The 115,028-nt window shown below is 31.9% G+C and overlaps 13 protein-coding genes and 1 long non-coding RNA gene across 16 annotated transcripts; 7 read left to right on the top strand and 7 right to left on the bottom strand.

The window, feature by feature from the left end:
- Positions 1-6,429: 6,429 nt before the first annotated feature.
- LOC108809584 (cytochrome P450 705A22-like) lies at positions 6,430-8,195 on the bottom strand. The gene is made up of 2 exons (XM_018581729.2): positions 7,269-8,195; positions 6,430-7,163 (listed from the first exon to the last, which is right to left on the bottom strand). Exons 1-2 carry the CDS (start codon positions 8,166-8,168, stop codon positions 6,564-6,566), a joined length of 1,500 nt encoding a protein of 499 aa, XP_018437231.1. The 5' UTR covers positions 8,169-8,195; the 3' UTR covers positions 6,430-6,563.
- Positions 8,196-24,121: 15,926 nt separating this feature from the next.
- On the top strand, positions 24,122-26,501 carry LOC108836628 (cytochrome P450 708A2-like). Its single transcript, XM_056987655.1, has 8 exons — positions 24,122-24,336; positions 24,423-24,747; positions 24,835-24,987; positions 25,138-25,386; positions 25,463-25,555; positions 25,634-25,712; positions 25,813-25,919; positions 26,007-26,501. Exons 1-8 carry the CDS (start codon positions 24,122-24,124, stop codon positions 26,229-26,231), a joined length of 1,446 nt encoding a protein of 481 aa, XP_056843635.1. The 3' UTR covers positions 26,232-26,501.
- Positions 26,502-27,848: 1,347 nt separating this feature from the next.
- On the bottom strand, positions 27,849-28,715 carry LOC108836629 (uncharacterized). Its single transcript, XM_018609766.2, has one exon. The coding sequence runs from the start codon at positions 28,713-28,715 to the stop codon at positions 27,849-27,851; it is 867 nt and encodes a 288-aa protein (XP_018465268.1).
- Positions 28,716-35,418: 6,703 nt separating this feature from the next.
- Positions 35,419-36,723, top strand: LOC108811595 (uncharacterized). Its single transcript, XM_018583657.2, has one exon. The coding sequence runs from the start codon at positions 35,610-35,612 to the stop codon at positions 36,570-36,572; it is 963 nt and encodes a 320-aa protein (XP_018439159.1). The 5' UTR covers positions 35,419-35,609; the 3' UTR covers positions 36,573-36,723.
- Positions 36,724-38,004: 1,281 nt separating this feature from the next.
- On the bottom strand, positions 38,005-40,854 carry LOC108811593 (uncharacterized). 2 transcript variants are annotated; one of them, XM_056988877.1, is made up of 2 exons: positions 40,628-40,854; positions 38,005-40,429 (listed from the first exon to the last, which is right to left on the bottom strand). In XM_056988877.1, exon 2 carries the CDS (start codon positions 40,405-40,407, stop codon positions 38,188-38,190), a length of 2,220 nt encoding a protein of 739 aa, XP_056844857.1. In that variant the 5' UTR covers positions 40,408-40,429; positions 40,628-40,854; the 3' UTR covers positions 38,005-38,187. The 2 variants fall into 2 exon arrangements, with proteins under 2 accessions (XP_056844857.1, XP_018439157.2); XM_018583655.2 differs by having other exon boundaries at positions 38,005-40,443; positions 40,628-40,853.
- A 6,398-nt stretch (positions 40,855-47,252) lies between these two features.
- Positions 47,253-50,982, top strand: LOC108811594 (serine carboxypeptidase-like 10). Of its 2 annotated transcripts, XM_056987700.1 has the most exons (14): positions 47,253-47,425; positions 47,506-47,651; positions 47,730-47,806; positions 47,879-47,998; positions 48,808-48,910; positions 48,978-49,015; positions 49,105-49,206; positions 49,313-49,400; positions 49,489-49,574; positions 49,887-49,958; positions 50,041-50,159; positions 50,387-50,500; positions 50,594-50,639; positions 50,742-50,982. In XM_056987700.1, exons 1-14 carry the CDS (start codon positions 47,301-47,303, stop codon positions 50,820-50,822), a joined length of 1,317 nt encoding a protein of 438 aa, XP_056843680.1. In that variant the 5' UTR covers positions 47,253-47,300; the 3' UTR covers positions 50,823-50,982. The 2 variants fall into 2 exon arrangements, with proteins under 2 accessions (XP_056843680.1, XP_056843681.1); XM_056987701.1 differs by lacking the exons at positions 47,253-47,425; positions 47,730-47,806 and having other exon boundaries at positions 47,512-47,651.
- Positions 50,983-52,861: 1,879 nt separating this feature from the next.
- LOC108810452 (VQ motif-containing protein 29) lies at positions 52,862-53,527 on the bottom strand. The gene has a single exon (XM_018582560.2). It carries the CDS (start codon positions 53,443-53,445, stop codon positions 53,029-53,031), a length of 417 nt encoding a protein of 138 aa, XP_018438062.1. The 5' UTR covers positions 53,446-53,527; the 3' UTR covers positions 52,862-53,028.
- Positions 53,528-62,692: 9,165 nt separating this feature from the next.
- LOC108813708 (putative glycosyltransferase 7) lies at positions 62,693-64,682 on the bottom strand. Its single transcript, XM_018586340.2, has 2 exons — positions 64,548-64,682; positions 62,693-64,186 (listed from the first exon to the last, which is right to left on the bottom strand). The coding sequence occupies exon 2, from the start codon at positions 64,171-64,173 to the stop codon at positions 62,821-62,823; it is 1,353 nt and encodes a 450-aa protein (XP_018441842.1). The 5' UTR covers positions 64,174-64,186; positions 64,548-64,682; the 3' UTR covers positions 62,693-62,820.
- Positions 64,683-67,126: 2,444 nt separating this feature from the next.
- LOC130496169 (uncharacterized) lies at positions 67,127-68,606 on the top strand. Its single transcript, XR_008935235.1, has 3 exons — positions 67,127-67,564; positions 67,708-67,865; positions 68,139-68,606. It is a non-coding gene; the product is annotated as an uncharacterized LOC130496169 (long non-coding RNA).
- Positions 68,607-72,446: 3,840 nt separating this feature from the next.
- On the bottom strand, positions 72,447-73,576 carry LOC108810850 (uncharacterized). Its single transcript, XM_018582926.2, has 3 exons — positions 73,436-73,576; positions 72,907-73,017; positions 72,447-72,716 (listed from the first exon to the last, which is right to left on the bottom strand). Exons 1-3 carry the CDS (start codon positions 73,535-73,537, stop codon positions 72,603-72,605), a joined length of 327 nt encoding a protein of 108 aa, XP_018438428.1. The 5' UTR covers positions 73,538-73,576; the 3' UTR covers positions 72,447-72,602.
- Positions 73,577-79,585: 6,009 nt separating this feature from the next.
- On the bottom strand, positions 79,586-85,778 carry LOC108812222 (DNA (cytosine-5)-methyltransferase 1). Its single transcript, XM_018584414.2, has 12 exons — positions 85,609-85,778; positions 83,796-85,285; positions 82,225-83,716; positions 81,942-82,106; positions 81,625-81,820; positions 81,427-81,538; positions 81,194-81,341; positions 80,926-81,123; positions 80,560-80,838; positions 80,320-80,481; positions 80,015-80,233; positions 79,586-79,919 (listed from the first exon to the last, which is right to left on the bottom strand). The coding sequence occupies exons 2-12, from the start codon at positions 85,274-85,276 to the stop codon at positions 79,773-79,775; spliced, it is 4,599 nt and encodes a 1,532-aa protein (XP_018439916.2). The 5' UTR covers positions 85,277-85,285; positions 85,609-85,778; the 3' UTR covers positions 79,586-79,772.
- Positions 85,779-91,482: 5,704 nt separating this feature from the next.
- Positions 91,483-92,382, top strand: LOC108848777 (glutathione S-transferase T3-like). The gene has a single exon (XM_018622216.2). The coding sequence runs from the start codon at positions 91,483-91,485 to the stop codon at positions 92,380-92,382; it is 900 nt and encodes a 299-aa protein (XP_018477718.2).
- A 1,597-nt stretch (positions 92,383-93,979) lies between these two features.
- LOC130495844 (uncharacterized) lies at positions 93,980-94,753 on the top strand. Its single transcript, XM_056987383.1, has 3 exons — positions 93,980-94,049; positions 94,166-94,596; positions 94,685-94,753. The coding sequence occupies exons 1-3, from the start codon at positions 93,980-93,982 to the stop codon at positions 94,751-94,753; spliced, it is 570 nt and encodes a 189-aa protein (XP_056843363.1).
- Positions 94,754-95,429: 676 nt separating this feature from the next.
- LOC108811775 (putative calcium-transporting ATPase 7, plasma membrane-type) lies at positions 95,430-99,643 on the top strand. Its single transcript, XM_018583865.2, has 7 exons — positions 95,430-95,721; positions 96,241-96,295; positions 96,393-98,341; positions 98,423-98,581; positions 98,655-98,826; positions 98,903-99,201; positions 99,286-99,643. Exons 1-7 carry the CDS (start codon positions 95,548-95,550, stop codon positions 99,523-99,525), a joined length of 3,048 nt encoding a protein of 1,015 aa, XP_018439367.2. The 5' UTR covers positions 95,430-95,547; the 3' UTR covers positions 99,526-99,643.
- The last annotated feature ends 15,385 nt before the right edge of the window (positions 99,644-115,028 follow it).

The following is a 115,028-nucleotide window of genomic DNA, read 5'->3' as shown; positions in this document are numbered from 1 at the left end:
TCTAAGTAGGCCCGGGCCATAAAAATTTGGACTATATGCATATTCGATTTTTTTTCAAAAGTGCTAGGATTCATGACTACGTCAGAGATTATGTCAAGGAATTCGTCAGAATTTGGTGATGAAAATCAAACAAAATAGCACAATTTAAACCATAGAAAAATGAAATATTATTTTTATGGAGTTATGGAAGTTGATAGCATCCTGAAAATATTACTTTCATAGAGTTATAGAAATTGCAAGTATTTTATAATATTTTCTAATAGATTTATGGAAATTGACGAATGCCCTAATCCAACTAGATTAATATAATTGACTCTTACTATATGAGGAGAGTTCGTGTGTACTCTTCTTTTCTTGTCCAAGAAAAGACTGAGTTTGGTTTGTAAGTGACTTTTTTATTTTGTGCACTGTTCTTCTCTCCCTTTCTTTTAGTTCCATAAATTTTGTTCATACGTTATAATGAAATTTTAGGAAAATTGTTGAATACTTGTTGCTTGATCATAAACACATACATAAAGGGCCAATATTTCTTTTTTTTGCTTCTAGTCTGACAAATGTCAGGTACGGCTTTGCAAGTTGCACATGTGCAAACCCGGCACTGACTCCAAGTTGGAGAAAATATTTATATTGATCGAATCTCATACAACTAGAAAAATCAGCTTAAAATAGTCTTAGATTTGTCTTACTTGATGATTGATTAAGTGTTTTTCACGATATTCTTTTTATAATTCTAGTACAAAAATTAATGATAACATGTTATTTGACATGCATAGATGATCTATCTTATTAAAACAGAAACATTCTGTTTGACCTAACATTTATTTTGTAAGTTTTTAAATTAAATACATCTTTATACTTTATAGTTAAACCTATATTAAATCACTAATGTTCCTTTATTTATACTACTATACATGTTTCCAAACAATATACTTATTTCTTTATACTACTATCAATGTTTTCAAACAATATATTTTATATACTACTATCAATGTTTCCAAACAATACAATAATTAATCTTAGTTATTTTATATCCATCATTTTCTCTTTAAAATTTTGTAGAGACGTCATAATTTCAGAAACTACAAAATAATGAACTTTAAAATTTGGATTATAAGATTACAAATTATGAAACTATTACAATTTCAATCAAATTAGATTACATATCGGTCATCCATCAGTTCAATCGGTTAGTCTCGGGTTTTAGTGACTTTTTAATATGAATATTTTAAAAAACTAAATTGAATTGTTAGATCTCCGGATTAACCGGTATAATCACAATGGGGTTGAATTTAAAAATACTGATTTAAATACAAAATATTTTAAATACACACTCTTTAAAAGTTAACAAAATATTTGTTAAATTATTAGTGAAATTTTTCATCGTAAAATATTCCGCGCTTCCAAAGCGCGGATCAAGATCTAGTTCTATATTATGTGTTCATATGAAGCAAATTATTTGCATATCACTTTGCGTGTATTGCGCCTTTCTGTGATCCTTCTATTTCCATCGTCATGTGGCTTTGTCATTATTTTATTCAGGGAACTAACTAAGAAGATTTCAACCAATAAACAAAATTAAGCAAATTAAAATCAGTAGAGTGAAAAGCATGTTATAAATCTAAATCTATTCAATATTGCATGGAGCGGTCCACAAGCTTCGAAAATAGTATTTATTTTTATATCTTTAGAAGTCTTAAGAGATGGAGTCATTTGCGTTTGGTTTAATGGAAATTGTTATTTGTGAAGTCAACACAATTCGAGATCTTTACTTGCACTTTACTTTCTTTCCCGTGCATTCAAAATTCCACATTCTGAAAGGTGGAACGAAGGGATTGCGTACTGGAGGAGGATATATCAGATAAATTCGGTTTAGTAAAAATTCAGTCAAAATGAAATAAATTGGTAATGAAAAATTGATCCATTGGCAAAGTCCAAGTACGTATTCTGATCTAAAGAACTACTTCGCTATTCGAAATAGCGAGATTTGAGTGTACGGATAACATAGAGGACCAAATAACCTCCCTATCTGACAGATCCCATACATCCGCTCCAGAGAACTCTCTATCCTTAAGTGAGACGATTCCCCATGTGGTATGGAAATGAAGCAACAGCTTGTCCACAGCCGAAGGCAGGTCCAGTCAATGACCGATAAGAGCCGCTTGTTACTACATTTTAAGAGTCAGACAACGACCTTAAAATGTAGTAACAAGGTGCTCTTAAAAATAAAATAATATATAACATGTAAATTTGAATAATGTATATGCCAAAATACTTAAATTTAATATAAAATTTGGCTTAGATTAAATATTTGGATATAAAATCAAGACATTTTAAGTAATTTTGATATTTTGAGTATCGTTTAGCTATTCTAAACATGTACTTTATTTGTATATATTTCCAAGTATTTTGTACAACTTAAAAAATCTTATATATTTTGTGTACTCTTTTAAATATTAAATTTAAAATAATTAATATATTTAAGTATATAAATCTGGTTCGAATATCTTTGGACACCCGAAATATTTCGATTCGGATCGGATTCGATTCTGGTTCCTTTTTTTTTTGTCATCTCGATTATGGTTCTCTAAACACCAAAATTTTGAATCCGTTCGGATATCTAATTAATTTTGGTTAAAGTTCAGTACTACTTTCATATTGAATTTGGTACCGTTTTTTAGATTCGGATTTTGTCAAACCCTATATTTTATTGTAACAAAATTTTAATAAATTTGATGATGGTTCATATTTATTTTGGGTATGCAACAATTTTAAACCAAAACACATTTATTATGTATGTGATCCATTTAGTTGATCATTAAAAATTATTCTAGGCTCATTTAAGAAAAACTATGGACTGGACTAAAAAAATTAATATTTCAGATTGTTAAATTCTAAATTATTCTTTGACAGTGTTGTGACGAAAAGAAAGGGGTTACGATTATGAAAGCAAATTTATTGTGCAATCCATGTTCTCTCTAGGTTATTTCAATAGCTTCTAAATAAATTGATGTCAATCTCTTGTAAGCTTTTTGAAAAAAAATATTTAATAAGATCTTACACTTGATATAGTAATCAAGTTTTTTACTTAATATATATGGAATTAGAATACTCACATAAATCAAAACAATACTTCTTGTTTATTTACAATATTTATGGTAAGTAAATCAAAATAAATGTTTTATTTATTTTAAATGGTATATAATTAAATTTGAATGATATTGACGTAGATATATAATATATTTCAGTATAAGTATTTATTATCATATGGTTTTATTAACATTTGTATATTTGCTGTAACAAAAAAATTTAAACCATTAATACCAATTTTTTGATGTGATAGTTTTTCAATGCAAATTTGAAACTTAACATATTTATGTATTTTTATATTGTACATATTTTAATTTAAATGTTATTAATATATGAATATATATTAAAGAAGATATCATATTCACACGATTTTACAATCATTTGTATCTTGTTATAAAAAAAAATTATTCATTGATCACAAGATTTTTAAAGTGTGATTTCAACATTTTTAGTAATTTATAGTCATTTTCAAAAATTCAAAATATAACATACAAGAAAAAATAGTTTTTGTTTATTATATGGTTGATGTGATTGTTTAATTTTTTAATAATATAAAGTTAAACAAAAAGAGAGAATACAAAAAATATTATCAAATCTTAATTATTCATAATCGTTAATTTCATATATATATATTAATCATCATATTAGATAATTCTGTAACTTTTATTTAAGGTAGAATTGAGAATATGCTTTTATACATTAATACTTAATTTAATAGTTAGTTTAATAATGTATAATATATTTAGATGGATCAACCTATTTTCTAAAGATTTTAAAAATCATTTTTGTAAACACTCTATGATTAATATACTGGGGATATGTTAAATGATATGCAATCAAATAAATGAGTTTAAGATAGTCACATTCGTTTGACTTACCAACTCTTGTCTGGCATGATATGCTGTTTAAAAAAAGATCTTATACAGATTTAATTTAATAAATATGTTATTTAATTCATTATGCATTTTTTTGGTCAACAATACATTAACTCATGTTTTTAATTCATAATATATTATGCGTCTATATGAAACAAAAGATTTGCGTATCAGTGTAATGATTCTATATCATGTGCTAATCTCATTAATTATCTTTCTATCATCATGTGCTCACCGTTCTAAATCCATACTTAAATCTCTCGGTTCGGTTTATATACTGCCATTCCATGGTTTAAATACTGCCAGTTTTCGGTTTATTTGATTTTATACTAAAAATATAATTATTTAGTTTAAAATTATATTATATAAATTTAAGAGTCATATTGCAACATATCTTTTATTAAAAATATTATATATTCAAATAAAAGAATAAAAATAAAAACAACCAGCAAATAAAATAATCAAATATAAAATTAGAATCAAAGCTCAAAATTTTGAAAATAAAAATAAAACACAAACAGAAGCATGAAGGAAAATTTTTCCACTCTTCCATATTTAATATCCATCAAAATTATGCTTTTTTGATTGAGCTTGAAACTCTGTTCGTTTATAGACAAGAAACAAATTATGAACAATTTTTACTAGTTTTTGTCCATCAAATTTATAACATTCACTTTATCGACTGTATGTTATCATCCATCTTCAACCTGTCAAATTCCGTTATCAATGTCTGAAATCTCGCCTCCTTTACACGATCAGCTCCGAGGTGTCGTGACTTGATGACGTTCCAGATATCTTTCGATGCGGTTTGTTCTACCACCTGGAGAATCAACGTGTCGGAACGGATTGAAACAAAAGAGCAGTCGCAACATCGTTCTTCTTTTGATCATCCGAACTGGGTTCGATCGTATCCCGTACTTCATGAACACGAAGTAACACTTTCATCTTCATCGACCGAACTGTATAGTTTGTTGATGACAACATCGGACAATGGATGGATGCGGATCCAAAGTCCTCGTGCGTGGAGCTCTAGTCATATCCGCCATCTTGCTTATGTGATCTTGTTCACAAGTATCAAGATCTTAGATTCAACTTAAACTTAGATCGAGTTTCCAACCTGAGCTTTGATACCAATTCAAATCTTTAAGATCTTTATAAACAAAAAAGGAAATTCTTTCAAATAGCATTTTTAAAAATTTTGTCACAAAATAGCATTCAAAAAATAAAATTACTAAAATAGCACTTTTTGTTTTGAAAATTTTAATATTTATTTTTTATTTTAAAAAATTTGAACACAAACCCCACCCCTTAACTCTAAACCCTAAATCTTAGATTAATTAACTCAATGGTTGTAAATGCATATTTACCATTCAATAAAACTTCTTTTGGTCATTTTTCTCCTTGTGATTTTATTTTTATGACAAAAATTTTGGTTTAGTGTTATTCTTGTCTTTTTCTCAACAAAAAATTTATAAAAACATTTTTTCTTATTAGCTTTATAAGCTACTCAAAATTAAAGATCTCAATGCTTCTCTTAAATCATATTTTTCAATCATATGGAACACCTCTACATTAGATTTCTATTTATATGAATGAAAATTTTCTTTAACATGAAGAATATGGAAAACACAAACCTAATCTAAATAGAGAACTTCTATTTCCCTATTTCTAGATTGTATTTTTGTGTTTATCTTTAACATATTAAACATTTAATAATATGTTAAATTTCTGCAAGTTTGGAATTATCCAATGAGTCTTATTTTGAATTTTGTATATGTTTTGTAGTTAGATCATTCTTTTAATTACTTGGGTTCGTGTTCATTTTTGTATAGTATGTTTGTGTATGAGCTATATATATCGAATAAGTATGACTGTTATCGTTATGTATGGGATTGTTCTTCTTTATTATTGGCATAGTGTTTTTGTTTATGAGTTATCATCCCGAGAACGGATTATATTAGTTGTACATATCATATGAATAATCTCAGTTATATTAGTCGTACCAATTATACCGATTGTTTACGTGTTTAGTTGTATGGATTTCTGTAAACCAATTATATGGAAATTTCATGATTCAACATATATTGGTACCCAATTAAACTCTAAATTAAGATTTTTAATTGTCAGTTTCAACAATTATATTAGGAAATTTACCCAAGCGCAATGTGACGGAGACTAAATCTTCTTACGATAAACTAAACAGGTTGAATGAAAATTGATAATAAAAATAAAGAAGACAACCACAAAAATTAAGTTATGAGAACATAACATGAAATCAAACTCTTCAAACTAATGAAAACCGACTTGTGGAGCTAAACCCGGACCAATCTCTAGTTATGAAAAAGAACAAGAAAAAAATAAATTATAATAGAACTGGAACAATACTCTCAGTCTCAGTCGGAGATATGTGCTGTGATAATTACTAATTCTCAAATGTCTATTTGGATGCTTTTTAACAAAAAAAAAATAAAGAACAAAACCTATTTATTTGGATGTTCCACTTTCAAATACAACGGCAAACATGATACAAGAAATCAGTAATGTAGTGAAGAAGATGACCCATAGCCCGATCTTCGGGATCATAAACTCAGGCTCTGCACATTAAAGGCTGAGTCTAGAAACTGGAGTGAACTTAGGCGGATGAGCCATGGAAAGACTCATTCCTGCATAAACCTCTTCCATACTAACCTTATCTTTGATACTCCAGTCAAAGCATTGCACCATCATTCCAATCGAGATTCCTACAAAGATATAGGCTACATTGGTTGCAGGACAACCCCTTCTTCCAGCTGCAAAAGGAAGGTACTTCAATGTTTTCTCTTCTTCTTGCTTTGAAGTTAGAAACCTCTCTGGCTTAAACTCATTAGGATCTTCCCAAGAATCTGGATCCCTCATCACACCATAAAGATTAACAACAAGTGTTGTTTTTTCTGGCACATTGAAGAAATCTTTGATCACACATTTTTTTTCGAACATTCTAACTAGTAAAGGTGCCGGTGGGTGCAAGCGTAGCCCTTCCTTAACCACTGCTTGCAAATAAGGGAGGTTTGGTAGATCTGTTTCTTGGATCAATCTTGATTTCCCTACAACCATATCAATTTCATCTCTTAATTTCTCAAGACTGTTTGGGTTGTTAACCAGCTCCGCCATTGTCCACTGTGTTGTGTGTGCCGAGGTGTCTGTGCCTCCCATAAAAATTTCCTACAGTTATAAGTATATTAGTATTTAGTTTTGATGAAAATAAAAAAAATCAAAAATCAAAAATAAAATACAAATGGTTATAGTTTCTGATGATATTAGTTTTACCACGAACAATGCCTTGATCTGGTTCCTAGTGATTTTATACTCTGCATTTTCGTCTCGAGAAGCTTCCAACAGCAAATCCATCATGTCCATATCTTGCTCCTCCTCCGGTTTCTCTTCATGCTCCAGAAGAATCCTCTCCAACAACTCATCAAATCGGTTTGAAACATCAAGTATATCTTTCTTAAACAGTGAGAGGAGTCCAAGCTTCTCCAGTGGCCTACGTAATACGTTTACAAAGAGAATCTTCCTCGATAAGGCAAAAGACTTGTTAATCAATCCCCTCACAGTCTCTGTCTCACCGTTCTCCTCTGAACAACTCCTCCCCATGCTCATCCCGCAGATCATGTTGTTAGTGAACTTCATCGTTTCGTTACCAATCTCAATGCTCTCTTTCTTCAACGCCTTGTCGTGCAGTTTTAAGTAAAACTGCTTTAGCTCCTCTGCACGGACACCTCGTGACTTCTCGATTGCCCGCGGTCTAAGAAGCTTCGTCGCAAGAAGCTTCTTTATGAACTTAACGTAATCTCCATAGGGAGATACGATGAAGCCGGAAGATCCAAACACGAGAGACTCGTCGATGGCAGGTGCGTTGCGTGACGAAATGTTTAAGTCGTGTGTCGTGAATATCTCGTAGGCCATCGTGGCAGAAGAGACGAGGACTATGGGAAAACTGAAAATGCGGAGATGTAGGAGAGGTCCATACTTGGTCGAGATTTGCTGAAAAGCCTTGTGGGGTAGAACTGAGAGAAAATGGTGAAGATGGCCGATGATCGGCAGAGAGGGAGGGCTCGGACCCAAGTCATTTGTCTTCTTGAAGAAGAAGAAGTAACAGAAAAATGAGAAGAAGCTGAGGAGAATGAAGATGAAGCAGGTTTGAAAGTCAATGGTCATTGGTGCCATTGTTTGAGTGAGAGGCAGATGAAATCAAATCAGGAATCCAAGGTTTTAAATAACTAAACTAGGACCCATCGGTAAAAAATAATGTTGTAAATTTAGATTTTGAATTTATTATTATTATTATTTTTTTTTGTGCAAAAAAAAAAGAATTTATTATTTTTTATGTAACTAGTACTCGTGTTAATAATACTAATACATATCAAATTTAAACCCGTTATTAATTATTTCGAATTACTAGTATTATACAATAAGAAATATCTTATTGTTATATAATAAACTTATTTTAAAATTTAATATTTAGATGAAATATAACACATTTTGAAATTATAATTCATTTAAATATTATTTTGTTTCAGAGACATAGATAGCTTAAGACCCGCTATTAATTATTTGAAATTGCTTTATTATACAAAAATCATATTTATTATATATACAATTTACTTATCCACTAATTAATTTATAGTTTCAATATTTTATATTCAAATAATATTCTTATGAATATTGTTGCTTGGGGTGTACTTTTTGTTTTACTAATAAAGTTTTCTACTTTTAATATTTGAAATATGTAAAAAGTTGACTTAACAAAAATCGTTAAGTTTACATAGGTGATAGATGCAATTATAACTCCAATTAACATTTTAATAGGAAAAATCTCTTAAATAGTTTCTTTTTTCTTTCGTTTTTGTTTCCTAAATGACCTCTGAAATTTCTTAGATTGCGGTAATGGTTACAGACCTTCATACGCTTGGAGAAGTATTTTGTTTGGACGTGAACTTCTCAAGAAAGGTCTCATCAAGTCCATCGGTAATGGAAGATCTACATTCATCTGGGGAGAGAAGTGGATTATGGATGATATACCTCGGTGGCCTATTAACTGTTAACTACTCATCGATGTGATGTTTAAGGTCTCTTTGTTGACAGACGGCTCAGGAGGTTGGAATAACGACAAACTCTCAGAGTTATTCCCTCCTAATGATGTTCATAGAATTCAGCAAATGAGGCCAGGGGAAGCTGAGGATTGTTATATTTGGGCGTACTCAAGACAGGGAGCGTACACAATCAAAACTGGATATGAGATGTTGGTACGAGAGAAAGCATTAGCGTCAGGCCAGATCTCACAGCAGGAGATGTTGTATCAAACTATTTTTCTTAATTTTTTACAACTTGATTGAATATACTTTAACCAAACGAAACAGATTAGAAAAACTATATAAGGTTATAGTTTTAAATATATACGTACTATGGCTAAATATAATTAAAAATTAAGAAATTGTTCATTTTGTGTTTCATTAAATTACAATTTATATTAAAATATTTCAAATAAAATAATAAAATTAAAATATTAAAAATTCCATTTTAAATATAATTTAAGCTTAAAATTTGTATTGATGTACATGGTGCAGATAAAACTTAATTTTATTTTTAATATGAAATTAAAAAAATCATGTTCATTATAAATATGTGTATAAATTGTTTAACTTCAAATTTTATAAATTATGAAGTTGGATTATATTAAACTATATAATTTTGTTAAGTAATTTCAAAGGATTGGAAATTAGCTGTTAATGAGAATGAAATATATTTTTTTACATATATGATGTTTTTGATCACTATACTGTTCCATCTGTACAAATGTTGCAATTCGATTAATGTATAAATAATAATTATTATATTAGAAAAAAATATATTATAAATAATTTCGTTAGTTTGCTAGACTTTGTTATGGGTTTTTTTAATAAATATTAGGCCAACCCATGATTATTTTATTAATCAAATGGTTTTAAAATTGTATATAGAAATGGACCAGATTTTAAAAATTGCTCATCCAACATCGATGTCCAATAAAGTGCCCAATACCAAACGACTTATTCCGAAAAAAATAGATGTAACACGTTTTAATAATTTGTGTAACTAAATTTTATACCTTTTCTCATGAAAGTAATGTTTGTATATATAGTGTTTATAGATGTTAGGGTATGTAAATAACTTTCATAAAATCATCGCCGAATTCTAGAATCAAATCAGTTTAGATGTAGTTCTAAATATTGTTTTTTTGCAAAAAAAAAAATTGTTTAGAGAAGTATATTATTGGTATTCTGAACATTAAATTAATGTTCACAATAATTATTATAATGAAATAAAATAAATAATAACAAACTTGGGAAATAAGCAAACAATAGTGATTAAAGCTCATACAACAAGACATGTCACTTATATTAATATAGAAGAATTATAACGTTATTTGGTAGCCATGTGTCATAATTCTTAGAATAATTAAAAAAAAATTGATCCATACACACATATATATATATATATATATATATATATATATGTATTATATTTTTATTAAACTGACTACTAAATTAACTATTAGTGTACAAAAAAATATTCTTCATCCATTATAATTAATAAAGATTTGATAACAATTTTGTATTCTCCATTTTTTGTTTAATTTTATATTATTAAAAATAAACAATCAAATTAACCATATAATAAAAATTTAATTTTTATATGTTATATTTGAATTTTTTAAATGACTATAAATTACTAAAATATTAAAAATCTCACTTTGAAAATTTTGTGATCAATTTTTTAATTTTTTTGTCATAACAAGATACAAATGATCATAAAATCATATGAATATTAATTAAGTCTCATTTAATAGATATTCATATATATATATATATATATATATTGTTTAAACTAAACTATGTACCATAAAAATATTTTAATATGTTAATTTTTAGATTTACATTGAAAAAATGTTAATTTCTAAATCTGCATTGAAAAATATCACATTGAAAAATATGTGAATAATGGTTTAAATTTTTGTTACAGTAAATATACAAATATTAATAAATTCATACGAGTACGAAGTCTCAGTAATAAACTTATCCTAAATTCATATAATTACCATTTAATTACATAGTATATAAAATAAATAAAATACTTTTTTGATTTATTTACTAAAACAATCATTGTAAATAAACAAGAGGATACTCTAATTTAATTATATACATAGTATAGTACGTAGATAAACACAAAATAAATAGTACCTCATTTGTTTCTTTTTTTTTGGTCAATGTCATTTGTTTCTTAATATGTGTTACTTTACCATTTTTCTTAGAGCAGCCTTATCGCACGTCTTTAAGGTGTTTCGAGAGGAGAGAGGAAACACTTTTTGAAAGGACCAAGACAAAACGTTGCCAGAAAAGAAACGGATGCTGTGGGTTTTTCCAACTGTTTGCGGGTCCCACTAATACGTGGTAGCCCGCAATTGGTCCTCTTTTAATTCATTTTTTTAATTCCATAAAATTAAAAACAAAATAAAAAAATTAGAAACGGGGGAGCATATTCGCGATAAGGCTGCTCTTAGTACACAAAAGTGTCATTCTACAAATCCAATGCAATTTATATTTACTTTTAACTCAATATTAATTGCAAAATGCATTGATCTTATAAATAAATTTAATTAATCTAAAATATTATTGGTTAAACAAATGAAATTAATGAAAACATAAATGTATTTGAATGATTTTTCTTAATATATGTTAAAATTATCTAAGTGATATTCTTTATGAAATGGAGGAATAATGTGTAAAATTACTTGTATACATAAGGTTAAATCCGTACAAGGTCGGTTCTTAACCCGGTCAACTTAATATAGTCATAAGGGTTTGTCTTACTTGGTGATTCCATGTGTTTTTGCGTGATATTTAAAAAAGTATTATACAAAATTAATGATATCTTACATGTGATTTATAAATACGCATATAAAATTGAATCAATGTTAATGTTAAATAACAATTATTTGAGCGGTAGATTCAAATGTATTAAATTAAATAATGACAACCTTGAAATTGTTAGTTGTAGTGATAGAATCACATACAACTAGAAAATCATCTTAAAATAGTCACTGAGGTTTGTCTTACTTGGTTGTTGTCAATGTGTTTTGCATTTATTTTTAAAATAGTATACCAATGATATATAAATAAATTATTTGATATTTATGCATACATGATTGAATCGATGTTAACATTAAATAACAACAATGTGCGCTGTAGATTATAATGAGGTAATTTAAATCATAACGAAGCTGGGAAATAAATTAGTAACAGTGACTGAATCACGTACGGCTAGACAAATCAGCTTAAAATACTCGGGCGGGGGGGGGGGGGGGTTGTCTTACTTGGTAAATAAGCAAGAGAAATTTGGATGCATATACATAGTAGGATTTAAATTAAGTCACTAACCCTAGTATTCATTAGGCTATGATATTTGTGTATTAATTTCTATATTGTCCTTTCTTAGTTCCTTCCCTTTCTTTCAATTAACTTTATAAATATAAAAAATATTTATTTGAATTTCTTAGGTATCACAAAAACATAGATTTTTTTCTGTTTATGAAATGTTTTGAATTTTATAATACCAACATATATTTATAAATTGTGTATGCATAGTTATAAGAAATGTTTGTCTATTCTATTTACGAGATATAGAATAGCTTTGAAATTATGCAATATGTATGTGCTGTATATTTCCATCTATTTATTTTTCCAATCTCCATCCCTATTCCTCTCCATCTTTCATTCTTTATATGTATCTTCTTTTCTCATTTTCTCTTTCTTTCTCTTACTTTTTTTCTTTCTCTAATATGTAATGTTTTTTTTTTGTAAAAGGTTTTTCTAATATGTAATGTTCAAATAATAAATTGTTGTATTATATTCTATTTACTAAGTATAGAATAAAATTTTAGTAATACATTTTCTTATTTCTCTCTTTCTCTCCATCTTCATCTTCTCTTTCTCCATCTATTCCTCCTGAGACAATTCCTCTCATACCCCTATATCTCATTTTTTAATCTCTATTGGACAGATTTTTTCTTTTAATTTTGTATGTCAAACGAAAAATCAATAAAATTAAACTGGAAACGTGAATATTTTTTATTTGATAAAAATATTTCAAAAATAAAAAAACTGTTTTTTCATATTTTCGGGAAAATCATTAAAATATAATTAAAAACGATTTTAAAATATTTTTTTGATGATTTTGTATAAAACTTAAATATATTCCCGTGGGTTCACTGGTCCATAGGGGGGGGGGTTAGGGTTTAGTTTTGATGATAGGAGAGGATTTGATTTAGGATTTTGTATATAACTTAAATATTTTCCCGTGGGTTCACTGATCCATAGGGGGGTTAGGGTTTAGTTTTGATGATAGGAGAGGATTTGATTTAGGATTTTGGGTTTTGATAAAAAAAATAGAATTATAGAAAATGGGCATAGGAGATCAAGTGAGCTCATAGAAAATTGACTTACCACAAATAGGGGCACGGAAAAAGTTGGCTCATCCCTCCTTCCCTCCCTTCCCCCTCCCTCTTTCCCTCCTACAAATAAATAATAGAAAGAAAATTAAATTATTTTCTATTGTTGCATTCTTATTTGAGATATCTATTCTATATCAACAACATAAATAGAATGGTATATGTTGTTGTGCGTGGCTTAGAAACGTGTGACGCGCTACGGAGGATTACATTGTCTATTAGTGGGCTAAAAAGACACAGCTCCCAAGCCATAGTTATATTCTTAATTGATTGACTTCCTATGAATATACAACAAAATCACCCAATAAGCAAATACTATTGAATGAATAATATACAGCTAGACAAATCAACTTGGGTTGTTGATTCTAGTATTTTATAAGATTTAGAAATCCTTCTTGGATTTAGGAATTTTGATAAATCCATTGATTTTAGAATCAAACCAGTAGATTTCAAAATCAATGATATAGATTTGAAAAAAAAAAACAAGTGAGTTATTATAAATCAATCAAATAGATTTGTAATGAGTTAAGCTTTATAATAAAGTAAAATATATATAAAAAACTAAAATATATGTTTTCTCATCTCATATGTTATTTTTTAACATAAAATCTCTCCACTTATTATTGCGATTGTTGTTATCACTTGATTGACATGTTCTCTTTACTGATCTTGAGCTACAAAAATTTCTTCATCATTGTTACTAACTTCTTTGAGATCTTCGTCATCATCAGTCTTTTTCTTCAGAAAAGTTATATGTTCTATAGAACTTCCGAAGAAAATTATATAAATCAGCACATGTAAGTACAATATCCGTTTGTGCCGTATAAGGAAAAAGGGGTACAGATTTAAAATTAGAAATCAAGATTTGAACAAAAATCCTATCTATAACATTTCCCAATGAAGCATTACGATGATTATATAACTATCATGAGTAGAATCTTGACCAGAAAACTCTTGTAGGTGGAACCAAACACTATGATATAGAGCTAAAAAGTTGTGACGATTTGCAAAACCGCAATCAACAACATAAAATTTTCATGATATTAAAAAATAAAATAGTTATTTATCAGGAAATATATAGGATTTATAATATATACACCTCTTGCAACAAGTAGTCGATTAGTGTTCTTTGTTCAAGTATCATTTAATATTTTTGAATCATAACGGTACCTTCCCATCTACTAAGCATGAATACGAATTCAAGATCAAAACTACATGAAACCAACACATTTTGCGATATATCAAATTTTGTTGCGGAAAGGAGATGCACCTTTTTGTACAATTGAAAATATGTGTACACATCAATAGCTCCAACACTATCCTAAACATATAGTAAAATTGATGCTCTATAGAAAGTAATAGCTCAATCATGGTCAAAATAATAAAAATGATGCACCTTAAAATAAGGATTTGTACTTTCTTTAATCTTTTGAGGTGTTCTGGATCCAGCCGTAGTCATAAAATTTGTGAAATTTGGTTTAAAACTCGCAAAATTTTGTGAAAATTTGTACTTATAAAAAACTTGGATCTCTTAAAAGTATCTCTTCTATAACAATACCTTAAATGTTTTGGCCAACCTCTAGGAGGAAAGATGCAACCATTTCGCCAAGGCTGATATTGTATATATCAGCAAAACTTGTCTTCTCTCGGAGGAGATTGCACAACTTCAAAAAATTATTTGGATACACTTGGTATAGTTCTCTAAAATGAAGAGGAACTTTTTTTTAGCAAAATTTCTATATTATCTTGACCAGATCTTGTGATTTCGTGTCAACTGGGATTGCTTGTGCTTGCTAGTTATTGTACATTTTCTATATTCTTGTTAAATATAATTTTGAGATCATCAAATTTATTAAAGGTTTCATCACTAAATTTTTCGAGACTTGGATGTGCCTAAAATAAAAAATAAATTAACATAATGAAAGATATATAATCATATAATTGTATGAAATTTTTTATTTTTAGATATTCGTCCACACTTCATTTGGAACCCTACATCTTTTTGGTCAAATTATATCCAAGTCCAAAAAAGTGAAGCATTTCAGCCCGTTTAGACATTTTGTTTTCAAAATCTTCATTCTGTTTGTGTAGTTCTGTTTGTGTAGTGTTAATAGGTGCATCCATGTATTTGATTGAGGGTATGTAGAATTAGTCTTTCTACTACATATTCTCTGAATGTGCAATTATTTTCATGCAAACCCGCAAAAACCACCTCTCTAGAGTAAATTTATCGACTCCACTGAATATATGAACATTTTCCTTGTTCTTGTGTTTTTTGATGTGATCCTTCCATTGATTCTTTCGGTTTTAGGTATTTGTGTTTGTGTGTTTATACAGTTCTGTGTGAATAAAAGAGATTACATAAAAATTATGACACATATTCTACATAATGGAAATTAGTAAAAATTATAGAAAATGGAAGATCTGAAAATATAACTTTTTAAGTTGAAAACATATGCCGCACCTGAAAAAAATGGAAGTTTGTGTAATAAAATATTACATGGTGAAGAGCTTAAAGTTTATTTAAAGAAAACATGTGCTATACGTATAACGTCTGATTTGAGATATTGACTTTTTTTGCAATAACTAGCTGTTTTGATCATATGTTGCATTGGTAACCGGTTGATCTAGTCAGTGGCGGAGCAAGGAGAAGGATTCACTATCAAAAATTTATGCATATAGAATTGGCTATTTATTAAGGGGGTCAAACTACTGAAATTCAACCAATTAATTAAGATATATTATAATTTTATGCCTAAATTAGCTTAAATTTCAAAATTGATGTGGGTCAACTGACGCACATGCTTCCTCTCTACCTCCGCCACTGGATCTAGTCCATATGTATAACTTGTTAGTGAAATCATCATCGATTGATGTTGATCCTATCTTGCATTGGAGTAATCATCTATTCATCTTACGATTTGAGGACGTGGTTCACGCCGTTAGATTACCAAAAAAATAGAGTGGAAGCGGTAAGAGATCAGAGATCATAGTCCTCTGGCTCGTTATGTTCCCCTTGGCTGCAACAACTACTCAGTGAGGAATCTGGTCAGTAAGGCTTACGCCTTGAGAATTAGTACAAAAACCAGTCTGTTGGTTGGTACTATCTCAGTCTTTGGCCCATCTATATGCTTTTTGAGCTCTCTGTGTCACTTACTGGTGATTTCTTTTACTGTTTGAACTTTACCTTCTTATGTTTTGAAACTAAACGGTGTTAAAAAAAGAATACCAAAAAAGTAAAAAGTGTATCATTCCGATTTCTGGCATATGATAAAGGTTTTAGAGAATTAATTTTGTTATGTATATTATTTTTTGGACACAAATCTGTTTAAAACACGAGAGTTAAGTGTTCTTGATTTGGAATAGTAGAAGGATTGAAGACCTATCCGGAAGTGATTTAGCTAAAGCATAGAGAAAATTGATATTGTGATTGAAGGTCAGTAAACATGATTAATGAACCTCCAAAAACAATTGACTACCTCCTGCACAGGGAGTGAAACCCTTGACCGAGAGAGCGAGCATGGGAGCTGGTTAGCTGGTTATTCATCTTATTATAAGTGGTATCAAAGTTGGTTATCCATCTTAGTTCTAACACAAAATAATTATTGAGACTTCACATTTGAGAAGATTTTCTTTCATTTTTTATGTTTTCCCTCATTTTATGTTAAGTTTTTCTATTTAAATTAGTCTTTCAACTTTTATATAACTTTTTTATATCTTTAAAAACTCAATATTTGTTTTATACTTTAAAAAAATTATTAATACTTCAATAATACAATTATAATTTATATAAACCAATCCTGTTAGAAACTAAACTTATGTAGAAATGAAGATTTAATTAAAATAAAATAATATTTGGATAAAATTTGTAACTTTTATAAAATAATAACCATTATTTTAGAATTAATAATAAGTAGAACAAAAATGTAAACTCATTTAATGGAAACATGAATAATACATTTTGTGAGCAGATCTTGTGGTCAAGTGTTAGTTGACGGATTTTGGATGCAAACACATTCCGAGTTCGATATTCCTGCTGTAGAAACTAAGTTACATTGTCCTGCTCACCATAACTGCGGATACATCCGGGTTGGAATTTGCATCCATTTGAGACGCTGAGGGCTGTAGAAGAGTCGAAGATCCAAGCAAGACCTGCTTCTGAGTATTCCTTTCTCCAGGCAGCATCGGTATTGCATGCAACTGTCCCTGTTGGAATCGAATCAGGTCTTCCCTGGATCTGAGTTTTCTTCAAAGCTGTAGACGACGATTCCTGTGCTTGCGTCTACAGCTTTGAAGAAAACTCAAAGCTAATATTATAAATTTTTCTAAGTCTAGACACTAAAAAAAAACTAATGGTATTGAGATTAGAAATTAATTTTGTAAAAATCTGTATAATTTTTTAAAGAATTTTTAGCTATAAAATATTGTTCAGTTTTATGTTTTGATAGTTATATAAATAACAAAATTCTCACTAATTTTATAGAATTTGAGTCAATAATTTTGACTAAAATAAAGAAATAAATTTTTTTACAAGAATATAATATTAAATATATACATATATATTATTAATTTAATTTAATTTTTAAAGATATATTTTATCTTAATGTTAAATATAATTTAATTGTAATCTACAATTACATATTGTAAGAAATATTAAAATCTTAAAATTAACAAAAGATAGTTCTTAAATATACTTTAAATTTTAATTTTTTTTTTCTGCACATGATGATGTAAGAGAACAACACCTAGTCAATCTTTTAGATTCATGTCAAACAAAAACCATCTGAGCCTTGTAGTAGTCAATCGAAGTTTTTTTTTTGTCGACAGTCAATCGAAGTTAATTGAGGAATAAGCAACTTCAGGAATAATCTAATAGTGATCGACAAAACGAATCAAGTTACACGTGTTTGTCTTACGTGATGATTGTCTATTTTCATAATATAATTTTTTTTAAAAGCAATTCTGGACTCTAGCATCTCCAACCATATTATATTTTCTACTCTAAAATAAAACATAAAACATGAAAATAAAAATGTTATAATAATATTCTATTTTAATTTTATAATAAAGTAAAAATAATTTACTCTATAAATAGAATAATTTATTTATTATCATGATATAACGTTAGTAAAAAACTTTATTCAAAACTAATAATAACATATTATCAACATATAAGGAAAAATGTCAATTAAATCTCAATTTTAAATTTAGTTAAAATAAAACATCAATTTTTCGATAAACCAAAAAAAAACACTGAACTTTTGTTGATAAACCATTTTAATCATAAAATTTCATAACCATATCATTTAGTCATATCAAAAATATATATGAGTTTTAAATTTTCTCAAAGTAAAAATTTATAGTATTTTCATTTATATTCTAAAATAATTATTTTACATATCATTAATTGAGTATTTAGTTATAAAATTATTATGAAAAACTATTATAATTACTTACGATCTTTTTGCTATATGATTAGAATTATGAAGAATCTATATACCACTAATTTTATTCTTCTGAGAATAACAAAATATATTAAAATTTTACAAACACAATTTAAATTTTTGACACGAAAAAGATAATCCAATTAATACTATATGAATAGTTAAAAAGTGATAATTATCGTAAATAATTATTGAAGTTCTTTATAATTATTTAAAATTGTTTCAAATTTATTTTGAAGAAAATAGTGAAAAATCATATTTTAATATTCACTATTTATATTTATAAAATTTTATTGTTACTAAATGTACGATGTGTTCATATGAAATAAATATTTGTGCACCAGTGTGTATGTATCGGTTGTTCATGTAGTTGTTCTATAACCATCAAATGGCTTTAATTTATTAATTCTGGGAGATAAGACAATGTTAACAGGGTTTGTGATCTGTTAGCACATCAACTTGCATTTCTTTATAGACCATTCTTAACTAACTAAATTATTATCTAAAGTCAATCATGTAAGTACATAATCATATGAGATAGATTGAATAATAAACAACTCGAGGAATAAGACAATTATGGTTGAATCACATCCAACGGGAAAATCGGCTTTAGTCACAAGGTTTGTCTGACTTTGCTGTTGTATATCTTTTTGCATGACAAGTTATTCTAAAAGATCATATCCACATGCGTATTATATGTTAAATTTTCATAAATCAAAAGATTTGTGTATCAGTCTAATGTATTACTGTAGTGTACATGTGATTATTCTGTCACCATCATGTGGTTCTATTCAGTGCCGTGCGAAGGTTTGTGAAGACATAAGGCAAGTTTATAAATTGGGGGCCTTTACATATAAGAGTCAATGTAATTTAGTATATAAAAACTGGGAACTGTATATTATTTCCTTATTTATAAAAGCTGTTATCTGAGAAAACAAAATTAATAAAGGAAGTACACAAAAAGAGAGGATCGAACCCAAGTTAAATCTATAGAAAACACATAAAAACCACTATGCTATAGTTCATTTTATTAATTTGGAGCCCCTAAATTGTATTTAAATTTGGAGGCCTAGGGCAAATGCCTTTTAATTTACTCATTGTGCACGGCTCTGGTTCTATTATTAATTAACTGGGAGAGATTACCAAGACATCTCAACCAAAAAAAAAAAACAAACGACACTTAATATACATGTGTAACTTTATTTTATATATTTGACTGATTTCATGGATCAAGAAAAAGGATGACATGGAATAACTGAATTTAATGTGATTAAAACAAAAAAAAAATTATTGAAAACTTGAAAAATACTTTCATTTAAAAATGTTAAAATAATATATTTGTTTAGTACTATCTTTAAAATATTTTAACCTGACCATATGTATTTTTTATTCTTAGATATATCAAAAATAAACAATTTCGATTACAAAAAAAAATTAGCTTAAAATACGAACATAAGAAATGCGCACATAAAAATATTGATGAAAATTATCATTCATATAAATTAAAAAACCTTACTGTTTAATTATAAAAAGTGAAAACATATAAAATTTATAATAAATAATATTATTTATTTAATAGTGTCAAATTTTGAAAATATTTTCGAAACCAAATAGTGTTGATAAGATTTTATAAGACATTTATAAAAAGAATCAAGAGTTTACTTATTAAATTATCATGGTTTTTTTTTCAAACAAATAATATAAGTGATAAACCACTATAACTTTTACAAATAGTTTTTCATTATAAACAAGTTATGAGATTTAAAACATTGTTAATTAAAATATACATATATTTATATGCATGGCTAACTTTGACAAAAACTTGGTTTATAGAGTCTATATGAGTCTGTTGTTGCTGACAAAAAAAAAAAAAACTTTGACAAAAACAAAATAAATTAAAAAAAGAAAAGGAAAATAAAAAATTTAGTTACAAATATTTTTTATTCAAAAATTTCTCATTAAAATTAACATAAAACATTATAATAAATTCTAATATAACCTAATATCATCATTAGACTTTCTTACTAATGGAATTTTTACCAAAAAGAGAGTTCATACTGAAATTACAAAATATTGTATTGCTTGATATCATCCAAGTTTTAAGGAGTTTGCAAACATTGATTCATAACCTCTTAGTTTAAAAAATTATTAAATTAATTATGTTCTTTAGCGTCTTTAGAATAAGAAGCAAGGATAAAATAAATTTTGGTACAAGTTATTATCATATCTAATTGGTTTTTATATTGGATTAATTTGGTTGTATTCAAAATAATTTTCATCATCTAAAACAAATATTTACCATTATTAAAATCTATTTGTTATAAATATGAATATATTTTATAAGTATTAACATAATTCAGAATTTCTCCCGCATAAAGTGTGGGTAGTAGCTACCTAGAATAAAATATGTGGTTTAAAAACACATCTTATATTGTAATAAAAAATAATAATAACAATAGATGAAGATAATTTTGTGTGATGTGTTTTATGCACAACAAGTTAAAAAGGATTATTTATCAGAAGAATAAGATGAGGAGAGAAAAAAAAACTATTTCTTCTTAACTTTCTCTCTCGCTTATTTTCTTTAACAGTTTTATTTCAAACAGTTTTTTCTTCGGTGGCTGCATCTTCCATCGTGCAGCCGCCGGATTCCGTCTTTCTTTTTCAACTGCGTCTATCTCCATCTCTCTGTTGTCTTCTTCGTTGTTCTATGCGGTGAGGGTGGCGGCTGCCTCTCAGATATGGTCACTCCGACCACAGATCTAAGGTTAATGGCTGCGGAGGTCGCTAGAGGACAGTTTCTTCCACTGTTGTGCTCCTCCCTCGTCTGAATCAGAGCTATCCAGTGTTTTTCCCAAGATCTAGTCAAGCCTCACTGAGTTGGTGGTGCGTACTGCGTCTTAAAGCTCTTCGTCAGCCTCGTTTCTCCTCCGCTGTAGCGTTTGGTGGTGGCGGTGGCTGCATGGAGATTTAGGGTTCTATGGCTCACTGGAACTTGGTTTCTCAAGTGGTATTGTGGCATCGGTTCTTGGTGATTCAAATTCTCTCTGCTTTTTCTGAGGGGCATCCTTTGTGTTCTCTGATATCTTATGAATTTACATGATTTTAACTATCATTTAGTGTATATATTGATCACTTTGAATAGCATTTAGATATTATTAGGTTGCATTGTCATGCATGTGTCTCATCAGGTGTTGGAGTTGCCAATTAGTGGTTTTGAAGAGCATCATGGAGACAAAGGAGGTAAAAATTGAGCCAAGTTGCATTCAATATGATCCAAGTGCTACAGCGGGATGAATAGCGGTGTAGCGTGGTCGCTGTGGTGGTTTGATGAATGCAGCGGGTTTATACAGCGGTTAGATGAAGTCCCTAGTCCCATAACATTATTACCTTAGTCTCACGAAGTCAATGTGTTCTAGCGGGTTTTGGTAGCAAGATAAAGCAGCCGCTATATTCATAATGAAGTTGGTAGCGTCTTATCATAGCGACAAGGAGAAGCCGCTGTGAACACGGGAAACGTAGCGACATCACTAGACCGCTGGCTTCAGGACATGTACAGTGGCCAAATGCAGCGGGATGGAGAGGCCGCTGTCGACTCAAAAGCTTCATTTTTTATTTGGTTTGGCCCAAGATATTTGGGCTTGGCCAACTTGTTTTAGAGAGCCTATAAATACTTTATGAGGCAAAAACCCTAATCTTATCTTATTTTTTCTCAAGACTTTGTTTAATTTCGTAAAATCTTGAATCTTTTTATCAGTTTAAAGAAGTACTTAATCTTGGGTTTCTCTTGATTATTAACATAAGCCTTGAATCTCATATGAATTTAAGGTCTCTCATGAAGATTAGAGAGTATACTCTTTTTGAATTCATGGGTGAGGTAGATCTACTAGTTTCTATGCTTGCTAAAGTGTTCTTAATGCTAGATTAAACTTGATTACTCTCATCTAGACCTTAAGTTATTATATGCTCGGGAGATGTTTGTTAAAATACTTGAATGAACTTAGTATTTTTCTAGCTTGAATAACCAAAGGGATTTGATGTTTGTACTGTTAGATGATTAGTAGACTTGTGATTTATGCATGCTTGAATGTGTTAAGCCAAGGGAGTTGATGTTTAATGCATGATTAGCATAGGGATTATTGTCACGGAGTGGATTTATCTATTTGAATGTGATCTAAACCTATAGACTTGTTAATTGTTTTGTTTGAACATCCTAGACTGAATCTTGATCACCTTATATCAATTATCCTTGTCCATGGATCCATCTTTAGCATTTGATTGAAAATTTAGTTCTTGCACTTATTTCTTGATTGGATTTTAGATCACCTTGTTTATATTTTTAGGATCTTAGGTTGTTACCAATGATTCATCTTCTTATTTGCTTAGATTAGGAAAATTTGTGTATTCTTTAGAATCACGCAAGTCTCAATTAATTTCTGTTAGATAATAGCTGCATTTAGCAAAAGATGGAATGAAACAAAATTTGGATCCGGCGGTAGGTATTTTCGAATATTGTGAAGTGAAATATCTTTTTACGAATCAGGAAAAATGTTTGCCATCGACACCAAGTATGGGGTAAATGGTGGAAAACATATTAAGTTTGAGAATATGATACTGACATTGGGATGTATATGATTCATAATTTCACATGTACAAAGTATTATATGGTGAAAACTACAAAATCTAGGATTAATTGACAAATCTATAACTCCTGGGCAAAATCAAATTTATGAAATTTTAACCAAACATGGATATCCACAATCAAAACTGGATTCATATTCTAATAAAAAATATTAAATTTTGAGAAAAAAATATTTATGAAAGAAATAATATTTATTACAAGCTAACTTGGGAAAAATCTCGACACCAAACTAAAACCATAGACGTACATATTCTTTCCGTTTCAGTTTAATTGTTGTTGTAGAGTAATATTTAAGTTTTAAAATAATTATCGTTTTATAATTTCAATGCAAAATTTATTAATAATATTTTTCTGTTTATTTTTTTATTGGTTGATATATGTTAACTGTATAAATAATAATATTTTTATTTTGGAAATATGCAAAATTAAATGTTTTTTTAATATGTGTGAATAAAAAGAAAATTAAGATTGAAGGTAGGTAGTAATATTTGTTTATATAGTCTAAGAGAAAGTTGTAGGGAGGGCAAAACATCTAAACTTCAGAGGGATGAGTTTCATGTGGAACGTTGTGTATGTAATCATAGCCTTAGTGATAGTGAAGATCAGCCAGTGGTTGTGGCAATGGTCGAACCCAAACTGCCAGGGCAGTGGCAAGCTACCGCCGGGGTCAATGGGTTTTCCAATCATCGGAGAGACATTTGAATTCTTTAGGTCTTCTGGATTACTTGAGATCCCACCCTTTTTTCAGAAGAGGATGCTAAGGTCAAACGTATTTTTAATCCCTCTTTAGATGCTTTCTTAGCCACTTTCCTTGAATCTCAAGTTTGCGTGTGTATGAATGTTTCCAGGTACGGGCCGTTGTTTCGGACCAACATTTTGGGCTCTAGAACGGTGATTTCGACGGACGCAGATGTTATCTACGAGATTTTCCGGCAGGAGAACCAGTCTTTTGTACAAAGCTATCCGGATATTTTTGTCAAGGTACTTGGAAAAGACAATGTGTTCTTCAAAAAAGGGGACATCCACAAACATATCAAACATGCCACTATGCATCTCATTGGCTCAGAAGGCTTGAAGCGAAAGTTGATAGGTTTTATGAACCGGACCACCCGCGAGCACTTTAAATTGAAGGCTAGCCAGGGCGCATTCAACCTTAGGCATGCTGCTTCAGACGTAAGCTACACATCTTAGTTGATTAGTTTTTTTTTTCTTTTAACCAATTTCAGTTTCTGAATCTAAATATTCTCTTCCTTTTTGTAGATGGTAGTATCGTACATAACACCACAGATGATTAGTAATCTAGAACCAGAAACTCAAGAAAAGCTTATAGATCATTTCAAGGCTTTCAATATTGAGTGGTTTCAGTCACCTTTCGCGCTCTCTACCTGGAAGACTGTCTACAAAGTCCTCAGGGTGAGAGAAATTTTCTTGAGTTTTCCAGTTTCCTTCTTTTTTTATTCAACACATCCAGTTTTCCTATATTAGTAACTACTTGTGTACGAACTTACCCAATTATAAGTTAAAAAAAAAAAAACTTACCCAATTATTTTTTTTTTTATTCAGGCACGTAAAGAAGCACTCAAGATAATTAACGAAGCTCTGAACGAGAGGAAAGATTCAATAGAGAAACAAGGAGACTTCCTCGATACATTGCTAGAGGAGATGAAGAAAGAAGGCAGCATTTTTTACCCAGCGTCTATTGTAAGCCTCCTATTAAATATTGGATTCGTCTCGAGAGATTCCACTTCTCACGCTACCGCTTTAACCGTCAACTTTATCTCAAAACACCCAAGAGTGCTTACGGAGCTGAAGGTAATTAATATATACTCATGTTATAGGCCGAGAAGATATAGTAATTTAGATTGTCTTTCCTATTATCATATTTTAGAGAGAGCATGAGGCGATTGTACAAAAGAGAGATGATAAAGAAGCAGGACTTACCTGGGAGGAGTATAAAAACTGCATGCCTTTCACCCGCATGGTAAGAAAAAAATTTCTTTAGTAACAAGCAGGGGAATTGGGATGTTCATATATATGATGTCTACGGATCTGTGTGCAGGTTATCTACGAGTCGCTTCGGCTGGCAAACTTGGGAACCATAATCTTTAGGAAGGCTGTGAAAGATGTCGAAGTCAAAGGCAAGTTAGTTGTAAAGTTAACCACAACTACTCATATATCCATTCTCCAAATTATTGATTAGAAGATGAGATATGGGGGAAAATATTTGTAAATATGCAGGATACACTATTCCAGCGGGTTGGATAGTGGCCGTTGCACCTTCAGTGGTTCACTATAATTCTAAAATCTATGAAAATCCATTGGAGTTTAATCCATGGAGATGGGAGGTATTAATTTTATATAGTTATTGTATCTACCACACCATTAATCTCGAACAAAATCATGTACTAGAGCTTAATTAATTTCTATGGCAGGGCAAAGATTTGCAGTCAGCAGGGTCTAAAACATTGATGGTGTTTGGAGGTGGAGCAAGACAGTGTATAGGATCAGATTTAGCGAGACTTCACTTGGCAATCTTCCTTCACCATTTTGTAACTTACGATTTCTCGGTGGTCCAAGAATGTGAGATATATCGGGTACCATTTCCTTTCTTCACCAAGGACCTGCTTATAAAGATCTCCCCCAAGTCTCCCAGCTAGGTGAATGCTGCAGTTCCATATCTGAAAAATCAGATCATAATAATAAAAATATATTTTGACTAAAAATCATAATAATATATTCCAATTCTCTCCTTTCATGTTTTTTTTCTTCTTTATGCAAAAAACGAATAATCCCCGAGGAATGTACGAATCTATCTGGGATTATTGGTAGATGGAGTCTAAAGATTCTTAGAATTTGTAAGCTCCATTGCTCTTGGGTTATAAAATTTAAAAGTTCTTAATGAAATCTGTTGTTTTTGTTGAGGTTGACTTTACCATTCTCGTATTGATTGGAAAATTATAATGTACTTTACATATTTGTGTGCATACTTTGCATTAATTGACTTGGATTAAACACGTGAAATAGGTTGTCTATAGTTATATTATATGCATATTTTCTTGTTCGTATGAGTGAAAAATCTAATTTGACTATGAAAGATATTGTAGGTGACTAAATTCTCGTCATATGGCCAAGGCTTATTGTCATTTTATTACAAAGGCTTATTTCATATGAAAAAGCCTACTTGCATACAACAATAGTTTATGATGGGCATAACATTTCATTGGGCTTTCTGTTAGTAAAAAATTGCAGAAGTTTTGTGTATGCAGCTCATCTAGAGTTAGTAACGATAAGATGTTGGTTGAATATGAGTGGCATTTTGTGTAACTAGTCAAGGAAAGAAAGAGTAGTTAATTATCTAAGGTGAAGATTATTGTAGAGGTGTCATGTCAGCATAGCAGTACTGTAAATAATTTACAAAATAAATGTTAGTCTTTCAAATTGTTTCTGTATTAATAAGAAAGATATTTTCATTTAATAAAAAACACATGGCTCTGAGCTGGGTGAATTTTTTTAAAAATATGTTGTATTTTTAAACATTATAAATAATATGCTGAAAGATTACTAGAATGGTAAAGTCCAGAGATTTGATGAAAATAGTTAGCATCCACAACACATCAAGATAAGCAAGAAAACACAACTCTTAGGCTGAAAGATTACTAGAATGGATGTTCTAGAGATTTGATGAAAGTAGTTAGCATCCACATCAACATAAGCAAGAAAAAACATCGCTTATGCTGGAAATTTATTCCCTCCAAGGACGCTTTAGATTTTAAGTTAAGCAATGTCAAAGGATATTTTTCTTGTTTTATTTTACATATGTATTTGATCACTTTGTATGTATAAAACTTATAGAATCTGAATCCTCACGGTCTACAAAGAAGATTTCAGTAATGATGTTGGCGATGTTTATATTTTGCAAATCATTAGGAATATAACAGTTACTTTTGTATTTGAACTATCGAATCTGATTCCTGGCATTGCCATCAAAAACTATCTTTCATAAATTCGAACAAAAACATATCACTTAACAAATGAGGACTGACTGACACAAACTACTTTGCCTAAGAGAAGAAACAAAACAATACTATCTTGACCTTTCACCAATTATCAAATGATCCAACAACCGTTCACAGTTTTCCTTAAAACTCGCTATAGTGGTGGGCTGGACCATACCTTGAAGGTACATGACCATATATGCACCTTGAAGTTGGAAGACCCGAGAGATGACCATTACACTCGAATGCTTACCATAACTGACTGTTGGTGATCTATGGTTATGACCTGATGGTGTAATGGGGGGATAACTCAGCCTCCTGATGCTTTCCAAAGACCGAACCCTCTTTTGTCCAAACGCTTCTATCATTAGATTCATCTTCCTGTTCCAACTCAACACTATCCTTCATCGTCTTCCCATCAAGAGTACAATGTTGTTGTTCTGAGTTTCCATCATTCTTCTTCCCGTTAGGTTCGTGGGAAGTAGAACCCTCTTCAAAGTTTGCATCACTCTTCCCGTTGGAAGGGTGCTCTTGTTCTTCCAGTATCATCAGCTTCTTCTTCTCAAGCCTCTCCCGAATGGCTGCAGAAGTAGCAAGAGCCTTGGCAAGACGTTTCCTTTTCTTCTCAGCTAATCTACTCGAGCAATGCCTTTTCCCCCAACACGTGGAGGGTTCCTCGTAGTGCCTACCACACCCCAGTCCAACATGACCCGCTTTACCACATTTGTAACAAGAGACAGCCCACGACGATTCCGAGAGCGCCGCCTCCCCACAGCACATGTGGCCAAAGCCATTACAGACATAACACCGTACATCCTTGAGATCATCCACAGAGTATTCGTACTTGCACAAAGACATGTCATGTCCCATCTCTCCACATCTTAAGCAAACGGACCCGTCGTTAGGACAAGAGTCGTGTCCCATTGAACACTGTTCCCCGACGTGCTCGAAACTAGCGCATATAAAGCAACGCTTCCTAGGAGGCTTCGTGTCTTCTTCTTGCTCCTCGCAAGAAGAAGAATCAGTCGTTAAACCAGGTTCATCGGGTGGGTCGAAGTACCTTGCTGGTCGAAGAAGCTTTTTCAGAACCATATTGCTCCATGTCTCTCCACCAGCTTCTTCAAGATTCATCACAGTATCGCTCATGCTTGAACCGCACAGATCCGACCGGCTTCAAGCTAAGATCCGACAAGCTTCAAGCTAAGATCCGACAAGCTTCAAGCTAAGATCCGACCAGATTCGAGCTAAGATCCGACCAGATTCGAGCTAAGATCCGACCAGATTCGAGCTAAGATCCGACAAGATTAAAGCTAAGAACCGCAGAGATCATCCGACCGGCTTCTCAAGCTAGGAACCGACCAAATCTCGGCCTTCGATGATAATGCATTCTCTAACAGGTTCAACGAAACGATGCTCCTTTTGGCCTTCGTCGCAGCCGTCACTAATGTCACTGTCCTCGTCTTCTTCTCCGAGATGGGATCCGCTAAGGTTTCGGATAGGTTTATGTTGGGATCAAATTTTATTGGGCTAATGGGCTTCATTTCGGAAACGCCTAATACCTATTATTACGACGACGCTTTGATCATGCTTTTTTAACCTTTACAATAGGACGAGTGATTTCTTTCAAAATGCAAACTACTAGATGATATAATGAGCAGGTTTTCTATATTTTTAATTTAAGTATTTATTTTTTTAATCATTTTCATATTTATTATATTTTTATAATATTAGTTTAGTAGTTTTAAGTTTGTGAACAATTTTGTTTTAGAGTTGTCAAAATATCCAATTTGGTAAATATTTTTTTAATAATAAACTACAAGATTTATTGACTTGTTTATTAAGATCTAATCAGTTTCATAGTTTCGGATAGATATTTCTTTTAGAATTTATTATTTTTGATAAGAAAATATATTTTAAAAGTGATGTGGTACAAGTTTAATTAAAATAAAATCTGATATCCGAATTTAATATTTGGATGGAAAATGATAGATATTTCAAATATTTAAGGTATATAGTTGTCTTTAGATAAGTTTATTTATTTTGAATATTTTATAAATTAAATTTAAAATAGTTAATACACCGGTTATCACTTAAAATAAAGCTCATAGATCGAGTGAACGACTTAAGAAGTCTAGTAGTCATGGACAGTCGATGGTTTACAAGTATTAAAGCCAAACCAAAACAAGAATGAAGTCAAACATGGGCTTATATTAACAAAGATGATTATGAGATGCAACGAGGATGGTGATCTCTATGAGAGAAAAGATGAATTGTAATATTTCGTTTTATGAAATATAGTTAAAAAAAATTCAGAATGATTTAATTATTTATGTCACCAAACTACACGTATATTTTTGGTCAGTTATAAAAAAAATCTAGAATTAAACGTATTTAAATTGGGATAGCGAAACTATAGAGGAAGAAGTGATTCGTGATATCGCATGATTAAAAAGAAAACATTAAAAAAATATTATATTGTAACGACAAAGTCAGTTAGTAAACAAGTTTTTTGGACCTCCAAAAATTGACACAAACTAACACACGAAATGTATCAATGGATCAAGTGAATAGTCATGAGAATCCCATTAGCTGTCAACATTCTAAGCGTTACAAAATATTCTCAACAATGACAAATTTACATGTTTTACGTTCTATTATGTAAACGTATCCCCACTTCTGCTAAGTATAAGACAAAAGTCATAAAACCAGCCCATGAGACTCAAAGCCGACACATTCTGTCTCCAATGACAAATATTTTGGATACCAAAAGCTAAACACATCGAATCTTTCAAATAAAGTAAACAAAAAATATAGAAAGGAAGATTATCTTTTAGTAATCTGTCTGTAATCCTACCTAATCAGACTCAAAAGGATTTGGCTCAAACAAACTTCGATTGATTAAAAGTTAAAACTTGCACGATTACAACTATGAAAATAAGCCTCTAAAAAGGCTTCAAGTTCAACCTAACCGGTTCCGCATAGGTAGACAAGACAAGGAGGGGCCCATTTCCTGATGGCATTTTGCCATTGGTGTTAATCAAGAAGGGATACTACATTTAAGTAGAACAAGAAATTGGCAGCAAAATCAGCATGTTGGTTGTATTGTCTTCCAAAGAACCTAATTGGTTTACTAACAACAAAAAAGAATCTAACTGTAGGCTTCAAATTACTAATATGAGATTTTAAATATTTCAGTGTGAGATTTAATAGTCGATACAAAGGAGAAAATACCTAAAAATGAAGAGATGAATCCAACATGTGTAGTTATCGGCCTATTTCACTTGAATTTATCTTATGCATTTTTAGTTTTAAGGATCATGAGTTATCTATACTTTTAAAGGGCAGTTACTAAAAAGTTTTGTATTTATTTTAAGTAAGTTTCTCAAGTATAATATTTTAAACAAAAAAAATTACTCCATCTGTTTTATAATAAGTATTATTCTAACATTTTTTTTGTTCTTTACCAAAAAATAACATTTTTTCTTATTACACAAAAGTGTCACTTTACAATCTTAATGCAAATTATATTTATTTTCAGCTGAAAATTAATTGCAAACTGCATTAATTTTATTAATAATTTTATTGTTCTCAAATATTATTGGTCAGAGATATGTAATTAATAACAATTTACATATATTTTATCACTTTCTTAATCTGTGTGAAAATGTCAAAATGACACTTATTCAGAAAATGAAAAAGTATTATATTACTTAAGTTAAGAAATGATCTGAAATGTTATTAACAAACTTTTTGAGTATTTTTTCAACAAAAAGTATTCCGATTGTTTTGATTTATGTCGATTTTTAATTTCTAAGTATTTTAACATTATAAAATGATTCCGAATATTTATTTATTTTATGCTAGTTCCAGTAATTTTCTTGAGGCCCACTTTTGTATAAATACTTGTTGGATATTGTTATTGATTATTATACCTAAAAATAACAAAATATTTTATATTTGAACTATTTAAAACTATTCTAAGATTGTATTTTAATTACTTAAAAATATTTCTATTGTCTGAATTTAACTAAATCTACTCAGGTTCATAATATTGTGCATACCGATTAAAATAAATATAACGATGTAATTTTTAAGTATTCATCGGTTTTAACTTTAGATTGAATTTAATACTAATTATTTTTGTATATCAATCTAGAAGAGATGGTGAAAGTTTCTTTGATTAGTGGTTTGACTAATGATTCATTAATATTTTTGTACGGGGATGTTTAAGTTTCGAGTCCCAGTAAAAATAAAATTATATGAATTAATGAAAAAAATGTGTACAAGAGATCTGCAGCATGACGCAAAAAACACCTTCAAATGTGGATTACATATAACGGTTCAGGTGGTACAATTAGACGTGAATCCACATAAGAAAAATATAATTGTTGATAACTAGCAGTAGATAACAGTTGTTAAAAGATAATTTTCATATTACTTCATTGCCTAATCAAATTTTGAAAATATGATCAAACTAATCATTCTGTATTTATCAACTGATCAAAAAAATATTAATGTAAACAAACAAAAATTCTGAAGGAAAATAACTTATCTTTCAAATAGACCTCCAAAGTTCCTCTTTGTATCTTGATGAATCACCCGAGCTTTGTATTTCAAATATATTGTTCCTTCAATCAATAAAAAAATTACCAGGAATATTAACAAAGCTCACAGTTTAACAAAAAAAGATTTTCTCTTTCAAAAACTTTGATTACGATACAACTGTGTTCAGAGATTTATTTTTATATTTGTCAATGAAATCTTGGAAAAATTCAGATAGCATCACCTGGAGATATCGCTTGAGATGAAGTCTGATCTCGCCAAATCACAGAGTCTTCGGTGGATCTACACGATTTCCAAATCAGATTTTTCCATGTCTGAAATCGCCAATAACAGTACGATCTGCATCTTCAATACATATATAAACACATGAACCCAGATTTTCCGATTAGTTATATGAAAATCGAGTTAGGGTTACAGTTGATACCTTTGTGTTAGCTCTTCAGATGGATTTAGAACCATCGATCATCTAGCTCTGTAAGAAAGTTACTTCCATGTCGATGAGTGTCTTTCTTTTTCTGTTCGGATTCGTCTGAAACAAATAGAGAGATCGAAGAAGATGGAGACAAATGAGAGACGAGAGATGAGAGATGAGAGATGAGAAGACCGACGGTTTTGTCGAGATGAAAAAAAAAACATAGATATGTATAAGTTTGTTATTACCTAGACAGTTTTAGAGTATTCCCGGAAAAAAATTTGTTACCCATGGGCTTAACAAATATGGCCCATTTTCTTATCAAAATTAACCAAATATATCCATTTAACACAAACAAAAAATTTTGTATTTGTAACTATTTTTATTAAATTTACTTTTTTATTTTTTTAACATATCTTAAATAAAAATGTAACATGAAATATCTCCATACATGATGAATAAAAAATCATAATTTATGCCTTATTTATCTATTTCATATATGTTACTAACACAAAAAACAATGTTTTAAAGATATATGAAATATGTGTCATTATGTTTCTATTTATTTTTCGCTTAGTTTATTTGAAACAAAATATCGGTCACATATTAGATTGTTAACACAAACATAAAATTACTCAATGTCAGACAATTAACTATTACAAATACATCATTCACTATAAGCCAAAAATTTTAAAAATAAAATAAAAATTTACTATAAGCCAATCTAAAAATATCTCTCATAGTTAATATATATATAAATATGAAACAAACAAAAGATGATGCATCAACATAAACTAATCTCATAAACAATCAAGAAAAAAAAAACGTTTACAAAAGACATTATATATCTCGAACTTATTATACAATTTTTTTTACTAAGATACATGCATACAATTCGTGTAAATAAATAATTCATAGTCCAAAAGTGAAAATAATACCCGCCCGGGCGGGCGGGTCAAAATCTAGTTTTTCATTATTTGTAATAGCATAATTATCCAACATTAAAAAGATCAAGTTCGGTACTTTCAATTCAGAATAAGTTTAATTAAGTATTTTTACCAGACCCTACTTTCTCAGTTGGTCATTTCCATAATTTCTTCTAAATATTCAATTTTAGATCTTCTAAATTAAAAATAAATACAATTACACTTTTTAACGAAAAACAATAGTTACATCTTGAAAAATTATTAAAAATACCACAAGTTAAGGGGGATGTATTCAATTTAGCATTTGATGTGATTTGATTTTTAATGGAGTTTTAGATGATTTTAATAAGTTGTAGAGATTTAAGTGATTTTTGTTAAACTACTCTAGAATATCACCTAGAACAATGGGATTTGAGTTTTATTTTTTTTAACTAAAAACTCCACCCAAACACCCTAAAATCACCTCAAAACTTTAAAATCCCACAACTTAAAATATTTTCAATAACAGTGGATTTGAGAGTACTTTATGAAATATCAAATTCAATAATAGTGGATTTTAAATGAGTTTTTAACATTCATGTTTGAATAACAGTAGATTTGTCAAACCCTACAAATCTGTTTTTAACATTCATGTTTGACATTCATGTTTTTAACATTCATGAGTTTTTAACATTCATGTTTGATCCAGTAGTTTTTAACATTCAGTAGATTTGTCATGATTTTAAAAGAGTAACCTTTTCTCTCTCCTTCAACCTTTTCTCTCTGGTTAAAAGCTTTGTAGCTTCGTTGCCTCTCCATCACGGCGCGTGCGTCGTCGGTGCGAGAGGGCTTGTCTAAGTTCTTTATTTATGTTGTAGATCAAGCTTCATTGCAGGTTCTTGAGGTGAAGGTGAAATCAAAAGCTCGCTCTCTCTCATCTGGCTGTGTTGAGGTGTGGATAAACCGAGGCACCGCGGCGGACCTTCAGCTCTCCCTTTACGAGATCTTCTTTTCTTCTTTGGTTAGTCTCCGCTTGAGGACGGCGTGGGCACTGAAGAGTTGGATAGATCTGTTGGTGTAGAGGTGGCTGTATGTTTTGTCGCGGCGTTTTTCGGCTAGGAGGGTCACACAGCGAGTCAAGGTGGTTAGCGGAGGTCGTCTGCCCCGGCGACCAAAGCGGCTCCGGTGATGTCAATAGTGGATCTGGATGGGTCGCGCTCCCCACCATTCGCTTTGTTTGTTTCCGCCGGAGTAACCATGCTTGACCGGAGAGAGCTTGAGGACTCCGTTAGCTACCGTCGATAGATGCAGGTCCTAGCGATTTACGGCGGCAGAGGTGAGGGGACAACTTCTCCAAAGTAGGTCAAAGGGTTTCCATTTGTTTCCGGTTTAGATTTTTCGGTTTATTATCCAGATTGAACCGTTGTATCTCATTAACCAATTCCCGGTTTGGGCGATTATTAAAAAAAAAAAAAAAAAAAAAAAAAAAACAGTAGATTTGTCATTTTAATACAAATCATCTAGAATTCTCAGTTGAATACACCGCCCTAAGTATCATTTTTCAAAATACCACCACTAAAAAACATACCAACATTTGAGTTTAAACTTTAGTGATTGTTGTTTACGGTTTAGCATGAAAAGATTGTGATTAGATTTATAAATGTTCTATAAATATTTTTAAAAATTATTTTAATGTTTTTTATCACACATTTATGATATTTGTAAAAATAGTCATTCATTAAGGTAAATTTGAAAACATGTGCGAAATATAAAATTTCCCCCATCTTCAAAATAATTGATCTAGAAAAACGTTGTTTCAAGTAGATTAATTAACACACCTACGCATGTTTGGGTGTTGAAAAAGGTTTTTATTTAGTTTTTAAATATCAAAATATTTTTAATAATTTAATATAGATCATTAGCAAATAGTTGCTGTAAGATACACACGTATATATTATACCTTAAATAAATATAACACGATTTAGTTTCCCTCTTATTCACTTCGTCGTATGATAGAAAATCACTGTTTCCAATTAACGTAGCTTTCCATAATCATTCACTCAATTTTGTATTTAATTTTGTCAAGACATTAGATTTGATTCTCTCATCCTTATAAATAAATAATACATCTCTTGACTAGTTTCAGCTTAATACAAAAAGATGAATCATCGTCTCCCCGGGATAATCAGCCCTCTCAGTCACATTACTTCCGATCCTATTCGATCCTCTGTTAAGCCTCCGTTACCGGTTTACTCCAAAACCACAATAAACCATTTGAAATCTCTACCCGGTCTCGATCTTTCGCCCGGGCTCACCAACCAAGAGATCTCAGCCGTTGAATCTTCTATCGGTTTCTCATTTCCCCTTGATCTCCGTTCGATTCTTCAGACGGGTCTTCCGGTGGGTACCAAGTTCCCCGATTGGCGATCCGGGTCGACCCGGAATAACCTCCTTCTCCTCTTCAATCTCCCTCTTCTTCATGTATCCAAACTCGTCGTCAGAAACGGATTCTGGGTCGATTCTTGGGGAACCCGACCCGGATCCGACGCGGAGGCTCTGTCGCTCGTTAACAAGTTCATGGAGTTCGCTCCGGTTCTCGTACCCGTCTACGAGAACTTCTACGTCCCTTCGACGACCCCGAATTTGGCGGGAAATCCTGTGTTTCGAATCGACGGCGACGGAGTCACGGCTCTGAGCTGCGACGTCGCCGGGTTTCTCCAAGGGCTGAACGGATCGGACGATATTCGGGATTCCGGCGATTCGCGACGGCGACCCCGTCGAGTGGAGTTCTGGACCGACGTGGCGGAGAGAGGGAGGATGACGGTGGCGCGTGGTCCCACGCGCGGATGGTGGAGCGGTTTGAGTTGTTGTGATGAGAGGATGAGGGCGTGTTTGGACGACGTGTTTTGGAAGCTGAGAGTGGCGGGATGGAGAGAAGATGAAGTTCGCGAGATGATGATGATGGACGGAGGAGATGGAGACACGTGTACGAAAGCGTTCTCTTCGACGACGGTGCATGGGATGAACGATGTAGGTGGCGACACGTGTACGGAGGGTGAAGATTATCGGAAAGACGGAGAGGTAACGACGTTGAGGCATCTGCTGTGGTCTCATGAGGCGTGAGCTTATTATATAAACCGTTGGACTAGCTAAAAGTTGATAAGTTAGTTATGTAAATGACTAATGTTGTCTATGGTTTAGATGAAAATGAGTTTTATTTTGAGATAGGTCGAGTTTGACTTTGTAATGAGAAATTGGTTATTGATGGTGTAAATGTCTGATATAGTTACTTTGGTTAAAATTTTAATCCGTATTTTACGTCAACACAATTTGAGAGGCACAGTGTAAGCATGTTGTCTAGGAAGTGAAACTGGCTTTGAAGCAAGTTAACTTCTTATCTTCGTTTTAAAAAGTGTTCGATTATGTGGCCATTGTGCAAGGGGAGGTTTGGCAATGTCATAATCGCCTCAGCACATGACACATACACAAAACGAGTGTTTTTCGATTCTTTCTACTAAGCGTCAAGGCGCATAAGGCTATGGCTTACTGATATTAAATAAAAAGTTTTGCCAAAATTAGATTTGTAACTCATGTTTGGTATCATATAGAGTGCATTTTTACAGGCTTTAAAGTTAGGAATTTCTCTGCTATTGTTTTTTTTTCTCCAGTTCATGTAAATTCACTGTTTTGGTGTTTGGCAATTTTCTCTTCCTTTTTCTTTTCTTTTGCTCATAAGTACTTTTTGTGTTTTGGTTTTAAACTTATATTCTATGATTTCTATCTATATATATGGTTTTGCATTACCATGTTTTGATTCCATACACAAAACCAGCACTTTGTTAGCTATGGTGTGATGTGAGACAGTGAGAGGCGAAACACTCATTCTCTCGCTTGCTATGTGCCATTTATAACCAAGTTCCTTAGAGTACAAATTATTAGAATCTCTGAAGAAAAATAATAGGAGAGAGAGTGTAGAAAAGAGGAGAGTCAATTGAGGGGGAAGAAAAGTTTGCACAAATCTGAGAGATTTATTTGCAACTTGGAACATCACAACTGGAAATGAAAGTATCTTTCTGGTATGGAAGTTAATTTCCTAGCATGATCATTTTCTATACATTTTGACTAAAATTGTTAGAATTACTTTGTTAATATGATGAATTTTGTTGACCAAAAATATAGCAGTGTTTCGGGTCGTAGATATGATAATTTATGACTAGAGTTGTATTGTAGAAATAAAAGTTCGGTATCAAATCTTGTGACCATGTGTAAATGGTCTTCTTGGTCACTGAACTCATTTGGTAACAAGATATCGTTGAAAGGTGGACTGTTGATAGTGGTGGTTCAATGGGTTAAAAAAACTCTTCATTGTGAATGTTTTTTCTGGTAAAGTTTGAATCATTCTAAATGTAAATGCAATTTCAATACTTTCTGCAAGAACCACCACTGAAACAAGGTGTACTAAAAGAATCTGCTGAACCAAAAAGTTAAGAGACAAAAAAAGAAAAGACAACACCATAGTTTAAATGACATAGACACAAAACGAAGAGCCAACAAATTCTTACAACAAAAACGTTTAATCCCATTGATAATGAAGTGTCAAGAATTTGATTCTAAAGACAACAGAGAAAACAATAAAATAAATGTGACACCAGCCCATATGTGTAATAGAAAGGTTACAACAGATTACATGACACAAATTCAAAATCTCTACTAAACAACATGAATGAGAGAATTTGATCTACTCAGCCGCAACGTTATCACTGTTACCTCCATTACCAGAATCTGGCAGAGTTTCAAGATCGGTACGAACATCTTTTACTTCTTGAGGAAGACCATTGTCAGACTGTTGTTGATCGTTCTCACTCACCACTACCTCTGTCTCACCATTCTTGTTGCTTTCCTCTTTCTCTGACTCTGTTTGTGTAGTATCCTCTGGTTGCTTTTGTTCAATCTCAGCACTGCCATTTTCTTTGCCAGTTTCACTACTGCCTTCATCAGACTTCTTCTCGGTCTCCTCAACTCCTTCCTTCTTCTCACTCTCAGTACTTTCATTTCCCTGTGAATTATCGTTGGATGAAGAAGACTCTTCTTTCTCTTTAGTTTCCTCTTGGGACGTAGACTCCTCTTTCTCCTTGGTTTCGGACTCCTTATCTTTAGTTTCCTCTTGGGACGTAGACTCCTCTTTCTCATTTTTCTCCTCTGTTTCTTTCTCTTTATTTTCTTCTTGGGAGGAAGACTCTTCCTCTTTCACAACTTTCTCGGTTTCCTTGTTGTCTTCTTTCTTCTCTTGCAACAAAGACTCCTCTTTCTCTTTTGTCTCAGTTTCTTTGTCTTTGGTTTCCTCTTCTTCTTTCTCCTTTGTCTCAGTTTCTCCATCTTTAGTTTCTCCTTGAGAGGAAGGCTCTTCTTTCTCCTTTGTCTCCTCTGTTTCTTTCTCTTTAGACTCCTCTTGAGATGAAGGCTCTTCTTTCTCCTTTGTCTCCTCTGGTTCTTTCTCTTTAGACTCCTCTTGAGATGAAGGCTCTTCTTTCTCCTCTGTCTTGTTTTCTTTGTCTTTACTTTCCTCTTGAGATGAAGACTCTTCTTCTTTCTCCTTTCTCTCTATTTCTTTCTCTTTAGATTCCTCTTGAGAAGACTCTTCTTTCTCCTTTGTCTCCGTTTCTCCATCTTTACTTTCCCCTTGAGATGAAGACTCTTCTTCTTTCTCCTTTGTCTCGTTTTCTCCATTTCTAGATTCCTCTTGAGAAGAAGACTCTTCTTTCTCCTTTCCCTCAGTTTCTCCATTTTTAGATTCCTCTTCTTTCTCCTTAGTCTCAGTTTCTCCACCTTTACTGTCTTCTTGAGATGAGTTTTCAGAAGATTCTTCCTTCTCTTTCTCATCTGTCTTTACAGTAGACTCTGACCCATCATTCCCAGAAGATTCTTCTGTAGCCTCAGTTGCATTAGACGGTGAGTGGTTAGACTCAGGCAAGTCACCATTAGAATCATTGAACCCTTCCTTCTCCACCATCTCATTCTTCTCCATGGACTCACCCTCAGATTTTATTTCACTAGAGGAATCCGAATCACCATTACCAGTGCTCTTCTCATCACTGCTGCTTCCCTCATTATTAGTCGGCAAAACACTCTTGATAACAGTGTCTTCAGATTCTCCGGTCTTGTCTTCCTCCGCTTGCACCTTCTCATCGGTCTCATGAACCACCTCACTAGAAGCATCATCTCCCTTGTAATTATTCTCTCTCGCTTCCTCACTCTCCTTCTTCTCCTTCCCTTCATTCTCATCAGTCACTTCCTCTATTTTCTCCTCTTTCTCTTCTCCAACACCATCCTCTTTCTTCTCTTCAGCTTCACTCTTCTCTCTACTCTCCTCGTTCTCTTCTGTACCACCATTGTCTTTCTTCTCTTCAGCTTCATTCTCTTCTGTACCACTCTTCTCATTCTCTTCTGTATTGACATTGTCTTTCTTCTCTTCAGCTTCATTCTCTTCAGTACCACTCTTCTCTTGACCCTCCTCGTTCTCTTCTGTATTGACATTGTCTTTCTTCTCCTCAGTTTCGTTTTCTTCTGAACTGCCATTGTCATTCTTGGCCTCAACCTCGGTGCTTTCTTCACTGTTTGAAGAAGAGTCATCGTTCCCTGTACCCTCACTGTCCTTGTCTACAAGCTCATCTCTTGTCTCATTGAAACTATCAACATCCCTCCTTCCACCACCTTCATCATCCTCAACGACGACAACACCAGGGTTAAGATCTTTCCTCCCGAGCTTAATCATGGGTTTCTCATTCTCGCCGCCAACAACAGCCTTTGCGCTCGTTTCAAACAGAGCCTTCTTCTCATGAGAATGCTTCACTTGATAAAGCAACCATATCCCAACACCAAGCAACAGAGTCAGCTGTACACAATGCTTCACCTTGAACCCCTTTGATCTCTGTCCTCTTCTTGGTGATGATCTAAACATCCTTTCTTCCTTTTTTTTTTTCCTTCAAAACCAAACCTATTAATCAAAACCCAAATCTCAGATCTTTAACCATAATAATACAAAATCACATATCTCTCTACTTGCAACCAAAAGTTACGATCTTGATCGGATCTAAGTGAATGCATAATCATTGGAACAAATCTTAAGCAGATCCGTTATACTAAATAAGAAGGAATCTTTATAAAAATGGAAACTTTACCTCAGCAATGTGAAATTTTCGTTTTTTTTCCTTGTGGGAATGAAGAAAGACGAACAATTTTTCCGGAAAAGTAAAGATTTTTGTTTTTTATTTTTAGATCTTGAGGGAAAGGAAGACGAGAGAACTGTGAGATTTGCCACTAAAATCGTGCGTCCCTTCAATTTGCAGAAAAGAAACCCAATAAATATTAGTATTTTACTTTTTTTTTTTTTAATTAGAACGAAAATATGGCAGCTTCACACTCGAGACTTTTGAAGCATAAAGGAGGGGGGCCATGTGGATCTAGTTTCAACGTCGTTGTGTTTGCTTCTCCACTCAGTCACCGACAGTATTTACGACGTCGTATCTTTTCTCGCGGCAGCAGAGAATTAATTAGATCTATGGGCTCATTAATCTGTTTGAGTCTTTTATTTAGCCCATTGGGTTGGGTCTATATATATTTTTTCTAACGACGACATTGGGTCTATATATAATTTGATGGTTTCAGCTGAACTATGAGCTTGTCAACGCTTTTCTTGTTTTTCTTTCTTTCTTCTCTTCTCTTCTAATTTTAACCATAAAAAGCATATGATTGCCAGTGATCAAGTGATCGTTACGATCCACTTGCTCGTCACTTGTTCAGCGAGAAAGAACACATTGCACTTATTACAAGTTTTCATGGGAGACAATTTCACAAACAATGTATCAACAGACTTCAACACTCAGGAGTACCACGTCTAAGGCTTCAACAGAAATATATGGAAGCAAAGTGGATGAGAAATTTTATCATGCCATGAACAAAAGGTTTTTGCATCTCACAACAAAGTTGTGCAACAAGGTTAGCTGGTCTTTGTGTTACAGGTTTGACTAGGATCTTAAAATGATCAAAATAAACTTGTGGTGGATGTTTCCTCCGCTTGGAAGATGTTACAAAAAAATTCTTCTGATGAAAACACATGTTAGTTGACACATGTTACATTGTGATACTGTAAATGAAATAAACATCTTGATGAATCTAGTTCAGCACTCACGTATGAACACACATTGTCTTAAGGTATCATTATTTTGTCAATGAATTCGTTGAGGAGAAGATAGTTGAGATTGAACAGTTTTGTCTGAGAATCAGTTGATGGACCTTTTCACTATGGCATTTGATCTTAATATTTTCTAAATTTACATTGAAAGTGTGAAGCATGATCGGCTTTGGCCGTGAGAAAAAAATTGATGTTCGTTAAGACATGGATTCTGCAGCACAAAAAGAGAAAGTGTTCAAAAGAGGTTTGCAATTAAACAAATAAGAGATAAAAGGTAGGAAGACGTGACGAGTAGGGGTGGGCACAAATTAAATATTTGGGTTTTTGGAATAATTAATTATTCGATTTGTTCCGTACAAATAAAATAAAAAATATTAAAAAAGAATAAAAAGTTCAAAATAAGATGACATAAAAATTATTTACCTTTTTGAACTGTAATAACTAATTTAAATCATTTCTTGTGGTGATTGTTATCAAGATCACTTGCTACGGATAGTAATCTAAAGAGAGAAGACATATATATCACTAAAGATGACCAATGCAAGATATGTTTTGTTAAGCTAGATGGGCTTCACACTTAAAACCAATTGGTGATAAGAGGAGTGATCTATCTACCTTATATATTACTTAGGATCTCTTCCAACTACCGATGTGGGACAACTATGTGTCTAATACGCCTTCTCGAGATGATGGCTCTCTGAACATCAATCTCGGAATGTTCGGGCAAAGATCGATGGGCCAACTTTGGGCCAGATCGATGTGGATCGGGTTGGACTGCGTGGATCGGGCTCTGATACCATGTTAAGCTAGATGGGCTTCACACTTAAAACCAATTGGTGATAAGAGGAGTGATCCATCTACCTTATATATTACTTAGGATCCCTTCCAACTACCGATGTGGGACAACTATGTGTCTAATATGTTTTGCTGCTCAAGAAACAGAGAAACATTTATTCTCTGAATGTCCATACGCTCAAAGGATCTGACGAGGATCGGGGATCTCAAGCACAACAATTCTAAATGCACAAGCTACATTAGAGAAGAAAATAAGTGTTTGTTTATCATGTAATATATCTATGCGATGGCCACATATACAAGACCTACTAATAAGTGCGCTATGGAAGATTTGGAAAAGCAGAAATAATTTAATATTCCAACATAGGAATATGTAATGGTGGAAAGTTTTGGAACAAGCCAAAGTTGATTCATAAGAATGGTCACAAAAATAAGAGGTATGAAGCGAAATTCTCAACATAATAATAGTAGACTGGGTATAGCACCTCAAGTAAGTACTTGGAGACGACCAAGACAGAGTTGGAGCAAATGCAATTTTGATGCTTCTTTTACTTCACTATCCTTAAATTGCAAAATAGGATGGGTAATACGTGGGGATCAAGGTGTTTCAAGGTGCAGGCATGCTAAGGGGATCAAGGTTTCATCAGCCCTAGAAGCAGAATTCATTGCGCTTCTAATTGCTATGCGACAATGCTGGATACGTGGTTACACCAAATTGATATTTGAAAGGGATAATATGAAGATGATGGATATACTAAATCATAAGAAACTACATTTTGGAATGTACAACTGGGTTCGAAAAGTAAGATGGTGGGGTAAAAGGTTTCTTTTTTTGTGAAACGTGGGGTAAAAGGTTTCTGGAAGTAGAATTCGAGTGGATAAAGAGATCTGGAAATGAAGTTGCTGACAAAATGACAAAAACGAATATACCGGGAACAAAATCTTTTGAATCATATTTCTATGTTTCAAGATTCACAACATCTAAGTTATATAACGATTATTATGTAAACTTGATCATTATTTAATACAATTAGTTGAAGTTAAAAAAATAATTTAATAAATTTAATAAGTAGATATATTGTAAAATTTATATAAAATATAATATTTATATGTTATATATAAGATTCTTTTTTTGTTTTGATCAAAATGTATAAGATTCTTTAAATATATGTATATATATGCATATAATAAATTCGATCAAATATACATTCTTGAAAAATAATAGTATTTGTGTTTGTTTTATAGAGGTAGGAATATCTGGATTTTTTGTTTACAATCAAAATGAATAACATATCAAATTAAGTTTTACATAAATTTTTTTTTTTTTTTGAGAATGTTTTACATAAATTTTACGTTAAGCATTCCGTGATTTTTGTGAGCTCGTGTAAGTGTCTTTGCTGAGTGAACAAACAAAAGTTACAACAGTTGTTGCGCTTGTAAAATTGGATATATCAGAAATTGGTCTATAGATATAGTAGCAATTAGCATTAGCGGACACAAGTTTTTTTCTTTTTTGTGTTGGTCTAGCCTTCTGATAAGCAGGCACAAGTTTTTTCGAGGATAATTACCCTTTTGAATTATTTCCATTATTGTTGACAAAAAAAAGAATTATTTCCATTATTTTGTCTGTTGCTAAAAAAATAATAATTATTTTGTCTATTTGTTATTATGTGACGATGCTCAGCAACCATACGTTATATAGTAAACAAACGAGGAATGGCAAATTAAACGAGGAATGGCAAATTATCGCTGTACGCCACACCCTATTACTCCAAAAAGAAATATCACTGTCTTATCTTATCATTACTTAATATTGATGGATGGTATTGGTGGCTGCACCAGCCACGTGACTCTCAAAATGGTCGCCCATTCCTCACAGTGGATCCACGAGTATGTTACTTAACAACAGTAAAGAATTTTAAAACACAAATGAAGTATCAGTTGAAAAGTTTTGGGAAAAATGCCAACAGAGAAAAAAAAAATAAGGGTGTTGTTTTTTTGGAATAAATCCTTTTTTGTCCAATTTTTTTTCTTTTTACCCTTTGTATTTCTAAAAACTAATGAGATAAATAGTTTTGTGAATCAAAAAAATATTAAAAATACAAACAATTAATAAAACACCTATATACATAAGCTGGTATTTTTTTTTTCTTCAAAAAGTTGATAAATAAAAATTTGAAAATATGTTCTACTAAAGGTAGAATGTGCCTTCTACGGAAAATGGTATAGTAGAAAATGATTTCTAAAATAAACACGTTCATCTACTATTTTTAGAACGTACATTCTACTATTTACTAAATTTCTAAATAAGTGGAATGCACATTCTACTAATCCTAAAGTTATCTACTTTTCGTCCAGATGCATCTTCTACTTTTATTAAGTATTCTAAATTTTGCGGAATGTGTTTTCTAAAATGTACTCTTACGTCTACTAAAAGTAGAAAGCGTGTTCTGAATTTTTGTCAATCTTCTAAACTTTTAGAAGGCGCCTTCTACGGATAAGATTACCTGATTTTTGCAAAATTAATGAAAGTTTCAGTTAAAGAAATATTCTAAAAATCTCATAAAAATATTCTAACTTCCTAAAACGTGTTATTTTCGATTTTACTTGTCAAATATTTTTTAAAAAAATGATTTTCCCTTATCTTCTTCATTAATCTATGGTTTTCCATAGTTTTTCTTTTGATTTTTTTCATAAACTCTTGATCTATATGATACATATCTATACAACATGTGGTGTTTTGAAATTATGTGCAATTTTTTTTGTAAAGTTTTATTTTTGTTTTTATAAAGATTACAAATTTTATTTTTATTAAAAACATTTTTAAAAGTTTTATTTTTATTAGAAAGTTCGATAAAATTAAAAAGGTTACAAACATTTTAAACTTTTTATAAAAATAAAAATTTGTAAAATTTTTTTTTAATAAAGTTAGTTTAAAGTTTTTTACAAAATTTTTTTATAAAATTTTATTTTTATTTTTATAAAGTTAAAATTTTTATTTAATTAATATTAAAACGTTTTAAACTTTTTATAAAAATAAAACTTTATAAAATGTTTTTAGTAAGTTTATTTAACGTTTTTATCAAAAAAATTGTAAATTATTTTTATTTTTGCAAATTTTATTTTTATTAAAAAAATTAAAAATTTTATTTTATTTTCCCTTTTTAAAAGTTTTTAATTAAATTTTTTAAAATTCTTTTAGTTTAATGTGTTAATAAAAACTTTAGACAAACTTTATAAAATTTGTAAACTTTATAAAAATAAAAATAAAACTTTACAAAAAGTTTTTAATAAAAAGTTTAAACAAACTTTATAGAAATACATTTTAATTTTTTTTTTATATTTATTAAAATTTTTGATAAAATTAAAAAGTTTACATACATTTTAAACTCTTTGTAAACTGTTTTTTATTAGGTTGATTTAACGTTTTTATTGAAAAAATGTAAACTATTTTTATTTTTATTTTTATTAAGTTTTACAAATTTTATTTTTATTAAAAAATTAAATGTTTTTTTTATTTTCCCTTTTTAAACGTTTTTTAATTATTATTTTAAATTATATTAGTTTAATGTATTTAATTAGATTAATCAAGGGTTAGTTTTGGGATTATAAAAAAAATTATACTAAATGGACAAGTAAATGATGGTTTTATACTATAGGGACAACCATGCTGAATTTTTGTTCCGTTTTGGCAATTTTCCCAAAAGTTTTTGTATTAAATATCTACTTAAATATTTCTTTTCCAAATTATATGTAGTTGAAACTTTTTTACATAAAAACCTTTTTATCAATTCTTTTTTTTCTTTTCCAAATTTTCTGTAGTTGACCTTTTTATTAACGCTAAAAGTTTCTATATAACCCATTATAGCATCTCCAATGGTTGACTTCATTTTTATCTTCAAATATGTATTTTTTTTAAATGAAGAAAAAAATGAAACAACATTCTCTCCAATGGTTTATTTCATTTATTTCTTGTAAAAGGAATATTCCAAATATATTCTTTCTCCACTTTATCATTAATTATTAATAACACTTTCTAGTTTTTCACATTTACTAATTTTGCCCTTTATTTTATTTCAACATAATTCAACATGTTCAACATATTTATAATAAAATTATTACACCAAACATAAATAAATAAACAAAAACATTAGATTTTATATGTTTAGTGTTAATAAAAAATAATTTACCAGATTATTAAGTTTTAGTTTATGTTGTATTGATAAGTTTTATATGTTTAGTTTTGTGTTATTAATTATGTATTTGAATTTTTATCTTAATTAAGTAAGTTTATTTTATTTATTAGTATAAATTTTAAGTATATTTAATATTTTAAATTGATATAATGAAAATAACAACTGAAATTAGAAATTAATTGGATTATATTAAAGCATATTGTTTATTTTGGCAAAAGATACAAATAAATAAAAGTTAAGGATCAATTTGCAATGAAAAAGTTCATCTTAAAAAAAATGAAGATATGTATAGTAGATCTTCAAATTTGAAGCAACACTATTCACAGCTTCATTTTGAAGTAAAAAATGAAGTAGAGTTGGAGCAAAACTTTCTTTAAAATAAAGTAAAAAGTGAAATATGAAGTGGGTTAGAGATGGTCTAATACTGAGTGAGACGGACTTTAGCTGTCACATCTCCTCATTATACAGTGCTGATGGTACGAGCAGTACATCAATATCATCATCACCTACCCGTTAGGTAGGACCGTAGGAGTAATGGTAGCTGTACTGTACGTGCTTCTAAATTGACGGACGGAGGATGGTATTAGCAAAATGCTACCTACAGGCTACAGTATATATATAGATTCATTTTATCCCGTACGTGACTCAATATTTAGAAACTAAAAGACAATGAGTTTGACACTAAAGCTTTACCTTCTCCTTCTACTTGTCTTGAGTCATCATGTTGATTCTGGCTCTATCGTCAAGTTTCTTCCCGGTTTTGAAGGCCCTCTTCCTTTCGAGCTTGAAACAGGGTTTGTAAAATGTTTCTTTTCTTTTTACCAATGTGTGTTTAAGTTTGGAATTAGTAGTTTGCTATTCTTCTGAACAAAAGGTACATCGGTATTGGTGAGGAAGAAGAAGTGCAATTGTTCTACTACTTCATCAAATCTGAGAAGAATCCAAAAGAAGATCCTCTTCTTATTTGGTTAAACGGAGGACCTGGTTGCTCTTCTCTCGAAGGCCTTTTTTTTGAGAATGGTAAAACTATAAAATATCTTTATCCACTAAGCATCATTTTCAATGATTTGTTCTAAAGTGATAAAAACCAAAAATTAGGACCTGTGGGTCTGAAGTTTGAGGTTTACAATGGAAGTCTCGTTTCTTTGGTCTCTTCTACATATTCATGGACACAGGTAACAAAAAAGTACGCTTAAAAATAGATAAAAAACCCAATGATCTATTTTTATCTTTGATCACATTTTCAGGTGGCGAACATAATATACTTGGATCAACCTGTTGGAGCTGGCTTCTCCTACTCAAGAACTCCACTTGATAAAACAAGTGACACAAAAGAAGCTAAGATGATCCACGAGTTTCTTCAAAAGGTAATATGGCAAATTTAAGTGTCTTCTTAAAGCTCTTGTATGTGTTACACTTCTCGGTGTATGGACTGCATAAATTCAAGAGTGTCTTCTTAAACCCCTCGCAGAATAATACCAATATAATCCACAATTTTAAGTGTCTTCTTAAAGCTCTTGTATCCACAAATTTATGCAGTCTAGACTCTAGACAACCGAGTGGATGGATTTTGCATAGTTACATTAAAAGTTTAGAATATTAGTATAATTAATATTTTATTATTATTTACATTGATTATTTTTTTATTTGTCTAAACCTATTAATTTGTTCACAGAAATCTTATTAATTTCATTTATTAAAACTGTTCTATATGTCTAAAAGCATGTTTTTTATATTTTAAACCGTATATATATATATATATATATATTAAAAATTACATACATAATTTTATTTTTGAACTATATATTATTTTCAGTTTTTTAAACTAAAATATAATGATTTCAGTTTCATATACATAAAGTATCTGTGTATACGGAACATATTATATATATAGGTAAAAATAGGGATAAAAATATACATTTATCTAACTTTGCCTAGATATCTGTGTATTCGGATAAGCTTCTTACAATACTGGGTAAAGTTATCGGCCTTCGCTAGATGTAGGCCATCACATTTAAGCCTAGCCCATTCTGAATCTTTTTTTTATTTGAACTGGTTTAGTTTTTTTTTTTTTTTAAAAGTGGATTACTGCGAGGGGTAGCTTATCAATTTTTTTTGTGCACGAGCTTATCAATTAAAGCACCAAAATCTTAAGTGTGCATGTGTTTTTTGGCAGTGGCTAAGCAAGCATCAACAGTTTCTCTCCAATCCGTTTTACGTTTCCGGAGATTCTTATTCCGGCAAGACTATTCCGGCACTCGTTCAAGAAATCTCAAAAGGTATGTTTTTATCAAATCAATCGATGTGATATTATATCTGTTTAACAATATTGGTACTATGATGCAGGAAATTATATATGTTGCAAACCTCTCATTAACCTACAGGTCATTAATATTTAACTGCTTCTAATTACTATTATGTACAGTTTTTGAAAACTAAAAGTTCATAATTATCTATTTTGTACAAAAATCAGGGTTATGTGCTAGGAAACCCAGTAACATATCCTGAATTTGAAGAAAACTATCGTATTCCATTTTCACATGGAATGTCATTAATCTCTGATGAACTCTACGAGGTATGTATTATATGCAGCCTAATCCCAAATTTATCTTTATTTTCTTATAGTTATATCACCTGCGAAGCCTCAAATGACACAAAAGCTTATACAATCTTTTTAACAGTCATTGAAGAGAAATTGCAAAGGAAATTATGGAAATGTGGATTCACGTAATACCAAATGTTTGAAACATGTTGAAGAATACCATAAGTTACAAACTCTGAACTTTAACCGATTTTTTTCTTTAGTACTAAATACGAAGATTAAGCTAATTTACTTTTTGTTTTGTTTATCTGCAGTCCACCGACAAAATAAACACACAACATATATTATTACCAGATTGCGATGACAAACGTAATTCGAAAAATACATCTCCTGATTGTTATGTAAGTACTGCTTTTTCCGCCATCTAGTGGCCATTTAAAAGGGTTGGGAAAAACATCTGACTTTATCTGTTATTCGATTCATAATGTTAGTGAACAAAGCTTACAGAAAATACATATGTCTAGTAAATATCTGCTTAAAATGGAGTAACAAAGAATGACAACACTGCTTACAGTTATATTATACAAATGATTTTAATTATAAAAGACTCAGGTATAACATGTGTAACCATCGAGCAACTCTGCAACTGATGTATGCAAAATATGATTTTATGATATTTCGAAGAAACATTGACAAGATGGTTGCCTTGACAGTATTATCTATATTATCTCATTGAATGCTGGGCCAACAACGAGAGAGTTCGCGAAGCTCTTCATGTTGAGAAGGTATATGCCAACTTTAGTTTGAGATCATTGATGATATAAATAAAGTTTCTGAATATAAAGTTTGGACGATCTGTTAATACAGGGGACTAAAGGACATTGGCAGCGATGTAACTGGACTATTCCATACAATCAAGACATTATAAGCAGTGTACCTTATCATATGAATAACAGCATCAACGGATATCGATCTCTTATTTATAGGTTTGAATTAACACTATTTTTCTTAACTATAACAGAACCAAACTTGGAAACTAATCCAAATTTGCATCAATCTTAACTAAAATACAGATACAGATGATTTTTATTTGGTTTAAGTTTTTATTAAGCCTAATTAAAATCAAATAACTAAAATAATATGGTAAACTGGATTGTCCACTCTTACGTACAAGACTCGAGGTTATAAATTCTGTGTGATTTATGGTAAACAGTGGTGATCATGACATCACGATGCCTTTCCAAGGAACTCAAGCGTGGATCAAATCTCTTAACTACTCCATCATTGATGATTGGAGGCCATGGATGATAAAAGATCAAATCGCTGGGTATATATTTCTTCTCTCGGTCGTTTATTATCTTTTTGTACTGTAAGCTTATCAAGTTCTCATTAAAATCATTGTTGCCTTATTTTTTGACAGATACACGAGAACTTATTCCAATAAGATGACGTATGCTACCATCAAAGTAAGTCTTCTTGATTCAACTTAACATTTTACAAAAAAAAAAAAACTTAACATTTTACAAGCATTGCATAATTTGTATCACTATTAATATGTTTTGAGCTAGGGAGGTGGACACACAGCAGAGTATAAACCAAACGAGACGTTTATCATGTTCCAAAGGTGGATTAGTGGACATACTTTGTAAAAGAGACTCATGGCCTTGGAAGCACAATTTTTTGGAAAGTTAAATGTTTCTGTGTGTTTTCTCACAAACTGATCACTGTTCGTAATAAAAAAACGAACCCCAAACTATCTCCATGTATCTTATACGCCAAATGCTTCAATCAACCGAAATCTTCTCGTTATCTTTACGTGTTTGCTGTCTTGACCTCGATATGTAAGAATATGATATTAACGAAAGAACAATGAAGAACAGAAAAGAGAATGTGGAAAAAAAGAAAAAGGAAAGAGAAATTTAATTCTTTAGTCATCACAACTGTGAGAACAATAGATTAAGTTTAACTTTCTATTGAATCAAAACAACCTTGGTTTACTAAAAGATTCAAATAAAATAAAAGTAAGCATATAATTTATAGTTCACCTAAATTGTTGTTCATCCACGGTTACTATTCACTTATTATTTTATTTATTTTAACACTTTTTCTCAAATTTAACCATAGAGATTTTGAAGATCAAAATTAGAACCATGAGGATCTATCTCATTAAAAACATGAATTTAAAAAAACATTTAAGACAAAATCACACTTGGGGAAAAGGAGTATAGATTTTATGGCCTAGGTATTTACAGCTGAGAAATGTCAATGAGTCCAAGTGTCGAATAAAAGAATTTACAAATTTTGGTGCTGGCTGTTTTAATGAAGATGCCAGCTAATTGATCCAAGCAAAAGAACCAAGTAATGTGGTTAAAGACAGGAGATAGAAACACAAGTTACTTTCATTCTGTTTTCTAGAGCAAGACATATCAAAAGTACCCTCACTTCTATACAAGATAGTGGAGGAGTGACCCACAGAGGACAGAGAAACATGGCGAAGGTGGCAAAAAGTTATGATATCATTATGAGAAGCAAACGATGAAAAGTTCGCCGGGAACACACTATGAAGAAATAAATGGAAAGTACATTGGATTGACGAAACAGTTTGGAAGGATGAAAAGTGACATGTTCAAGTATATTATCGATAATGTTAAGGCTGAACCACAAGGGTGGAACAAGAAGTTTCTTTCACTTGTGGCTTCCAGTTCATCTACCAAGAGCTCCAAGGTCAAGAGATGGAAGATATATGCTGCATAGTGTTCAAAGCTATATTCATGTGGATGGTATTCGATGGGACATTGATAAGATAAGAGAAAATGTGCTACCTGAAGATGTAGAGAAGATTATGGCATTAAAGATTAGTTCGAAAGCTGAATTAGACTTACTTGGATGGCATTATACTGATGATGAGATATATACAGTCAAGTCTGAATATTGGCTAGATACCCATTTACCAGACAATGATCCCATTCTACCGACGTGGGGGTGACCCTCTGTTAAAGCAAAAATTGTGGAAATGTATCTCTCCTCCTAAATTTAACCATTTTATTTTGGGAGACACTTTCTAAAACACTTGCAACTGGGAGTAATTTAATGAGAAGACATATAAGTCAATAGTATCAATGTAAGAGATGTTGTACAGCTCCAGAAACAGAGAAACATTTGCTTTTTGACTGTCCTTGTGCAAAGAAGAGTTGGCGTGCATCAGGTATAACAAATGCTACTATAAATGGTCCTCATGGTACTTCAGAAGAGAAAAGGTAAAAGAAATAGACATGATACACATGCTTCTCAGAAAACAGGACACATAAGTTTTGTTTTAGAAGATACTAACTGGAAATGACCAAGGAAGGGATGGACAAAATCCAACGTAGATGGTTCTTTTGTTAATTCGGCCTTTTGTGTGTTACAAATTTTGTATTCGTTCTGGCGACAACACCCTGAAAGAAAACTAAAAAAATATTTATAATTTCTAGCCCATTTTTCATAAATATTTCTTTGGTCTGCTGGTATTATTAGCAGAATTATAACCCTAAATATCTTGAGTTCGATGAACTATGACTCTGTCATCATCAGCCTTTTTTTTTGAAATTGCTTCTGGTCCTTTACATGTCAGGTAATGTGTCTGTTTAGGCAGAGACGAACTTTTTCTTCACATGTCGCAGCTAAAGAACTATTGAGATCAATAGAGAGCGCGAAAAAGATTCATAAAGACAGATGTTTTGTAATGTAACAGTAACAAGTGGTGTTACAAAAAAAAAAAACAGTAACAAGTGTTCTCTCTTTTTATACATACATCTTTCTAGCGATAAATTTCAAGAACTGCAATCAATGAAAGCTTTTTCGTTTTCTTTTGTCCTACCATCTTGATAGATTCGCAGCACTGAGAAGAGGGAAAGCTTCCCAAAAACGAGATGATGAAGGAGACAGATCAAACGCCGACGGGTTCTCTTGAGTTGCTGTTTCGTGGAAAATCTTGAGTGGCTGCCTAACCTCAACTAGACCGTGTTGCACCTTGAGCAGTGGCTTACTTTCAACTTGATGAACTTGATCTATCTCATGATCTTGTGGTGCGCCGGTTAGCCTCTGAACCAACTCTTTGAAGTTCACAGGCTCGACTCGGTAAACTCTGGGATGCATTCGTTGAAGCGAAGCTGTTACTGGTCTTTTCCATGGCTTTTTAGGTTGCTTTCGTGTCGAATGGAGCGAGGAGCTGTAGTTTTCAGATGATCCAAGGTAATTATGAGAGAAACAAGGCTGCGAAGTAGCTTCCATAGCTTAAGAACTTTCTGTGTTTACAGCACAAAGATTTGATCAGGATTTGAAGCCAAGTGTTTGTGATCTTGATGGCTTGTGTGTACATTTATTTATATATGTGTGTGTGTGCGCGTTCTATATATGTCAACGTTTTTAAGCGTGGGTCAAGCGTTTTCTGATCTTCTTTTGCGGCTTATTCGAATTTGACTTTTAGGGGAATATTAAAATAATGTCTTTTTTTTTTTTTTTTTTTTTTTTTTTTTTTTTTTTTTTTTTTTTGGTAAAGGGAATATTAAAATAATGTCATGGATTGAATTTTTCAATGTGTGTGTGCTTATTATTTGGTTTTTAAATTAAATGTTAGGTGGGAAAGCAATGTGAATAACCTTTGGCTTTAACATGTGTTTTATTCAAGATAAGCATGTGTGTTATGAATCATATGACATTTATTGGTCATTTTTTTTTTTTGACGGCAAACGGCTATTCTATTACTCAAACTTGAGGTGGTCTGGGTAACCAGACCGGAATAGAACAACCAATGAAATTTAACTTCCTATGGAAGGATCTAGCTGTCTTAGCTAAAAAATCTGAAATCTGATTGCGCGCCCTAGGAACATGAGAAATCTTGAAGTCTGGGAAGCATATGAGCAGCGTCTCTATCCTCTCTAGTTCCGTAGCAAAACTTGGCCAAGCGCGCGGTTCCTTGATCATAGCAATCAAATCCTTGCAGTCCTTGAAGCATATTGGTCATTTATATGACTTCTTAACATTGTTTTAATATATGTTCTGATAATCGGTCTAAACGATGCATATTTGTCCGTCTAAGCAACAAATTGATCATAACTGAAATGATTTTTTTAAAATGATTTATACAAATTCAATTTAGTTTAAATCATTTTAAACTAATTTAAATCAGTCTAATTTTTTTTTCAATCAAACTAAATCGGTTAACTCAAATAACATAAGAGTGAATTATGACTAATTTAGTTATATCGTCTTTGTCTATAAACAAATGATTGTTGTAATTTAACTGAGGTTTAAGTCTGATGTCGAGATCTGAGGAGAGAGTAAGGAGAGAGAGATCGTTGAGGTTAAGAGAGAGAGGAGGCTGTGTCGGTTTATGCAATCTGATAACTTCATATTAATCATTAAAACAAGAGATACATATATATACTAAGCCACAGCCGACCTTGATTGGGTTTATAGGCGATGTGGGACTGATTTGGACATATCCAAATCCAAGTCTATCTATGATTACAAGTAGATAATCATGAGAAATAAATACAAGATAAACATGAATAAATAAGTAGATAATCATGGACCGACAAATGGATAAGGTTCGGTTTAGACAAACCAGAACCTAGATGGTTAAGACATCCATCTAAACCAGTCGGTTCACAACACTTCCCCTGGATGTTGTATCCATCTTGAGTTCGCCTGGTACCAAATCCTTTTGGGCTCGTAATACACTTTACCAATTACTTGGTGTTGCCTCATTAAAACCTTACCAGGAAAACCCAGTGGGACAAAACCATGGTGAAGGAAAAAGAGTACAACATGTATCACTTCCTCTGATTTGTACCTCCTTATATGCTCCTGATGTTGGCGCATGAGTATACTTGTGGGAACTTCATGGATGCCAAGTCTCTGAACTGGTCTTCTAATATGCACGTCCTGGACTGATAGGAAGGTCTCATGGACGTGGTACTGATGTAGATATGGTGAAGAAGCTGGCTGACATGTCTTTGGTTGGACTCGTGCTTCTTCATCTTTGTTTTCCAATGTGTGCATACTGCTTGTTTGAGATCTATCCATGTATGGATCCAATTTATAACCTGTATCATAATCAAAAACAAAACCAAGCAAACATATCTTTGGGTTTGGTTGGTATAAAATAATCTCAAACCTTTAGTTCCTTTTATAGGTAACTTAAGATGTGTTTAACATCATGTCCTCGTGCCTCATGGTCGGATCTAAACAACTATAAATACATATGCTCATGTCCGGAAGTACCAATTACATTAAACGCCCAATGGCATTTGAGCAAGGAACGTGTATGCTTTGACAAAGTCATGTCCGGACGTGTAGGGCCTTAAAGGCACAAAGGTATGGCTTGGATAGTATAAGACAATTCAATTTTATTGTCTTATGGTCGGATATGTCAAAGACAAGATGCTCATGGCATCTATCCGACTTAGGATGACTGGCCAAACTTATCAAGGTAAGGCGCCAAATAACTTTATGGACCAAAGGACTTCTTCCTTGTCCATCTTAGGATCAAAGGATCCGTGGCTAAGGACATCTATCATGTCCTTCTTGAGACCGTACAGGTCTAAGTCCAAGCCAAAATGATCATACGACCATGGGACTTATAATTGGTTAGTGTTCGGACCAGAAGACAACTTCTTTGTTCTCCTTTCGACCAATGGGTCTCATGTCCGAACCAAGGGACTTATGGGACGTGGGACTACTTATTGGTCTATGCTAAAGAATTTTAGGACCTTTAGATGCACAAGGATTCAATCCTTTTAAAATTTCAATCTTGTAGCCCAAACAAAATTTTGTTTGTCCCGAATCTTTCATTCTTTCTTTAGATATCTCTCCAGAGGTTCCTAGGATATTTTAAGATCATTAACATACACATTGTACACTTTAGTTCTCGAGAACTTGTTGCATTTGGCAACTCAATATCCTCTGGGACTTTCATTTCTATTCATTATCCAGTGGACTTATTCATAGTCGGTTTCTACATCCTTTAAACCGAAAGTCTAATATATTTTCTTATGGCCAGACTTACTAGGAATCTAATCGTTTGTTGCATCCACCACAAGGAGTATGTCTCCTTTATAATTGATTCCTGGTCTTTGTGAGATCCTTGTGCATATGGTCGTGCCTTATACTTGGCTATCTCACCATGTTTGATTTCTTTTACTCACAAATAATCATTTCTGTCCAACTGGTTTTCTGTCTAGAGGTGTCCGAAATATAGGACCAAAACCTCTCTTTCTTTATGAACTTAACTCCACGTCTCCTTATCCATTTGATCTTAATCTCTTGTTGAATGCATTCATCTATGGACGTGGGTTCATGATCCTCATTAATAATCTCATGTGCTACATTGCATGCATAGTATATTATTAATCTCGAGCTCGTTTGTTCCTTTGAGTCCTATACATGACTTAACTCTTTGAGGTTTCATTGTAACCTTCAATACCCTGAAGCTTGGCGTCCCAAGCATCATTAGGTACCTTAGGTACAACCATATCTTATGGTTTCCTCATCCGTGGCCACGGCTTTTAGGTTTGTCCATTTTTGGATCGACTATGTCTAGGAGTCCCTCATCCACGGTTTCATTTGCACCTTTCTATATTTATCCGAGGGATCTTATCTTTGGAATTCATTGGTCTATCATGTTTTGAAAAAACATGTCTTAGACTTAGTAGCAACCTGATTGTGTCCTTCTTGAACATCAAACGAATTTGGTGCATTCATAGCTGGTATAGATGATGACTTAGTCATTCTATTCGGGGCATTGGAATCTGGCAATTGTTTAAGCTAGCTTTTGTATACTCTTCTGGACTTTCTAAGTCTCATTCTCTAGTCTGAGGATCTTGCCAATATCAGGATGTATGATTCCATGTAATCTCATTTTATCCAGCTTATTCTTTTTCTCCCCTTGATGTTGGATGTTCGGATTCACTGAGGTGACTATCCTTGTACCTGGCCTACAATCATCTGTGGTTGGCTCAAGGTTCTTATGAATGTGGGGAACTTATATCAAGTCATATCCAACATCCATTCCCATCCTCCCATCTTATTTCCCTGTGGTGGAGAAATTGGATTTATAAATGGCACATCCATAACTCTTAAGATGGGATGTCTGGCTCTTTGACCCGTTTAGTTATTGAGATGGGTATCTATGTTCACTTAGATCTGTGTGTATGTGTATGTCCATGTGCCAAAGGAGTTTTTATTCTAACCCCCATGGACATATCACACTCTTTGAATGCTTTGGATGTGAACATATCAAGACATGTAGTCTTTTTAGGCGATTCTAAGGAACTCTTTTCCTTTGCCTTTAGTTTCAACCGTGTGGTGAAACATCTTTCTTTTCCTTTATTCACGTCCATATGTATGTACATGTGCCTTGGGATGTTTTATTCTTACCCCCATGAACATACAATGGTCATTAAGACCCTTTGGAACGTGAATGCCTTAGCATCTTTCAAGACTTTTAGTCTTTGCCACTTTCTTAACTCTTTGGATGATTATTTAGATGAATGAACTCTTTGTTCTTTTTGCCCACGGTTTCAATATGAAACCATTCATCCATTAATTTTAAGCTTTTCATTAGGGAAAGGAGCAAACGAATTCAAAAGGAAACATTCAAGCAAAGAAAACTCAAAAGTTTTGATGCTGAAAACAACTTGAACTCTCTTTAGACGATCTGAAATTTCATACTCAATAAGAACACTTTTCTTATGATCAAAATCATCTTCACCATCTTTATGTAACATGTGGGATTATGTATTCTTTCAAACTCTCTTGATAGAGATGAATAAGATGTATTGAGAGTCTTATGGGTCTTAATCCAATCCAGAACTTATAATACTAATTTGGTCGAGTGTTGTGGTTCTAAAGAGATACCATGGCCTGTGCCACTTTTATGGCATTTCCCACGGCCTTATAAGTTTCTTTGACCTTATCCACGGACTTATAGTCGTGGATTCAATCACATCTAGCCTTTGGTATGATCACTGCAAAAGTGATCAATTCTGTCCAAAATTCTAAAACATTTGGTATCTGTCCAAAGGTCTAATGGATTCTCAATTTTAAGACTCTCAATCTCAATAAAATGATGGTGAAAGATCAGTATTAGATCTTTTAGACAATATTCAATAGAACAAGTCAAGCATGTCCGGACTTTTCGATCGGTTTGTGTCCGGACTGATCAATATGTATATGTCTGGACTGATGATTGTGGCTATGTCCATGTTGCAACGGAGTGTACTATATACTTACCCCCATGGACATGCCATCCTTATTAGGATTGAGTCCAGACGATTTCAAAAGAGTGTGTCTAGACGGTTTCAAGTAAATGGTTCATCCAGGTGGTACATGGTACGTCCGGATGTGTGATCAAGCAATAATATGCTTAGGCATGTCTAATGTGTGATGTCTAAGAGTAATTTCAATCATTCCATCGAGTAAGAAATAGTTAACCACCAGAAGAAACATGTTTGGTCGAATATAATAATCTGTGGTACGTGCTTATGACCTGATGGTCTTGCGATCGTACCATGTACGTACCAAAACGTACTAGGGTGTACCATGTACAAAACCCAACGACCCAAACAATCAAATATGGTTTCTGGTTCGTTCTAGCAACTTATGTGATTCATGAATGGTGCATAGAACGTGCTATCCTCTTGGGGAAGCAATGCATGATGCATAGGACATACTAGCAATCTTAATGAACAAGCATGGCTTATACTAGCTACTTTAAAAGATCAATGCTAGTTCATGGTTCTTACTTAGCAGTATGAACGACCAAGTGGTTCATATAATGATCAAGCAAGCATCGATTCATTCTTTATATAATCTTGCAACTTAATGAGCATAGGTATTGACCATCCTATCAATCGATTTCTAGTTCATATGATTCTAATCCGATAACTTAACAATTTGTTTCTATCTCAAGAAACATTCATTGGTCAATCATTCAATCATCTAGCAACCTAGGTAATTGATTCTATCAAGATATTCAATCAAACGTAATGAATCAAGTAAACTAAATCTATCAATTTGATTTTCTGTGACAAGAACATTCGATCGATTTTCATGAATCAAACATTATGTCTCAAGATTAGGGTTACCTTAACCTCTTATTGGGTTGAATGGTATTATGAATCAGAAGCTTGATCTTGGTTAAACCTTAAACACAAGAGTCAAATCGAGTTAGCATGAGATCAATACAAAACGTTTGAACGAAACTTTAAGCTAGAGAGATGATATCTTAGCTTTGGGTTAGGGAGCAGCTCGTGGATTAGGGTTTGGATCATGATAAGGTCATGAATCAAGGCTGCTCTTGGGTTAGACACCTTAAACAAAAATGCAAATCAAGTTAGTTTAAGAATCAAACACAAATCGCATAAGAAAGAAAAATTAGGGTTTGCGGCTTTGGGTTGGAATCAATGGAGTTGATTTGCAAGCAAGGAGATCGTGGCTTTATGACTTGGATCTCCATCAGGTCGTGTCTTCACATCAATCTTAATTCATCTTGCTGGAATCCTTTGTTTTCCTTAAACAAATTTATCAAAGAGATGTTAGTAATATCAAAGACAATTGGCTGTAAATAAAACTAGAGAGAAGTTTGCAGCCTTAGGTTTATTTCTGATTTTGACGGCACGGCTTGTATCTGACATAGAGAACGCGTATGATCTCGGATTGAAGTGAGGTCTGCGGCGTTGGATTCTCCTCTTCAATAGCTTTAAATGGATATGTCGCAAGTTGTCTGGATCCTTATGGTTTGGGAGAACGATCGATTTGAAGTTGAGTCAAAATTAGGGTTCTTGAGCAATTGACGGCGCGCACTAAAACAGAGCTTGGCGGGGAGTCTGAGATCGGATCGACGCGAAGTTTCCGGCTATGGATTCTTCTCTTCAAGAGCTTCAGTTTGGTAGGTCGCTCGTCGTCTAAGTCGTCAGGGTTTGGAAGTTACACCGGTTTGAAGGTCGCGCCAGAATTAGGGTTTTCTAGGGTTTTTGGTTCAAAACGGGAAAACGGGTTTTGAGCTTAGGGTTTTGGTTTGATCTCGATGTCTTGAAGCTTGGAGCTGTCGTGCTGATAACGTGTTGTAATTTAACTGAGGTTTAAGTCTGATGTCGAGATCTGAGGAGAGAGTAAGGAGAGAGAGAGATAGTTGAGGTTAAGAGAGAGAGGAGGCTGTGTCGGTTTATGCAATCTGATAACTTCATATTAATCATTAAAACAAGAGATACATATATATACTAAGCCACAGCCGACCTTGATTGGGTTTATAGGCGATGTGGGACTGATTTGGACATATCCAAATCCAAGTCTATCTATGATTACAAGTAGATAATCATGAGAAATAAATACAAGATAAACATGAATAAATAAGTAGATAATCATGGACCGACAAATGGATAAGGTTCGGTTTAGACAAACCAGAACCTAGATGGTTAAGACATCCATCTGAACCAGTCGGTTCACAACAATGATAATATTTTTTTCCTCAACGATTTTGTTTTTAAAGTAAGCTCACAAATCTGTATGATTTCTTTTTTACTAAATATTTTTTTGTCAAAGTCATTTTCTAATTAAATACTGCCTCTGTTTCAAAAAGAATTATATTTTAGAAAATAAAAAAAATTGTTTAAAAAGATACATTTTTATATTTTAATGCATGTAATTATTGTAAATTTTAAATTTCAAAGAAATAATTGTGATTATTGAATTTGATTGGTTAAAAGGTATAAGAAATACTTAATCACAAAAACCACATTTATAACTAAAATTTAAGATTTTCTGTTATTATATACTCCCTCCGTTCATAAAAGATGGTAGTTTTAGAGAAAAATTTTGTTTCTAAAAGATAGTTTTTTTATATTTCCAATGCAAATTTTTTCAACTAATAATGAATAATTGTGAAGTTCAAAAATATTGATTGCATTTTATAAAATCTTATTAGTTTAAAAATATAGAAAATATAAAATTACAGAAAACTATACATTTATAACTAAATTTTAATGAGTTTTATTAAAAAGTGTAAAAATCCTAAAATAACTATCAGTTAAAAACAGAGGGAGTATGTGTGAAGTTTCTAAAACATAGATCATTTTGGATGAAGATTAAAATTGAAAAATATGCAATCTTGATATAAGATATATAATTGTTAGCGCCCCTTTTAAGACTCAGAATAATCCATTTATGTACTAGTTGTATGAATAGTGTCTCATTACCACCTATCGATTTATCGAACCTTGTTTTATTTTTTATATTATTTTTTATATTATCAAACAAAATAAAAAAAAAAAACTAATATTGCATTCATCTTATTACTAATTCATTAGTGAGTAAACCCTTTTAAAACCTCAAATATTTATTTTCTTCGTAAACAACTTCAAAGTTTACATATGAATAATTGACATTAACGGGCTCATTTAGCAAGACATGAATCGGTGGCCAACCCTTTGCGGTTTGTATAAATTTCATGAGCATCGATCGATAAACAAACAAAAGTTATTTAAACAAATAAATTCTTAAAATTAATCTAGCAATCAAAAATGAAAATGTTTTAATAACTAATAAAGTGTTAGGCATGTAGCAAAAGTTTGGAGTCAGAACCCGTCCGATCTTCAAAATAACTGAACTTGAGCTTTGTAATTAAATCCAACAAAAAATTCAGGTTAATCTATTTATGGTTTAGATAATATCATTCTTGTGATCAATCATCAAACCATATTTAATATTGACATATTGTTTTAATACTTTGGACCCAAACTATAGCAAAGAAAATATGAAAGCTATAGATGTATTTTACTCTTTAGTCATTACAAGAGTCGTATTACAAATTTGATAAATGTGTCTTATTTTCATGTAAAACATGTTTTTCCTTTAAAATAAAGTGTGGAAGTTTAACTGTGTTTAGCATAAACTTGGTTCTCTTTTATACGTTGCTTTAGTTTATATTTGATATTTTAAGTTTGGTGGAATTTAGTTTGCTTATAATATATGACTTTTTAAAGTGTATCAATAATACTTTTGTTAATAAAGAAAAGTTTGACTAACTTTATATTTAATGAAGAAAAATCAAAATTTAATTTTTGTGAAAATTTAGATGGTTTAAAATGGTGAAAATGGCAAATATACCGTTAAGATGTTTTTTTATGAAAACCTCGAAACGTCCAATCCAATAAGCCCTATTAAGGCCAGGCTGGGATTTAGAATAAAAGCCAAATTTGGGCTGGTCTAAATCAAGCTTAAATATTTACAATATGCATTATACTGTTTTTTTTTGTCAACAATATGCATTATACTATAAAATATGATATTTTACTAAAAAGACTAGTGGTGATTGAGAAATCAAGTACAATCTAAAATACAGAGAAGTGATAGAAGACAACAAATCGAAGAATCCCACTCATCATGGCTCACTCTGTGTAAAAGTAAATAAAGTACAACTAGGATACTGTTTTCTTTATCCAATACGCCCTACAATAATCATTAAATTACCCAAAAAGATTCCCAAATCATATATTATAATAGTAAACTCATATAAAATTATAAAACCACCATCTAAAGAGTTCAAAAACAAAATTAAAACACACAACAAGAGCCACATAGGGATAAAATTTCATTTAAAAAAAATCACCAGGGCTCATCAGGATAATCAAACGGTACAGGTTGAAGAGGAGACGTCTTCCCTAGATCCGAGTGTACGAACCCATACCTACGCATCACTTGATTGTCAGCAAAATTAATGGCTTTGATCATGCTATTCCAGCACGTGTCACCATCGTACATCTTATTGTGGTCCCCATTACAAGGCTGACACCCCGTGAAATGCGTGATGAACGGTCTCCGCCTACTCCCTTTCCCGCCACTTTCTCCACGGAGAAACCTCTCCTCTCGAAACGCACCGTATCGCTCACTCACTTTCTCCGCGTGTCTCCTCCGCAACGTGGCGTCCTCCCGCTCCATCTCGAGGTACCTCTCGGTTATGTTGGCTAAACCCGGTACGATCTCTAACCAATACCCTTCGAAATAATAATCCCCTTCGAGGTATATCTTGGGATAATACTCCTCCTTGTGTTTAAACAGCAGATAGATAAGAGCCGTCTGATCGTCCGATTCCGGAAACAGCTTATCTTTAAATATCGACCGTTGGATCTCCCCCCACTTAACATAATCAGGACTCACCGGGCCCATGCTCGTCCACGTGTCGATAAGCTCCATCGACCACTGACAGTTTCTAATAAGAAAAACGCCGGCGTTTAGCGCCGTCCAGCTCCGATCATCGTAAACAAGTCCAGGCCAGCCGTGAACGACGAGATTATAGCTCCGGTAACGGTGAAACGGCGGAGAGAAATCCATGTCGGTGAAGAGAGCGTCGGAATCGACCCACCAGATCCACTCCGCCTCCGGGTGAGCGATCATCGCCGCCTTAACCGCCGGGAGCTTCGCCCAGAACGATCTCATCTTCGGGTGGAGAAGCGCGTTGCTGTAGAAGATGTCGTGGCCGTGGATTCGGCAGTAGTCGACTTTGTTCTTGAAGAACCGGAGCAGCAGATGGTCTCCGATCGGGTTTTTACACGGACCGGATTGCGAACCGGTTATCATAACCGTCCGGTTCTCGGAACCGGGGATGAAGGAGGGGTGTAGCTCTAACCAACGTTTGCGCTTCTCGTCCCAGTTCTTAACCGGTTTTTCGATTGTGTAGGATAGATCCGGGTCGTCGTAGAAAACCGGGTCGGTTGGATCGTACCGCATATCGATTCCGCGGGTGCATTTGGTGGACTCGTCGGTTTTGTCGGCTGAGATTGAGAAGGTGAGGTTTGGGGAGTTCGAGAAGGAGAAGAAAGACCAGACGAGGATGAGAGACATAAAAGCTCCGCCGAGGAAGAGAACGACGTCGTTGTAACAGATGAATGGTCTGGTTCTTGCTCCGGCGTATTTTGCCATCGGAGATGATTGGAAATGCGATGCCTCAGGCGAGACCATTCAGAGTATTTACCTGCAAAAAAAATATAATTTATTTTCCAGTTTAACATAAATGTGACATTGGTCATTCGGTTGATATATTACTTAATTGTTTCAGATTTTGCTTAAGTCATGAAATTCAATTTGTTCACATTTATGGAAGATTTGTTTTCGTTTTTTGAGTGTTGGTTTTGTATAAAATATAAACCATTACTCAAAATGGTATACAGTATTAAATTTCTATACTTGAACCTAAAAATACAGTCTCTATCTGATCTAAGCACGTGTATAAGTGATTAGAACGAATCTGTAAGCAATAACCAGAGATTTAATCAAATCGTTATACTAAATAAGAAGAATCACAAACAAAATCTGAACAAAAATGGGAACTGTACCTGAAAGTGCAATTCGAGAGAGGGGAAGAAGCTTCCAGTGTGAATTTTTTTTTTCTGGGAATGAAGAAGAGAGTAGTGATACTATGAAACTTGAAAGTAGGAGGAAGTGCCATGTGAAACTTGTAAGTCCTTGTTTTGCTTCTCATTCAGACACCGACAGTTTTTAACGACGTCGTTTCTCGGGACCGTATCCTGGGCTCATGGGCTGAATAAACTATTTTACTGTTTTGGCCCGTTGGGTTAAGTTGACTGTTTTTTGGTTATCCTGTAACTTTAACCTCAGTTCAGCTCATTCGAAGATAAAAAGTGTATAAAACTTATCTCAGACAGAAATTTCTCAGTTAAGCTTATTAAATTATAGGGGAAAACTAGTTTGACCCTTATTCATCAATTATTACTATTTTAACTCTAACTTTATTTCAGTTATTAGTTTGATTTTTTTACCCAATTTATCCTTAATTCTTTTGTTAACAAATAGTAAGTACAAAAATATCATTATTAATTTTTGAAATAATAACGATTTTGGTATTTTTCTATCGACAGACTTATTTTTTCTACCTTTTATGTAGTCACAAACTTATATTTATTTTTTCTTGAGTTTAAAATATATAGACTTAATTAAATTTTCACAGATTTGTTTAAACAAATTTGTCATGTTTCATAGATTTATTAAATTTTCACAGACTTATTTAGTATTTGAAAATTTTAGTTTATTTATCCAAATGTGGATAGATATATATAAAATTTTATAGATTTGTTTTTTCTTCGACCATAATTTTACTTGTTTTTGATAGATTTAATTGGTTTTCGACTGATTTATTATTCACTGGCCACAAATTTACTTAATTTAACAGATTTATTTAGTATTTGATAAATTTGTATATTCTTTGAACATATATTTAATTATAATTTGATTTTCATCTTTGATCACAAATTTAGTAATGATTTCGCAGATTTTTAAACTTTGACCATAAATTTAGTTACAATTTAGAATTTTTTTTAATTCTTTGGCAACATATTTATTTACTCACTTAACAGTATTGATTAATATAAACCGTTTAAATATAAATTATTTTTAACCACTAGGGTAAACCCCCCTACAGACGGACGATCAAATAAACTAATAATATAAAATTATTTTTAGTTCTAAATTTAATTTAACTAAAAATACCATTAATTTCATAATTGTTTTACAAAAATTATATCTATGTATTTTAGAATTCATTTTAAAAATATAAACTTGTCTAATTATAATATAATATTTGGAAATAATATTATTTAATTTCACTCAAAGTTTATTTAGTTTAATTATACCGATAAGACACAGTAGATTTTTAAATTACACTAAAAACATTACATATTAAAATCATTATGTTTATTACTAAACTTTTATTATATATTATTTTAAAATCATTATTTGTTTTATTTCTCTTAATTTATTTATCAACTTTTACGGTTAAAATTATTTGATATTGTGGTATTCAACCATAATTTCGTTTCAGTTAACTAAATTTCATAATATAATGTTAAAATTTAATGGGCTGTTTTTATTTTGGCAGTGTAAATATTTTGATATGTTTTATCTAAATCATTTAGTTTGATTTCTAAAATTATTGTCGCTGTCAAGATATTTTTTATTACGTTACTCGTATAATGAAATGTTTGATTTTGGCAATTATAATGGATCTTGATAAATTGTATTATAAGTCCAGCTGACCAATTCTTCAAATGTGAAATCATCAGTGATTGAAAAAAAAATTAGCTGACATATGTCATTAGGGCATCTTCAATAATGACACCAAATTTGGTGTAATTTCAATACTAAATTTGATGTTTTGGTATTAATTTTTTTTTTGCCACTCCAACGATAACACAAAATTTTACACTAAAAATAATATTATATATTATTTGATGTTTTCAATTTTAATAAATGTTTATATTTTTATTATTTGTGATTAATAAATAATTATTTATGACATTTAGATATTATTTTGTTAAATTTTTGTAGTTTTATGTGTTATAAAATTTATTTACATTTATATTTTTGGTTCAACAATATTATATTTTATGTATTAGTTATAAAAAAAATATTAGTTATATTCAAAATTACAAACTATTAAATATCAAAAGCACATAACAAATTAATATATTTATTTTAATAAAACTTGTATTAGTTTGTGATACAAGTTTAACTATATTGTAAAATAAAATGATAATACTCATTTAGTAATTTAATAATGAAAAATAATTATGTAAAATAATTTAATAATAATAATGCAGTATATTTATGTTTAGTTACAAATATGAAATAAGTAATAATAATAATTACTATTAAAATATATTCTGAAACGAAATAGAATCTATCTATTACTATAAAGAAAGGATGTTTCTCTCCTTTCGACACGTCAGACGACACGTCAGAAATAGGAGCTCTGCGACGTTGACATGTGTCGCGTTAAATGAAACGCAGAGTAGTGGTCCGTTCGTCTTAGGCTTTGCAGTGTAAAGGTCTGTGCTTCATGGGCCTAATGTGCGTGACTCTCGGCCCATAGAATCATGTCTCACGAGAACCCTAATCGAGTTTGAGAGTCCTCGCCTTCGTCCTCCCTGTCTCCTTCGGCACCCATCGTGACGAAACGGATGCTGTAACGATGCGTTGCGTACTCATCGTAATTACTCCGAGTGTCTTTAATTCGCGTCTCGGATACGACCTCTTCGGTTGCGCTGATCATCGCTGTGTGTGTGTTATAAATTGACACCATCGATGGAGGTTGGGGACACCACTGATTGAATAATCTCTCTGTTGTTCTTCATTCGCGTCGTAGTCATTTCTTTTACCGAAACGCTCGGTGTTCAGATTCATTCCGTCGTTTAGTCATCACTTTGCAAGGCGGTGTTTCGACTTTCTGTATCTCTTCTTCATCTTCCTACTGCCTCTGATCCTCATCTCTATCGCTTCTTTTTTCCATCAACATGTCCCTCTCCGATTCAGAGTGGGCATGAGACACCCATGACAGGTGAGATTATAAGTTCTTTGGTAGGACCAGCTGCGATTGTAATCTCTCTCACTTGATTTTTTTTTGGTTGTGGTTATAATTGTTTGAAGCAACTTATTATAAGTATTGACATCTGAAGCATTCTCTTATATTGTTTCGGGCAGACTATTACATCAGATGATCAGAGAAAAATCAACTCACATGTGAGAACTGATGCAGAGAGAAATGTCTCACCAACGCATTTATGGAGTCTCTGCTTCTGCACATCTTAACATGGCGACTGATTACATTCTCCAGCTCCTGCTAATATATCTGTATTGGAGTAAGTTGCTATCAGTCTTCTTCCCAAGAATGTCTCTTTAGATTATTTAGTTTTATGAATGCTTTTCCATATTTAGAGTGAAAGCTATAACCACAGCATGTGATTCTTAAAGATGACATACATTTAGATGACTATTAAACTCCATTATAATTTCAAAACACACTGTAACAGTTTTAGTGTCACTTTTAATTATCATAACAAATGTTATTTTGAAACTCCTATGATCCAGGCGCAAGAGGTCATGTTAAATCCTCACATTTCCCTTTGTTTCAGGACATCACTGATGATATACTTTCAAGAATACAATGGTTGGAGTCTTGGAGTATTGAACATGTCATTCCAGGAAGAAATATACCATCAAATGCTCTCGCACAGTGTGTTACGTACGAGAATAGGCATCACTCCTACATTGCTTTGGTTGGTCCAGCCTGGTTGCAGTCGATGCTTGCTCAAGAAAGCAGAAATGCTTGATGTAAGAGTGCAGTAGTTTTAATCAGTGTCTTTTTATACAGACGGGTCCACCCTGTTAGTTCTCCTGTTTTGTCTTTTTGACTGATTCAGTGACTGTAGGAAACTCTGATTTGGACTTTGGAATTATTGAAAGTGTTAGAAAAGCAAATGTTACTTGAAAACACAGGAGGTGAATACTTTAGAATTTTATCAAACTGTCATAGTTTAAGAATGTGATTTCATTCAAGATTCAATAGAATAAATAAAAAAAAATCATTCTACATTAAATAGAATAAGAATATATATAAATATATATTTTTAGATTGTAGAATGTTTACTGGAAATAAAAATATGAAAATAATGTTTTTGGATCATAATGTTGGGCTGAATATATTCAAAACAATTAAACAGATGCATTAATACTTAATACTGTAAACAAAAAAAATAAAAAGGTCGAAGTTTAAGTTAGAAAGTATATAAAATGGTATATTTAATAACAATGTAATACTATGATCGGTATTCAGAAAAGGTAGCAATTGTAAAACAAAATAATATTTTTCTTTGTCTGAAACAAAATAATATTTAATAATAAAAATTAAATAAATTGTGCATATATATCGAGAATATTTTGATTCTCTTTTTACACTTAGCTTTAATCCATAATTACATTTGACTATAATTAGATTCTAATATATTGTTTTCTTTTTATAGTTTAACAAATAATATAGTAAATAATAACATTTTTCATACAAGTTTTAGTGTATTTAACTAATACAACAATCTTAAAAGTTGATTTATTTACCTTTTTATGACTTTTTTATATAATAGTGAAAATTAATGTTACGATTAAATTAAACATTTTGAAAAGATCCGATCTAGACAAGTTATAATTTATAAGATGAAGAATAAAATACATAGATAAAATTGCTGTAAAACAATTATGAAGCTTAATTCTATTTAAATTAAAATAAAATTTAAAACAAATTTGTACTATTAATTTTAATCGTCCGCCCGTCAGTAGGGCGGGTTTACCCTAGTAAAATATATATTTTAAAGATTTGGTGTGGTGAATAGTGTTACATCAAATTGAGTGGGATGTCAAATTTGGTGTCTTGTTGGAAATGAAATTACAATTATTGTTTTTTGTAATAATATAAGAAATAGATGAATTTAAATAAAATACTTAGAAATTTTAAAATATATATATTATGTTGTTTAAGATTAACTTTTAAAAGGGAATATTATTTTTTTATATTAAAATCAAGATTATTTTGTGAACTTTCTTTTTTATGAATTACATTATAAATAAAAAGATATTTTAAATTTATACATTTAGTTTATTATAAGTTTATTTGAAAAAGGAAACCTATATAAATAAATAAATAAAGTAAAAAATAATAATAATGACAATTAGATATATTTGATTCATTAAAGTATCAGTATAATTAACCGTCATAAGAATTAACGTAAAGATGACATGGAGAAAATTGATTTTTCAAATAATATTATAGAGATACATAAAATAATGGGACAATGAGGTGAATACCCTCAAAAAAGCTTAAATTAGCATATTGCCAACGATGTGATATAACTGATATGAGTGATGTCTTTTTGGGGTTGAGTTACCAAAAATATCCTTCTATGGTTGACACAGGAATCGCGTCAGGATTGACACAACAGAAATTTCGTGCAGGTTTAGCAGAGCTCTGCATAGTGCCTTTTTTATTATTTTAACAGCACTTTTACAGCTTTGTACAGATTACACTTTTTGTCTTTTTGCATTTTGTTTTATTTTGTTTTGGTTCTTTTTTGGTTTTCAATATTTGTAAATGGTTAGTAAAATATCACAATATACTTTTAGCAGAATATCACAATATACTTTTCTACAGATTACACTTTATGTTAATAAATGGTTAGTAAAATATCACATTATTCTTATCGTTAAGTGATAAATGATTTGTTAACTGATAAATGATTTGTTAGCTGATAAACAACAAAAACTAATGTTTTAACTGTTAATATAATTTAGTAAATGTTAAGGATAAACATAACGCTAACACGAGAGTGTGCCAACAATCATGTAGATTTGTCGCTTCATGTTAACAATTAACATAATTAGTTATATGCTACAAACAAATATAACATGATTAGTTAGAGAAGTCAAGGTGATTTTTACAGTTATATTTGTTTGTATTTTTTTCTTCCAAAAAGATACAAACACATATAATTGTAGAGGTCACCTGACTTTTCTAACAGCCACTTCATCACTTTAAAGACTTTCCTTGTAACATTTTCATTTTTATTATCATTTTTTATTTTTTTTTTCAATTATACAATGGTATTCTGGTTCCGCAGAAGTGGTCTAGACTAGTCACGCGTTGCCACATGTCGGTCCCTTATCCCTAACGATGCCGAAATGTTAATTCCGCAGTAGCCGGGATTCGAACTATGGTGGCTTCACCGTATTGGACTCTTGTCCTCAAGTTAATCACCACCAGACCACAAGTCATGGATTTTTTGTTTCTTAAAGATAAGAATGATGGTGAACAAACGGTTTATCAAACAATATATTAACTCAGAAAACCTATATTAATCCATTTGCAAGCTAAAAGTTCAATTATCAAACAAATGTATAAACTGACAAACCATTTATCAACTCATTTACGAGCTACACAAACCAAATATCAATTAACAAAAAGTCCTTTTAACATCATACAAATCATTTATCTATTTTGTGGTATCAAGCTATGTACCAGTTAACAAAAAAATATACCAGATAACAAATCAGTTATCAAGTAACAGATGATTTATCAAACAATGTATTAACCCTTAAACCATATATCAACTAGCTTACACCAGGTAACAAATCAGTTATCAGCTAATTGAGAAATGCATGTAACTATATTTTTAACTGCTAAGAGATTATGTCTCCTATTCATAGCCTATACATGGTCTAAGAATACATTTTGTTAATTGTAACAACAATACAACACTAGTTAATAAATGGTTAGTAAAATATCACAATATACTTTTCTTTAAATGATAAATAATTTGCTAGCTGGTAAATAATTTGTTAACTGATAAATTGTTTGTCAGATATATTATGTATCAAACAATGTATGAGTTGACAAACCATTTATCACGTAATAAATCATTTATCACTTAACAAAAAATATATTGTGATATTCTATTTACCAACCATTTACTAACTAGTGGTGTATTTTTGTTACAACTAACAAAATATGTATTCTTAAACCATGTATAGACTATGAATAGGAAACATAATCTTTTAGCAGTTAAAAGTATAGTTACATGCATTTCTCAGTGAGATCACATGTGAGAGTCTAGATAATGAGATACTGACCACTCATCTCATAAATGATTAATTTTCATCAGAAGCTAAAGCTAAGCCTTTCCCAAGAATTTATTTCCGCGTATACTTTATCATTTTAGATCAGGGTTGAGGATGGCTTATTTCACTTTGTGAAAAGAAATAATTCTTCCTTTGGTTGAATTTTTCACCAGAAGCAAAAACACAATCAAAAAGTTACAAATCTTCCATATAAAATAATTAAAAACTCACTATTGGATTTAAAAAAAATAATAATCAGAAGATAAAAAAATATCAACTACATCTCTCCTTCTTATTCGATGATGCATCTGGTGCTAATGGAGACTTTCTAAATTTATAGCACATAACATTGTTGTATCCTTGTTGTTAAAAAAAAAAAAACATTGTTGTATCCTCTCACAGTTCCACTAAAGCTTTGATCGGAAAAAAATCCAAAAAAAATATAAAATTGAAAAACATAGATAGACTAGAAGGTGTTATGTATTTTTTTTTGTTAATTGATGAAATTGTGTAAATAAGTGGTCCCACTATCTGAATTATGTGACAGCATAAAGGATAACTACTCTGGCCCATTACAGAAGCTATGCCGTAGACTTGTCATAGGCATCTGTAGTATCAGGGGTAAAATGGGAACAAAAATGAGATTGAAAAAGAATGGGTATAATGTAAATTAGTGTTCGGATTAGGTGTATGGCCGCCAATTTCTCTATAATAATTAGAGAAGAACTATTTTTGTGTAGGCATTATCTAAGTTGATGTCAAATTTTTGATATAAAAAATGTCGGCTAAGTTTTGATAATAGTAAATAATAACAATATTAAGTTTTTGATCAAAAGAAACAATATTAAGTTTTTTTGTTGATTAAGTTCTTATTGGTAGTATAGAAAGACAGAGATCACAACAGAACACGATGGGACACAGGTTGAATATATTAATTATGGATTGGCTTTAGGTTTCGGAGGAGACTTCTGAGTGTAAATGTAATCCAGGTGAGCATTTGACGTTGTTTCCATCAAACATTCCTCTGTTTCACATAGTGTTTCTGTTTCCTTCAAACAATTAAAAAGAATTTTGTTAATTTCTCAATTCAAACTTCAAAAATGTTTTGTACTATTCATTATATTATTTCTTTTAACAGTCACCAATCTATATAAAATATATATATATGCGTATCTGTGTGTGTGTGAGAAAAAGTGTTACCAAATAATAGAATCGATGGACATATAATTAGAGAATTACTTTAACTGTATTCAGTTTCCGAGGAGGTGATTGGGTATAGATGTAGTCAAGATGAGCATCCAACGTCGATTTCATCAAACAGTCATTCGTTTCACAATTCTTCTCTGTCCCCTTCATACATTTAAAATAAATTTTAGTAATCAACCATTTGATAAACAAAAAACAAATCAACAAGGATTGCACCTGGTAGCAATAATTCTTGGATCATCTAATAGAGATCTAAAGTTTTCGTTAGAGAAGATTTACTCTCTTAGAAAAGTTAAATTAATATAATTGGGATCTCGTCCTAAGACGTCTGAACGTTCGGATCCAAAACTTCTTAGTCTTTCATATAAATGTAACATATACAAGCAGAAAAAAACATTAAAACAATTGGGTTTCCTTTTTTTTTTTTTTGTCACTGCAATTGGATTTCCTAAATGATAGATATGATATATGATATATCCTCAGTTTAGGTTTGATTTTGTTGTAAAGGTTAAATCGACATAAACAATAAAGCAAACACAAATCTAAGCGAATGGATACTCACTGTATCTTTGCTTTGGAGAGTCCTGTCTGGACGGGCTACCGAAGCAGTCATCATGAAGCTGAGTAAAAGGGCTGCGAAGATTAGGATGTTACACTTTGACATAGTTTTACTCTTCTTAATCTTCTCTCTCTCTTTTTTTATGTTACGTTTGGTTTGTTATATACATTGAGTCAATAGTCAAATTTATAAAGCAAATTTAGGAAATAATATATTTGGACGGTTGAAAACATTCAACTCCTTTAAATTTTGTGGATATGCACATATTAATGATTTAATGTTTAATATTATTGATAGCTTTTAAAATGTAGATATTTTCCTAAAGAGAAAGTTATCTATTGTTTATTATGCATAAATCTTTTATTTGTAGTAAATATTTTATTTCTTTTTATGCATGCATGATCAAGTTCAAGTCTCAAACATTTATGTCTTTGTTACTCTTTTTCGACATCAAGCATCTAATCATTTTAATTTTTAATAAATTATCGACGAATGATGTATAATAATAAAAACTTATAATTTTTCAATTATTAAACAAATAACATATCTGAATCTAATAGATTGAAAGTCGTAGAATTACAAATTTGATATATGATTAATACGGCAATCCTAACAAACTTTAGAAGATAATATTTTCAATGTTATAAAAATAATTTTACAAACTAATCCTACTAATCATTATATTAACACCATAAAATAAATCAATTTTAAAAAGTATATGACAATAACTCACACTAAAACCGTCCAGAAAAACATATAAAATCACAAAAGACCGGGGAGAAATTTACGGACAATGTCACTCACTCGGTAAAAAACATGAACATAATATTTCTAAACATTACAAACACTTGCTATGGATTGCAAAATTATAAGTTTTTTAATAATTATACATTAAATAACAAATATTAGGGGCGATTGGTTAAACTGTAATTGTAGAGAATTTATTGTAAAATTTAATCTATATAATTTTTTGATGTAGTTGTAGGAATTAAACGAGAAAAGAATAAAAAGAAAATATATTCTTAGAACAGTTTTTTTTTGCTTTAGAAATAAGGTTCCTACAACTATTTTTTATTTATTTTAGCTTTAAAAACTACATAAATCATGATTCGCAATTTATTTGATTATAGAGAAAATTTAAAGCTAAAGTCATTAGTGAAAATCCAACCAATCACTTTCAATCTCACTGTAACAACAAATAAACAATAATGTGCACTACAAATAGATACAAATTAAACAATTAATCAATGTTTTGAATCGCACCGACATTGACTCGATATTGTAGATGGGTCAATGATAGGACCAGTTCAATTGAATACTAAATTGTAATTTCATTATTAGTAAAGTAACTATATATGTATAACTATAAAATTATTTTTCTAAAACATTATATCATTGCTAAAATAAATAAAAAATCATATGAAAACAAAATATTAACTTCAACAATAAATTTAAACTATAATGAAAACTCATTTATTTAGATAGATATTAAAACTAATATTATTTTTTAAGAAGTCTTTTTAAAATTTACAATTTTTATATTTTTAACTTGAACTTGAGAAAACTCGGTTTTAATATCGAACTGGGTCACCAGATTTAACGATTTTGACCGATGTTTGATCGGGTTTACCAGTTTAATTCAAATCCAATTTTTAACACAATCTGAAACCTAGTATTAGAGCAAATTCAAGATCCAAACCGGTTCTACCGGATGGTCCGGTTTCAAAACACTGAAGTGTTTTGAAACCCGACCCAAATCCGCGGTTGAACCTATAAATCCAGTGACTCGAGATAAATCCGGTTTGAGTTTTGTGAAAACCCTAAAATTTAAGAACCTGTAAAAACCCACAAAAACCTATAAAAACCTACCAAAACCCGAAATTTGGTATCGGTTGAACCACTGGTTGAACCAATAGATAACTTTTATATATTTTTTAAATTTTTAATTATGTTTTTAGATTGTATTTTATATTCTAAATTCCAATTAAAAAGTTAGGTTTCTTTCAATTTTTTTTTGCTATCTTCCTCTTCCTTTGCTGACCTCTACTGATTTTGTATATCTTTTTTCTTCTTCCTTTTTTTGCTTTTTGCTTTTTGATTATTTTGTTTATTATAAATATGTAATACTAGGTTTTACGTGTTCTGAGTCCTATGTATATTGTTTTGTTGATAAGTTCTACAATTTAGATTAAACTTTCTGATTTTTAATCATACATAATGCCAATTACACTATTTTATTTGTAATTTTTAGATTTTGATAAAGATTTCACTATGCCACCGGAAAAAAATGAAGTGAACTATGGTAGAGAGAACCAAAATTAGTTGATATAATTTGGTGTTAATTTATTTTTGTTATTGATAATTTATTACAATGATGTTTTACTAATGTGAATAATAAATTAAACTTCAAATCCAAAATAAACCAATAGTAAAACATCATTGTAATAAATTAGTAAAATAAAAATATAGAAATTAAAGTTAATATTTTATAAATGTTTTTAAACATAAAAAATATATACATATCCAAACTATTATTTTATGTTTTAAAAAACATTTAGAAAATATAAACTTTAGTTTCTATATTTTTATTTTCATAGCTAAAATATTATTATATAATAAGATTAATTCATTTATTAAACCGCGGTTCATCCGCGGTCGACCCAATGACCCAGTGATGCGGTAAGTCGTCCGGTTCAATAATCGGGTCGGTTTTCAGAACATTGCATAAATCCATTCATCCAAAACAACTACCATCACTTGAAAAAACTACAAACATATTAGGCAAAATCATTCCTGTCAAGAATGAAAAAGCTCCCAGAAGATATCAAACTGAAATAATCTCACTTGCTGGTAAAGCTTCAAGGTCAACCGTCTGTGATATCATTTGATCGTCTACAACGTTAGTTCATGCTGCTAAAGATAGCAAGGTGTACCAATTAATGGAACTCTTAGTCTTGACCGAATAACCTCTCACCTCACTTACCAGATACAAGAGGATCTAATGAGTAGACGTCCTAACACCAGTAATCGACAAGCTCACTAAGTCAAAAGCATACAAGAATATTTTCATCAAAATAACACTGATGTAGGGCTTCATCGTCTTCATTTGGCTAATAATGGTTTGTATCTAAATTTCTTCTACCTATATGGCATACTAATGCTATGCAGAGGAGAAATGGATATCGAGAAACGATATTTAGATAAATTAGAATGGCGACATTACAAAGCTAGGGGCGATCAGCGTTTGAAACAAATCAATACATCTTTCTACGACATAAGTGTCAAACAATTACCATGTTACGTGGCAACACTGATAACAGTGAATCGACAATTACATATATGTAATCGCAACAAAAACATGAAAAGAAACAACTAATGTTATTTTTACAAACAAAAGAGGAGATTTGTAGTATTCTATTCAAAATATATCTTTTTATAATTTTTTGGGGGGCAAATGTTTTTCTTTTCCTTTTACGTAAATTTGGGAAAATGTTTACCCCACTCTTTTCTTCTTAAAATAATGAAATTAATAAGACATTATCTAATTCTTTAACATATTGTCTACCAACATGTAAATAAAATGAGCAAAGATAAACCAAAAGACATTACGGTAAACATGCAATTCTAAGACAAAATATTAAACACTTTACTAAAATAAATCATCTACAATGATGGAAAAATTGTTACACACAAAAAATCAAACACACAGTAGTACAATACTATAAAATAAAATACATAAAATCATCATATAAAGTTAACATAAAGAAAAATACATGAAAGCCATATAAAAATAATTAATCGTTTCGCGGATAACACGGTCAAACCCCTAGTTATGAATAAATATATCAATTCGAACAAGTTAGCTTTGGAAAGTAACCAGAGCGGAATCGAAAAGTTTACATGTGATAATTTAGAATTCTGGCCTTAAGTTCCTTTTGGAAAGAGGTCTGCCCTTATATTAAACTTGCGAGCAATAAAAAATAATAAAACCCCCAGTAAAAAGAGCGTAAATGAACAAATTTATTCCATTCCGAGATCAAAGATGGCCATTCTTCTTCATTAATCAAATTTACCAACAGTAAGCAATCCAATTCAAAATTCATCGATGAAAATTTCAGATGCATGGAGGATTCTATTGCCCATAAGAAGGTAGAGAATTCCACATGCAGGGGAGAGAGGACCTGATCCTCCTAAACAAGCCGTACAACTATTTCTCTGGCTCTAAACTGAACGTGAAACCACCTCCAAAAATCAAGAGTTTGCCACTCAAAATGCATCCACTTGGCATCTCGGTACTATCAACTATGGTGAACCCCATATGTTCCAGTCGCCTAACATTCTAGCAGGATCACTTGTACAACCCTTTAGTCTTCTTCTTCTTCTTGAGATGCATGGTCGACAGTGGCCAAATGGAACACTTTTTCATTTTTCGCTTTCTAGATAAACCAGAGTATTCATAGAAAACGAACGAATACTGTTTTGGGGAATTCATTTTTCTCTGCGCATACAGATCTGCGCCAAGAGTTTTTGATGCCCTAAACCAGTCAGAAAGTGTACACATTTTAGAAACATTCTTTTTAAAATAACATTGTGGTAGAAAGTGTGCACATTTTACTATAGTTGTATGTTTATTCATAAATATTTAAATGCAAAAATGAACATGCAACATGTTTCTTTTGTAACACAAAACATGCAACATTAGAAACACTTTTGTATAAACTTTATTTTAGATATTTAAACCTAAAAACTAATAAGAAAATAAAAAATAAAAATAATAATAATAATAGATAAAATGAAAAATTTAAAACAAAGATAAAATAAACTATATTATTATTTGTGAATGTAATTTCTTACATTTGAGCTCTCACGTTAAAAATTACAATGGTTAATTTCTTTTTAACCTTAGTAAATATTGAAGTTACTTTGTATATAATTAGATAGAACTATTGAACCTAATAGATAATCAATGCTTATTAATTACAACTTTAAAATATTTTAATATTAAAAACGTATCTATATATACTCTACATACTACTACTTAACAACTTAATATCTATATATGCTCTACATACTACTGTTTGCGTAATGTCTAAATATTATTTATTATATATAGCTAAACATTATTAATCAGTGAATCATTATATATAAATTTGGTCAAATATAAAACATATATATTTTGTTGAACATATGTTTGTTGAAACTGATTTGGAACATATGAGAAACTAATAGTGTCTTTCCACACCGGAAAATACCTAAGATAAGCATGATTGATGACATATTAGCAAAATAATAAACTGTTCCTGTTCCGTTTCGTAATTAAAAGAATTTGGTGTTCTTGTTAAAGCAATAGCATATAGACTTTTAATACCTTCAACGGAATGACAACATACCTATATGTTATTCGAAAATTATGAAAACCTCAAATGTAAAAGAATTAAAAAAGGAATTTGAATATCCGATTTACTATCCGAAAGTTTATTTTGATATGATGTTCAGAACCAAAATAAATAGTACTCCATCTGTTTTTTTTGTAAGATGTATTAGTATAAACACACAAATCAAAAAAATATATATTTTAGTAAAATTATTTGATTACAACAAAACAAAAAAGTAAGCAAAAGTAGTTAATCATTTTTTTATCTGAACTAATAAGACAAAAAAAATTACATTAACTTTTAATATTTTGATAGTTGCTTTAATTATTTTACACTTAAAACTTCAAAACACCAAACAAATTGAAACAAAATTATTTTCTAAAATATTTTACAAAAAGAAATGGAGAGAGTATTAGAAAAGAGTTTTTTTTTGTCGGCAGAGAGTTAACATCTTTGAAAACCTGGATTATTTTTCACTTTTTATTTTTTTGAAAAACCCAAATTATTCTTAACCTGGAACATATATAATCCTAATAAAACCTAGAAAACTGCAACATGTATAATCCGAATAAAACCCAGAAAACTGCAGCTTCTTTTTTGTTCAACAGAAAACTGCAGCTGAAGCTTGAAACTCAACCTAAACTCGAGGGGCTCCAAAGGACCCAAAACTAGTATGAATGTTTGAAAATATAACCTTCTAACTTCGTTCATTACGGATTTTCTTTCTAAATTTAGTTAATTGGATAAAGTAATGATGTGTAACCGAAAGAGGTGGATAGAGACGACAACATTAAGACATAGTTAAAGTGCACTGAAGCAAAGCAAAGCTCTCTTCTGCAACTTATCTAAGCCGATGTGAGTTTCAAGAGGATAATTATTACAGCGACTTAACTATATCAAACGGTGTGTGATAAAAGTGCTAATCGTTTGCCAACACAAAAATAAAAATAAAAGGAAACACAAATCTAGTTTGTTTTGGGGGCCTTCTTGAGTTTAACCGCTTCTTTGAGCTTGCGACCAAGAGCAAATGCCAAAGGTGGAGGTACTGCATTCCCAATCTGCCTATGCCTGTGTATTATGTTCCCTTCAAACTGATAGCTATCCGGAAACCCCTGCCACAATTTTTTTATAATACAGCCAATTAGTTCATTACTTTGACTTGGGAACAAATCAAGCTTCTGTCTTTAACTAGGAACATAATATTTACCTGAGACCGGGCGCATTCACGGACAGTGATGATCCTGTCTTGGTCAGGATGGAAGCACATCCCAACCTTTCCCATTGGCTGAGGATCAGTGATTGATGTTGGAAAGTTACCTTCCCAATCTAATCTCCCAAACAGTCCTTTCCACTGGTTGTGTCGCTTAGCCGTGTTTGGCAGACACCACGGAATCAAATCTACCACTTGCCCTTTTGATAACGTCACCTGAAATAATAGGGTAAACAATATTAGCATTTAACGTCACTGAACTATTTCCTTTTATTTCCCGTCTGATATAAGAAGACTCTGACCTTTTCTTCTGGGAGGTCACGCCAATCAGCACCTGGCCTCTTTGGGATTTTCGTACATCTAATGAGGTTTAGTTCGTTCATTTCTTTGCAGATGTGATCAGTGAGAACTTTATTGTCTCCTCTTATCTCCTTTTGGAACCACGAGATTGGTTCAACTTTGTACTACAAGACACAAGAATCATATTGAGTTTTCTACACGTTGTTTATACTTTTTCTACTGATGTGTGATATCATTCATACCTCTTTCTTCATGTTGGAATCTCCGTTATCTACTGATGGGAGATCGCCAATTGTGTCTCTCACTGTGATTGGGCGGAAAGGTGCACCGTATTGAGTACTACGAACAGCAGCGTAATGTACACCTTTGGCTAGCGAGATTTTCAGCTCTGGAACACCAAAGACATGCATCGGCTCAGGCCATTCTGGAAGAACTTCATCTGGTGCAGCTGCCCAAATAAACGCTCTTTTGCGAGATTGGGAAACCCCATATGCACCTGCCTCCAAGATCCCAAATCTCACCTACCAAACATACTCACACATGTCATTTTGACATACTAAACTACTCGGGAGCATTCATATGTGGAAAATAGAGAGCAAGAGATCTACCTGATAACCCATTTCTAGAAGAGAAGCCAGAGTGAGTTGGAACGTCTGTCCTTTATTGAATGACACAAAGGTCCTCACGTTCTCCAGAAGAAAATATCTTGGCCGGAAATAGTCAGCAAAGGACAAGAATGCTAGTATCATTTCACACTGAACTTTACTCCAAGAGCTTTGGTTGAACCGATTCATACCGGAGAATCCCTGAAAAGTTACAGGTTAACATCTTTGCTTCACTTATTCAACGAGAATTGTAAAGACCAGAATATTATACCTGGCATGGAGGGCCTCCGTTGATGAAATCCACTTGGCCAGGCATCGGCAGGGTACGTTTCTGGTCTTCATCAAGTTTCTCGACGAGTTCATTAGCTTCTTTAGTAGAGATACACTCATCTTGATCTCCACCTTTCTCCATTATAGCCCTACAGATAATTTCAAACAACAGCTCACAACACAGAAAATAGCCACACTGGAAGAGTAAGTGTTTTATCTTTGTCCGCTATTTACCTAAGAATCACATTGCAGTTGTCAACAAAAACTGTTGCTTCGGGATGGTTTTTTCTAAAAGCCTGCCCGGCTGGCTCTTCATACTCTATCGCCCACTTTGTTGCCGATACACCTTGTACATAAAAGCATGCACATGAATCCAACTTGTTCAAGGGTTTTATAGTTGATAAAGAAGTGTTTACTGGAAATAATACATACCTGCCTGTTCAAGTCCCTGAGACAGTCCACCACAACCAGCGAAAATATCTAGTGTAGCAAGACGCGTCTCTTTAGGTACCTCTTCAGGCTTGACAGTCACAGTATCAGTTTCACTCACTAACCCCTTCCCTTTTTTCTTTCTTAAAAGTGCATCATCCTTAATAGAAGTGTACTTCGGCTTAATAGTGACGGGAAACTGTTACAGAACAGGTAACAAAAACACTTCAACTTTGTATCAGAAACAGCCACAATCATTACAAATGAGTAACATGAACAAGAAATATGACAGCAAACAAAAGGAGTAGTAAAATATATACCTTATTCACAGAACCTTTGGACGGGTCATAGATCTGTTCACAGAAGAAGATATGCTCTGATATTGGATACTCACGGCGTGAGGGCATATCATTTTTCTTCCATACTTCACATTTTCCCTCTAGAGCCTCTGGATGGAGAACATCTGTGTCCAAGCTGTAATACAACTGAAACAGATTGCAAAAAGAGAAAGGGTTTAAAATGATTGTTACAAACACTTACGAAGAAACCAACAAAGCAACTTACTTTAAAAATCACTATATATAGAAAAGAAATAACTGATACCTCTCGGATATCAGAAGCATAGGCCTTCTCGTCAGAAACATCCTCAGGCCTATAAAATCTTCTGACCTTAACCTCAAAGGAAGCCTTTCTAGATTCCTTTGGGACGATGATCTCAAGTATTTGACAAACAACGAAGGGTCTTAAGCCAATGTTTCGACCAGACTTAAACCTCCCATTGGCCTCCTTCGATCCATCTATATTTTCTGGCCTTACATAGACATAATCATCAACGGAATAGTCAACCCCATCAGACGAAAACCCAGTCTTTGAAGCGTTGAGTTTGATCCCTGTCCTTTTCTCTTCATCGTCTCTTATCCTACATGAAGAACAGGATCCAGAAGCACAGCCCATATCGTTTAGTGGAAGGCTAAAGAAACCCCCTCTCTCAGGTGAATACACACTCTTGCAGAAGTACTCGGTAGGCAAGTCTTTCGTTTTTCGTTCCTCTGCTCTCGCCCGGTCAAGCTTGTCCGCGATGGTGTTCTCTTTCCTAAACTGATGTCCCCATGGCCTTGATCGAATCTCAAAACTGACTGTTCCTTTTATCTCCTTAAGAAGTTCAGTCCTGCATTCATTGGTCAGGAATAGTTCCCTCTCGTTAGCAGCATTGCCCAGAACAGTCTCACATCCTCTTTGTAAGAGTCTTCCATGAAGCATTTTGCAGTGCTTTGAACTTTCGAACATGTATTCCACAAAGTAGATGGCCTGAATTCCATCAACTTCCAAGACGACAGCACTACCTACAGCAACTATTTCCCCTCCAACGAGAGCTTGTCGATAGAGAAGCTCACCAGCAGAAGTTTTTCCTGTACTCTCGCCGTCCCAACTCGTTTCCGTTTTACCAGAACCGCCTCGAATTTCCTTTAAAGGAGTATGAGACTTTTGAACCTCCTCAACAGGTTCTGGTACAGTTTCCTCTGCGTCATCTTCTTCAATTTCGGCCTCTTCCTCTACCTCTTCAACCTCTTCCTCCTCGTTTTCTGCACAAACTGCCTGCAAGGGATCCTCAGGAGAGTAATTGGAGTAAAACTCTCCCCAAATTCTGTTGATCAGACGAGTTGTTGTTGCTTGCATAGCCTTTCTCTTGGATACCACAGGTGCCATGCCTGCCCTTGGATTACAATTCTCTTTCATCAAAACTTTCTTCTTCTTGATGGTCCACCTAGTGTTGTGCCTTTCCGCCCTTTTCCTTGCAAGATCACTGACAAATGAACACCTTTGGATATCCTTTTTAGGAAATTCTGAGAACATCTGCAGAATAATTTGCCCATGGCCGACTAGATATCTGTTAACAGCCAAGCGATCAGAAGAAAGGTAAGCTTTGTGGTTTTTCTGAAACTCAGACACTCTTTTCGTGATATCTTCAAATGAAAGCTTAGACATTCTAGTTTGCTCCTCTAGCAGAGCAAAAATGCCTATCGTAACCCTTGCTGTTTTCAAAACAGGCTCAAACCAAGGGGCGTATTGCTTTGACGGGCTCCCAAGTCGATACCTGCATAAACCTGAGACATCAGCAGAAGAAGAAAGCGATGCAGAAGCATGGGGTACAAATAATAGAATAGACAGCTTACCAGGCAATATCTGTCCGTATTGAAATCGAGATAGTTGACCCCCCAAACTCAATCATCCATTCCTTTATTGGACTTAGGAATACAGGCATCCCATCTTCCTTTGACTTGGCAGAGGTAGAGGTAGAGCTAGAGGTATCAGGATCATCTAGACAAAACCAAAACCCAACGTCCTCTGCCATCAAACCAGATCCAAAGATAGTTACATCAATATCCGCACAGGGCTTCATCGGGAGAAGCTCCAGAGATATGAACCTTGAATCAGAGTTATAAAGAGCCCAATCGTGTAGCATCCTGCGAGGCAGGTCCTCAATGTGAACCTCAACGTTTTCAGCAACTACATACTCATCGGTTTCATCTCTGAAATTCTTGTAATAAGCTGGGAGAGGATAATCACTGGCAATCTCATCTTCAGTGGTTTTAATGTATCCTTTGTTTGAAGAAGAAGCTGCCCTGCCGTTTCTTCTAGGCCGTTGCATAGTTTTTCTATCCTCTTCATCTTGCATAATTTTAGCATATCTTTGATCCTCGTCAATCATCTCTTGATCAGATGACAAGGCCGCCTTGCACTCTGCAGCTTCAGGAACTCCATCAATCCTCAGAACCCCATTAGAAGGTCTTCCTTCCATCTTTATAGCAGCACCGTCAAGTCTACTATTCTCATCTCTAAGAGCAACGAGTACAGGAATCTCCGCAAAGCTCGCTTCATCTTTCTTGGCCGTCTCATCCAAACCAGCAAGCTGGTTATATATAAACTCCCCTTGGGATATAAGGAAGTTCCTGAGGACCAAGAAATCAGTAGAAAAACACTTGCTTTCAAGGCTCATAGACCTCGCAACCGCCACAAGCAACTCATCCAGACTAATCTCAGAGTCCCCACCTGCAGACTTGGCCACTTTCTTATAAACCTCAACCGAAGCAAACGCCTTCTGATAGAAATAGTCATAAATCTTCTTGTAACCCGTAGCAGGCTTAACGCAGTCGTAATCCGCCAGCTCCGTCGAGAACCAAACCACAGGGTAGCCATCATCATACCCAGAGATACTCCAATTCTCCACGCGTCCAAAACCTTCACACCTCACGCCTCTAGCCTTCTCCTTGTCAGAGCATTCCCCAGAAGGTAAGATCACACCGGTTACAAAGATGTCACCAAGCTCCACCATCGCCACAGGCTGCGGAGCTCCATCAGCGTCGTGTAGAACGAAATCGGTCAGCTTCCTGGTTTGACGAGGCTCATCAGCAACGGCTGCTGTCAAGTGTAGAGCCACAATCTCGTCCTCCACGGTCTGGTGCTGCTTGGTCTCAACGGTGGCGGATTTCTCGGAGATCCTAACGGATCTCTCCTTGAAGTCGGTGCACGCCGCAGCGCGCCTCGGCCTCGTGTTCCTCGTGGAGACGAGGACGTCTTCGCCGCCGTCTGAGTCTTTGCTCTCTGGAAGAGGTCTCTTCTTTTGCTTCCCAGCCTTAGCTCCCTTTCTCACCATCTCCGAAACCTTACAACAGAAAAAAATCGCCGCAATTCAAACAAAATAACATTAAAAAAATGCTGAGAAATTAGAGTGGTGAGATCTAGGGTTTTAAGCATTAAACGCCGTTAAACAAACAGAGTAACAGTTGGATCCTCAGAATCTAGGTTGAAATGTTGAGCAATTAGACTAGGGTTTAAACAATTTGCATGCGGCGGGACAACGAAAATCACTAGATCCTTTCGAATCGAAGTTCAAATGATGGACAATTAAAGCGCTAGGGTTTAAAATCAGATCGAAAACAGTAGAAACATACTATAAAAAAAAAGCGATTTCGGTAGAGGACTTACGTTGAGAAGCGAAATCGAGAGGAGGAAATGCGAAAGGATCTGAGAGGGGTGGGATCGATTGAAGAAGAGAGGACGGAGGAGTTTGGGTTTTTGCAAAGGGTATGTATAAGAAGGAGAGAGAGACGAGCGAAACGACGCGACGCGCGGCAACAATCGGCGCTAAAACATTCTACTCTAAAAAAGGAACAAAATAATGACAAATCCCGCCTAAAATCTCTTTGACGTCCAGAAATACTAGAGAAAATTCAAATTTGATTCCAGTTTACCAAACACAAAATAAAAATCATAACTATGTAGATATTCCGGCATATTCCGAATATTTGCCAGAGATTTGATATCAATATATTTATTTAATTAACTACAACAAAAATTAATATTCTCAGTTCAAACTTACCAAATTTAATTAATTGACCATTAAAAAAAATTAATTGACCATAAATCATTTATTGTATTAGATTCTTAGCTAACAAAGCATATCAAACTTACGACTATTCTCTAACATAATTTTTCTCTAACTAAATTTTACAATAAAACCAAAAAAGTCATTTAAAACGTAACTACAAACTTTAAATGTTATATATATTCATATATATTATTATTTCATTTCACATAAAAATTAAAAATTATAGATTTTTTATTAAAACATATAAAGTTATTTTTCAAATTTATGTTTAATAGTGTGATGAATAATATAATTCACACGTGTATATTATACAATAAATAAATTTCAACTTAATATTTTTTCAAAATAAATATAGAAGTTGAATTTATATGGAAATATATATTTATTAATATAAATAACATAATAATTGGTGTTTCAATTCATTAGTCTTCCTTGTTACTTTAAGTGATGCTTCATGCTTTTCGAAGTCTCTGTCCAGAAGCATATATTGTTGATGAAGAAATGGTTCAGCCGCTGTCACTTAGGAATCTGAATTCTACTCATTCAAAAATATTATAAACGATTCACTTGGCATAACTTTGAGGTATTTTGCACGAACAGGTTTTACCTTATGAATCTCTCGTACGCTGTTCTACATGATTTGTCATCTACATAATCACTGTCCATCACTGATTTTGTATTTAGAATCAAGTTTCTTTAATGAGAAAGATTATTTCTCAAAAATTCGTCGAAAATGACAACAAAGTAGAGAAAAAACACACCGTTGAAGACGATAGCTTGAAAAGAGAACTCGATTAAAATTTAGTATTTTACATAATGTAAATAGAGTATTAAAGATGATGGTAAATGACAAATTTATTTTTAAATGAAACCTAATTGTGTCATTTTGGATCTTAGGTGCTAGATATGGAAAAAAATGATTTAGGGTATTTGAATTCATTTATTTTATATATTGATTATTCATATAGGGGTTTTATGTTTTAGTGAATCAGTCATCAATCGTGGAATATGAAATCTATACTATTAAAGCAGGATCCTATCTGAATTTTTACTAAACCTACCCTTTCTTTTTCAATGCTTCCTTATATTTCGCTGATTAATGAAGGGTAATTGCGTTATTTAAAACCTTCCACGATTCTAGCTCTTAATTATTGTTAATTATTGATATTGGGCTCGCTTAAACTATCACACAGGCCCACGTTTCGTAACCATATTTGTATGTTAATATTTTTAGCAGGTCTTCAATCATAATTATATTTTTTTGGTCCAAATCAAAAGATCACAAGAACCAACCTAAACCAGGATAATTTCATTGGCACAAAACATACACATGTCGAGGCATGGGAAATCAGCAATATTATTAAGAAATTCGATACATACTATAAATTTTGATACATCATATTGGTATTTTTACTAAAAATACCCTTTTCTTTATTAACATTGCATATTTCATTAAGTGCAATCAACTAATATCAATAACACATCTATATTGAGTCTTTTTTTTCTGATCCAGCCCACTGTCCACATCAGATCTCTTTTGGGCCATTTGGGCCGATTAAAAAATCAGATCCAATTCTTTTTTTTTCTCCAAGTTCAAATAATTTCTTTTCAACCATTCTTAATATTTTGTGTAGTGAACAAAAATTAATCACTTAATTATTATGTTTTTTCTTTCTTTTAATATAATTTAAGCATTCATAAAAAAATTGAATTTTTTCATTGAAAAGTATAAATCTTTACTAAAATTATATAATTTTTTTATTTAAAAAATTAACCACATAATAAAATTAATTTATCAGAGTTATACCAACTTAATTCATTAAAAATAAAGTTTAATTTTCTAAACATAAATACTTATTAGACCTGGACGTTCGGATACCCATTCGGGTACGGATCGGTTCTTTCGTGTATCGAGTTTTTCGGGTTTTGAAATTAAACCCCATTCGGGTATTATAAAATTTCGGGTTGGGTTCGTGTCGGATCTTTCCGGGTCTAGGTGGGTTCAGTTCTCATGCATAAGAACCTGAAAAACAACCAAATAACCAAAGTATCTAAAACGGATTCGGTTATTTACACTCAAAGTAACCAAAGTATTAGATTCAGTTCAAAATTTTGTATCCAAATTACTCAAAAGTAACCAAAAATAACAAAAATATCCATTCTATACAGTTTTTTGGGTAAAATTTTATCCAACCTATCATATTTTATCCAAAAATACTCAAAAGTACCAAAAATAACTACTATAGTTAACTTATAATATTAATGTAAAATATTAAAATAATTATAAATATAATTATAACATATATTTTAGATATATATTCACATTTCGGATATCTTCGGGTACTCATTCGGTTTTTGGTTCGGGTCAGGTTCGGGACCGGTTCTTCGGATATATCAATTTAGAACTCATTCGGATATTTACCGCGGGTCTGATCGGGTTCGGGACCCTGATTTTTGGGTCGTTTTTGGGTTGGTTATTCGGGTCCTGATATTGTGCTCAGGTCTATCTCATTTAAAATGAAACACGATAAAGAAAGATAAAAAGTTTAAGTTTTTTATAAAAAACAAATATATGAAAATATGATATTTACTAAATATTTGTCAATTTAAAAAAGTTAAAAGAAAATAAATCCGCGCTTTGAAAGCGCGGGTCAAAATCTAGTTGCATTTAAGTTCGATTACAATTTGGATAAACTAAAAACCAAACATAACAAAACTAAACCAAAGCTTTGATAAATTTCAATATAACAGGTATTATACGAAGTATTTTTTTTTTTTTAAAACTTAAATAAAAATGAAATAACGGAGAGAGAGAGAGTTTATAATGAATTTCTAAGGCCAATTATAATAGACTTCTAAATACTAAATTTCATGTAATTTCATTTTTAATAGAGCTTCAAAATTACACAATCACATCAAGTTTGGTGTTTTATGAGTAATGTTATGCCAAATTGGATGTAATATACTATTCATTACACCGATGTCCAAACACTAAAAACAATTCATTATATTTCATTTAATAATATATTTAAACTAATATTATTCATCAATTTTTACTTAAAATTAAATTAAATATATAAATTAATTAAACAAAGGTCATAAATATAAATTAATTAAAAATATTTATATAAATCTAAATAAAATTGAATATACTTAATTATAATATTTTAACAAATAAACTTAAATTTAAATATAATAAATATCAATCAACCATTACAAATTATTATACTATTAAAATATAGGAATAATATATAATATTTCTTGTGAAGTTTAGTTTTGTAATTGGAGATGGAAATCAGACTAAAATACCAAAATATCAAACTGTAGTTGCCCTAAAAAAATATAAAGACCTAAATAAGAGATTAAATTATCCTTAAATAAATAACCCAACAAATTCGGTATTTAACGTTTGAGAGATTTAATGCATCAATTTGAAATCTTTTAAATATATACTTTACAATCACAGTATTTTTCTGTTTAATTTATATTATGAGATTTTTAATTATTTACTAAAAATGTACTAAATAACAATGTAAAACAAGATGAGAACCCTTATATGCTTCTTCACCAATAAATCTGCTCTGAGAGCATCTCTAGTCCACATCTACAATTTGACTTTATAATAGCATTTATAACTAAAGTTACTCCAATTTTACTCTATTTTAAATTAAAATATAAATTGGTATATTTTCCTCTTATTGTAAAAGAAGAATAACATTCTTCTATATTTAGAGGTTTTTATTTTAAATAAATACTTTTGAACAAATTTTATTTCTATTATAGAGTTTTTTATCATAGAGAAAATAGCCTCTAGTATTTTTATATATTTTTATTTAATTTTATTAATTTTAATGGTGGTATATTGATCGAGAAATGAGAATGGCCTCGTATACGAAAAAGATTGACACGGTCGTTGTATATTTTACATTTTTAGCTGCCACTTAGCAAAGCTCCCTGCTCTTCATGCATACTCCTACACGAAGTATTGAAATTTTTAATAACAGTAACATAGCGCATTAGACCATGATTAACGGTGTATGCAGTGATTGTCCTTAGCATAAACGTGATTAAAAATAAATGAAATAAATAGAAAAATTAGTGGGACGTCGTTAGCGTAGATACATTTGAGCGCGTCCTTCCCAGCTACGTGTCGTCTCCGGAGTGGGCCGATGAGTTTTCGTGAGGGGAGTCGAGAAAATGGATCGACATTTTCAGTTCTTCGTCTGTTTCGTTCTCAAGCTTTGCGATTGAAAAGGCGATTTCGGGTGAACGGCTCATCTCGTCTCTGACGGTTCTCCTGTCGACGGATCTCCTCCGGAGGCATCTCCTCTAGACTGTGGATATCTCGGTGGTTCTCTCGACGGTTCTCTCGACGGATTTCTCGGTGGTTCTCTCGACGGTTCAGTCGGCGGTTCAATCGACGGTTCATTCGGCGGTTCTCCTCTCTCTTCTCTGCGATTCGAAGGTTAAAGGGTAGGTGTTCCTCCTCCGTATCTGGTTGAATCGATTTGCATGTATTTGGTTATTGTTTTGAATCGATTTGCATGTATTTGGTTATTGTCTTATTAATAGACTGATATGTTATTTGACTCGATTCTGATAGCTTTTTGACTCGAATCTGATAGAATTTTTTACTCGAATCTGATAGCATTTTTTACTCGAATCTGATAGCATTTTTTAGTCGTTGATTTGCTTCGCTTGGTTTGCTAGTTCGTGTTCTGTTTTTTAGTTATTTGTAAACTGAAATGTATTGCTAGTTCGTGTTCTGTTTTTTGATTTGTAAACTGAATCTGAAATGTATTGCTAGTTCGTGCTAGTTCGTGTTCTGTTTTTTGATTTGCTTCTGTTTTTTAGTTATTTGTAAGTAGTTGTGTTATGTTTTTATAAACTGAAATGTGTTTCTTTTGATTCTGAGGTTATTAGGTGAGGCGAGGCGAGGATCATCAACAACCTGGTTTCAAAGCTGGTGAGGCAAGGATAATCTACAATAACACAGACAACCATTTCGTCCAGAGCACGAGGTAATAAACTTTCTATTCAGACTAGAACGAAATGGTTGGTAGTTAGACTTGAACTCTTTAACTTGAACTTGAACTCTTTAGACTTGAACTCTTTAACTTGAACTCTTTAGACTTGAACTCTTTAGACTTGTCTCTAGTTTGTTTAGACTTGAAGTAATGTGTATTAACTGAGCTGAAGTAAAGTAATGTCTCTTGGTAGTTATATGTCATGTTATTATGGTTGTGTAATGTGTATTAACTGAGTTGTACTTTTGTAGATAGGTCATTATGATTGTCTTAATTAATTTTTTCTTTCTCTGTTCTCTGCTTTAACTCACTCATCTCCCTTCTTATTGCTATTTAACCATCGTGCTAAAAACGATTTTATCACTTAGCCATCATCTTCTTTCTCTCTTCTCTGCTTTCCCTTAGTCATCTCTCTGCTTAATCCTCTTTTCCCATCTCTCTTCTATGGATCCAAGGACACCGTATAGCCAGTCTGCTGGTTATATGGGTCTTCTTCAAAGTCAAGAAGGAAGTCTTCTTAATGACAACTCTCCTTATGAGAGTTATCATTCTGGATCTTCGCAGATCCCTCTGTTCAGTTCACAACAAAGCGAGGCTCCAACTCCACCTACAGACAGTCCCGTGCAGCGTGGAAAGAGACATAAATGGACCCCAGTGGAGGACGAGATGCTGATCAGTGCCTGGTTAAACACTTCTAAAGACCCTATTACCAGCAATTACCAAAAGTCGGGGACATTCTGGAAACGAGTAGGGGATAGTTTCTTCGAAGCTCTGAATGGTGGACCTGGCGGTGACACTTCCGCGCATCGGAATTACAAGCAGAGGTGGCACAAAATAAATGATCTTGTCAACAAGTTTTGTGGTGCATATGCTGCTGCGGAGCGCAGAATTACTAGTGGACAGCATGAGAATGATGTTCTGAAGGGGGCCCACGACATATACTTCGCTGATCAGGGGTATAAATTCACACTTGAACATGCGTGGTGCGTGTTGAGGTATGAGCAGAAATGGCTTAACCTCAACCCCACTGGAGGTTCAAAGAGGAAGGCAGATTCAGAAACTTCAACCACAAGTGAAGGTGTAAAGGCTGCAAAGGCTGTTGAGGAAGCTCAGACAAGACCTGAAGGCGTAAAGGCTGCAAAAGCAAGACGTAGTGCAATGGGTAAGGGGAAGTCTGTTGCTGACTATACGGCGGTTTGGGAAATGAGGAAGGAAGATTTGGACAAGAAAGAAAAACTGTCAAAGTTTGCCATCTTAGACAGTCTGATTGCCAAATCCAAAACCACCACACTCACTGAGGCTGAAGAAGTAGCCAAAGAGAAGCTCCTCGCGGAGTATTTCTAGATATTAAGTTGTTTGTTTGGTTGGTTGGTTTGTATGCTATCTTAAGTTGTGATCGGTCTCTATCTTAAGTTGTTTGTTTGGTTGGTTTGTATGCTTCCTGGTTGTTTTTAATTAATCATAAGTTTGTATGTTTTTAATTAATCATAAGTTGTAATGGTTTTTAAATAATCATAAGTTTTACTTGGTCGTTTTTAAAGTTTACTTGCTAGTTTTTAATCTAACCTACTTCTTTATAAATACAGGTTTTATTACACATGGGGCGTTATAGCTATAGCCAACCTTCCCAATCTGCTACATTTGGTGGGGATGGTGGGGATGGCTCGGACAGTGACTACAACGAAATAGAATCTCTGATTCAGCAAGACCAAGCCCAGTTAGAGAACGAGAACCGTCAGCAAGTGTACCCTCCCCAGCCTGAAGTAGAATTCGGTTTCCCGCAGACTTGCTATTGTGGGAGTCAACCTCAGATAGCTACGTCTTACAGTAGAACCGACCCTGGACGCAGATACTACACATGCGACAATGTTGATGATGGCGAGTGTCACGTTTGGAAGTGGTGGGACGAGGCTGTAATGGAAGAGATGCGAGCGAGGGACAGACAGACACTGCAGTTAGCCGAGAAGGTTGATTCTCTCACCTTGTTGAGTGACTTTGACACTGATCAGAAGCTTCTTAGACTGGAGAGCATGGTGGGTGAGTTGGCTAAGAACAAATCAAACTCTAGCTTTGATTTTATTGTTGCTGTTATGGTGATGGTGGTGATTTTCATAGGTCGCGTCCTCATCTTAAAGTAATGTGTAATGTTTTCTAAGAACAAATCAAACTCTCTGTTTTATGTTGCAATGACTCTTGTATTATGCAAAACTCTATGTATTATGACATCTAATGTGTAATGTTTTAATGACTCTTGTAATGTTTTATGACATCTAATGTGATAATGTTTTATGACATCTTGTAATGGTCACGAGAAGTGATAATGTTTTATGACATCCAGTCTATTATTTGTCTTCAACCATCTCGTGACTCAAGTGTAAGGAAAAGGTCAGAAGACAAAGAAAATAAAATCACAAGATGTAATAAGCAAAAGGGTCACAAGACAAACAATATACTACTCCTTGAGCCTATAAATATGAGAAACATATTCTCGTAAAATGCACAACTTCTCTACTTCTCAGATTAAAAACAAGTTCTCAACTCTAAGAAAAAAAACATTTTTTTTCTTTAATTTATGGCATCTTCTTCCAATTCTTCCAATTATCATTACCACCACAAAGATGATGAATCAATTTTTGATTCTATGTTTGAAGATTTCTTAGAATTTCCAGATATCATTCCAGAACCGAAAGAGCGAAAAAAATGTATATTTATTGAGAGAAACCGAGAAGAAGGTCACAATAATCTTTGGAATGATTATTTTAACGAGACTCCCACTTACCCGCACCACATGTTCCGGAGGCGGTTTCGAATGAACCAGACATTGTTCTTGCGAATAGTTCATAGTCTCTCCCAAGAATTTGAGTTCTTTCAACAAACACAAGATGCTGCAGGACGGTCTAGCCTATCTCCCCTTCAAAAGTGTACCGCAGCTATTCGTCAAATGGCGTATGGTGTTGGGGCTGACATCGTTGACGAATATGTCAGACTAGCTGAAACAACTGCAAGAAATTGTTTGTTCCAATTCACCGCCGGAATTATCCACTTGTTTGGGGGTCAATACCTAAGAGATCCTACGCCCGAGGATCTGGAAAATTACTATATATTGGAGAACAACGTGGTTTTCCAGGTATGATTGGAAGCATCGACTGTATGCATTGGGAGTGGAAGAATTGTCCGGCCGCTTGGAAAGGAATGTATTCACGAGGACACGAAAAACCAACAATTGTGTTGGAGGCGGTAGCTTCTCAAGACCTCTGGATATGGCACGCATTTTTTGGAGCTCCAGGTACTTTGAACGATCTTAATATTCTTGATCGATCACCTGTTTTTGATGAAATAATTAACGGAAACGCTCCCGAAGTCAATTTCCATGTCAACGGAAGGGAATACGGTTTGGCTTACTATCTTGCCGATGGTATTTATCCGAAATGGGCTACTTTTATTCAATCTATCCGACTCCCACAAGGACAAAAACAGTCTTTATTTGCCACAACGCAAGAATGCGTGCGAAAGGATGTTGAGCGTGCCTTCGGAGTCCTCCAAGCTAGATTTCCGATTGTTAGAAATCCATCTAAATTATGGGATAAAAACAAAATAGGAAATATTATGAAAGCATGTATCATACTTCATAATATGATTGTTGAAGATGAACGAGGTTCTTACCTTCACGCTTCAGAATTTCAACAACAAGAAGATGTCGATCCCACTTTTGTAGTCAAACGGACTACAAACCTCCGTACTACACTAGGTCGTCGAGCAGAAGTTCGAGATACTCCAGGCCATTATCAATTAAAAGAAGATTTGGTTGAACATATATGGGCTAAGTTTGGAGATCTACCGAATCACAACAATGATTAACTTTATTTGAATTCAATATAATGTTTGCTATTTTTATCTTGTATTTTTTTCTTTATTTTCAACTTTGTAATTTCTCATGTTTTTCTCTACGTTTTCTATTTTTTTAATTAAAATAATAAATTTAATTTTCTAAAGACTTTACAAAGTCCTACCAATAATCAAATATTTTCAAAATGTCCTTGATATTTGTCCCACACCAAAAATAACATTAAACTACTCTAAGGACAAATAATTAGTACCGTTAATGTTGCTCTTAGAATGTCCCTGCTCTTCATGCATACCCCTGCATGAATGTATGAAAGCATATAATTCCAACTTGCATAAACAATACACATCATACTTATTGGTTACTGCCCTTAATAATAACCGGATGATTGGCTTTTGATTGGCATTATTGAATCTCACGAAACTATTTAATTTAAGCTACTCGACTCAGCTTAAACCGAGGACTCGGTCAATTTCTCAAAGCTTAAAAAAGCTCAGATCTTAAAACTCGCTTTCATCTCCCCTTCTCCTTTAAAGTTTGCGATTATTCTGCTTCTTCTCTTCTTCCTCCACAAACAAAAAAAAAAGTTAAAATAAAAGAGAATAGAAAAAGTTGAGATAGTTTTACATAAGAAAGCTTTGAAGCTGTGATTCACAAGAGTAAATATGGAGAGTTACTTGAACCAGAATTTTGACGTTAAGGCCAAACATTCGTCGGAGGAAGTGCTCGAGAAATGGCGGAACCTCTGTGGCGTCGTAAAGAATCCAAAACGTCGATTTCGATTCACCGCAAACCTCTCCAAGCGTTACGAAGCTGCCGCCATGCGCAAGACCAATCAGGTGCGTCTTCTTTTATCTCTTTCTTTTATGTGTTTTGATTTTACAAACGGAGTTTCTGTAACGACATATTCTTAGAACCATTATAAGATCAATCATAAAACATTAACAAAACTTCTTTAAAAAAGTATATGGTGAAATAATTCACACTATTCAATATAATATGATTCAAGTGACAAACATGAATAATATTTAGGCCAAATGTGGTAGAAAACCATGAAACATTGTAATTTATTGAACTAATATTGTAATTGTTATATATATATATAAGAATAAACTTGATGCACAAGGTATGTAAATTTCTTGAACATTTCATTTATTTTCACAAATTCATTTTTTTATAAAGTCCATTTGGCTTAAGATTTTGATTTCAATATGTTTAGTCTATTTTGTTACATTTTACAATCATACTACGACTTGTATAACATCTAACGTGACATTGGTTTAGTTTTGGATCTATAGGTTTCTGGAACTTTTAAATTTTGCCTCCTCATTTATATATTTGCAATTTTCATAATCCAGGAGAAACTGAAGATCGCAGTTCTCGTCTCAAAAGCCGCATTCCAATTTATCTCGGGTGAATAATTTATCAGAATGTGTACTTTTTTTTTTGCATTTGTGTAAAATTTTATTTTCTTTAATTCATACTAATTTTGAAAACGGAATCTTTTCAGGAGTATCTCCAAGTGACTACACCGTGCCTGAAGATGTTAAAGCTGCAGGCTATGACATTTGTGCAGATGAGTTAGGATCAATAGTGGAAAGTCATGATGTGAAGAAGCTCAAGTTTCACGGTGGAGTCGATGGGCTTTCGGGGAAGCTCAAGGCATGCCCCAACGCTGGCCTCTCAGGTGAACCTGATCAGCTCATCCAAAGGCAAGAGCTATTCGGAATCAACAAGTTCGCAGAAAGCGAGCTGAAGAGTTTCTGGATATTCGTCTGGGAAGCCCTTCACGACATGACGCTCATGATTCTAGGTGTCTGCGCTTTCTTCTCCTTGATAGTTGGAATCGCAACCGAAGGATGGCCTCAAGGGTCGCACGATGGTCTCGGCATTGTCGCTAGTATCCTCTTGGTTGTGTTCGTCACAGCAACTAGCGACTACAGACAGTCTTTGCAGTTCAGGGATTTAGACAAAGAAAAGAAGAAGATCACGGTTCAGGTTACGCGGAGCGGGTTCAGACAGAAGCTGTCTATATACGAGTTGCTTCCTGGTGATATTGTTCATCTTGCTATCGGAGATCAGGTTCCTGCTGACGGTCTTTTCCTCTCTGGCTTCTCCGTTGTGATCGATGAATCGAGTCTGACCGGAGAGAGCGAGCCTGTCATGGTGAATGCTCAGAACCCTTTCCTTCTCTCCGGAACCAAAGTGCAAGACGGGTCGTGCAAGATGTTGGTTACAACGGTTGGTATGAGAACACAGTGGGGGAAACTGATGGCCACTCTTAGCGAAGGAGGTGATGATGAAACTCCGTTGCAAGTGAAACTCAACGGAGTCGCAACCATCATTGGCAAAATAGGCCTCTTCTTCGCCGTCGTAACGTTTGCGGTTTTGGTGCAAGGAATGTTTAAGAGGAAGCTTTCGTTGAGCACTCACTGGAGGTGGTCGGGAGATGAGGCGTTAGAGCTTCTTGAATACTTCGCCATCGCCGTGACGATTGTTGTTGTTGCGGTTCCTGAAGGTTTGCCTTTGGCTGTGACTCTTAGCCTCGCGTTTGCGATGAAGAAAATGATGAATGATAAAGCACTCGTCCGACACTTGGCGGCCTGTGAGACGATGGGGTCCGCAACTACTATTTGCAGTGATAAGACTGGTACCTTAACGACCAATCACATGACCGTTGTGAAGTCTTGCATTTGCATGAATGTTCAAGATGTAGCAGCATCCAAAGGCTCAGGTGTGCAGTCTGACATCCCCGAGGCTGCTTTGAAACTACTCCAACAGTCGATATTTAATAACACCGGAGGCGAGGTCGTTGTGAACAAACAAGGCAAGACGGAGATACTGGGGACGCCAACGGAGACGGCTATATTGGAGTTTGGACTATCTCTCGGAGGTAAGTTCCAAGAAGAGAGACAATCCAACAAAGTCATCAAAGTTGAGCCATTCAACTCCACCAAGAAGAGGATGGGAGTGGTCATCGAGCTACCCGAAGGAGGACGCGTTCGCGCTCACACCAAAGGAGCTTCTGAGATAGTACTAGCTGCTTGCCAAAATGTTATCAACTCAAGCGGTGAAGCTGTTCCGCTTGATGAAGAATCCATCAAGTACTTGAACGTTACGATCAATGAGTTTGCAAACGAAGCTCTTCGCACTCTTTGCCTCGCTTACATGGATATCGAAAACGGGTTCTCGGCGGATGATGGCATCCCGGCTTCAGGGTTTACTTGCATAGGAATCGTTGGCATCAAAGATCCTGTTCGCCCTGGAGTCAGAGAGTCCGTGGAGCTTTGTCGCCGTGCTGGTATTATGGTGAGGATGGTTACGGGAGATAACATCAACACTGCGAAAGCTATTGCTAGAGAATGTGGAATCCTCACTGATGATGGTATAGCCATTGAAGGTCCTGTGTTCAGAGAGAAGAATCAAGAAGAGTTACTTGAACTCATTCCCAAGATTCAGGTCATCATCGAATCATTTTCTTGATTTTTAGACTTTTTCTTGATCTAGTGAAGTCTTGAAATAAGAACTCTCTCTTAACAGGTGATGGCTCGTTCTTCTCCCATGGACAAACATACACTTGTGAAGCAGTTAAGGACCACTTTTGATGAAGTTGTTGCCGTGACTGGCGACGGGACAAACGATGCACCAGCGCTCCATGAGGCTGACATAGGATTAGCAATGGGCATTGCCGGAACAGAGGTGAGTCTAAAATTGTTAAAAAAATCGTCTCAAAACTCTTTCTAAAACTTTTTTTTTTTGGCAATGGAACTAGGTGGCGAAAGAGAGCGCTGATGTCATTATTCTCGACGATAATTTCAGTACTATTGTGACAGTGGCCAAATGGGGGCGTTCGGTTTACATTAACATTCAGAAGTTTGTGCAGTTCCAGCTAACGGTCAATGTTGTTGCCCTCATTGTTAACTTCTCTTCAGCTTGCTTGACTGGTGAGTTTAAAACAAAATTGGTTGATTCAGTTATGTTAAATTCTTTTTTAACGATGTTTATGCATCTTATACTCAGGAAGTGCTCCTCTAACTGCTGTTCAACTGCTTTGGGTAAACATGATAATGGACACACTTGGAGCTCTTGCTCTAGCTACAGAGCCACCTAACAACGAGCTGATGAAACGTATGCCCGTTGGAAGGAAAGGGAATTTCATTACAAACGCAATGTGGAGGAACATCTTAGGACAAGCTGTGTATCAGTTCGTTATCATTTGGCTTCTACAGGCTAAAGGGAAGTCACTGTTTGGTCTTGTTGGTCCTGATTCTACTCTTGTGTTGAACACACTTATCTTTAACTGTTTCGTCTTCTGTCAGGTAAAGGAAACATAAAATATATTAATCAAAACAACTCAAAAGTGGTATGATGATTACTTGGGTTTTGTTATTTAATGTGTTCAGGTCTTCAATGAGATAAGCTCGCGGGAAATGGAAGAGATCGATGTATTCAAAGGCATACTCGACAACTATGTGTTTGTGGTTGTTATCGGTATAACTGTTTTCTTTCAGATCATAATCATTGAGTTCTTGGGGACATTTGCAAGCACCACACCTCTCACATTCGTCCAGTGGTTCTTCAGCATATTTGTTGGCTTCTTAGGAATGCCGATCGCTGCTGGCTTGAAGAAAATAGAAGTGTAATGCCACTGCTAAAAGTATCACTCTTATAGAACATAAGTTCCTTTGGACACAAGCAAATATTTTGTCTTTTTTTTTTGGTGCAATTTTTTTTCCTTTACTGAATAAGGTTATTTATTTACCGACAGTTTTCAATTTTTTTTAATTTAATTCCAAATTCACTCCAAAACAATCATCCATTTAAGACCACACACTGACACACACATACATTTTTAGCTCCAGTCCATCAATTGATTGAATCAAGCTTCATCTCGGTATCTTCTTTCGTAAATTTACAATCCAATGCAGCTAACACTGCAGCAGCAGCTACAACAAACTGAAGATGATCCGTACAACATTTATCATTAAAAAGAAGAAGGAAAATGTTCAAGAACTAAAACATCTTTGATCACGGTATGGTTTACAACTTCTACCCATGGAGAAGAGATTCAGATGCTTTTGAAAGGATACTACTAGAAGATTTATATTATTAAAAGGACTTAACAGTTTATTAACTATTCAAAAAATCTAGATTTTTTTAGAATCTTAGTAAAAATTACTATATAAATAATAATAAATTATAAATGAGAATTCCATAAATTCATTTCAATATCTCTTCAAAACCTTTCTATTTTTTTTGTTATAACGTTGTTCGAGGGGTTGTTTGAGGGTTGCAAGTTTTTCCTAGTTTGCTTCATATATTGTTGATGGTACAAGTTTTCTTGTTGTTTGAATGTCATCATATATTGCTTGATCTTGCATTATCTTTCATTTTTCCTTTCCACACTCCAAAGTATTTTTCCAGTAATACGTCAAATTGAAGAATGAATATGCATAAACTTTTCTTTGTAATTGCTCAAAAAGAAAGGGAGTGTTTGATTTTGAAAAGGATCATGATGGTACTGAATTTGCCGATATAGTCATAGAAATCTATGATGTAAAGTATATCTTGAATTAACAAGATAGTAGTTACCTATAGTTGGATATGGAAAATAAAGTCATTTACGATAGTCAATGCCATAGTCTTTTCATCATATGTATACTCATGCTCATCAACATATATCTTTGTAAAGAACTTGTATAATTGCATATTCTCATTATATTCCTGTTGTATTGATTTTTCTATTCCAGTTTCATTGTTGGGCTCGTCCTTAGACCATAACATGAACATGTTTTTCATCCATTGTACTGATACATCTCTTGAAATTTGATTCATAAAATTTATCTAACTACAATTTTGATTTAGTTTAATAAGATTAATTGGATGTGGCTTAAACATATACATTACCATAAACTCAATGACATTAAGAATTTCATGAAATTTTTGAATATGTTTTTTTTGCGAGTGTCCAAATATTTTCATAACGATTCTCTGAGTGGCATTGTGCCTACGAATGTACAAAAATATTACAACACTTTCTTTCACATTTATGTTTTGCAATGATTTCATAGATCAGGAAATACCCGTGGGCACATTCTTAGGATAATGTAACATTGTAATAGATTAAACTGTAGATAAGATGCTGACAAAAAATTGTAGACAAGATGATCATGAGCAGAATGTGCACGCTATGGTTGTTTAACATTTTCTCTAACTCGATTTTATCTGATAGATCACAAATCAATTGAGAATTCTGTTTATCTCCATCTTATATCATACACCAAAATAGTTGTACAAATACTAATTTAAAAATGCCCAAATATATGATGTATGTGAAATTAAGTATTAAATATAGATATTTAAGGTAAATAAATTGACTTAATAAAATCAAATAAAAGTAAAATATATAAAAATAAATTGTTTCAAAAATTCCACTAAAATCTATCTTAAACTAAATTTAATTATGAATAATTGCTCGATATCTTTTCGACGAATGATTGTTTCTACATAGCAAAACATATATTCATTTTAGATATATTTATGTGTTATCTTCGGACAGTCTTATCTGCATAAAGTAATTTAGTGACATCCCAGAAGAAAGATAGAAATATGAACAGAATTCATTCTCAAAAACTTAAGAGTGTGATTGACAAACACTAGAGTAAATGAGAGTAATTAAAGTGGATTAACTTGGAGTAAAACTTATAGAGTAAATGAAATATATAATGAATATGAAGATGTGCCAATACTTGTCAAGTCTTTTTTTAATACAACAGATAAAATTATATATGCACGATGACACAAGTATAATAAACAAAACATAGTTAGCGATTTATTTCATCTCTCTCAACTATCATATAGCATCACATACATATGAATTTAAGGCTTTATTCTATATATCCATCAAATAATGTTAAATACCAGTTTCCATGAATTCAAAGTTCATATCATATTTTCCCCTGAAATAAAAGTTTGAGATTTATTCACACCTTAACCATGATTAATTTCAGTTTATTATGTACCAATACATGCCTAACCATTAGACAGCAAATGAAAATCCAAATTAAACCAAGAAAATAGCTATTAAAATAATTAATCTCACACCCAACCAAAATAAAAACAAAACTCAAAAATAAAAGGGTCAAATCCCCAAATCATTAAAAGTACTAGGATAAAGCAATCTGGTTCTTCTCGAATTTTGATGATTTCGGGATTTTGACCCTTGATTTTCGAGTTTTGGATTTTATTTCGGATGGGTGTGAAATTAGTTACTTTAATTGAACATTTTCTTAGTTTAATTTAGGTTTTGATTGGTGTATAATGGTTAGATATGTACTGGTACATAGTATACCGAACTTAATCATGGTCTGGATGTAAATAGATTTCAAACTTCCAATTCAGAGACAAATATGATTCAAACTTTGAATTCAGGGGGAAACTAGTATTTAACAATCATTTGATGAATACATAAAATAAGGTTTTCATGTGGACATGATGATATAAAAATTTTAATGGGAACATGCTGGTTTTTCATCATATATCAATATAAGTACACAAGTATAAAAAAAATGTTAGTTGGTAAGATGGTGATTTTATCATATATAAGGATGATGACACATACAATAGATGTCATATATAGTAGATGACACAAGTGTAATAAAAAAATATGAAACAAATTTACAATAAACATGTTAGTTGGGAAGATGGTCTCACATTTTATCATGATTTTTTTAAATGACTCCATGTCTATGGAAGAAGAGCAGTATTAAAGAAGGTTTCTAGTTTTAATGAGCAAAGAGTATGATATATATGTATATATTGAACACATGTATGATTTATATATATGTAACATTTTTAGAAGGAAAAAAAATATATGTAACATTAAGGTTTGTTTTTAGATGGTATTTTTTCATTCACGGTTCCTACAATCTAAATTAGAGAAATCTAAAGATTAAAACTTTATTATACATATTAATAAAGTATTGATTACTTTCTTATGCTCACACACTTTTTCTAACTAGAGCTTATGTCAAAATACAGTGTTGTCTCTATCTACTTATATTAAAAAAATTCTGATGGAGCTAACCCATTGGAAATCCATCAATTTGTTTTAGTTTGGACAGTTTATGAAAAGATTGATGCTTCCTTTTCTGGTAAATTTGGTGTTTCCCAATGGAATGCATATTTCGTCTAGAATTTGTTGGAAATATTAATTTCAGTTAGCAAGATCATAAATCCAGAGTCGTTGGTAATCTTTGACGAGTTTTTGATAAATTCTCGATGATTTTCCAACGATTTGGGGTTTATGGCTACAAATCCAAAGAAAAACATATGAACAATATCCGTAGACACTGATCAAATGATTTAAGAAGGTTTACGACTATTGTACCCCTTTGTAAATACTAGTAAAATATAACTTAAAATTACTATGGACGAATTTTCAAAATCGCTTGTATAAGTATATATATACTATTAAAGTAGAATCCCTCGTAGGATTCTGCCATTAGTTTTTGGAGATAATTACATTAGAATATCATTACATTTTTTGGAACATTTTTAATTATTTTTCTCAACTACATATTCAACTAAATTTCCTATATCTACGACAAGGTTTCCTTATTATATATCTTACTTCTAAAATACAAATCAGCTATTATATTTAAAAGATTTCTAACATTTATATTATACACGAATACTTTATGTATATATCATCCAAACATATGTATTTCACATCTAAGTCAATACATCATTATGCACACAGAAACATGTCAAAATAATTGAAGCTCTCTTATAAACCCGCAACATGATTAATGTATGATGCTATTACGTGACTTATGTATAACAAAGTAATGCCTGTCTAATACTTTTGAAACTACATGTATCACCTGTAACATCTGGAAGAGAAAAAAAAACATATATTTGTCTAAACACTAAACGAAAAATCAAAACCCAGTACACAAACCCCAGAGCCAGTTTTTGTTAATTATCCCCAAAACAAAACATTTCCATCAATATCAATAATTATTAACAATATAAGACATAAAGGTTGATATGAACTAGATTGAGATTTAAATATATTGCTACACAAATAGATTGTTTCAGGCTTTTTTTATTACAACAATTTACTATAACGTGTACCATAATATACTACAACAATTTACTAAAATTTGACAAATAAACTTATGTTTGATTTATTATCGAAATGTTAATAGTTTGTTAGCTATATGAGACATAAAGGTTGATATGAATTAGATTGAGATTTAAATAATATAAGTCGCATAAGAATTTTAAATACATTTTTTTAGGATAGATAATGCCCAACTTCCAAAAATCTAGGTAGTAAATCCAACCAGGTTCGTTGTTATTTTTTTATTTTATTTTTGTCATCTCTAGGTTCGTTGTTATATTTCCATGCAAACATGAAATACACAGCATATTTTTTTAGTAAACCTGTGATTGAGTTAAAAATCAATTGTAGTGTCTTATTGTTCAAAATTTTGAATAGTATGAATTTTGGTTTTTTAAATATCCAACAAATTATCTGTGTTTCCCCAAAAATTAAAAACTAAATTTTTTCGGTTCTTCAGTCAATTTGAGATTTAGATAGATATATAAATTGGTTACGTCACCTAAAATAGAGAAAAAAATCGCTGATACCTTCAACTAAATAATTATAATCTATCTAAATTTATTTTTTTCTCCATGAATTCAAATATTTTAACAATAAAATCAAAATTGTGTTCCGTATAATCAGAAATTTCTTGAGCAGTTATTTTATTAATTTATTACAGAATATTTATGGAGATTTTTGTTCTCATAATTATAATCCTATGATTTTGTAAAGATCATTACTTATTATACAAATATTTTTTTCTTATATAGCCATTGAATGCTTATTCTATAATTACCATAAAATCTATATCAACCCCAGTCTAGATCATTATGTCAAAAATAAAATATTTCAAAATAATAATGGCACCTATCATGAATTTTTTCTTTTTCTTTTGCAAATTGTTTTTCATTTTTTCAATATAAATATAAACATTTTAGAAAAATACAGTTTAAATGTAATTTCAAATTTTTAAAAAAATAATTTTAGAGTTTTTTTTTAAAGTATAAACAAATCTAAAAAAACCAATATAGTTATCATTGTATAAATAGACAACCTTATTAAATCCAAAAAGTTAAGTGGTCTTAACGGTTCAAGGTCTAAATGAAAAACTTTTAAATAGAATGGATTTTCTTATTTTAGCATCTCTTACAAAACAATTAACAAATTTTATATTGAGTATTCACAATGTAAAATATCCCGCACTTTAAAAGCGCATGTTAAAATCTAGTTTATACTATTAAAACAGAATCCTTCATAAGATTCTGCCCTTAAATATTGGAGTTATTTACAAACCATACCATTCTCTTTTCAAACAAAATTAATTAATATAACAACTATAGAATTAACCAATCAAAAACTAGCAATCTATTTTTTAAAAAGGAATTAAATCCGTAATTATTCAAATTGGTTCATATTTAAGTCAAGGATGAATATATCTAACTTAAACGAGATATACACGGGATTTTATTCCATAATAGATATTATGTCTTCATTAGTTATTTAATATTTACGTTTATTTTAGAAGGAAAAATTTTAAGTATGATAACAACTCGATTCAGATAAGGTAAGACTATCATGGGTTATAGGAAAACTTTATTTATAAATGAATGTTACATCCTCTACAATTTTCACTACCAAATTTGTGCAAGAAAAATTACAAATGCAAGAAAAAATGTCCACTTTCATGAACCTAAATTTTCTGAGATGTCAAACCTTATAATGTGCATGAAGCAGGTCAAAGAACTCCAATATTGGTTTGCATCGGTAAAAAGAAAAATAATTTTATACAACTTGGTAACTTTAGTCGTATGTTAGAATGTAATGTTTTCAAAGTACAAAATATATGCACGATTTAATGATAATGATTCGGGAAGGGAAAAACGGAATATGCATGCAATATATAGGCGGGCGTTAATACTAAAATCACACATTTAACCATCTAAAGTGGAAGAAAACAATAATATAGAACGCGAGATAAGTATAACATTAAACACCATGAATACAGGCAAATCTGCCAACACATAAACCAATCTTAAATGTTTCACGGGTTAACTAATCAAAATTTATATAAATAATCAACAAAATATATCCGCGTTTAAACAATAACGTTGTGGTAGAATTGTCGGCCGTAGAAATCGTCTATGTAATATTTTTTAGCATAATTAATCAGACGTTAAAAAAAAATTAGGCCAACTCATATTTCAAATAAAATATTAAAAAACTGGAATCTATAAAATTTAGTAGAATGTATGTAATAATAACAGATGTATAATTGATTTTTTTTAACAGACATTGGTCCATGTAAACCCTAACTTATTATTTTTCTACCAATAATCCAAATACCTTCAACCTTCCGAAAAAAAAGTTTTCATAGTTACGTCTCATTTTTTTTGTTCAAGACTACTTAAAGAGTAATATTACTATTGTTTACCTATTACATTGGTAGCTATCCATAGATCAGTGAACATAGATTTAGAGATACAATCTTTTTGATATTTTTCTAAATTAATTCTATATGCTCTCAAATACAAATACTGTCAAATTATATATCCAAGCCTATGTCTATTTTTAAAAATATTTTAGAACACATAACCATACATTTAACAAATTAGTATATCTATTTTTCTAAGTACAAATCCCGCGTTTTTAAAGCGCGGGTCAAAATCTAGTAATATGTTAAGGTTCAAGTTGATTCTTTCGATTTATCATATGTCACTTTGTAATATTAGATTATTGATGATCCAGTGGCGGATCCAGAAATGTTTTTAATTGGGGGCACCATGTTAGAAACAACAACAAAAAAAAATTGATGGGGGCACTTTTATAGTTTTCTTCTCTAAACATATGATATTGGATGATTTAACTCGAATTACTAAAGAAAAATAAAAATCAGTAGGGGGCACGTGACCCCGTACCGATGTACATACATCTGCCCCTGGTATATCAACATAATGACACAAGTATAATAAACATAAAGGTTAGTTGGTAACATGGCGAATTTTACAATATATAAGAATGACGACATAACGAAATAGATAACATATATAGCAGATGACACATGTACAATAGAGAAATATGATAAACAAACTTACAATAAACATGGTAAAGAAGATAGTCTAACATTTTGTCCTGAAAAAACTTTATTTTAAATGACTTATCCAATTTAAGGAGTCAACAACACATTTTACACCAATCAAAATATAAATTATCCAATTGAAGGGGCCAACATCACAATAAACTATCCAATTTTTTTGTTTAATTTAAGTTTTGTGGAGCCAGGAGTTATCGACTAAATTATTAATGTAATCTATATATAATAGCAAACTGACTTTTGTTTTCATATGACATCTTTTTTTTTTATAGGAAAATAAAAATTCCATCGAACGGTAAGAGTTGCTTCTTTATAGCAATCTAAGACCATCTCCAATGGAGGATTTAAACAAATCCTTAGCACCAATCCTTAGCATTATTTGATTATAATAACATTATAACTTATGAACTTACTAAGAAAAAATCCTTAACTAAGCATTTTAAGGATCAAGTCCTTAGTGTGGTGGCATAACTCTATTGGTTCTGTGTTGGCCATACAATTTAATCAAAATCAGCTCTCTGCAAAATTATGCAGGCGTGAAGAAACAAAAAAAAATTCTCAGATAATTGATTCTCTCGATTCGAGTTCGTGATTTATCATCGATCCGTTCGTTATATTTGTTCGCTCGCATATGAATCAGATCTCTTTGCATTTGTTTATTTCTTCTCAGTGTCCGATTTTTGAAGATGGTCCTGGGTTTAATTCAGCTTTCAAGCTCTTCCATGGCAAAGACGGTATTGTTCCGTTATCTGGACATTCCAGTTTCAGAGATGATCTCCAAGACGAGACTCCACACTTCAAATTCATGTTCTCTGCAAATTTCATGTTCTTAGTTATTTAAGATTGGTTCTTGACGATTTAGCAGTGTCATCTGGATATATAATGAACTTCATTTGAGATTGTTACTACAATTTCCTTTTTTTTTTCCTAAGGATTCCTAAATGGAATACACCATTGGACTGACTTTTTGAACTAAAATTTTTAACTCTTAAAAAAAAGAAAAATTATTAAAATAAAGCTTAAGGACTCCAATGGTAGTTTCACCATTGGAGATGCTCTAATGGTCAAGTTTTAGTTTCAGTTAAATGTATGAGGTCATCAGTAATCTAAACAGTTTGTCTCTAAAGTCTAAACGTTTCATTTTTGAACCATCGCTTTTTTAAAAGGCACAACCCTTTATTTTTCTTTTCTGAAATACCAAACAACGCAACCCTTCCGAAAGATTTTTTTTTAACAAATTTATATATTGTTTCTTTGTCACTTTCATTTACCATTATTCTTACTCCCGGTCATTTTGATGATTGATGATGTCATCATTTTTATAGGAAAAACAATATTTATCTAATAGTCAGATTTGTTCCTTATTTTTGATCTAACGGATATAAAATTCTTTCACTCTAGATAGCTTACGTCATCACAAATTGTCGTATTTGCATCTTTTCATGAATCGTTTAATTCCCAAACATCACAACCCTTCAATCAAACCTCTCTGAAACAACATATGTATATCTACGTTCCCTGTTTTTAAACAATACAACCCTTCAATCACACCTCTTTAATCACTATATATATCTATGTTGCCTGTTTTTTTTACGTAGAACGCACAATTGTAACTGATCAGCCGTCTCTTGTACGGGACACCTGAGAAACGTCATGAGAAGACGTCCGTGTAGTAGTGACAGAGACCGTTTCAAGTGGAAGGTTAAGGGGGGGGGGGGAATCTGGAGATTACAGAGGTACGGGAAAAAAGGTATGTCGTTCCATTATCTAAATTTGGCCGTTTCACAAACTACGCAGACGAATTTCTTACAAAACATTGTTCTACTTCCATTGGCCGTTTTACATATTACGTCGGAGGTAGATGTGGCGAGTTAGAGCTGATCGGCGAGATTAGGCAGTGGCCCGAGTTGAGTCTGCGTGAACTGTGTAAATACAAAACGCTACGAGTAATAGGTGATAATACGAATAGTTTCCATTAGTGTTTTTATAGTGAAAACTTTTATAATTCATCAAACAAAGAAGAAGACCACATGCTTTTAAGCACTTGTTAATATTTTTATTTCACACAGACCCAATTATTTATTATTTTAAAGAGGCCTACTTAACCAAATAAACTATAATTATGATTCTATATGCATTTATTCATGCATGTAAGATCTGTATAATAAAAATTTATACCATTAAAATTATATTAGATCTGTTTAATAATTTGTAGTTTTAATTTTTGTAGATAAAATATACTTAAAATACATTAAAACATTAATTAAATTTCTCTCCAAGTACTTTTAGATTTATCGCCAATTTTTTTTCTTTTGTTTACATGGTTTAAAATAAATATTGATAGTACAAAGTCAATTGCCTTAGACCTTAGTGAGAAACCATCATCCTTAATTCAAAATCCTAAATTTTATAGATATTTTTTTGTTTATTCAACAACCATAAAAATACTTTTTATTTGGTAGTGCAATATATACTTTATTTTTGGTTCACAAGATTATTATTTGTTTATGTCATTTTGAGATAACCATCATCTGATTCCCTAAACCTAAATTTTATTATTAGTTAATAATTTTGAAGGATTGCATCATTTCGCATTAGTTTTATATCTTTTATTTCTAATAATTTTATAATAAATTTATTTTTTATCCTCAATCTTTTTTTAACTATATCAGTTATATTTTTGAAAACATTTATTTAAATATTATCCTTTTTGTTTTAAACATTTGGCATATAATCATTTTAAAATAATACCAAAAAATTAATATTAATTAGTAAACCTAATACTTTTGAAGGATTGCATCACTTTGGCATTAGTGTTTTTAATACCTTTTATTGATAATAAGTTCTAATAATCTTATTTTTCTTCAATCTTTTCATTTTTAACTATATCATTTATACGTTTTAAAACATTTATATATTATCATTTTTTTGTTTTAAACATGTAATATATTATAATTCAAAAATAATATTAAAATTTAATAGTGATTGTTAAACCTAATATTTTGAAGGGTTGCATCACTTTGGAATTAGTGTGTTCAATATCTTTTATTTATAATAAAGTCTTATTTTTCATCTTTAATGTTTTTATTTTAACTATATCAGTTATATATATTTAAATAATATAATATTTTAATTTTCTAAACATTTAATATGTCATTATCTTAAACTAATATTGGAAACTTAATATTTATTCTCTTCCGCGATTTCGCGGGATCCAAATCTTAGTATTACTAATAAGATACTAGATTATGAGTTATGACCCATCCTTAAAAAGGTTTTAAGAACGGATATATTTTTTATTTTATATTTTTTTAGAAATTTAGTTTTTTATTTGTGTTTTTAGTTATATTTATGTTTTTGTTCGTATAATATTTTTCTTAAATGATTAATAAAAAATTTTAATCTATTCTATTCAAGTAGTTGGATGACATCTTATTCTATTCAAGTAGTTGGACGACATCTATATCAATGAATTATGATGTTTTAATAGAATAGATAAAAATAGGTGAAAACAAAAAATTGATCTAATGTAATGAGAGTCAAACTAAGTATTTTTAACCAAATATTCTAACAATTGTTTAACATTAAAATTTATTTTTAATAAAAATCACAGGGGTGAGCTTACCCCCTCCCCACCACATAGCTGTGTCACTGACAAATGATTTTGAAGAAGAAAAGTATTGAAGAATAATATCAAATGATGGTCTTTTTTATTTAATATGATTTATATATACCTATTAATTTAGGCTCGTGTTTCTATATACAGTTAAAAGCTGTTATTTAAGTTTTGAACCTATTTACTTTTTCCATCAATAGATTAAATTATCTATATAAATGCAAATTCTGTTACATTAAAACAATTTGCTTAACTATTATGGATCAGACTGGTTCAAACACGGCAGTTGCATTTGCGGGTGCGAGAGTTTGTAGATATGGATGGTTTTGGTTTCAAGCGTTATGTAGCGTTTTGTATGACTGGTATATGTTTGAAAATTATTGCATTTGCCGGATATTTGTGACTGGTTGATTATGAGATATTGTAGCGGTTTAATAACAAATTATCAATATATACATATTATAACATTATAAAAGTACAAACATACTATTGTGATAAAATATAATAATTATTAATATAATATGATTAATAATAATATTATGTTTATTTATTTATTTTTTATAACTAGTTGAAGTTATGATTTAATATTTTTTGAAGATTTATATTAAACTTTTAAAAGAATATTTTGTTTCGTTTTTATTATGTGTATATATTTGTATATGTTGTATATTGATTTTTATAAAATTCTAATGAATAGCTAGTTTAAAGTTTTTATAAAACAAATTATGATAATATTTGTGAATTTAAATTAATATATAATATGTATATATTTTTATTTATAGTATTTCAAGTTTTAGTTTTAAATTTTAAATTTTAAAATATTTTTAAAATTAAATTTATATTTTTTTATCTATCCACAACCGTCCGCAACTGCAAACGCTAGTTGGAACCAACTTTTGATTTTAAGAGGTTCATAGTGGTTTAAAGAGATTTGTAACGGTTTGCAGGGCTAGGAAAAAAATCTGAATCCGAAGAACCGAACCGAACCCGATCCAAAAAAGTAGCACCGAACCCAAACTGAAATTGATTAAATATCCGAACATGTTCAAAATTTTGGTATTTAAAGAACCGAAACAGAACTCGATACGAACTGAAGTATTTCGGCTACCCGAATATATCCGAAATAGATTTATATAACTAAATATATTAATTATCTTTAGAAATAATGTATAGTATAAACATCCAAAATATATAAGATACTTTTATGTTTCCAAAATACTTGAAAAATATGTCTAAAATAGCAAAAGTATACTTAAAACACCAAAAATACTTGAACATTTATTGATTTTCTATATAAATATTCAAAAAACCCCAATTTATATGTTAAGTTTAGGTATTTTGACATATGTTTTTCAAATTTATATGTAATATATAATTTTTGTTATAGATTATTAAAAATTTAAAGTATATAATGAATTTTAAAATTTTAAAAACAATTTAAGTGGGTTATTCAAACCCGAACTGAACCCGCAAAGATCTGTACCGAACCCGAACCGAAATTTAGAAATTCTCGAGTGGGACTGAAATCTTTGACCCCAAAAACTCGAAACCCAAATCGATCCGAACCAAATCCGAATGGGTACCCGAACGCCCACCCCTAACGATTTGTATGATTGTTTTAAAATGTTGTCAACCGATACCAACCGCAAAAACTGATATTTAGCAAATAACGTTCATTTTCGAAAAGAAAAAGCTGGACCTATTAACATACAAAAACATCTATCTCTAAATACAATGCACACAATACAATATAGTATACATGATATTTTTTTTCATATAGTGTTACGTCTCCTTATCTTTTCTCATTAACTTGCCATTATGAACAAACCATAATAATCAAATAAAATTTTATATAGTAATAATAGTATACACAAATCATGTATCTCTGCATGTATTATGTCTTCTTATATAGTATATACCTGAAATAATTTCATCATGTGTTACATCTCCTTACATTTCTCATTAATTCATCATCTTATCTTCCATTATTAACAAAACATAATCATAATCATTAAAGGTTATTTTCTTAATTCATATATAACAAATTAAATTCTTTATATTTCATGATGTCTTATGATATATAGCTAAATTCAAATATGTAAATAAAAACAATATGGCAAATATAAGAAAACGGTAAACTGGTATATTTATTAATTTTGAATGTCAAAGCTGTATATCTAAATATCTTTCGAAATTGCAATGAATATTCTAACTACATCCTTAATATTAAAACTTTCATATTTTAATATATTTTTATCAAATCTAAACAACGTAATTTTTCAAACTGTATGTTTTATACATTAATATTAGATATTTATATCTTCTAGTTGATAAAACCAACTTGATTCTATTTTCTTTATTTTTCAAGACTTGCACAATTTTTCTTTAAGATTTCAGATGTATTTAAAAAAAAATCAAGATATCTATTCTATTAATTTAAAGTTCTATTTTTTATTTACCTCACACTAGATTCATTTCATTAATAATTTAATATATCTTATTAGCTACCTATAATCTTTAAATTAAAAGTTAACAAGATATATTTATTCTTTCTTCCTTTTTTATGCAACGGTCTAACTATACATAATCAAAATCGTGGCCCACATATAAACAGAAAATAGATAATTTGATAATTAAACCTCACCTGGATAGACTATTTCTTTTTCCTAAAATGGTTCCCATTCTTTTAGTTATCCTTATGCTAACCAACGATGAATGTCTTGACTCGTGTTGGTTTCATTAAATTTTAATTTTCAAAAACGTGTACTAATTCCTGAATATTAATTTTCAACATTGATTGCTTATCCTATAGTTACATTATATATTATACAATTATTTACTGAGATTTATATACTATATAAATTAATGTACGTATAATAAAGAAAAATATTATATCATAGATATTGCAACAAAATATCTAAAATTTCCTAAGCATATTCCATTTTTGTATCAAAATATCCTAATTTTTAGAGACTAAATAAAATTTAAATTTTATTGCCGATATGATATGGATTTACCGGTTTAGTTTACAGAATCTGTATGAGTTGTTGGTTGCTGAGAAAAAAATATTAAAATTTTATATATATATCTATACTATTAAAACATAATTAATGAACTAATATATTAATTAATAGTCATATATTTTATCTTTTATGATATAAAAACATTACTTTGAAATAAAAACACACTATATATAAGAATTATCTTATTTTATTTAATACATTAATTTATAATCAATTATCTAATACAACATATGAATTTAATAATATTAACATAAATTTTGCTTTAATTATTAATAAATTATATATAATCATTAACTATCATCGACTTTAACCCGTCTAACTTTTAATGTGATAGTTCATATTTGAAAAATTACTTCGCAAATAATAGTGTATTAGATGTCTGTCCCGCACTTACGAGCATAATAATTTTACACAAAAATTTATAAATAGATATATTATCAATTCAAAAACCGTTGTAATAAATTATTTTTAAATATTTAATAACTAATTAATATTAACTTTTTATATACGATAAACTATTTTTATTTTAATAAAATGTCTTCTATTACTTAAAATAAACTTGAAAAATTCATATATACATAAAAGTATATACTTGGATTCATATTTATTTTTATAATATTATGATGTAAAATATTTTTGGATGATATAATATAGACACCTTGTTATAAAATGATGATTATCAAATTAATGAAATTAATTTTTAATCAATGGATAATTATATATCAATAAATCTTATTTAATTATTAATTTATGGTAATAAAGACTCTAAGCGCTCCAAATTTTAACGTGAGGGTGAAAAATCGATTCGGAAACAATAGTATAAATACTTTTAAATTTTTTGCCAACTTTTTTTTCAGAAATTATTACATTGAGTGATTTTGATTGTTCTAAAAATATATCATAAAAGGTAGATAATCTATTTTATCTTATGTGATATATATATTAAAATAAAGATGGTGTAATATTACTAAGCCAAGTATAATATAAATACACAATATTTTAATATTATTAAAGTAAATATAATATTAATTATGATATTACCGGTGAAAAATTATTTATTTTCAAGATAATGATAAATTATTAGTTAAATCATTAAAATGATTTATTATTTATCAAAATAAATAATTGAGTATAAAATATGATTAAACCTAAAATTATGGGGGATGATAACAAATCAGCAAATTCACTTTTCAAATAATAGTGTATATTTCTCTAGATATTAACGATATAATTAGTTAAAATATTTCGTTATAGTACTAAATGCAAAATCGCACCCGGGTTGTCCTAATCACCTTAACTTAACC

The sequence above is a fragment of the Raphanus sativus genome, chromosome 6 (genome assembly GCF_000801105.2).
Source record: "Raphanus sativus cultivar WK10039 chromosome 6, ASM80110v3, whole genome shotgun sequence".
Lineage (NCBI taxonomy): Eukaryota > Viridiplantae > Streptophyta > Magnoliopsida > Brassicales > Brassicaceae > Raphanus > Raphanus sativus.
This window is presented reverse-complemented; position numbering and strand designations above follow the sequence as displayed.

Bases quoted from the DNA above. Each gene is read 5' to 3' on its own strand.
- LOC108811775 (XM_018583865.2), top strand. From the start codon at position 95,548: ATGGAGAGTTACTTGAACCAGAATTTTGACGTTAAGGCCAAACATTCG. The intron at 95,722-96,240 runs GTGCGTCTTCTT...TTCATAATCCAG, and splicing joins CCATGCGCAAGACCAATCAG to GAGAAACTGAAGATCGCAGT. The intron at 99,202-99,285 runs GTAAAGGAAACA...TAATGTGTTCAG, and splicing joins ACTGTTTCGTCTTCTGTCAG to GTCTTCAATGAGATAAGCTC.
- LOC108836629 (XM_018609766.2), bottom strand. From the start codon at position 28,715: ATGAGCGATACTGTGATGAATCTTGAAGAAGCTGGTGGAGAGACATGG.
- LOC108812222 (XM_018584414.2), bottom strand. From the start codon at position 85,276: ATGGTGAGAAAGGGAGCTAAGGCTGGGAAGCAAAAGAAGAGACCTCTT. The intron at 82,107-82,224 runs GTATCAGTTATT...AATCTGTTTCAG, and splicing joins ATGCTTCTGATATCCGAGAG to TTGTATTACAGCTTGGACAC. The intron at 81,342-81,426 runs GTAAATAGCGGA...AATTATCTGTAG, and splicing joins AACTGCAATGTGATTCTTAG to GGCTATAATGGAGAAAGGTG.
- LOC130495844 (XM_056987383.1), top strand. From the start codon at position 93,980: ATGGCGTATGGTGTTGGGGCTGACATCGTTGACGAATATGTCAGACTA. The intron at 94,050-94,165 runs GTTTGTTCCAAT...GTGGTTTTCCAG, and splicing joins TGAAACAACTGCAAGAAATT to GTATGATTGGAAGCATCGAC. The intron at 94,597-94,684 runs GTTAGAAATCCA...TGATTGTTGAAG, and splicing joins TCCAAGCTAGATTTCCGATT to ATGAACGAGGTTCTTACCTT.
- LOC108810850 (XM_018582926.2), bottom strand. From the start codon at position 73,537: ATGTCAAAGTGTAACATCCTAATCTTCGCAGCCCTTTTACTCAGCTTC. The intron at 73,018-73,435 runs GTGAGTATCCAT...AAATGTATGAAG, and splicing joins CTCTCCAAAGCAAAGATACA to GGGACAGAGAAGAATTGTGA. The intron at 72,717-72,906 runs GTAATTCTCTAA...AATTGTTTGAAG, and splicing joins GGAAACTGAATACAGTTAAA to GAAACAGAAACACTATGTGA.
- LOC108813708 (XM_018586340.2), bottom strand. From the start codon at position 64,173: ATGGTCTCGCCTGAGGCATCGCATTTCCAATCATCTCCGATGGCAAAA.
- LOC108811594 (XM_056987700.1), top strand. From the start codon at position 47,301: ATGAGTTTGACACTAAAGCTTTACCTTCTCCTTCTACTTGTCTTGAGT. The intron at 49,016-49,104 runs GTCATTAATATT...TACAAAAATCAG, and splicing joins AACCTCTCATTAACCTACAG to GGTTATGTGCTAGGAAACCC. The intron at 49,959-50,040 runs GTATATGCCAAC...CTGTTAATACAG, and splicing joins AAGCTCTTCATGTTGAGAAG to GGGACTAAAGGACATTGGCA.
- LOC108811593 (XM_056988877.1), bottom strand. From the start codon at position 40,407: ATGTTTAGATCATCACCAAGAAGAGGACAGAGATCAAAGGGGTTCAAG.
- LOC108811595 (XM_018583657.2), top strand. From the start codon at position 35,610: ATGAATCATCGTCTCCCCGGGATAATCAGCCCTCTCAGTCACATTACT.
- LOC108836628 (XM_056987655.1), top strand. From the start codon at position 24,122: ATGAGTTTCATGTGGAACGTTGTGTATGTAATCATAGCCTTAGTGATA. The intron at 25,556-25,633 runs GTAAGAAAAAAA...ATCTGTGTGCAG, and splicing joins GCATGCCTTTCACCCGCATG to GTTATCTACGAGTCGCTTCG. The intron at 25,920-26,006 runs GTATTAATTTTA...TTTCTATGGCAG, and splicing joins TTAATCCATGGAGATGGGAG to GGCAAAGATTTGCAGTCAGC.
- LOC108809584 (XM_018581729.2), bottom strand. From the start codon at position 8,168: ATGGCACCAATGACCATTGACTTTCAAACCTGCTTCATCTTCATTCTC. The intron at 7,164-7,268 runs GTAAAACTAATA...TTATAACTGTAG, and splicing joins AGATCAAGGCATTGTTCGTG to GAAATTTTTATGGGAGGCAC.
- LOC108848777 (XM_018622216.2), top strand. From the start codon at position 91,483: ATGGATCCAAGGACACCGTATAGCCAGTCTGCTGGTTATATGGGTCTT.
- LOC108810452 (XM_018582560.2), bottom strand. From the start codon at position 53,445: ATGGAAGCTACTTCGCAGCCTTGTTTCTCTCATAATTACCTTGGATCA.